The sequence below is a fragment of the Heterodontus francisci genome, chromosome 34 (assembly GCF_036365525.1).
Source record: "Heterodontus francisci isolate sHetFra1 chromosome 34, sHetFra1.hap1, whole genome shotgun sequence".
NCBI classification, from domain to species: domain Eukaryota; kingdom Metazoa; phylum Chordata; class Chondrichthyes; order Heterodontiformes; family Heterodontidae; genus Heterodontus; species Heterodontus francisci.
Window position 1 is genome coordinate 12,451,270 of NC_090404.1, and position 101,147 is coordinate 12,552,416.

The following is a 101,147-nucleotide window of genomic DNA, read 5'->3' on the forward strand; positions in this document are numbered from 1 at the left end:
TCCTGCGCTCTTCAGTAAACTCAGTTTGGTCCTGCAACTTGATGGTAATGGTAACGTGGGCCATGAGGTTACAGAGTGTGGTTGAATACAGGTCTGCTGCCGCTGATGGCTCACAGTGCCTCATGGATGCCTTGTTTTGAGTTGCTAGAACTGTTCGAAATTTATCCCATTTAACACAGTCGTGGTGTCACACAACACGATGGTGGGTATCTTTAAAGTGAAGATGGACTTTGTCTCCACAAAGACTGTGTGGTTGTCACTCTTACAATACTGTTATAATCAATGCATCTTCGACAGGTAAATTGGTGATGTTCCCTCTTATTGGTTCCCTCACAACCTGCCACAGACCCAGCCTAGCAGCATTGTCCTTTCGGACTCGGCCAGCTCGGTCAGTAGCGGTGTTCCTGAGACGGTCCTGGTGATGGACCTTGAAGTCCCCTCCCAGAGTACATTCTGTGCCCTTGCCACCCTCAGTGCTTCTTCATGGAGACACACTGATTCACCAGCTGAGCGCGTGGGTGGGGGGTCAGGGAGTGATAATCAGCAGGAGGTTTCCTTGTCTATGTTTGATCTGATCCCATGAGGAATCATAGGGTCCGGCATCAATGTTGAGGACTCCCAGCGCAACACCCTCCAGACTGTACTCTACTGTGCTACCTCATCATGTGGGTCTGTTCTGCCAGTGGGACAGGACATACCCTGGAATTGTAACGTTTGTGTCTGGGACTTGTCTATAAGATATGATTCACGTGTATGACTGTCAGGCTAACGCTTGAGGGATCTGTGTGACAGCTCTCCCAATTTTGACACTAGTCCCCAGATGTTAGAAAGGAGAGCTTTGCAGGGTCGACAGGGCTGGGTGTGCTGTTGTCGTTTCCAGTGCATAGGTCGATGCCGGGTTGTCCATCTAGTTTCGTTCCTTATTGACTTTGTCGTGGTTTGATGCAACTGAGTGGCTTGCTCGGCCATTTCAGAGGGCATTTAAGAGTCAACCACATTGCTGTGGGTCTGGAATCACATGTAGGCCAGACCAAGTAAGGATAGAAGATTTCTTTCCCTTAAGGACGTAGTGAACTTAAATGGGTAAGAACATGACTCGCTGGCTTGGAGCCGGGCATGGAATGCGAGCCCCTAGTGGACCAACGCTGTTTTATCCAGTAAAACGAATGATTAGAGGTCTTGGGACCGAAACGATCTCAACCTATTCTCAATCTTCTTTGAATGAAACCGAGGCTTCAAATATACCGATGATTTTCAGCGGGTTGTCACTTTTGTAAATGAACATTTTCGTATACTCTGGTTTGCAGAGAATAGGGCAATTTTCAACTTTGTTGAAGATTTTGTCTCCAATGACATCTGTGTCAATGACAGTATCTACGTCCAAGCTGCCAATGGTTACTGTCACACGTGGCTGTTTGCTGTGTCTGAGAGAAAACAAAAGTATATTCAGGGCCATCCAACTTTTTCATGTGATGCACATACGTGACACCCTTCTGCTGGTATTGGTCTGAGTAGTTGATTTTGCTGATGAGCGACAAATACGAGCAAAGTGGTTGGGTTTTCCAAAAGCTTTGTACTGTGAGAGTTGTGAGTCTTTGGAACTCTCTTCCCCAGAGGTGGAGGCAGGGTCATTGAATATTTTTAAGTCAGAAGTAGCTAAATTCTTGAATAACAAAGGAGTCAAAGGGTATCGGGGTACTTGGGAAAGTTGGTTTGAGATCACAATCATATCAGCCATGATCTTATTAAATGGCACAGCAAGCTCATAGGGTCCAAATGGCCTACTTCTGCACTTAATTGGTACATTCGTATCTTCATACGTTTAACATTAGAAGGGCGCTCTGTCTGGTGTGAAAGCATTCTTTGGACAAGTCGCAGCTCTGTTTGTGAGACGGCTGTTGTCGCATTGCTGGTGGTTTCCAGGCACATGAGTGATGAATAGTCTTCACAGGAGTTGCACTTCGAGTGTGGTAGTTAATGTGAGCAGCCTCAACTTTAGGAGCTCTGGACTCTGACAGCGATAGTGATCTTGCTAACTCCAACAGCTCTGACAGCTTTCTATCGTTCTCGAGTGCTTTTTAGCCTAGTTGACTGGAGAAACAGCTTTTGATTATTTGTGTTTTGGTTTCCTGTTGCACTTGTTCAAAATTACTGAAGTGCTTGCTAGTTACCTTAATCACGTGCAATATTGGCCAATTGTCTCATTTGCTTATTACTTAGTATGTCGGAATACAATGGTTTCATTCATGATTTGTTCTGTTTTATTTTCACTTTCCCGTTGCTGGTATGTGTGTTCTACAGCAGCCTCTAGAGTACACAATGCACAGTACAATTGCAATTTCAAAACACGACACCAGCTCCGACTGAATTAACGTTTCGGGAAGGACAGAGCATAACACTGGAATGTAGTTACTCGACAACCTACACTAACCCACCTCTGTTGTGGGAAATCCAATATCGCAGAGAAGCTCTGAGAGATTAATGAAGAGATTAGGCTATGAGCAGGGAGATAAGTTTCCAGATTTCTCCAACAAGTTCTCTGCTGATTTGCACAAAGGATGCAATTATTGCCGCGGTCCTTCTCTCCAACACCGTCGGGTGTTTCTGTGCCATGAGTGCCAAACTGCTGCAGAGATGCAGGGGATTCCCAAACAAAAACCTACACTGACAGTTCCAATTAGTGCTCAGCAGAGGGCGCTCTCGCACCGATAAACAGAATCAATAATTCAGCCGCAGGGTCACAGGGACCTTCCAAAAAGATCACAAAACAGCACAACACTCAACTAGAACAGGTTAGGACCGCTTGGGGAATTATGTTAGTTGATTTCAACTCGCATTTATACTAAAGCTGAACTTAATAAATCCATTTGTGGCGCTTTAATTTACTTTTTGTCCTTTGCTGCCCTTTCCGTGCCTGCCTGCAATATTGAGAATCCCTTTCCCCATCTCCCCTGTCAGTTTCCATGAGCTTTTGGCCGCGGCCTCTTCACAGGGTTTGTGTGTTCAGAGTGTGTGGCTGGTGCAGAGACAGTTTATACACAATGAACATATTTCGCAAGGTATTGTCTGTGATCTTTAAAACAAGCGCCAAGCATAGAGTTCCTTCAATGTCCAGTGTGCTTCAGGGTGTCTCCTTAATGCTGTCACCGTTAGCAATCCTGAGCTTGCTGGTGATAATTAACAGACCAGGGTTTCATTCCTGCCCCTGGTTTCTAACAGCGGAACCATTCCCCCTATAAGGATAGTGAGTGTAGACTAACTTGGGGTGTTTCCACTCACTGGCAGCCAGCTCACCACCTACTGGTCTCACAGCTCCACTGGGGACACAAGAAAATTTGCTGAGAGCAACCTGAGATACAACAGCAGATTATTGAGGGTGGGGATGAGAACAGATGTCTTCAAATATGTTTCTGTGCTGGATCTGTCTGTCCAATTTGATTTTGCAGTTTGTTTTCTCGGCCGCTCCTGGAAACAGTTGGATCCGAGCTTAATTTGGTTTCCTCTCGGTGTGTGTTTGAGCGCCTGACAGCGCGCTGCACATTGTGGCTGCACATCTGCCCGCGATTCTACACAACCCCCAACAGACCGGAGCTCCCACCCAGTCTAAAGACAGTTTTTGTACAGGGGTGAGACTGCTTTCCATCACTGTGAGGCTGAGAGCGCAGTAATACACGGCAGCGTCAGTCAGCTGCAGCCCCGAGATGGTTAAACTGATGAATTTAGTCGAGGTCTGGAGCTTTACAGAGAAACGGCTCTCAGCAAAATCTGCTTTAACTTCAGCACCGCCTGAGTATTTCCACAGTATAAACTCGGGCTGTGTATCTGGGTGTTGCCGGTACCAGTATAAATAATAGTTGCTCTGTGTAGTATCATAGGTACAGTTTAAAGTTACCGCTTCTCCCTCGGCCTTAACATCTGAGGACAGCTGCTGAGTGACAGAATCTCCATGACTGCAATCTGAAAAACAAGTTTAAACAGGAAAAGATCAGACCGACGACTGTTTAAAATTCAGATTTAAACCATGTTTGAGAAATAAGAGAAAAGATGAAATGTGTTTAATCCGCAATTACCTGTCAGAAATGCTCCCCACACAACCCAGATGCTGAGCAGCTGCATTGTCGCTGTCCGCTCTGTAAAAGGGGAGTTGGATATTTGAAGACACCCGTTCTAATCCCCACCCTCAATAATCTGCTGTCGTGTCTCAGGATTCTTCTACCTCACTTCCTTGTGTCCTCAGTGGTGCTGTGAGACCGGTAGGTGGTGAGCTGGCTGTCAGTGAATGGAAACACCCCGAGCTGGGCTTCAGTCACTGTCCCGATATGGGAAATGGTTCCGCTGTTAGAGACGTGGGGCGGGGACTGAAACCCTTGTCTGGTTATTGTAATCGGAAACATGGGATTGTCAATGAATTTGATTCGTTCTGGCGTCAATTCTTCCTTTCAAATTCCAGTAGCTTCACCATTATCACAGATCTTCCTCACCGATCAGTTCACTAGCGAAATATCAATGATTCTGTATTTTGCCAGAACGATTTATAGATCCGTCATGTTGGAAGGATGATATCTGCTGTGACTGAACAAACAACTGAACATACATAAATAGAATAAACACTTGGTGTAATTTAGAAAGCGTTTCCAGCACTGTGGTTGCATTTAAAATAATATTTACATTCTTTCTGTTGAATTCTGGCACTTCGTGTTCGTAATTGTTAATTTGCGATTTTGGATTTGTGATAAACGGGAACTGAGGGAAAGGCGCACCCCTGCTTTTTAAAAACAATTTCCAGCTCGTCGGCTGCAAATGGGCGGGAGAAGAGCGCGGGGAGTGGGTTCAAATGCTCCAGGACGGGTTCTCATTAAAATACTCAACACCAGCAGGACATGAAAAACTGTTGTTACAACTTTAGCTCCGATTAGTGAAAAGGAATAGAGCAGAAAAAGACACAAACTACAAGTGGTATCAGTTTGTATTTCACGCCTTTAACATCGATCTCCACTGATGGTACAGTTAACGGCTCTAAAAATCCAATCCCAGAGTGTGTCTGCCATTCACATTTTAATATTCTTTCCCCAACTTCCATACCTTCCACTCACTTGTCCTGTTCACTGGTTAGTGCCAAAAGCCAATCCTTTGATCTGTGGATGCTTCTTTGGTGAGGACTATTGTCCGATGTACCTTCCCAATCCATTGAGGCAAGTTGATTTCAACTATTAAAGTTCAATACATTCCAAAATTTACTCAGATTTTGGAGAAACAGAACTCACCTCGCTGCCCGGGGTCCGATCCAAATAAAGGAACAGTGTTATCTGACGCCCTCTGGTGGCTATATTGAGAAATATTCAGATGTCCGTGAACAAGGCGTGAGAAATTCTGTGTTGAGACATTGCCTGATCTGCCAGTTCCTGTTTATAGAAAGAGCGATTGGAATGGTTCTGAATTTATATGCCGAAGGTTTAGAACCTTTAATCTGTAGTCTGCAAGAAGGAAATGTATTCAATTATGGGTAAATCGTGGAGACAGGTGATAATGAAGAACACATAGACAGGGTAAGGGTATAGTAAAAGTTGAAGGGAGTCAAGGCATTAAGGATTGAAGATAAAGTTCATTTTTCTTATAAATGCGCGTTGTAATCACAAACTGATATAACTGCACAAAGGAGAATCGACTGCTCTTGTTTATTTTTGTGTTTTATTGCAATTTTAAGAAGGTTCCTGCGACTCTCACAGAGGAGGCTGAATTATTGCTTCTGTTTATCGGTGTGAGGGCGCCCTCTGGTGAGCTGTAACTGGAATTCTCCAGTGAATTTTTGTCTGCAATCTGCTTTTTCTCTGCAGCAGTGTGAGGCTCATGGCGCAGAAATACAGGGCGGTGTCAGAGATCAGGGCGCTGTGGATCGTTAGCTGGATAATCTTGGCAATTTTACTGAACGTAGAAGAAAATCGGTCAGTGAAGTCGAGGTTCCAGTATCCAGTTTACTATCCCTCTATAGAGATAAAACACGTACTGTGAGGCTGCCTGGGGCGCTGACTGTTGTGCCTAATACGCACTTACTCTTAAAGAATCCACGGAATCCGATTGATGAAAGGTATATCAATATTTTATTCACAAACTATATCATCAAATACAAGCTCTCACTAACATGCACAGTATCAAAACTCACCAAAGTATAAGCTCTCACTACTTGCACCTTATCCTCCCCATCAAGGCACGAGGTGATCAGTCTCGCACTTGTGGCTGCTCTACTGAGCCATTGACTCAGGGGTATCTTCTCGAGAGTTCTTCCCCGGGGTTCTCGTGCCTTTCCCAGTTTCAGTCAGGGATTAAATCTTGTTTCCAAAACCCTCCCCTCTTACTTACTCATAGGGGCATAATGACATAATGAAAATTCCTTATTTGGCTCAGTGAGAACCTGTTCAACATTTTACAATTTCCCATCGTCTACTATGAGTCTAATCATATCTGGTGTCCATGACGACTCCTTTATCTGCTACGTGCAAGGACAGTGTCTGGGATCACAATATGTCTTTTCTATACTGTCTACAATTCCTCAGCCATCCGTGTGCTGTGACGCCTTTCTACCCAGCCTCCCCGCACCCCCATGCTTTAACACACTGTTCATTGTTGTGTGACTTCCCCTTTGTTTAAACGAAGTTCTTATGTGTTTTTACTATATGTGTTTTTACTGGATCTACATGACTATACCAGAATATAGAAGGGTTAGCAGTTCTTGTTTTCAAGGAACAGGTTAGTGTGATATAACTTTCCTCTTCAACCATTATTTCAGGAAACTGCTGTTCCAATGTGTCTCGGTGGCTCCATTCTAATATACAAAAATATTAACAGTCACTATGAGAATCAACATCATCAACATCACCATCACTATCTTTTTACCTATAATAACAGCTCTGCCACGGCAGACAGGGTGGAGAATAGATTCTTATTGAGAAGGGAGTACTTACTGAGAAGAGATGCAATAAAGAGATGCGGTGTCAGACAGTCCCACATGATGGATCCTGAGCCTGTAACTTTGCAGTCTGGAAAACGTTCTGTCAGAGCAGGAATACAGAACCCCGTCCCACTGTGTTTCCAATCTAACACCAAACAAGGAACAGCAGCATCAATCTCTCCAATAAAACAGGTCAGTAAAGAAAGATCAGAGAGAGCGAGAGCGAGAGAGAGAGCGAGCAGTAATCTAAAGCTATGGGTGAGGCTGCCACCAACTCCTGTTTGAGTTCACTCAAGATCCTGTGTGACAGCAGCAAGTGTGCGATGATGCTTACATGAACTCAGTGTTGAAGTGGAAAGGAAGGTGGTTGGATGCCAAATTTCTGTTGCCAGGCTGCTCCTGCTTACTGTTCAAGTGACTGGGAGAAAAATGAAGGGAATTGAAGTATAAGATCATTGAGCACCGAATGATGCCATTCGGCCCATCATACCTGTGCCGGCTCTTTGAAAGAGATATCACCTTAGTCTTACTCTCCACGCTCTTTCCACACAGCCCTGCATTTTCCCCGATCAAGTACATATACAGTTCTCTTTTGAAAATTACGATTGACTTTGCTTCCTCCACGCTTTCGTGGAGTGCATCCCAAATCATGACAATGGCAATGTAAAACATAAATTTCCTTTCCCATGCCTTTTTTGTCCATTCCCTTAAACCTTGATCCTTGGGATATCAAACTTCCAGCCATTGGAAGCAGTTACATGTAATATATTCTATCAAAAACCGATATCATTTTGATGCTCATAATTAAAACTCACTTAATCTTCTTTGATGTAAGGACAATAATTGCAGTTTCTCTACCTCCCCATAAATCCCTCATCCCTGGTCCAAGTCTATTCAATCTCCTCTGTATCCTCTCCAGGGCCTTGATAGCCTCCTTGAAGTGGGGATTGAAAGATCTTCAACCATCCGTTATTTTGCCTTAACATTATTTACAAGGATTCGTGACCTCTTAAAATTGAGCTGTGCAGTAATGCGAGTATTATTAATATTCATCAAAGCAATTGTCCTTGCTCTGATAGTGCAGGCCTTGCCTTATGAGCTCCGCAACATTAGCCCCTGTAGGAATCATATTTCAATAGCCTCTCTGTCCCTACCTGCAGATGGGACGTTTCATTGCATTAAAGCCGCCATACAAATACAAATTATTGATGTAAACATGAGGAAAATCAATTTTATGCAAAAAGTTTTTTATACCTGACAGGGCAGCTGAAGCAGATTCAATTGTAATATTCAATAGTACAGACAATTTGATGAATACTTGATGTGCAAAAATTACGTATCAAGCAGACAGTTTGTGTATGTTCTTTGAAATTGTTCCGATCAGGCAGATGAACGTATTGTCTCCAGGTGGACATTAGGACCCTGCGGCAGCCCATCCGTGCTGAGGTCAATTAAACCATCGGTCATGTTGATGAGGGCCTGTGCTCCTGAAGTTTCCTTTTCCCAGAGCAGCTGTGTCAGTTCTGTCAGTAGAGGCTGCCGCCCTCCTTTCCCCCACGGTAATGAGCTGGGAGGTCGCTCCATGTGTTTTTATTGGGTGGTGTTTGTTGAGGGTGGAATGTGGGCCCAGGACACCGGGAGAATCCCTCCTCCCTGCTTTTATTCCAATAGTGCCGGTGATTCTTTAACATCTCCCTGAACGGGCTGGCGGGGCCTCGGTTAAACGTGAGACAGTCCAGTGACATTGTCAATATCCAGGCAGATATACAGAATATACACAAAGACTAATGTGGGAGGGGATTTCACATCGGGCTCACAGACTCAATGAAGCGACAGAAAACTGCTGGTTCCCTCTTTAAACCAGTCGCTTATTCACACAACACACAGCCAGAGACCCGGGAACCATGCGGCCCATCAATGGTCTGCGGGACACTGTCCTCTGCAAATCAACTCGACCGCCTGAAGTATTTCAGTCCAGCTCTGAGGTCCAGTCTCCCAGAGCAGTCCAGGGCTGCAGTCTCCAGCTCCCCATCATAGAAACCATCAGCTCCACGCAGCAGAACGATGGGAATCCTTGTTTTCACCCTGTATGTCTGTTTACCCAGTGAGTACCGATCAAACACACCGACATTGTATGAATTTAATATTAAGCTGCCCGAGTCCATCCGAATTACAGTCACTGTCTGGGGTTTGAGCCTCGTTGTGTGGTTCGGCTCTGATGGCCCACTAAACTCTCTGTTTAATTTCTAGTCTCTTTCAGTCAGTCAGTGACACAGACCCCGGAAGCGGTGACCAGGATGGAGTATCAGTCTCTCACCATCACCTGTGTTTACTGTGGTGGATTTTGGAATTATGATTTCCTAAATGGACGTTTCTTCAGACAAACCCACAAGGGACAGAGCGGGAGCGGATCTCCGGTGGAGGGCGATTTGATGTGTCGGTGAATAAGGCAGAAAAGACATTTTCGCTGAAAATTCGGGATGAAAGTTGAAGACATCGCCACCTATTACTGTAAAGCTGAATACTTGTACAACACACAGTGATGGGCCTCGGCTTCCCATGGTACTAAAACTCTCATTCCAGATTATCATAGAAACAAATGAAAAGGCGGAGTTAATCTGCAGTTAAACCTTACAGTTCTGCCTCGCACCGTCTTTCCACAATCGCGATTAGAATGAGATTGGATTATTGCCATTAACATCTTGAGTTTTATATCTGCCCAGTGTGACAGTGAATGGTGATGTCATTCCCGGCATTGGTGTCAGTGAATGGCGATTGGAAATGACTGATCCCAGTTACAAATCCAGTTGGGATCCTGATCTAACAGCTAGAACGGGAACCGCATTCCCAACCATTTAACCAATGTCCCCACATCTCACCAAGTACCAGGAGATTTTCAGTTGAGTGAAACATTGTGTTTGCTTGGGAAAAGTCACAGTGAATGAGACCTGAACAAATACCTCTGTGCAATTAATATATAAATTTCCCGGGACGGATCCTGAATTGTAGGGTTTGATGTTATTATCGCTGCAATATGGTCTAATTTTAGTGTCATTTCCTCCTTTATATTATCTTTGCCTGACATTTTTCCCCGTTTAGATGAAGCGCCCATCCCCAGCCCGCGTTCTTGGGACATCTTACTGAGAGCTCAGAGTCTCACAAAGAACAATTTGAACCGACAGGGAATGTGAAACGTGGAATATTGTTTAAAATCCATGGAATAATTGGGCAGCGCTGACTGTCTGGTGATGTGTGACCGGCAGATTGAGGTGTCGGTAGTTCTTGTATCGGGGTGACTGAAACCGGTGTCACTGTGTTACGAGACTAGATACGTGGATGGATCCGGGACGGTGGTGACTGTCACAGCCGGTAAGTGATTCTAAACCACGCCATGTTATGGACTAACCTGGTGAATGTTCACCCTCAGTTTAATATCACGATAAATATCACCTCAATCCCTTGAAAATAAAACAGAGTAGTTTCCTAATGAACCTTTTCCATTGTAGTTTTAAATTCAGGGCAGACTGTGAACCGGCAGTAAGGTCTAGGTTTCAGTTTGGAAAAAGGACGTGTGAGATTCCCACAGAGAAGGCAGTCTGCGGGGTGCTGACACCATCTGGAACATCACCGGTTTAACGTGAACATCGGAGAATCCCCAAAACATCCCAGACTCTTTCTCACTCTGATCCACAGTTGGTTGAAATGAGCGCAGATTATCGATACTCCAGCTTCCGCTCCCGCTCTTCCCTGTGACTGAGGAAGCTCTGTCTGTTCCTGTGAGTACGGCACCTGTGGATTGGAAGGTAGTAAATGTAAACCAGTGGTTCAAGAAAGGAGGGAAAGAGAAAAGAGAACCATCTAGCATCAGGAATGTAGAAAATATTAAAATCTATTATTAGAGTAATGGTAATAGTGCAATTGGAAAATCGTAATTTGTTTAGGCAGAATCGACATGGATTTATAAAAGAGAAAGGCAAATTTATTCGAGCTTTTTGAGGTTTCACTCGGAGGATAGTTAAAAAGGAACCAGTGGATGCAGTATATTTGGATTTCCAGAAGGCATTCAATAACGTGCCACACAGGATTAGGACTCATGGGATTGGGAGTAATATTTTAGCATAGATTTAGGATTTGTTGAGTGATAGGAAATAGGGAGTAGGAAATAAACAGGCCATTTTGGGGATGGCAGTGTGTAACTAGAGGCGTGACACTAGTATCTATGCGTGGGCCTTAGCTATTTCCTAACTATATCAGTGACTTAGATTAGGGTAGCGAGGGTAATACATCCAAATTTGCTAACAATAGAAAGATGAGAGGTAAGTAAGTTGTGAGGAGGATGCAAAGAAGCTGTAAAGGGATAAAGATAGGTTAAGTGAATGGGCAAGAAAGTGGCAGGTTGAGGATAATGCGGGAAAATGTGAAATTATTGCATATGCAGGATTACATAGGAAATACGGCACAGAAACAGGCCATTTGGCCCAACCAGTCCATGCTGGCCTTTATGCTCCAATTGAGCCTCCTCCCATCTTTCCTCATCTAAATCTATCATCGTAACTCTCTATGCCCTTCTCCCTTATTGCATGTCGATCTTCCTTGTAAATGCATCTATACTATTCGTTTCAACCACTCCCTGTGGTGGCGAGATTCACTTTCTCGCCACTCTCTGAGTAAAGAAGATTCTTCTGAATTCCCTATTGCATTTCTTTGTGACAATCTTATATTATTCTACACAAGTGGAAATATTCTCCCTGCATCCACTTTATCAAATCCTTCCATAATTTCAAAGGCGTCTATTCGGTCACACTTTGGCCTTCTTTTATCAAGAAAAAAGAGACTCAGCCTATTCATCCTTTCCTGATATGTACACCCCCACATTTCTGTTATCATCCTTATCAATTTTCTCTGCATCCTCTCCATTGCCTCCATATACTTTTTTATAATATGGCGACCAAAACTGCACACTGTACTTTAAGTGGGTCTAACCAAGGTTTAGCATAACTTCCCTACTTTGTAATTCTAGCCCTCTAGAATTGAAGCTTCGGGCTTGGTTTGCTTTTATGCCCTTGCTAACCTGAGATGCAAATTTTAGTGTTTGATATATTGGTAATTCGAAGTACCTTTGTCCTCTACCCAACCTAGACTCGCATTTTCCAAGTAATAAGTGATTTCCCTATTCTTGCTTCCAAAGTGTAATACCTCACTTCTTTCTGTGTTGAATTTCATTTTCCAATTATTTTCCCATTATGCAGTGTCCTCCTGTAATATGTTACGGTCCACCTCAGGATTAACTACCCCCTCACCCCATACACATCCCACCCCACATAATTTGGTGTCAAATTTTGAAATTGTGCTTTTGATTCCAAAGTCCAATCGTTAATGTAAACTGAGAACAGCAGTGGTCTCAGCACTGATATATAATACCACTTCTTACTTTCTGCCACTCTGAATAAATACCCTTCACTCCCACGATCTGCTTTCTGTCTCTAAGTAAGCTGACAATCTATGCTGTCACTAGTTTCTTGACTCCACATTCTCTGACGTTATTCTTTAGTCTATTATGGGATACTTGATCGAAGGTCTCTTCATTTTATTTATTTTTGTTGAAAATGCAGAGAAATTACATCTACTGCATTTCCATTGTTTATTCTCACTGTTACCTCCTCAAAACTTCAACAATCCTATCCACTTTGATAGGAAGAATGGAAAACTGAATATTTGTAAAAGGTGAGAGAGTAGCAAATATTGTTATTCAGAGGGATTTGGTGTAACTTGTACAGGAATCATCATCACAGAACGTTGACATGCAGGTACAGCAAACAATTAGGAAGGGAATTAGTATGTTAGCCTTTATTGCAAGATCCTTGGAGTATATGAGTGCAGAAGTCTTGTAGCAATTCTCCAGTGCTTTGCTGAGTCCGAACCTGGTGTGGTAATTGACTGAACATCCAGAGCCCTCTAGGTTAGACAAGTCCAATGATTCACAATTGTCTGAGTGAAGAAATGTCTCCTGACCCCAATCCGAAATGAGTCACTCCTTATCCTCGGACTTTGACTCTTAGTTCTCGGCTCTCCACATCGGCCATGTGGCTGGCTATTGGTCATCTCTCATGTTATTAACTTTTATTCTTAATAACACCATAAAACAATTCAGGAGAAACTTCACCTCGCAGGCAGTGGTTGGAATGTGAAACTTGTTATCGGGTGGAGTAGTTGAGGTGAACAGGTCAGTGCATTCAAGGCAAAGCTCCCGTAACATTTGAGGGTGCAAACAATAGAATGATATCATGATAGGGTGAGATGAATAGCTTTAATGGAGGCTCGTGTGGAGCATAAACATTGGCATGGACCAGTTGGGCCAAATGGCCTAGTTCTGTGCTATACATTCTGTGATAATCTATCTGATACGTATTTTTCATGTATAAGAGATAGATTTGCAGGAATGCATCTGCATCCTTGGTGACTGTTAATTGAAGTAACAGTGGGCAGTGAATGAGTGAGAGCGAGGACCTCATGTTCTTGCAAAAGGAGCACAGGAACAGCTGAGGGAATGAGTGCAGACCGGAAGAAAGTCCATTTGGAGCAAGCAATTAATCAGTCAATGAAAGGGAGAGACATATCGGACTTCACTGGCTGGGCAGGAGTCTGGAGACATAGAAATATAGGAAGAGCAGTAGGCTATTCTGCCCATCGAGACAGCCCCGCCATTCAATATGACCATGGCTGATCATCCACATCAATGTATTGTTCCCACACTGTCCTCATATCCCCTAATGTCATTGGTATTTAGAAATCTGACAATCTCTGCTTTAAACATACTCAATGACTGAGCTTCCACAACCCTCTGGGGTAGAGAATTCCAAAAATTCACAACCCTCTGAGTAAAGAAATTTCTCGTCAGCTCTGTCCTAAGTGGCTTCTCCCTTATTTCAAAATTGTGTCCCCTGGTTCTAGACTCCCCAACCAGGGGAAACATCTTACCTGAATCAAACTGTCTACCCCTTTAAGTATTTTGTAGGTTTCACTGAGATCGCCCCTCATTTTTCGAAACTCTAGAGAATACAGGCTCGGTTTCCCCAATCTCTCTTCATAGGACAGTCCGGCCATCCCAGTAACAAGTCTGGTGAACCTTCATTGCGCTCCCTCTATGGAAATAATATCCTTCCTCGGGTAAGGGGGGCAAACTTGCACACATTACTCAAAGTGTGGTCTAACCACCATTCTACACCTTTGATACAAGACTTCGCTACTTCTGTACTCAAATTCTCTTGCGATAAAGGCTAACATACTACTGGCCTTCCTAATTGCTTGGTGCACTTGCATGTTAGCTTTCAGTGACTTATTGACAAGGACACCCAGATCTCTGTACATCTACACTTTCTAATCTCTTACCATTTAAGAAACATCTATTCCTCCTACCAAAATGGATAACCTCACATTTTGCACATTATATTCCATCTACCACGTCCTTGCCCATTCACTACGTCTGTCCAAATCACCTTGGAGCTGCTTTGCAACTTCCTCACAACACACATTCCCACCCAGTTGTGTGTCATCTACGAACGTGGAAATATTACATTTGGCCCCCATATCCAAATCATTGATATATATTGTGAACAGCTGAGGCCCAAGCACTGATCCCCACGGTACCCCACTAGTCACAGCCTGCCAACGCGAGAATGAACAGTTTATTCCTACTCTTTGCTTTCTGCCTGTTAACCAATCCTTAATCCATGCTAGTATATTACCTCCTATCCCACGTGCTTTAATTTTGCTAACCAACATCCTGTGGGGATCTTTATCAAATGCCTTCTGCAAATCCAAGTATACCAAGCCCACCGATTCCCCATTATCAATTCTGCTAGTCACATCCTCAGAAAAGTCCAACAGGTTCGTCAAACATAATTTCCCATTAATAAATCCATGTTGACTATGCCCAATCAGATCATTATTATTCAAGGGTTCATTTATCACATCCTTTAGAATTGATTCCAGTATTTTTCCAACGACTGATTTAAGGCTAACGGGTCTGTAATTCCCTGTTTTCCCTCTCCCTCCCTTCTTAAATTGTGGGGTAACATTTGCGACCTTCCAATCTTCAGGAACCGCTCCATAATATATTGAATTTTGGAAGATGATCACCAATGCATCTACCATCTTCTTAGTTACCTTTTTCAACGCTCTCGGATGTAGAACAAAGGTCTTGGGGATTTATTAACCTTCAGCCCATTAATTTCTCCAATACAACCTTCTTACCATTACTAATTTTCTTCAATTCCTCATTCCCCATAATTCATTGGATCTCAAATTGTGGGAGATTTCTTGTATCTTCCTCAGTGAAGACAGACACAAAGTAATCATTTAGCTTCTCTGCCATTTCTCTGTTCCCCATTATAAATTCTCCTGATTCTGCCTGTAATGGACCCACATTTGTCTTAGCCAAACGTTTCCTTTTTACGTACCTGTAGAAACTTTTACAGTACGTTTTTATGTCTTTTGCTACCTTACCTTCATATTCTATTCTCCCTTTCTTTATCTGTTTCTTGGTCCTCCTTTGCTGTATTCTAAAATCCTCTCAATCCGCAGGTTTACTGCTATTTCTGGCAATTTTATAGGCCACCTCTTTTAATCTTACACAATCGGTAACTTATTTTGTTATCCATAGTTGACTGCGTTTACTTTTGGAGGTTTTGTGCCTTGAAGGAATGTATAGTTGCTGTAAACTATGGAATATTTCTTTAAAGACTATCCATTGCCTATGTACTGTCATGCTTTTTCATGTATTTTCCAAATCCACCTCAGCTAATTTGCCCCTCCTACCTTCATAATTTCCTTTGTTCAAATTTAACACCCTGGCTTCAGATTGAACTACATCACCTTCAAACATATTGTAAAATTCAATTATGGTCACTTATCCCTAAATGTTCTTTTACAACTAGATTATTAATTAGCCCTTTCTCATTACATAAAATTAGATCTAAAATAGCCTGTTCTCCAGTCGGTTCCTCAACATATTGTACTAAAACACCATCCCTAACACACTCCAGAAACTCCTCCTCCACAGCATTCGTGCTCATTAGGTTTACCCAGTCTATATGAAGATTGATGTCACCCATGATTAGTGTATTATCCATGCCACATGCTTCTCTAATCTCCTGATTAATACCATGCCCCACTACTGTTTGGTGGCCTATGAACAACTCCTATCAATGTTTGCTGCCACTTGCTGTTTCTTAGCTCCACCCAAACAGATTCCAGATTTTGTTCTTCCGATCTGATATCCTCCCTTACTAATGGGCTAATCCCATCCCTTATTATCAGCGCAACACCACTTCCTTTTCCTTTTTGCCTGTCCTTCCTAAATGTCAAATATCCTTGAATATTCAGTTCCCAGTCTTGGTCACTTTTCCGTAATGGCAATTAGATCATACCCATTTACCTCTGTTTGGGCCTTTAAATCATCTACCTTGTTGCAGATGCTGCATGTATTCAGGGAGAGGGCCCTTAGCCTTCTCTTCTTGACATTCTGCATTCTAAGCCTAGTTGATGTTCTTTTTCCGCCTGACTTCTAATATCACTTTCTACTTTTCTACCTCCTGTTACACGCTTTACTTCCTTCCAATTTCAGCTATCCCTCAGGTTCCCATCCCCCTGTCAAGCTAGTTGAAACCATCCCCAGCAGCACTAGCAAATCACCTAGTGAGGATATTAGTTCCGGTCATTGTAAAGGTTTAGTTTAGTGATACAGCACTGAAACAGGCCCTTCGGGCCACCGAGTCTGTGCCGACCATCAACCACCCATTTATACTCATCCTACACTAATCCCATATTCCTATCACATCCCCACCTGTCCCTAGATTCCCCTACCACCTACCTATACGAGGGGCAATTTATAATGGCCAATTAACCTATCAACCTGCAAGTCTTTGGCATGTGGGAGGAAACCGGAGCACCCGAAGGAAACCCACGCAGACACAGGGAGAACTTACAAACTCTGCACAGGCAGTACCCAGAATCGAACCCAGGTCCCTGGAGCTGTGAGACTGCGGTGCTAACCACTGTGCCGCCCGTCCATCATGTACAGGTCCCACCTGCCCAAGAACTGGTCCCACTGCCTCAGAAATCTGATGCCCTCCCTCCTACACCAATCCTCCAGCCATGTGTTCAATCGATCAATTCTCCTCTTACTATGCTAACTAGCACGTGCCACTGGGAGTAATCCTGAGATTACTGCTTTGGAGGTCCTGCTTTTTACTTTCCTTCCTAACTCCGTAAAAGCTGCTTTCAGAACCTCATCCCTCTTTCTACCTTTGTCTTTGGTACCAATGTGGACACCCTCCCGCAGAAGGATGTCTTGCAGCTGCTCCGTGACATCCTTGACCCTGGCACCAAGGAGGCAACACACCATTCTGGAGTGACGTTTACTGCCACAGAAACATCAGTCTTATCCCCTGCCTATTGGATCCCCTATCACTATTGCTCTTCCACTCTTCTTCCTCCCTTCCTGTGCAGCTGAGCCGCATCATGGAGCCCTGGCCAAACTGGAGTCAATGGGAATCAGGGGGGAAACCCTCCGCTGGTTGGAGTTATACCTAACACAAGTGAAGATGGTTGCTGTTGTTGGAGGCCAATCATCTCAGCTCCAGGACATCACTGCAGGAGTTCCTCAGGGTAGTGTCTGAGGCCCAACCATCTTCAGCTGCTTCATCAATGAGCTTCCTTCAATCATAAGGTCAGAAGAGGGGATGTTCGCTGATGATTGCACGATATTAAGCACCATTTGCGACTCCTCAGTTACTGAAGCAGTCCGTGTCGAAATTCAACAAGACCTGGACAATATCCAGGCTTGGGCTGATAAGTGGCAAGTAACATTCGCACCACACAAGTGCCAGGCAATGACCACCTCCAACAAGAGAGAATCTAACCATCTTCCCTTAACCTTTAATGGCATTAGCATCGCTGAACCCCCACTATCAACATCCTAGAGGCTACCATTGACCAGAAACGGAACTGGAAAAGCCATATAAATACCTTGGCTACAAGAGCAGGTCAGAAGCTAGGAATCCTGTGGCCAGTAACTCACCTCCTGTCTCTCCAAATCCTGTCCACCATCTACAAGGCACAAGTCAGGAGTTCGATGGAATACTCTCCACTTGCCTGGATGGTTGCAGCTCCAACAAGAAGCTCGACACCATCCAGAACAAAGCAGCCCGCTTAATTGGCACCCCATCCACAGACATTCACTCCCTCCACCACCGAGGTACAGTGGCAGCAGTGTGTACCGTGTAAATAACTTCTTCCTAATGTCTTTACTTGTTCTGTCTGTGACTGTCTTTTATTTATGGCGCTTTGTTCTGGACTCACTGACAATTGAAAACATTTTTCCCACTTGTACCCCTTGGAACTTTAGCATTTTAATTATGTCCGACCGGTCTCCTCGTTGACATCTCTTTTCCAGAGACAAGACCCTCAGGCTGTTCAATCTTTTCAGATAGGTGTGGATTGCTGTTGATGTCTTTTTTCAGGGATATTAGAAATACAAGTTTGATAAAAGGTCTGGAATCCAATCACCACCCGTCCCTCCAGTAGAGCTCACTTCCCGGTGTCGGATTGTAATTTGAACAACCCTGGGACTAGTTTTTGTTTTGTTTACATCGATCAAGTAATTGGAATTCCTTTTTCAGTTAAGAGGTACGTTACCTTTCTTGCAGTTTTAAACAGGGGTATACTAACACTCTGAGAGTATCTGTCGCTAGTTAATTAGATAGCTAGCTGAAACTGGTTTCTGAGCTGCAGCAGAGCTGATACAGCATTGTTTCAGAGTATAAATGCAGGGGGATCTCAGTGCTGCTTGTATGCATTGAGTTCTGCTGGAGGACACAGAGTGTGAAGATGAGAGTTTGGCAATTGAGGGCGCTTGGTAAGGAGGGGAAGTAAAAATTAAGAAGAAAATACATTTGAGTGCACAGAGTGTAAAGTTGGAGTTGGGTGCGTGAGGGTGGGTCCTTTCGTTCTTTCTTTCTTCTACCCTTTTTCAGTCGCCTTTCTTTTCGGTAGAGGGGAAGAAGTTGATTGGTGAGTAACTGATAAGTTATTTTGCTTCTCATTGTAATAAAAGGTTTTTTAAAGTTACATTATGGCAGGTCAGCTTGGCCAAGTGGAATGTACGTCCTGTGGCATTTGGGAAGTCATGGACACACTACTTGTCCTCGTCGAACACATCTGCTGGAAGTGTCACCGACTGCAGAAGCTTCAGCTCCGGGTTTTGGAAATCGAGCGGCGGCTGGAGTCACTGTTGTGCATCCATGAGGCAGAAGACTACATGGATAGCACGTATAGGGAGGTGGTCGGACCGCAGGTTAGGAGCTTACAGGCAGAGAGGGAATGGGTGACCACTAGGAAATGTAAGACAGGCAGTGCAGGAGTCCCCTGAGTCTATCTTGCTTTTTTTTTATTCATTCATGGGATGTGGGCGTCGCTGGCTAGGCCAGCATTTATTGCCCATTCCTAATTGCCCTTGTGAAGGTAGTGGTGAGCTGCCTTCCTGAACCGCTGCAGTCCATGTGGGGTAGGTACACCCACAGTGCTGTTCGGAAGGGAGTTCCAGGATTTTGACCCAGCGACAGTGAAGGAACGGCGATATAGTTCCAAGTCAGGATGGTGTGTGACTTGGAGGAGAACTTGCAGGTGGTGGTGTTCCATGTATTTGCTGCCCTTGTCCTTCTCAGTGGTAGAGGTCGTAGGTTTGGAAGGTGCTGTCTAAGGAGCCTTGGTGCGTTGATGCAGTGCATCGTGTATTTACACAGAGGGAAGTCAGAAACGTGGAAATCGCTGCCAGAGGGAATAGTTGGAGAATATGGCATTCACGCACTGTCGGGGAGGCGTGAAAATACTAAAGGAAGAAAGGAATAAAGGGACAAAGAGGTCAGGACGGGAAGAGGTTATTGAAGTGGGAGGTGGCTCTTGTGGAATATAAAATCCGGCACATACCAGTTGGGCCGAATGGCCTACTCCTGTTCTGCAGATTCAGGATAATATTAAACTTAGAGAAACTCCCCTTTGGGAACAGGGTAGATACTCAGCCAATGGGCTGTGTGAATTGAAATTGTCAGTCAGCCGGAAGAGCAGGTTCTCAGTAAGTAACAGTAAAACCAATGCGGAAACTGCACAAACTGAACCCAACTGACAACTGAGAGACTTTGGGACAAGTTCCCAATACGGCAAAAAGCGCAACTAGTACAAAATGAGCGACCCAGATGTAGAAATAAAACAAAAAATACCCGTATAAATCCGAGATTAAAGTGAAACTGAACAAAGCGGGCCCTGTACTGGGAAAATATAAACAAAGAGAGCTTGAGGTAGGCAGGAACTCCCTTGAAGCGTGAAACTGTAGTGAAACTCTGATCTTTTAAACAAAGACGTCAAGCGTCACTTCGCTCAATCGCTCTCATGTATCTCACTGCTTTCTGTTGCATCTTGCATCATAAACATAACACAACTGCGCTACTATCAGTCTACCACTTCTTTTTGCAAGGTGATTGTCTCCGCGAGGAGAATAGACGATTCAATTGTTTCCACTGTCTGTCTTTCACCAAGAAAAATAGAAGCAGAAATTTAAGAATGATACAACACGGAATGAAATCATTCAGCCTATCTTGTATGTTAAAGAGCTATTCAATTAGTCCCACTCGCCCTGGTATTTTTCCACCCCGCTAACAATTCCTCCTTCTCCAGTATCTATCCAATTCCCTGTTGAAAGCTGTTATTGAATCTGCTTCCACCACCTTTTCAGACAGTGCATTCCACATCACAACAACTCGCTGTATAAATAGATTTCTCCGGAGCTCCTAGTTTGTTCTTTTGCCAATTAAAATCAATAAAGTTCGAACGGACTTCAGATGAAGAACAGCATTACCGCGGAAGGCAGAGCTCTGCCTGTGATTGACAAGTGTCTCCGGGTAAACAGCAACTAAAGACATAATAATACTACATTTTTATCCTGCAGATTCCAGTTCCCTGGTGTCCCAGAGTACGCCTCAACAAACTTCTGCTGCCGGCAACACCGTTACTTTAAGCTGCGAATATTCAGGGTTCTGTCAGTGCACAGTACACTGGTACCGTCAGTCCCCAGGGCAGGCTCCGAAATACCTGATTCAGACATACACTTCAGGAAAGCAGAATGAAGATAATGCAGCCGGGGGACGAATTTCTGCTTCTCTCGATCCTGCCGAGAAAATCAGCCAGTTAAAAATTGCCAAATTGCAACTGAGCGACTCCGCTGTTTATTACTGTGCACTGAGTCAGCGTGAAGCACAGTGACACAGAGCACGGAGAGAGCTGTACAAAACCCTGAACATTGTAGGGATTACAGACACACAGTGACACAGAGCACGGAGAGAGCTGTACAAAAACCTGAACATGGTGGGGTTTGCAGCCATACAGTGATGCAGAGCATGGAGAGAGCTGTTCAGAAACCTGAACATAGTGGGGATTACAGCCATAGAGTGATACAGAGCACGGAGAGAGCTGTACAGAAACCTGAACATAGTGGGGATTACAGCCATAGAGTGATACAGAGCACGGAGAGAGCTGTACAGAAACCTGAACAGAGAACAACCACAGAAAAAATACGGCATGGAAGGAGGCTATTCAGCCAGTCGTGTCAGTGCTGGCTGGGAAAAAAAACTCGCCGCCCCATCTAATCCCACCTTCCAGCACCTGGTCCATAGTCTTGCTGGTTGCAGCACTTCAGGTGCCTGTCCAGATTCCTTTTAAAAGAATTGAAGTTTCTGCCTCTACCACCGTTCCTGGCACTGAATTCCAGACACCCTCTGGGTGAAAATGTTTTCCTCATGTCCCCTCTAATCCTTCTACTAACCACCTTAAATCTGTGCCCTCTGGTAATTGATCTCTACGCTAGGGGAAACAGGTCCTTCCTGTCTACTCTATCTAGGCCCCTCATATTTTCATACACCTCTATTAAATCACCCCTCAGCCTCCTCTGTTCGAAGGAAAACAACTCTAGCCTATCCAATCTTTCCTCATAGCTGCAACTTTTGAGTCCTGGCAACATTCTTGTAAATCTTCTCTCTATTCTCTCCAGAGCAATGATGTCCTTTCTGTAATGTGGTGACCAGAACTGTGCACAATACTCCAACTGTGGCCGAACCAGTGTTTTACACAGTTCCAGCATTACATCCCTGCTTTTGAATTCTATACCTTGGCCAATAAAGGAAAGCATTCCATATTCCTTCTTCATCACTCTATCTACCTGTCCTGCCACCTTCAGGGACCTGTGGACATGCACTCCAAGGTCTCTCACTTCTTCTACCCCTCTCAGTATCCTCTCTTTTATTATGTATTCTCTAGCATTATTTGTCCTCCCCAAATGCATTACCTCACACTTTTCTGGATCGAATTCCATTTGCCACTTTTCCGCCCACTCAACTAATCAATTGATATTTTTCTGGAGTCTAAGGCTATCCTCTTCACTATCAACTACACAGCCAATTTTTGTGTCATCGGCAAATTTCCCAATTATGCCTCCAACATTTAAGTCCAAATCATTAATATATATCACAAACAGCAAGGGACCCAACACTGAGCCCTGTGTAACGCCACTGGAAACAGATTCCCATTAACAAAAACATCCTTCTACCACTACCCTTTGTTTCCTGTCCCTGAGCCAATTCTAGATCGAGCCTGCTACATTACCCTGTATCCCATGGGCTTTCATTTTACTGACCAGTCTGCCATGTGGGACCTTGTCAAATGCCTTACTAAAATCCATGTGGATCAAATCCACTGCACTACTCTCATCAATGCTTCTTGTTACTTCTTCAAAAAACTCAATTGAGTTAGTAAGACATGACCTTCATTTAACAAATTCATGCTGACTATCCCTGATTAATCCTTGCCTTTCTAAATGGCAGTTTATCCTGTCCCTCAGAATCGGTTCTAACAATTTACCCAGCACCGAGGTCAGACTGACTGGCATATAATTATCTGACCTATCCCTAGCACCCTTTTTAAACAATGGTACAACATTCGCAGACCTCCTATCATCTGATAACTTTCCTTTATCTGGTGAGGATTTGAAGATAATTCTCAGCGCATCTGTTATTTCCTCCCTGGCTTCCTTTAACATCCTGGGATGCAATCCATCTGGCCCTGGCGTTTTATCCACTTGCAAAAATGACAGACCCTTTAGTACTTCCTCTCTCATTATGTTTATCGCATCCAATATTTCACACTCCTCTTTAACCACAATGTCTACATCAACCCGCTCCTTTGTGAAGACAGAGACAAAAAGCTAATTATGAACCCTGACCACATCTTCTGCATCCACGCATAAGTTCCCTTCTACATCTCTGATAGGCCCGACCCTTTCCTTAGTTATCCTCTTGCTCTTAATGTACTGATAAAACATCTTTGGGGTTTCCTTAATTTTACCTGCCAATAATTTTTCATGTCCTCTCTTTGCTTTTCTAAATTCATTTTTTACTTCACCCTTGCACTTTCTGCTCTCCTCTAGGCTTTCTAAAGTATTAAGATTTTTGTCATCGTCATAAGCTTTCTTTTTCTGCTTCAACATAACCTGTAAGCTTCTAGATACCAGGGGCTCTCGAATTGGCAGTACCACCCTTTATCTTTGTGGGGACATGCCGACACTGTGCCTGTAGTGTCTCGCTTTTGGATGCCTCCCACTGGTTTGCCACTGATTTTCCTCCAAGTAGCTGTATCCAGTCCTCTTTTACCAGGTCACCTCTCGGTTTCTCAAAATTTGCCTTCCACCAATTTAGAACTTTTACTCCTGTTTTATTTTTGTCCTTTTCCATGATTATGCTAAAACGTACTGTATTGTGGTCACTATCTCCAAAATAGTCACCCATCATTGAGTACAAGAGTTGGGACATCATGTTACAGTTGTACATAACGTTGGTTAGGCCGCATTTGGAGTACTGTGTGCACTTCTGGTCACCGCACTACAGGAAAGATGTGATTAAGCTGGAGAGGGTGCAGAAAAGATTCACAAGGATGTTGCCTGGTTTGGAGGGCTTGAGTTATAAAGAGGGATTGGATAGGCTGGGTCTGTTTTCCTTAGAGCGAAGGAGGCTGACAGCGGACATGATAGAGGTATATAAAATTATAAAATAGCCGGAGTCTGTTTCCCATGGTAGGGGTGACTCAAACTAGAGGGCATACATTTAAAGTGAGAGGGAGGAGGTTTAAAGGGGATCAAAGGGGTAAATTTTTCAAACAAATAATAGTGGGTATCTGGAATGAGCTGCCTGAGGAGGTGGTAGTGGCAGGAACAGTAGCGACATTTAAGAGGCATCTGGACAGGTACTTGAATGAGCAAGTCATAGAGGGATATGGAATTAATGCAGGCAGTTGGGATTAGTATTGATAGGCATTATGGATGCGATGGGCCGAAGGGCTTGTTTCTATGCTGTACGACTCTATGACTCTATTGTTACTTCCTCCACTTGCCCAGCTTCATTACCGAAGACTAAATCTAGGATTGCGGCCCCTCGCATTGGGCTTGTTACGTGCTGGATAAAAAATGTTCTCTTGAATGTAGTTCAAGAATTTTATGCCTGCTGTGTGCTTCACACTGTTTGTATCCCAGTTGATATTGGGGTAGTTGAAATCCCCAACTATTATTGCCCTATAGCTTTTGCACTCAGAAAGTTGCCCACATATTTGTTCATTTACCTCCCTCTCATTATTTCGGGGCTTATAGTACACTCCTAGTGTGGCTACCCCTTTTTTATTTCTGAGCTCCACCCATATGGCCTCATTTGATGATTCATTTAGCATGTCATCCCTCCTCAAATCTGTTATTGATTGCTTAACTAATAATGTTATACGCCCTCCTTTTTATCTCCCTCTCCATCCCGCCTGAAAACTCTGTTTCCAGGGATGCTGAGTAGCCACTCTTGCCCCTCCTTAAGCCACGTTTCCATTGTAGCAACGATATCATGTTGCCATGTGTCTATCTGTGCCCTCAGCTCAACGGCTTTACTTACTATACTCTTTGCATTTAAATAAATACCCTTTAATACTGCCAAATTCTTGTGTTGCACACTTTTTAACCTTTGCTTCTTCTGTCTTTCAGAATCACTCGCTAATTTTCTACCTCCTGTTCCCTGCCCTGCAATTGTCCGATCTAACACTGTGCTCAGGTTTCCATCCCCCTGCCAAGTGAATTTAAACCATCCCCAACAGCATGAGCAAACCTCCCTGCAAGGATATTTGTCCCAGTCCTGTTCAGGTGCAGACTGTCTGGCTTGTACAGGGCCCACCTTCCCCAGAACCGATCCCAATGCTCCAGAAATCGGAAGCCCTCCCTACTGCACCATGTCTCCAGCCATGCATTCATCTGGTGTATTTTCCTATTTCTATACTCACTAGCATGTGGCCTTGGGAGCAATCCGGAGATTACTATCTTTGAGGTCCTGCTTGCTAATCTCGTTCCTAACCCCCTAAACTCAGCCTGCAGGACTGCATCCCTCTTTCTTTCTATATCGTTGGTAACAATGTGGACCACGACCTCTGGCTGTGCACCCTCGCCCTCCAGAATGCCCTGTAGCCTCTCAGTGATGTTCATGACCCTTGCATTAGGAATCACGTCTGCGACCACAAAAACGCCTATCTGTTCCCTAACTTTCGAATCCACTATTACTATTGCTGTTTTGTCCTTTCCCCTCCCTCCCTGCACATCTGCACCACCCATGGTGTTCTGGTTATGACTTTAGTTTAGAGATACAGCACTGAAACAGGCCCTTCGGCCCACTGAGTCTGTGCCGACCAACAACCACCCATTTATACTAATCCTACACTAATCCCATCTTCCTACCACATCCCCATCTGTCCCTATATTTCCCTACCACCTACCTATACTAGGTGCAATTTATAATGGCCAATTTACCTACCAAACTGCAAGTCTTTTGGCTTGTGGGAGGAAACCGGAGAACCCGGAGAAAACCCACACAGACACAGGGAGAACTTGCAAACTCCACACAGGCAGTACCCAGAATTGAACCCGGGTCGCTGGAGCTGTGAGGCTGCGGTGCTAACCACTGCGCCGCCCTGTTGATAAGTGACTCTTGCACTTTCCAGCATAACCCTCTCCCCCAGCAGAACTGAACACTGGTTAGAAAGTGGGATGCCCTCTGGGGACTCCTGCACTACCTACTTGTCTGTCTGGCAGCCACCCAGTCCTTCTCTGTCTGTGCTCTCTTAAGCTCCAGGATGACTACTTCCTGAAACGTGCTATCCACGTAGTTCTCTGCCTCACAGATATGTCAGAGTGACTCCAGCTGCTGCTCGAATTCTGAAACCCAGAGATCAAGCTTCTGCAGCCAGTGACACTTGGTGCAGATGTGTTTGTCAAGGACACACGGTGCGTCCACGACTTCCCACTTGCCACAGGAGGCACATTCCACTTGGCCGAGCTGCCCTGCCATTACTTAGCTTTACAAATTAACTATTGCTAATGCAATAAGTGGATTAACTTACTAGTTACTAGCCAATCAGCTTCTTCCCCTGTAACATGAAGGCTGAAAAGGCAGAAAGGAAAGGAAAGACTGCAAACAGCACCTCCTTCCCGCACAGTGGCACAGTGGCAAGCACTGCAGCCTCACAGTTCCAGCGACCCATGTTCAGTTCTGGGTACTGCCTGTGTGGAGTTTGCAAGTTCTCCCTGTAACCGCGTGGGTTTCTGCTGGGTGCTCTGGTATCCTCCCACAGCCAAAGACATGCAGGTTGATAGGTAAATTGGCCATTGTAAATTGCCACTAGTGCAGGTAGGTGGTAGGCGATTTGAGGGAAGAGGGGATGTGGTGTGGAATATGGGATTAATGTAGGATTAGTATAAATGGGTGGTTGATGTTCAGCACAGACTCAGTGGGCTGAAGGGCCTGTCTCAGTGCTGCATCTCTCTATTCACTCTATTCCACTCGATACTCAGTAGCCTCTCTGTGTCCAAACTGCACTAATCGAATTAGTAATTATTAATAAATTACACGAATTCAAACAAAGCCTTAGTGGCACTAACCTTATCACTTACAAGGTAGCTATTTGAGTGTTTAAAAAAAATTCTTCCTGATTTTTAAGCTATTTAGAGGTTACTTATTGTTACTTACCAACCAATCTGCTTACAGATCTCCTGTAATGTCACTGGTAGTTGTTTTCATCTTTTGAAACCCAGCATGTGCCGACACAGCAAGAGAGCCTATCGCCAACTGCCGCTGCTCCGGTCTCAGGTAGGTGTAGGCTACGAGCCCCACTCTTTATTTCCACAAGTACCGTTCTGGATCCGCCTACTCTCAGGTCCGCCATCGGCTGCTGCTGCTCCAGTCTAAGGAGGGAAGGGCCTCAAGCCCTGCTTTTTATTTCCACATGTCCCACTCTGAATCCAACTCCTCCCAGGTCCTCTGCCAAATGCTGCTGCTCCAGTTTAAGCTAGGTGTAGGCCTTGAGCCACACTTTTTATTTCCACAGGTCCTACCCTGCATCTGCCTCCTCCCAGGTCCACCGCTGACAGCCGCTGCTCTGGTCTAAAGTAAGTGTAGGCCTCGAGCCCCACTCTTTATTTCCACAGGTTTCCCTCTGGATTCGCCTCTTCCCAGGTCTGCCGCTCAAGTCTAAATTCGGTGTAGGCATCACACCCTGCTCTTTATTTCCACAGGTCCCACTCTGCATCCACATCTTCCCAGATCCTCTGCCAAATGTCACTGCTCCGGTCCAAGCTAGGTGTAGGCCTTGAGCCTCGCTTTTTATTTCCACAGGTCCCGCTCTGGATCTGCCTCTTTCAGGTCTGCCGCTGACAGCTGCTGCTCCAGTCGAAGGTAGGCGTAGGCCCCGAGCCCCGCTCTTTATTTCTGCAGGTCCCGCTCGAGATCCGCCTCCTCCCAGGTCTGCTGCTCTGTTCTTTTAAAATTAGAACATTACAGCACAGTACAGGCCCTTTGGCCCTCGATGTTGTGCCGACCTGTGAAACCATCTGACCTACACTATTCCATTTTCATCCATATGTCTATCCAACGACCACTTAAATGCCCTTAAAGTTGGCGAGTCAACTACTTTTGCAGGCAGGGCGTTCCACGCCCCTACTACTCTCTGAGTAAAGAAACTACCTCTGACATCTGTCCTATATCTATCACCCCTCAACTTAAAGCTATGTCCCCTCGTGTTTGCCATCACCATCCGAGGAAAAAGACTCTCACTATCCACCCTATCTAACCCTCTGATTATCTTATATGTCTCTATTACGTCACCTCTCCTCCTCCTTCTCTCCAACGAAAACAACCTCAAGTCCCTCAGCCTTTCCTCGTAAGACCTTCCCTCCATACAAGGCAAAATCCCAGTAAATCTCCTCTGCACCCTTTCCATAGCTTCCACATCCTTCCTATAATGTGGTGACCAGAACTGCACGCAATACTCCAGGTGCGGTCTCACCAGAGTTTTGTACAGCTGCAGCATGACCTCGTGGCTCCAAAGCTCGACCCCCCTACTAATAAAAGCTAACACACCATATGCCTTCTTAACAGCCCTATTAACTTGGGTAGCAACCTTCAGGGATTTATGCACCTGGACACCAAGATCTCTCTGTTCATCTACACTACCAAGAATCTTCCCATTAGCCCAGTACTCTGCATTCCTGTTACTCCTTCCAAAGTGAATCACATCGCACTTTTGCGCATTAAACTCCATTTGCCATCTCAGCCCAGCTCTGCAGCCTATCTATGTCCCTCTGTACCCTACAACATCCTTCGGCACTATCCACAACTCCACCAACCTTAGTGTCATCAACAAATTTATTAACCCACCCTTCTACACCCTCTTCGAGGTCATTTATAAAAATGACAAACAGCAGTGGCCCCAAAACAGATCCTTGCGGTACACCACTAGTAACTAAACTCCAGGATGAACATTTGCCATCAACCACCACCCTCTGTCTTCTTTCAGCTAGCCAATTTCTGATCCAAAGCTCTAAATCACCTTCAACCCCATACTTGCGTATTTTCTGCAATAGCCTACCGTGGGGAACCTTATCAAACGCCTTACTGAAATCCATATACACCACATCCACTGCTTTACCCTCATCCACCTGTTTGGTCACCTTCTCGAAAAACTCAATAAGGTTTGTGAGGCACGACCTACCCTTCACAAAACCGTGCTGACTATCGCTAATGAACTTATTCTTTTCAAGATGATTATAAATCCTGTCTCTTATAACCTTTTCCAACATTTTACCCACAACCGAAATAAGGCTCACAGGTCTATAATTACCAGGGCTGTCTCTACTCCCCTTCTTGAACAAGGGGACAACATTTGCTATCCTCCAGTCTTCCGGCACTATTCCTGTTGACAATGACGACATAAAGATCAAGGACAAAGACTCTACAATCTCCTCCCTAACTTCCCAGAGAATCCTAGGATAAATCCCATCTGGCCCAGGGGACTTATCTATTTTCACACTTTCCAAAATTGCTAACACCTCCTCCTTGTGAACCTCAATCCCATCTAGCCTAGTAGCCTGAATCTCAGTATTCTCCTCGACAACATTTTCTTTCTCTACTGTAAATACTGACGCAAAATATTCATTTAACGCTTCCCCTATCTCCCCTGATTCCACACACAACTTTCCACTACCTCCTTGATTGGCCCTAATCTAACTCTAGTCATTCTTTTATTCCTGATATACCGATAGAAAGCCTTAGGGTTTTCCCTGAACCTATCCGCCAATGACTTCTCGTGTCCTCTCCTTGCTCTTCTTAGCTCTCCCTTTAGATCCTTCCTGGCTAGCTTGTAACTCTCAAGCGCCCTAACTGAGCCTTCACGTCTCATCCTAACATAAGCCGCCTTCTTCCTCTTGACAAGCGCTTCAACTTCTTTAGTAAACCACGGCTCCCTCGCTCGACAACTTCCTCCCTGCCTCACAGGTACATACTTATCAAGGACACGCAGTAGCTGCTCTTTGAATAAGCTCCACATTTCGATTGTTCCCATCCCCTGCAGTTTCCTTCCCCATCCTACGCTTCCTAAATCTTGCCTAATCGCATCATAATTTCCTTTCCCCCAGCTATAATTCTTGCCCTGCGGTATATACCTGTCCCTGCCCATCACTAAGGTAAACCTAACCGAATTGTGATCACTATCACCAAAGTGCTCACCTGCATCTAAATCTAACACCTGGCCGGGTTCATTACGCAGTACCAAATCCAATGTGGCATCGCCCCTGGTTGGCCTGTCTACATACTGTGTCAGAAAACCCTCCTGCACACACTGGACAAAAACTGACCCATCTAAAGTACGCGAACTATAGTATTTCCAGTCGATATTTGGAAAGTTAAAGTCCCCCATAACAACTACCCTGTTACTCTTGCCCCTGTCGAGAATCATCTTCGCTATCCTTTCCTCTACATCTCTGGAACTATTTGGAGGTCTATAAAAGACTCCTAGCGGGGTGACCTCACCTCTCCTGTTTCTAACCTCGGCCCATACTACCTCAGTAGACGAGTCCTCAAACGTCCTTTTTGTCGCTGTAATACTCTCCTTGATTAACAATGCCACACCCACCCCCCCCCCCCCCTCTTTTACCATCTTCTCTGTTCTTACTGAAACATCTAAATCCCAGAACCTGCAACATCCATTCCTGCCCCTGCTCTACCCATGTCTCCGAAATGGCCACTACATCGAGATCCCAGGTACCAACCCATGCTGCAAGTTCACCCACCTTATTCCGGATGCTCCTGGCGTTGAAGTAGACACACTGTAAACCAGGTTCTTGCTTGCCAGTGCCCTCTTGCGTCCTTGTAACCTTATCCCTGACCTCACTACTCTCAACATCCTGTACACTGGAACTACAATTTAGGTTCCCATCCCCCTGCTGAATTAGCTTAAACCCCCCGAAGAGCACTAGCAAATCTCCCCCCCCCAGGATATTGGTACCCCTCTGGTTCAGGTGAAGACCATCCTGTTTGTAGAGGTCCCACCTACCCCAGAAAGAGCCCCAGTTATCCAGGAAACCAAAACCCTCCCTCCTACACCATCCCTGCAGCCACGTGTTCAACTCCTCTCTCTCCCTATTCCTCGCTTCGCTATCACGTGGTACGGGCAACAACCCAGAGATAACAACTCTGTTTGTTCTTGCTCTAAGTTTCCACCCTAGCTCCCTGAATTTCTGTCTTAAATCCCCATCTCTCTTCCTACCTATGTCGTTGGTGCCTATGTGGACCACGACTTGGGGCTGCACCCCCTCCCCCTTAAGGATCCCAAAAACACGATCCGATACATCACGAACCCTGGCACCTGGGAGGCAACATACCAACCGTGAGTCTCTCTCGTTCCCACAGAACCTCCTATCTGTTCCCCTAACTATGGAGTCCCCAATGACGAATGCTCTGCTCCTCTTCCCCTTTCCCTTCTGAGCAACAGGGACAGACTCTGTGCCAGATACCTGTACCCCATTGCTTACCCCTGGTAAGTCGTCCCCCGCAACAGTATCCAAAACAGTTTACCTGTTGTTGAGGGAAACGGCCACAGGGGATCCCTGCACTGCCTGCTGGTTCCCTCTCCTTCCCCTGACGGTAACCCATCTACCTACTTCTTTTACCTGAGGTGTGACTACATCCCCATAACTCCTTTCAATAACCCCATCCGCCTCCCGAATGATCCGAAGTTCATCCAGCTCCAGTTCCCTAACGCGGTTCTCGAGTAGCTGGAGTTGGGTGCACTTCCCGCAGATGCAGTCAGCAGGGACACTCTTGGCGACCCTTACCTCCCACATTCTGCAGGAGGAACATACAACTGCCTTAACCTCCATTCCCTCTATTCTAAATTCCCAACAAATCTACTGAAAAACCAAAAAAAAAAATTGTCAGAACTTGTTAGGTTAGCAATCCAACGGACAGAACTTCTTAAATAAAAAGCTTACCTTAGCAACACAACAGAGTCCTTTTTTTTTGGTTAGAGGAGGAGGGTAGGTGGGAGACCCTACACGCGTGCTGTCTCGGGTACAGCCACCACCCAAATATATAGTTTTTACTTACCCTGCAGTCCCCTGGTCCTCCGAAAACAAAAGGGAATTAACTTCTAAACTTCCACTGAAATTGACTTCCCAGCTGTTAGCTCGCTCTCGCACCTCCGCTACAGTCAAGCTGCAGTCACCAAAACCCTAAGGTAGGTGCAGGCCTCGAGCTCTGCTCTTTAATTCCACAGATACCACTCTGTATCTGTCTCCTCCCAGGTCCTCCGACAAATGCCGCTGCTCTGGTCTAATCTAGGTGTAGGCCTTGAGCCTCGCTTTTTATTTCCACAGGTCCCACCCCGGGTCTGCCACCGACAGCTGCTGCTCCAGTCTAAGGTAGGCATAGGCCTCGAGCCCCACTCTTTATTTCGATAGGTCCAACTCAAGATCCGCCTCCAGCCAGGTCCATTGCAGACTGCCGCTGCTCTGCTCGAAGGTAGCAAAGGGCCTCAAGCCCCACTCTTTATTTGTCCAGGTCCTACTCTGGGATCCGCCTCCTCCCATGTCCACCGCTGACTGCTGCTGCTCTGGTCTAAGGGTTCCTGTGTAACCCTGCCCCTCAGTGCTAGTTCCTGTGTCTACATGCTCATAGTGTGCGTTCCTGTGTATACATGCACCGCAGTTTGAGTTCCTGTGTATCCCCTTCCCGCACTTCTAATTCCTGGGTATACCTTCCCTGCAATGCGAGTTCCTGTGTATACCTGCCCCACCGTGTGAGTTCCTGTGTATCCCCGCCCCACAGTGCTAGTTGCTCTGTATACCTGCCTGTGTATCCCTGCCCTGCAGTGCTAGATCCTGTGTATAATTGTCCCACAGTGCTAGTTCCCCTGTATACCTGCCCCGCAGGGCTAGTTCCTGTGTATATCTGCCCCGCAGCCCGAGTTCGTGGGTATCTCTGCCGGGCAGTGCTAGTTCCTGTGTATACCTGCCCAGCAGAGCTAGTCCCTGTGTATCCTCGCCCCGCAGTGCTAGTTCCTGTGTATACCTGTCCCACAGTGCTAGTTCTCCTATATACCTGCCCCGCAGGGCTCGTTCCTGTGTCTCTCTGCTCTGCCGTGCCAGTTCCTGGGTACCACTGGCCCACAGTGCTAGTTCCTGGGCATTTCCTGCCCACAGATCTGGTTCCTGTGTATACCTGCCCTACAGTTCAATTCCTGTGTATATCTGCCCCATTGCCCTAGTTCCTGGGTATCTCTGCCCCACAATGCTAGTTCCTGTGTATACCTGCCCCACCATGCTAGTTCTTGGGTATACCTGCCCCGCAGTGCTAGTTCTTGGGTATATCTGCCCTGCAGTACTAGTTCCTGTGCATATTTGTCCCGCAGTGCTAGTTCATAGGTACATCAGCCCCGAAGAACTAGCTCCTGGGTATATCTGCCCCGCAGTGAATAGGATCCCGGGTATCTCTGCTGCGCAGTGCTAGTTCCTGGGTATACCTGCCCTGCAATGCTATGCCCTGTGTATACCTGCCCTGCAATGCTATGCCCTGTGTATACCTGCCCCGCAGTGCTAGTTCCTGTGTAAACCTGTCCAGCTTCGGTTGTCAGAACTGAAACATGGTGAATTGGTCCATGAATCTCACATCCTGGAATCGTGATTTTGAGAATGTGCGGTTGAGACGATGCGAACCCACTTTCATAACAAAACTCTCCCCATTGACAGGATTAGAATGGCGTTTCCCGGAGGTGGAGGGCGGCCGATTTCCATCCAAATGGATCCTATTGACAGTGATCTGATTCCGAAGACTCAGGGAAGGAAATATGAAGCTCCTTCGGCAGTTTGAAAACTTTGTAATGGATATTTTCCCGTGTGACTTGTGTGGTTTGGAATGGTGAAATGTTTGTTACAGTGAGTGAGTGCAGAGGATTCAGTATTTCACCTTTTTCCTCAGCACTTTCTCTGAGCTGGGACCAAGAGGTTAGATGTTTATGTAGTGTTGCTGATATCAGCTTCACCTGACACGGGAAAGGTCTCTGGTTATTTGAGATACATTTCCTGCTGTGTGTAACAGGATGTGTTTTTTCGTAACTGTGATGAAAACAATTGTCCTTCATCAGAACAGTTTATAAAATGCTTTGTTAAAAAGACTTCCTTGTCCATCGAACTCTAATCACTAGACCATTAAAGAATGATATTTGCAAGCTTTGCGAACGTTGTTTTTGTAATTAAAGGTGCCGGTGGTAATTTGGATATAACTTTGACTTTTTGTGCTGGATGTAAATCTATTTCACAAGTCTGCTGCTTACAGATCCATTTACATGTGTCTATATTCCTCATTTATTTAGTCAGCTGAATCAGTCTTCATTCAGAAAGTACTTTCTACCTATTTACATCTCTCTTACTTTTCATTTATACACAAACACATTGAGAAATAACATACATATATTCAAAACTATCACACTCATACACCGATTGGATTTGAAAGCTAAAGAAAATGCATTGCTTTGAGTTCAGCTCTCAGTGAAAATTCCATAGTCGCTTTCCATCACTTGCTATCAGCAAGACTGGAACAAATTCAGCCAGGGACTCTGAGTTTACAGCAGCAGAGATGAAGTTATTTGATGCAGGTAAAACATCATTATAATGGAGCCCCGTGTTCAGAATTGCCTTTTCTTAATACCCGCTGTACAATAGCCCCATATTGTGCATTCATATAATCAATTTCCATTCGTTCCATTGAAGCCAATAACTTAATATCTTTCGAATGGTGCATTTATTTACTGTTTTTTCTCGCTCACTTCAATTGAAATAAATACTGGTGCAAACTGACTGCATCGGAGCAGAGGTGGTAACCTTTCAGGAATAGTTTTTTGCAGCCGAAGCACACAGTGATAGCCTCAAACTGTACGGCAAAGCATGCTGACGGGGGGAGAAAACTGTCGGAGGCACCTTGCTTGAACGAATAACCTTTCAGGTAACAGCCAAACGCCCTAGCCAATTGCGCCATAGAAGCTGACACGACCAAAGCTTGCAAGACACTCCAAAGTAGCGTGTCAGTAAATTAAAATTTCAGTTGTGCGCTTTGTATAATCCTGGCAGAGATCAGCTTTTCCAGAAAGCTGCTGCAGGATCATTCCTGGGGGTTTTACTGCCATCTGATGGAATAGATCAGAATTTCTCCCCAGCCAATTTTCCTGCCATCGGAGAAATATTGTCTCCGAATTTCCTTTGTAAGGCATCCAGAAGGAGACAACACCAAAATGATTGTGGAAATTAAACAGTTGTATTTCGTACAAAATAAAGCCAATTTAACAGTGGTCAGATGAGCAAACAAAAAAATCTTAAATCGAAGCAAAATACTGCGGATGCTGGAAATCTGAAATAAAAACAAGAAACGCTGGAAATGCTCAGCGAGTCTGTAAATTGATACAACAGGGCGGAGATTTTCAATGGTGTGCGTGTGAGGACAGTGTGTGATACAGAGAGAATCCATGAGGAGGAAGATTGTTAAAGGTGTGTGTGTGAGAGAGGACAGATTGTGATTCAGGGATCCTCACTCAGCCTCTGCACTGAACAACTTCTGCTCAGTAATTTCAACCTCCATTCTATCTCTTCTCTCTCACTCTCCTCTAATCTCACTACCCTCCGCTCCAACCTAAATCTCTCCCCTGACATATAAAATCTCGGCCATATTTCCACCCTATCCCAGACCTCCACCCTCCCCTTTCTCCCTGCCTCTGGACTCACATTCAACCTGTTACATGTCGAACCTTAAAGTAAAAGCAAAATAGTGCAGCTGCTGGAAATCTGAAATAAAAACAAGAAATGCTGAAGATACTCTGCAGCTCTGGCAGCATCTGTGGAGAGAGAAACTGAGTTAATGTTTCAGGTCAGTCACCCATCATCAGAACTGTGTATTTCCATCAGTTCTTGGTTTTTTTTACATCTCTAACCTTTATCCAGTTCTGAAGAAAGGCCACCTACCTGAAGTGTTTCTACAGATTTGCTATCAGACCTGCTGAGGATTTCCAGCATTTTCTGTTTTCATTTCAGATTCCTAGCTTCCGCAGTGCATTGGCTTTTGCGCTCAAATGGTTGAACGATCATCTCTAGGCACCTACCATTAGACCCAGCTCCCCAAGGAAAGAGGCTTCATTCAGGACATGGCAGAAGGTCCATCACCCCTCCCGGATTCAGTCAGATTCAGTTTGGACTCTCCCATACCTGGGGGACAAGCTGCTACCTGGTAGGTGACTCACTCTGGGCTGGGTGGAGTGTGGTTTGAGTGACAGGACTCATGCTATATCAGGACTAGTCAGAGCCCTTGTTCCATCTTTTATTCCTGGAATGGACAGATGCAGTCAGGTTGGTGAAGGTCTCTGGTTTTCAAATCTGTCTCAACAGGTATTTTAAGTATGTTGTGGGTCTGCGTGCGTTTGTGTGTCTCTGAATCGTGTTGTGAGACTGTGTGAGTTTGTGAGTGTGTCTCTGGGACTGTGTGAGTTTCGGTGTATCTGAATCTTACACTTTGAACTGCTTCCCCCACCCCACTCCAATCCCAGTATAATTACCCTCGTCATATGACTTGATGCAATAGTGTAAACTGGGTGGTTGTGAACCAGCCGCTCGGTTCACATCTCTGCCCTGTTCTTACATTAACGCGAGTAAAACTCGGGAGAGATGGAAAGCAGGATCCCGGTTCATTATCACCTGTACAACAACACGGCACTGAGTCCAAATCTCCCCCCAGTGAGAGGCACTGAGACACAGTAACTAGAGATCCAGGGAGAAGGACAGAACTGAGTGAGAGAGAAATAAACAGAGAGGGAGGGAGGAACGAGTGGGAGGAACTGAGAGCGGAAGGCTGAGATACCGAACAATCGACATGCACACGTATGGAGAGGCAGAGAGAGAAAGGATGTCGAGAGATAGAGAGGCAGAGATGTGAAGAGAGACGTGGAGATGCTGAGATATGAACAGCCAGGGAGGTGCAGAGATAAAGTTGCAGGAAGACATGGAGAGGGTGAAATATACAGGTTACATTGGGGGTTCTGGAGCAGCGGTTCTCAACCTTTGTGTTTCCTCCCGTTAATCAAAATATTTCAAAATCCCGAAAACATTTTCTTTAGGGAAAAATGAGTGACGTATATCTTTATTATTATTTCCCTCTGCAAGACTCTCTTGTCCAAGGTTTCCTCTTGCGAAAACACACACTCTCTGCATTGACATGTTGCAACTCATAACAAATTTGCTGTCGAAAGAGAAATAAAACCTTGAAGTAAACCAGGCAAAACGTTAAAATAAAAGTCACTGCGAGATCCCAGAATACTTTTTCTCTCTGTCACTCACTAACATGGGCAATCTCAGCAACACCATTTACACATTCCCCTCCATAAAGAGGGAACAAATTAAAAATATGAGAGGGGCTATTAGATGCTGAGATCTTGCCCATTATCATGTTAATCCAGGTACCATGGCTGCTTTGACCAGAGACATTCCAGGGAGCTGCTTTTTGATGATCTGTGAACATATCCCGACGACAAGGCCATTGTTGAGAACATTTGATGCATCTTGCAGCTAATTAACAGGAGCACAATGACATGACTAGGTGCCAGTCTGTCCTGAACACACACAAGAAATAGGAGCAGACGTAGACCATATGGCCCATTGAGCCTGCTCCACCATTCAATCTTGGCCTTCATTTTCACTTTCCTGCCCGTTCCCCATATGCCTTGATTTCCCCGTGAGACCAGAAATCTTATCCTTGCTGAAAAACTGCCTTAAGTTGTTAATTCCTCATCATTGTCCCAGGATTTATAATGACAAATCAGACCTTCAGGAAAGGGCTGAGAAGTGGGATCTTCCTTACAAAAGCTGAGAGCTGGGCTGTCTCTAAACATTGGAGACCCCGAGAGCCTGTCTCTTTCCTTCTCTGTTTAACCTGTAATTTCAGTTTGATTCTATTCGTCTATTTCTCTCTGTGTCTCACCATTTGTTTATGCCTCGTTGTTGAATCACACTAGTGACCCCCATCCCTCTCCTGTTCAATATCCATGTACGCACTCAGTCCAGGATTGGTGTTTTGTGCATTCAATGTATCAGTGGGAAGAAGCTGTGGATTCCTTCAGCAGCCCTTTTAAAATCACTGGCCCGGGATTTATTTGCGCAAATCAGCCCTTCTGAAATGGTGTGGCTGAGGGGATTTACTCCAGAGGTGGTAATACGGGCAGTGCCGACACACTGGAGATCCCCAGATCCTGTGTCGCTTCATCCCCCTATCCCTCTGTTTTGCTGTCTCTCCCACTGTTTCCCTCACGCTCTACTTTCTCTCTTTGTCTCTTCCGTTTCTCCCATTCAGAGAGCGAATGAAATGCACGACCAGCCACTAAGTAAAATGAGTTAAAATGGCGGCTGCTCCCTGCATTTATACTTCAAATTTCATCGCACTGACTCCAACATAAACATTATTCAGGAATTATAAAAAATCTTGTGAAAACACTCCTGACGTTGTGAAATTAGAAAATCAATTAATTTTTGAAACGCAATAATTGTTGCAAAGCCCAAAACTCTGAAGGCAATTTGTGCACAGCAAGATCCCACAAATACCAATATAATCGCAGTCAAATAAATCTGTTTTCGGTTGGAATTGATTGAAAGTCAAGGCAGAAATATTTTAAAACCAAATAGCGCTGCAAGACCCCAGGATCCCTTTCTCTGCTGTACAGACAATTTCTCAGCAACATCCAAATGCAAGTCACACTTAAAAACCAGGGGCTTAAAGGATTAACACCATCTGTGGAGAGAGAAGCAAAGTTAACGTTTCAGCTCTGACCTTTCATCAGAACTGCTGACAGTTCTGAAATTCACAGAGATGAAACGTTAACTTTGTTTCTCTCTCCACAGATGCTGCCATACCTGCTGAGTATTTGCTGCACTTTGTGTTTTTGTTTCAGTTTTCCAGCATTTGCAGTTTTTGCTTTTAGCTTAAAAGCTTTAAACTGTCAACTGCACCGAGTGTGTATCCCTCTTGTCTGTTTAATCTGTGTCTCTTCTTTCCCTCTCTGTTCCTGTCTCTTCCTAATTCTATACTCCAACATTTCTATCTTAGTTGCATCTCTGCTGCTGTTTCTCATTCTTTCTCGCCCTCTCTCTCCGTCTATATCTCTGCCTCTTTCTGTCTATCTCAGATGCAGACTTAATTGAAATGTGTTGTCAAATATTTCTGTCAAAGTATTTGACAAAATAACATCAGATTGCTGTGGGTGGCATGTTTTTCTTGTCTTAAAGATTTCAAGCAGGGAGACAGTGAAAGAGAAAGCATCTGATCAGTCATTCAACAAGATTGTTACTGATCTACCTGCCACCCACCCTCCAACAGTTTCCCCAGGATCTTTGATTCACCTAGTATCCAAAAATATATCCCTCACTGTCTTCAATATACTCAAGGACTGAGCATCCACAGCCTCCTGTTGTAGAGAATTTCAATCCTGAGTCATAAATGCCTGACGCCTTATTCTGAGACTGTGACTACTGGTGCTGGAACCCCCAACCAGGAGAAACATCTTTCCAGTAGCTACCGTGTCAAATCTCTTAAGAGTATTATATGTTTCAATATTATCACTTCGAATTCTTCTAAACTCGAGTGAATAGAGGCCTAGTCTACTCAGTTTCTCCTCATAGGACAATCATAGAATCAGTCTAGTGAATCTACATTGCACTCAAAGAACAAAGAACAAAGATAATTACAGCACAGGAACAGGCCCTTCGGCCCTCCAAGCCTGCGCCGATCCAGATCCTCTCTCTAAACATGTCGCCTATTTTCTAAGGTTCTGTATCTCTTTTCTTCCTGCCCATTCATGTATCTGTCTAGATACATCTTAAAAGACTCCATCGTGCCCGCATCTACCACCTCCGCTGGCAATGCGTTCCAGGTGCCCACCACCCTCTGCGTAAAGAACTTTCCACGCATATCCCCCCTAAACTTTTCCCCTTTCACTTTGAACTCGTGTCCTCTAGTAATTGAAACCCCCACTCTGGGAAAAAGCCTCTTGCTATCCACCCTGTCGATACCTCTCATGATTTTGTACACCTCAATCAGGTCCGCCCTCAACCTCCGTCTTTCTAATGAAAATAATCCTAATCTGCTCAACCTCTCTTCATAGCTGGCGCCCTCCATACCAGGCAACATCCTGGTGAACCTCCTCTGCACCCTCTCCAAAGCATCCACATCCTTTTGATAATGTGGCGACCAGAACTGTACGCAGTATTCCAAATGTGGCCGAACCAAAGTCCTATACAACTGTAACATGACCTGCCAACTCTTGTACTCAATGCCCCGTCCGATGAAGGAAAGCATGCCGTATGCCTTCTTGACCACTCTATTTACCTGCGTTGCCACCTTCAGGGAACAGTGGACCTGAACACCCAAATCTCTCTGGACATCAATTATCCCCAGGACTTTTCCATTTACTGTATAGTTCACTCTTGAATTGGATCTTCCAAAATGCATCACCTCGCATTTGCCCTGATTGAACTCCATCTGCCATTTCTCTGCCCAACTCTCCAATCTATCTATATTCTGCTGTATTCTCTGACAGTCCCCTTCACTATCTGCTACTCCACCAATCTTAGTGTCGTCTGCAAACTTGCTAATCAGTCCACCTATACTTTCCTCCAAATCATTAATGTATATCACAAACAACAGTGGTCCCAGCACGGATCCCTGTGGAACACCACTGGTCACACGTCTCCATTTTGAGAAACTCCCTTCTACTGCTACTCTCTGTCTCCTGTTGCCCAGCCAGTTCTTTATCCATCTAGCTAGTACACCTTGGACCCCAAGCGCCTTCACTTTCTCCATCAGCCTGCCATGGGGAACCTTATCAAACGCCTTACTGAAGTCCATGTATATGACATCGACAGCCCTTCCCTCATCAATCAACTTTGTCACTTCCTCAAAGAATGCTATTAAGTTGGTAAGACATGACCTTCCCTGCACAAAACCATGTTGCCTATCACTGATGAGCCCATTTTCTTCCAAATGGGAATAGATCCTTCTCAGGCAAAGCTGTTATTAATGTAGGACTCAACTATCGAAGAGTGCCTATGCACTTGGGTTTTTGTATGGGTAGTTTGTTAATTTCATCTCCATTTTATTACAAAAGATCATGATCTCTTCCCGAATTAGTAGTTTGAATGGCGGCGCTTTTACCCAGCATTCCCCGTGAAATTGAATGTGCCTGATTGACGCTGCAGGAGGACATATTGCAGGCGCAGCGCTGGACTGCATCTGGAGCATGAGCAGTATCATGGATGAGAGCTGTGCGAGTGTTCGTGGTTCTTTTGCAGCGGGTGAAAGCCAGTGGGTTGCAGGGGAGGAATGGAGTAGGACAGTGGGCGGGGAGGTTTCAGAAACACCTGGTGTAGTCAGCAATTTCTGAATAAGAACCTCCAGGTCCGGAATTTGCATCTCCAAGGCTTTTGCCCCATCATCTTGGTGGGCAGTGAGCAGCGCACATGCGTGGCCATCTGGCAGATGACACAAAGAGTGGGCGGGGCTTTAGAGTCCAAGTGACCAGGAGAGAAAATCGTTGACTCGTTGATTTGATTCTCAGGGGCTGGAGAACTGAACACAGCCAGAGTAGAGGGAGGCAGAAAACTGGCAGTGGTGGAATGAAATGGTGTGATGGGTTTGAATTTCAGCACAGGGAGGAGCTTTTGGGGAACAAGAGAGGAAATAATGTTCCATAGAAACTAAAATTGTCTGTTCTGAATTTCTAACCTGTGCTGACAGTGATGACTCTTGTACACTCCTTTTACAGTGTATTAGAGGGGAAGATTTGCAGACAGGAAACTCAAACCAAACATCACATCAATATCTGACAAGATCATCAGGACCTGAATGTCATCGGCCTTTGAAGGAAAATGTTTGTCTGTCATTAAAACTTTCAAGCATCATTATATCTGGAAAAGCACTGAAAAACACACCTGAGCAAGAGTGTTCCAGTGCACTGACTTTGGAAAGATCTTTATAACCAGTTACACAGATTGAAAAAATATTGCACCATTCACAGTGAGCAGAAACTGTACACGTGTTCTGTCTGTGGCTAAGGCTTCAATTGATCATCCAACTTGGAGAGACACAAGAACACCCATACCATGAAGAAACCATGGAAATGTGGGGACTGTGGGAAAGGATTCAGTTTTCCATCGAAACTGGAAGTTCATTCACGCAGTCACACTGGGGAGAGGCCGTTCACCTGCTCAGTGTGTAAGAAGGGATTCATTACTTCATCCAACCTTGTGAGACACCAGCGAGCTCACACTGGGGAGAAGCGGTTCACCTGCTCAGTGTGTGAGAAAGGATTTAGTCAACTGTCCAACCTTCTGACACACGAGCGAATTCACACTGGAGAGAGACTGTTCACCTGCTCTGTGTGTGGGAAGAGATTCAATCGATTGTCCAACCTTCTGACACACCAGCGAATTCACACAGGAGAGAAACCATTCACCTGCTCTGTGTGCGGTAAGGGATTCACTCAGTCATCCACCCTGATGAGACACCAGTGCATTCACACCGGGGAGAGACCGTTCACCTGCTCTGTGTGTGGGAAGGGATTCTTTCAGTCATCCACCCTGATTAGACACCAGTGCATTCACACCGGGGAGAGACCATTCACCTGCTCTGTGTGTGGGAAGGGATTCACTCAGTCATCCACCCTGATGATACACCAGTGCATTCACACCGGGGAGAGACCATTCAGCTGCACTGTGTGTGGGAAGGGATTCACTCAGTCATCCACCCTGATGAGACACCAGTTCATTCACACCGGGGAGACACCGTTTACCTGTTCTGTGTGTGGGAAGGGATTTAATCGATTGTCCAAGCTTCTGACACACCAGCGAATTCACACTGGAGAGAGACCATTCACCTGCTCTGTGTGTGGGAAGGGATTCACTGAGTCATCCACCCTGATCAGACACCAGTGCATTCACACCAGGGAGAGACCATTCACCTGCTCCGTGTGTGGGAAGGGATTCATTCAGTCATCCGACCTGATGAGACACCGGTGCATTCACACCGGGTAGGGACCATTCACCTGTTCTGTGTGTGGGAAGGGATTCACTCAGTCATCCACTCAGATGAGACACCAGTGCATTCACACTGGGGAGCGACCTTTCACCTGCTCTGTGTGTCGGAAGGGATTTAATCGATCATCCAACCTTCTGACTCACCAGCGAATTCACACTGGGGAGAAGCCTGCTCCATGTGTGGGAAGGGATTCACTAATTCATCACACCTTCTAACACAAGTGTAATAATTCTGCAAGGTGACTTCAAGGGTTGGATTCTGCTGTTATCGCTGCAAGTAATCACTTCCAGGACTGAACCTATTCCTCCACACAGTTAGAGTTTGTTTCTGCTGATAAACTCCAACACAGTTATAGCGGTTAATAATATTCTGGATATATGTCAAATAAATCTTGATTTCTTCAAGGGAGAGAGGACTAACTGATCAGCCATGATCTAATCAAATGGTGCAGCAGATGCTATGGACTGAATGGCCAATTCCAGTTCCTTTATACTTTCTCCCCAGATTTGTTCACCACTCTCACTCTGCTATCTGCTGTGTTTGAGTCCAAGTTTATTAAGGACATAGGAACAGGAATCGGCCATTTAGCTCCTCGAGCCTGTTCTGCCATTCAATGAGATCATGGCTGATCTGCAACCTAACTCCGTGTACCCAGATATTATTTTAATACCAGCTTCCTCAGTCTGTTGTAATGTGATTTTAAAAACAACTGTCATTTACATTGCAGCTTTAAGGTAGGCACATCTCAGAAGCTTAAACTCACAAATCGGGCAAAAATGGACACTGAGCTAAAGAAGGGGATAGTCGGAGGGCTGACTAAAAGCTTGGTCAGAGATGTAGGTGTTTAGGAGGGTCTCAAATGAAGAGAGATGTGGACTGGCAGAGAGGTAGAGGGATGGAATTCCAGAGCATAGGACCGATGACTGAAGGAACAGCCAATGAAACAGAGAGAGTGAGGGATGTGTAAGAGGCCAGAGTTGGAGGAATGCAGGGTTCTCTGAGTGTTGTATGACAGGAGGAGGTTACTGATATAGGGAGGTCTGCAGCCTTGAAGGAATTTGAACAGGAATTGAGAATTTTGAACTGGAGGCATTGGTGGACCTGGAGCCATTGTAGGTCAGTGAGCACAGTAGTGATGGATGAGTGGGGCATTGTGATGGCTGGGGTGAAAGGCAGCAGAGTTTGTATGAACTAAGGTTTAGGCAGGGTGGAGGTCAATCAGAAGAGCATTAGAATAGACAAGCAGACTGACAACACTGAAACATTGGAGGGGTCAAGAGAGGTGGTGGTGAGGTAGAGAAGGGTGTCAGCAGTGTACATGTGCAACCTGATGTCATCGGCATCGGAGCTTGAGGGAGTGATTGAGCAGATTGCTTTGTGACAAATGGACGGCCAATGATGAGACAGTTGAGAGTTTGAAAGTGCAGCTGTAAGTGACTTGGGGGAGTTTTTTCCAGGGTGGACACAGAAAGAAGGGGAATGTGAGTGGTGGGGGAGTGAACAGAAATGGCCTTACCAGTGATTAAGAGATTGGCAAGGTTGAGGTGATACTTGGGGTTTCATGCTTTTCACCATGTATCCCATGATTTTTTTTAAAGGAAAGGAAAATTGATGTATTTGAATAACCCCCAAAATTGTCAAAACAAACACTGAAAATCATCGAAATTAAATACTGAAATCTTTACTGATGCTGTACTGAGCCTGCAGTCATTTTTTCTTTGTGTTTTTTTCTCAACGTTGGTTTCAGCATTCTGGATGTCATTCGGTGTATAACTGGAATCTGACAGAAATAGTTAGACACAGATCAATGGCCTCAGTTGCACAGGATGTGGTCACTTTAAAGGGAATAATGTTGCAGATGTATCCAGCAGTAGTTGAATTGCCCTGTACACCACATCCAGGCCCGGAGATACCTCGGCATTTTCACAGAGAGACGTGCTGTCTGGGCACAAACAATTAACAAAACTTAAAGCAATGTGTAGACTTGGGTGGAAGTGAGATTGTGCTGACGAGAGGGAACTCCAGGCCTGAGTCTCAGACTGCACTCTTGAAATAAGCTGGAGGGAGGGGGAAGGAGAATCAGTGTGAAATTGGAGGGAGGGGGAATGTGTGTCACTATTTCAGGTGGTGTGGGAAGATTACGGATCGGGGCATCGCTGGCGAGGGCAGCTTTTAATGCCCATCCATAATAGCCCTTGAGAAAGAGTTGGTGAGCTGCGTTCTTGAACTGCAACAGTCCTGTTGGGTTAGGAACACCCACAGTCCTGTTGGGAAGGGAGTTCCAGGATTTTGACCTTGCAACAGTGGAAGAATGGTGATGTCGTTCCAAGTCAGGACGATGTGTGGCTTGGAGGGAAATTTGCAGCTGGTGGTGTTCCTATGCATCTGCTGCCCTTGTCTTTCGGAAGGTGCTCTCTGAGGAGCCTTGGTGCTTTGCTGCAGTGCATCTTGTAGATGGTACACACTGCTGCCACTGTGCATTGGTGGTGGAGGGATTGTAGGTGGATGGTGTGCCAATCAAGCAGTCTGCTTTGTCCTGGATGGTGTCGAGTTTCTTCAGCTGCACCCATCCAGGCAAGATCTCAGATGGCAGACTGGTAAGAGGACATGGGATGCAAGGGAAAGTGGCAAATTGGATACAAAATTGGCTCAGTGACAGGAATCAAACAATAATGGTCGACAGGTTTTCTTGTGACTAGAAGGCTGCTTCCAGTGGGCTTTCATAGGGCTCAGCACTCGGTACCATGATTTTACTCCTGGTATATACTATTGATTTACACTTCAATGATTGCTGCAAGATTAAGAAGCTTGCAGATGATATAAAAATAGGCCGTGTGGTTGATAATGAAGAAGAAAACTGTAGACGAGGGCATAGCGATCCGACGGAATACGACGACATATGTCGGGTCACTCTTCCAGGTCTGGTATTTGGGCTCAGGCCAGGTCAAACACAGTGAAAGCTAAGGCAGGAAACACTCCGTACTAGTCTGCAGTGAGCGATTCCATCTAAGGTAAAGCACAACATCTTTAATATAATGAAATTTATTCCGGTGGCCGGGTCGGGCACGGGAAAAAAATCAAAGGGCTCGGTCAGATGTGGTTCTGATGAGCTCGGGTCAGGTTTCATTTGCAGACCCGAGCAGGCCTTTACTGTACTAATAAATTGCACGAATTAAAACAAAGCCTTAGTGTCACTAACCTTATCACTTACAAGGTAGCTATTTGAAGGTATAAATAAAAAGAAAAATGTTCTTCCTCGTTTTTAAGCTTACTTATTGTTACTTGCAAACCAATCTGCTTACAGATCTCCTGTAACATCACTGATAGTTGTTTTCCTCTTTTGAAACCCAACATGCGCCGACACAGCAAGAGAGTCTATGGCCAACTGCTGCTGCTCTGGTCTCAGGTAGGTGTAGGCTCTGAGCCCCACTCTTTATTTCTGCAGGTCCTGTTCTGGATCCGCCTCCTCCCAGGTCTGCCGTCGGCTGCTGCTGCTCCAGTCTAAGGAGATAAGTGCCTGAAGACCTGCTTTTTATTTCCACAGGTCCGACCCTGGATCTGCCTCCTCCCAGTCCACCGCTGAGAGCCACTGCTCCGGTCTAAAGTAAATGTAGGACTCGAGCCTCGCTCTTTATTTCCACAGGTCCAACTCTAGATCCGCCTCCTCCCAGGCCCAGTGCAGACTGCCACTGCTCTGCTCTAAGGTATCTAAGGGCCTCGAGCCCCAGTCTTTATTTCTCCACTTCCTACTCTGGAACCGCCTCTTCCCAGGTCCACTGCAGACTGCTGCTGCTCTGGTCTAAAGGTTCCTGTGTAACCCTGCCCCTCAGTGCTATTTCCTGTGTATACCTGCCCCGCAGTTCGAGTTCCTGTGTATCCCCTCCCTGCAGTGCTAATTCCTGGGTATACCTTCCCTGCAGTGCGAGTTCCTGTGTATACCTACCCCCCAGAGCCTGTTCCTGTGTAAACCTGCCTGTGTATCCCTGCCCTGCAGTGCTAGATCCTGTGTATACCTGTCCCACAATGCTCGTTCCCCTGCATACCTGCCCTGTAGGGCTAGTTCCTGTGTATCTCTGCTCTGCAGTGCCAGTTCCCGGGTGTCACTGCCCCACAGTGCTAGTTCCTGGGTAATCCCGGCCCGCAGTGCTTCTTCCTGTGTCTGCCTGCCCTACAGTGCAATTCTTGTGTACATCTGCCCCGCAGCCCTAGTTCCTAGGATTCTCTGCCTTGCAGTGCTAGTTTCTGTGTATACCTGCACCACAGAGCTAGTTCCTGGGTACACCTGCCTGTGTATCCCTGCCCTGCAGTGCTAGATCCTGTGTATACCTGTCCCACAGTGCTAGTTCCCCTGTATAGCTGCCCTGCAGGGCTAGTTCCTGGGTATCACTGCCCCGGGATGCTAGTTTCTGGGTACTCCCTGCCCGCAGTGCTGGTTCCTGTGTATACCGGCCTTGCCGTGCTAGATGTTGGGTATATCTGCCCTGCAGTGCTAGTTCCTGTGTATACTTGTCCCACAGTGCTAGTTCATGGGTATATCTGCCCCAAAGTGTTGGTTCCTGGGTATATCTGCCCCACAGTGATGGATCCCCGCTGTCTCTGCTGCGCAATGCTAGTTCCTGGGTATACCTGCCCCGCAGTGCTAGTTCCTGTGTAAATCTGTCCAGCTTCGGTTGTCAGAGCTGAAATATGGTGAACTTGTCCATCAATCTCACATCCTGGAATCGTGAATTTGAGAATGTGCTATTGAGACAATGCAAAACCCTCTTTTCAAACAAAACTCACCATCGACAGGATTAGAATGGCGTTTCCCGGAGGAGGAGGGCGGCCGATTTCCATCCAAATGGATCATAATGAGAGTGATCTGATTCCGAAGACTCAGGGAAGGAAATATGAAGCTCCTTCGGCAGTTTAAAAACTTTGTAATGGATATTTTCCCGTGTGACTTGTGTGGTTTGAAATGGTGAAATGTTTGTTACAGTGAGTGAGTGCAGAGGATTCAGTATTTCACCTTTTTCCTCAGCACTTTCTCTGAGCTGGGACCAAGAGGTTAGATGTTTATGTAGTGTTGCTGATATCAGCTTCACCTGACACGGGAAAGGTCTCTGGTTATTTGAGATCCATTTCCTGCTGTGTGTAACAGGATGTGTTTTTTCGTAACTATGATGAAAACAATTGTCCTTCATCAGAACACTTTATAAAATGCTTTGTTAAAAAGACTTCCTTGTCCATCGAACTCTAATCACTAGACCATTAAAGAATAATATTTGCAAGCTTTGCGAACGTTCTTTTTGTAATTAAAGGTGCCGGTGGTAATTTGGATATAACTTTGACTTTTTGTGCTGGATGTAAATCTATTTCACAAGTCTGCTGCTTACAGATCCATTTACATGTGTCTATATTCCTCATTTATTTTGTCAGCTGAATCAGTCTTCATTCAGAAAGTACTTTCTACCTATTTACATCTCTCTTACTTTTCATTTATACACAAACACATTGAGAAATAACATACATATATTCAAAACTATCACACTCATACACCGATTGGATTTGAAAGCTAAAGAAAATTCATTGCTTTGAGTTCAGCTCTCAGTGAAAATTCCATAGTCGCTTTCCATCACTTGCTATCAGCAAGACTGGAACAAATTCAGCCAGGGACTCTGAGTTTACAGCAGCAGAGATGAAGTTATTTGATGCAGGTAAAACATCATTATAATGGAGCCCCGTGTTCAGAATTGCCTTTTCTTAATACCCGCAGTAAAATAGCCCCATATTGTGCATTCATATAATCAATTTCCATTCGTTCCATTGAAGCCAATAACTTAATATCTTTCGAATGGTGCATTTATTTACTGTTTTTTCTCGCTCACTTCAATTGAAATAAATACTGGTGCAAACTGACTGGATCGGAGCAGAGGTGGTAACCTTTCAGGAATAGTTTTTTGCAGCCGAAGCACACAGTGATAGCCTCAAACTGTACGGCAAAGCATGCTGACGGGGGGAGAAAACTGTCGGAGGCACCTTGCTTGAACGAATAACCTTTCAGGTAACAGCCAAACGCCCTAGCCAATTGCGCCATAGAAGCTGACACGACCAAAGCTTGCAAGACACTCCAAAGTAGCGTGTCAGTAAATTAAAATTTCAGTTGTGCGCTTTGTATAATCCTGGCAGAGATCAGCTTTTCCAGAAAGCTGCTGCAGGATCATTCCTGGGGGTTTTACTGCCATCTGATGGAATAGATCAGAATTTCTCCCCAGCCAATTTTCCTGCCATCGGAGAAATATTATCTAAAATGGACCGGGTCCGGAGGGACACGATGTTCAAATCTCTGGACATGGGCGGGAAAAATGTACCCAACGTGGCCCTCATCCTGATGACCACCTTCATGTGCGGCTGCATCAAGCTATGTGTAGATCCCCAGTACGCAAACTCCAAGTGTCACTACATGCTGAGGTTCTATCTGTCCCCGGTGTTGCGAAGGATGGGCCTGGTCACATTGCCGCGGAATGCACCATGCAGTTGGGCGGCGCCGTACCACCTATCCTTCGTGGAGCAGTTTCTGCGGGAAAACACCTTTGACCACCGGTCCATCAGGCAGTGGTCTGCACGGAATGTCCTCAAGGCCCTACGGGAAAAGGAAACGGTGGATCCTGTCGGATGGTTCCCCGAGCAGACCGTCAAAGTCATTTGGCAGAATGCCTCATCACCAGAACTTTCAAACAAGCACCAAGACGTAGCTTGGCTGGTGGTGAGAAGGGCCCTCCCCGTCAGATCCTTCATGCACACCCGAAGTCTCGCCCCCTCCGCACAGTGCCCCCGCGTTGGCTGTGGTGGGGAAGAGACGGTCGCCCACCTCCTCCTGGAATGTGCCTTTGCAAAGCAGGTGTGGAAAGAGATGCAGTGGTTTTTGTCAAGGTTCATCCCAAGCAGCTCTGTAACACAGGAGTCTGTGCTCTACGGGCTGTTCCCAGGGACGCACACCAAGACAAACATCAACTGCTGCTGGAGGACTATCAATTCGGTGAAAGACGCCCTTTGGTCTGCCCGAAACTTGCTGGTCTTCCAGCGCAAAGAGTTGTCCACCACCGAATGTTGCAGACTGGCACATTCCAAGGTCCAGGACTAGGTGCTGAGGGACGCACTAAAGCTTGGGGCAGCCGCAGCAAAGGCTCAATGGGGAAAGACCACAGTGTAAGGTTCCCCCACCAAGCTTGCGTGAGGGGCTGGATCCATGGGAAACCCCTCGAACTGTATCGTTAATATTCTCAATTGCTGTAAATGTAAAACTGTAATTGACATGACAATTGTGAAACGGAAGGGTTGGGAAGAAACTCATGACAGTATTGAAGGAAACTGATCTCCCTTGCAATGTTTGTATTTTTTGGTGCTGTTTGGAAACTGTTTGGCAATGTAATTTTTACAGATTTTTATGAATAAAGTATATTTCCTTTGTCAGGCATCCAGAAGGAGACAACACCAAAATGATTGTGGAAATTAAACAGTTGTATTTCGTACAAAATAAAGCCAATTTAACAGTGGTCAGATGAGCAAACAAAAAAATCTTAAATCGAAGCAAAATACTGAGGATGCTGGAAATCTGAAATAAAAACAAGAAACGCTGGAAATGCTCAGCGAGTCTGTAAATTGATACAACAGGGCGGAGATTTTCAATGGTGTGCGTGTGAGGACAGTGTGTGATACAGAGAGAATCCATGAGGAGGAAGATTGTTAAAGGTGTGTGTGTGAGAGAGGACAGATTGTGATTCAGGGATCCTCACTCAGCCTCTGCACTGAACAACTTCTGCTCAGTAATTTCAACCTCCATTCTATCTCTTCTCTCTCACTCTCCTGTAATCTCACTACCCTCCGCTCCTACCTAAATCTCTCCCCTGACATATAAAATCTCTTGGCCATATTTCCACCCTATCCCAGACCTCCACCCTCCCCTTTCTCCCTGCCTCTGGACTCACATTCGACCTGTTACATGTCGAACCTTAAAGTAAAAGCAAAATAGTGCAGCTGCTGGAAATCTGAAATAAAAACAAGAAATGCTGGAGATACTCTGCAGCTCTGGCAGCATCTGTGGAGAGAGAAACTGAGTTAATGTTTCAGGTCAGTCACCCATCATCAGAACTGTGTATTTCCATCAGTTCTTGTTTTGTTTTTACAACTCTAACCTTTATCCAGTTCTGAAGAAAGGCCACCTGCCTGAAGTGTTTCTCTCTACAGATTTGCTGTCAGACCTGCTGAAGATTTCCAGCATTTTCTGTTTTCATTTCAGATTCCTAGCATCCGCAGTGCATTGGCTTTTGCACTCAAATGGTTGAACGATCATCTCTAGGCACCTACCATTAGACCCGGCTCCCCAAGGAAAGAGGCTTCATACAGGAGATTGGCACATGGCAGAAGGTCGATCACCCCTCCCGGATTCAGTCAGATTCAGTTTGGACTCTCCCATATCTGGGGGACAGGTTATGAGACACAGCAAGCTGCTGCCTGGTTTAGGTGACTCACCCTGGGCTGGGTGGTGTGTGGTTTGAGTGACAGGACTCATGCTATATCAGGACTGGTCAGAGCCCTTGCTCACTCTTTTCTTCCTGGAATGGACAGATGCAGTCAGGTTGGTGAAGGTCTCTGGTTTTCAAATCTGTCTCTCTCTGAACAGGTATTTTAAATATGTTGTGGGTTTGCGAACGTTTGTGTGTCTCTGAACCGTGTTGTGGGACTGTGTGAGTTTGTGTGTGTGTCTCTGAACCGTGTTGTGGAACTGTGTGAGTTTGTGTTTTGTTGTCTCTGAACCGTGTTGTGGGTCTGTGTGAGTTTCGGTATATCTGAACCTTACACTGAACTGTTTCCCCCACCCCACTCCAATGCCAGTATTATTACCCTCGTCATCTGACCTGGTGCAATAGTGTAAACCGGGTGGTTGTGAACCAGCCGCTCGTTTCATATCTCTGCCCTGTTCTTACATTAACGTGAGTAAAACTGGGGACAGATGGAAAGCAGGATCCCGGTTCATTATCACGTGTACAACACCATGGCACTGAGTCCAAATCTCCCCCCAGTGAGAGGCACCGAGACACAGTAACTAGATATCCAGGGAGAAGGACAGGACTGATTGAGAGAGAAATAAACAGAAAGGGAGGGAGGAACGAGTGGTTGGAACTGAGAGCGGAAGGCAGAGATACCGAACAATTGACATGCAGATGTATGGAGAGGCAGAGAGAGAAAGGATGTCGAGAGATAGAGAGGCAGAGAGATGAAGAGAGACGTGGAGATGCTGAGATATGAACAGCCAGGGAGGTGCAGAGATAAAGTTGCAGGAAGAGATGGAGAGGGTGAAATATACAGGTTACATTGCGGGCACTGGAGCAGCGGTTCTCAACCTTTGTGTTTCTAAGGGTCCCCCTCCTCCTCCCGTTAATCAAAATATTTCAATAACCCAAAAACTTTTTCTTCACGGATAAATGAGTGACGTATATCTTTATTATTATTTCCCTCTGCAAGACTCTTGGCCAAGGTTTCCTCTTGCGAAAACACACACTCTCTGCATTGACATGTTGCAACTTATAAAACATTTCCTATAGAAAGAGAAATAAAACCTTGGAGTAAACCAGGCAAAACGCTAAAATAAAAGTCACTGCGAGATCCCAGAATTCTTTTTCTCTCTGTCACTCACTAACATGGGCAATCACAGCAACACCATTTACACATTCCCCGCTATAAAGAGGGAACAAATTAAAAATATGAGAGGGGCTATTAGATGCTGAGATCTTGCCCATTGTCATGTTAATCCAGGTACCATGGCTGCTTTGACCAGAGACATTCCAGGGAGCTGCTTTTTGATGATCTGTGAACATATCCCGACAAGGGCATTGTTGAGAACATTTGATGCACTTGCAGCTAATTAACAGGAGCATAATGACATGACAAGGCCCCAGTCTGTCCTGAACACACACAAGAAATAGGAGCAGAAGTAGACCATATGGCCCATTGAGCCTGCTCCACCATTCAATCTTGAGCTCCATTTTCACTTTCCTGCCCGTTCCCCATATCCCTTGATTTCCCCGTGAGTCCAGAAATGTTTCTTTTCCAGCCTTAAATGTATTCCACTACCCTCTGGAGGATTCCAAAGATTCACAACACTTTGAGTGAAGCAATTTCTCCTCATCTCAGTCCTGAATTATTGGCACCTTATCCTGACACTGTGTCCCCGTATTCTAGATTCCCTGACCAGTGGAAACTATCTCTCAGCTTCTACCCTATCAAGCTATTTCAGAATCTTTTATGTCTCAATTTGATCGCCTCTCATTCTTATAAACTCCAGAGAATATAAACCTAATTTACTCAGCCTCTCATCATAGGACCAAATTAGTAAATTTTCGCTGCACTGCCTCCATTGGAGCCCAAAACTGCACACAGTATTCCATGTGTGGTCTCACCAAAGCTCAGTACAATATTCATTAACATGGAGTGTAAATAGCTATGCCCCAGCACCGATCCTTGCTGCTAAACTCTCTGAAAAACTGCCTTAATTTATTAATTCCTCATCATTGTCCCAGGATTTATCATGACAAATCAGACCTTCAGGAAAGGGGTGAGAAGTGGGGGCTTTCTTAAAAAAGCTGAGAGCTGGGCTGTCACTAAACATTGGAGACCCCTAGAGCCTGTCTCTTTCCCTCTCTGTTTAACCTGTAATTTCAGTTTGATTCTATTCATCGATTTCTCTCTGTGTCTCACCATTTGTTTATGCCTCATTGTAGAATCACATTAGTAATTCCCATGCCTCTCCTGTTCAATATCCCTGTACGCACTCACTCCAGGATTGGGGTTTTGTATATTTAATGTTACAGTGGGAAGACGCTGTGGATTCCTTCAGCAGCCCTTTTAAAATCACTGGCCCGGGATTTATTTGCACAAATTAGCCCTTCTGAAATGGTGTGACTGAGGGGATTTACTCCAGAGGTGGGAAGATGGGCAGAGCTGACACACTGGAGATCCCCAGATCCTGTGTCTCTTCATTCCCCTATCCCTCTGTTTTGCTGTCTTTCCCACTGTTTCCCTCACACTCTACTTTCTCTCTCTCTTTCCCGTTTCTCCCATTCAGAGTGAGCGAGAGAAATACTCAACCAGACACAAAGTAAAACGAGTTAAAATGGATGCTGCACGTTGCATTTAAACTTCAAAATTCACCGCACTGACTAAAACATAAACATTATTCAGGAATTATAACAAATCTTGTGAAAACACTCCTGATGTTGTGAACTGAGAAAGTTAATTAATTTTTGAAATGCGATAATTGTAGCAAAGCCCAAAACTCTGAAGGCAAGATCCCACAAATACCAATATAATCGCAGCCAAATAAATCTGTTTTCGGTTGGAATTGATTGAAAGTCAAGGCAAAAATATTTTAAAATAAAATAGCGCTGCAAGTCCCCAGGATCCCTTTCTCTGCTGCACAGACAATTTCTCAGCAATATCCAAATATAAGTCACACTTAAAAACCAGGGGCTTAAAGGATTAACACCATCTGTGGAGAGAGAAGCAAAGTTAACGTTTTAGGTCTGTGACCTTTCATCAGAACTGCTGACAGTTCTGAAATTCACAGAGCTGAAACGTTAACTTTGTTTCCCTCTCCACAGATGCTGCCATACCTGCTGAGTATTTGCTGCACTTTGTGTTTTTGTTTCAGATTTCCAGCATTTGCAGTTTTTGCTTTTAGCTTAAAAGATTAAAACTGTCATCTGCACCTTGTGTGTATCCCTCTTGTCTGTTTATCTCTGTGTCTCTTTTTTCCCTCTCTGTTCCTGTCTCATCCTAATTCTGTACTTCAAAATTTCTATCTGGGTTGCATCTCTGCTCCTGTTTCTCATTCTTTCTCACCCACTCTCTCCGCCCATATCTCTGCCTCTTTCTCTCTATCTCAGATGCAGACTTAATTGAAATGTGTTGTCAAATATTTCTGTCTAAGCATTTGACAAAATGACATCATATTGCTGTGGGTGGCATGTTTTTCTGTCTTAAAGATTTCAAGTAGGGAGACACTGAAAAAGAAAGCATCTGTTCCGTCATTCAACAAGATTGCTACTGATCTACCTGCCACCCACCCTCCAACACTTTCCCCAGGATCTTTGATTCACCTAGTTCCAAAAATATATTCCTCACTGTCTTCAATATACTCAAGGACGGAGCATCCACAGCCTCCTATTGTAGAGAAGTTTAATCCTGAGTCATAAATACCTGAAGCCTTATTCTGAGACTGTGACTACTGGTGCTGGAACCACCAACCAGAAGAAACATCTTTCCAGTATCTACCGTGTCAAATCTCTTAAGAATATTATATGTTTCAATATTATCACTTCGAATTCTTCTAAACTCGAGTGAATAGAGGCCTAGTCTACTCAGTTTCTCCTCATAGGACAATCATAGAATCAGTCTAGTGAATCTACATTGCACTCCTTCTCAGGCAAAGCTGTTATTAATGCAGGATTCAACTATCAAAGAACACCCATGCACTTTTTATTATTTAGAGATACAGCACTGAAACAGGCCCTTCGGTCCACCGAGTCTGTGCCGACCATCAACCACCTATTTATACTAATCCTACACAAATTCCATATTCCTACCACATCCCTATACTAGGGGCAATTTATAATGGCCAATTTCCCTATCAACCTGCAAGTCTTTGGCATGTGGGAGGAAACCAGAGCACCCAGTGGAAACCCACGCAGACACAGGGAGAACTTGCAAACTCCGCACAGGCAGTACCCAGAATTGAACCCGGGTCACTGGAGCTGTGAGGCTGCGGTGCTAACCACTGTGCCCCCTTGTATGGGTAGTTTGTTAATTTCATCTCCATTTTATTACAAAAGATCATTATCTCTTCCCGAATTAGTAGTCTGAATGGCGGCGCTTTTACCCAGCATTCCCCGTGAAATTGAATGTGCCTGATTGACGCTGCAGGAGGACATATTGCAGGGGCAGTGCTGGACTTTATCTGGAGCATGAGCAGTATCAATGATGAGAGTTGAACCGGTGTTCAGGGTGCTTTTGCAGCGGGTAAGAGCCAGTGGGTTGCAGGAGAGGAATGGAGTAGGAGAGTGGGCGGGGAGGTTTCAGAAACACCTGGTGTAGTCAGCAATCCCTGAATAAGAACCTCCAGGTCCGGCATTTGCAGCTCTGAGGCTTTTTCCCCATCATCTTGGTGGGCAGGGAGCAGCGCGCATGCGCGGCCATCTTGCGACGACACAAAGAGTGGGCGGGGCTTTAGAGTCCAAGTGGCCAGGAGAGAAAATCATTGACTCATTGATTTGATTCTCAAGGGCTGGAGAACTAAACACAGCCAGAGTAGAGGGAGGCAGAAAACTGGCAATGGTGGAATGAAATGGTGTGATGGGTTTGAATTTCAGCACAGGGAGGAGCTTTTAGGGAACAAGAGAGGAAAATATGTTCTGTAGAAACTAAAATTGTCTGTTCTGAATTTCTATCCTGTACTGACAGTGATGACTTTTGTAAACTCCTTTTACAGTGTATTAGAGGGGAAGATTTGCAGGAAACCCAAACCAAACATCACAAGATCATCAGGACCCGAATGTCATCGGCCTTTGAAGGAAAATGGTTGTCTGTCATTAAAACTTTCAAGCATCAGTATATCTGGAAAAGCACTGAAACACACACACGAGCAAGTGTTCCAGTGCACTAACTTTGGAAAGATCTTTATAACCAGTTACACAGATTGAAAAAGAATTGCACCATTCACAGTGGGGAGAAACTGTACACGTGTTCTGTCTGTGGCTCAGGCTTCTATTGATCATCCAACCTGGAGAGACACAAGGACACCCATACCATGGAAAAACCATGGAAATGTGGGGACTGTGGGAAAGGATTCAGTTGCCCATCGGAACTGGAAGCTCATTCGCGCTGTCACACTGGGGAGAAGCCGTTCACCTGCTCAGTGTGTGAGAAGGGATTTAATCAACTGTCCAACCTTCTGACACACGAGCGAATTCACACTGGAGAGAGACCGTTCACCTGCTCTGTGTGTGGGAAGGGATTCACTCAGTCATCCGCCCTGATGAGACACCAGTGCATTCACACCGGGGAGAGACCGTTCACCTGCTCCTTGTGTGAGAAAGGATTTAATCAACGGTCCAACCTTCTGACACACGAGCGAATTCACACTGGAGAGAGACCATTCACCTGCTCTGTGTGTGGGAAGAGATTTAATCGATCGGACAACCTTCTGACACACCAGCGAATTCACACTGGAGAGAGGCCATTCACCTGCTCTATGTGTGGGAAGGGATTCACTCAGTCATCCAACCTGATGAGACACCAGTGCATTCACACCGGGGAGAGACCGTTCACCTGCTGTGTGTGTGGGAAGGGCTTTAATGGATCATCCAAACTTCTGACACACCAGCGAATTCACACTGGGGAGAAGCCTGCTCCATGTGTGGGATGGGATTCACTAATTCATCGCACCTTCTAACACACCAGTGTAATCATTCTGCAAGGTGACTTCAAGGGTTGGATTCTACTATTATCACTGCTATTAATCACTTCCAGGACTGAACCTATTCCTCCACACAGTTAGAGTTTGTTTCTGCTGATAAACTCTAACACAGTTATAGGGGTTATCAATATTCTGGATATATGTTAAATAAATCTTGATTTCTTCAAGGGAGAGAGGACTAACTGATCAGCCATGATCTAATCAAATGGTGCAGCAGATGCTATGGGCTGAATGGCCTATTCCAGTTCCTATGTACTTTCAACCCCAGATTTGTTCAACACTGTCACTCTGCTATCTGCTAAAATCGTGGCAAATGGAATTCAACTTGGTGACGTGTGAGGTAATGCATTTGGGGAGGGCAAACAAGGCAAGGGAATGCACAATAAATAGGAAGATCCTGAAAAGTGTAGAGGAGCAGATGGACCTTGGAGTGCATGTCCACAGATACCTGAAAATAGCAGGAAGGTAAATAATGTCATGAAGAAGGCATATGGGATATTTTCATTCATTAGTCAATGCTCAAAAGCAGGGAGGTCCTGCTAGAAGTAACACTAGTTGGACGGCAGATGAGTACAGCACACAGTTCTGATCATGTTACAGGAAGATTTAATTGCACTGGAGAGGGTAGAGAGGAGATTTATTAAGATATACCAGAAATAGAGAATATCAGCGATGAGGAAAGATTGGATAGGCTGGGGTTGCTTTCTTTAGAACGTGGAGGCTGAGGTGTATAATTAATTGAGGTGCAAAGAATTATGAAGGGTGCAGATAGAGTGGACAGCAACGATGTATTTTCCCTTAGCAGAGAGGTCAATTGTGAAGCGTCATCAATTTAAAGTAATTAACAGAAGAATTAGAGGGGAACTGGCAGAATTATTTTTCATCCAGAGGGTGATGGGAGCCTGGAACTCAGCGCTTGAAGGGATGGTGGAGGTAGAAACACGAAGCACATTTTAAAAATGTCTGGATATGCACTTGAAGTGCATATTATTTGGGGGTAAGAATGTAAGAAATAGGAGCCATACGGCCCCTCGAGGCTTTTTCACCATGCAATATGATCATGGTTGATCTTGAGCTTCAACTTCACCTTCTGCCTGCTCCCCATATTCCATGATTCCCTGAGAGACTAAAACTTAAATGTCTTCAATGGTGGCACATCCACAACCGTCTGTGATGGAGAATTCCAGAGGTTCATAATTCTGTGAATGAAAAAAATTCTGCTCATCTCAGTGCTAAATGATCGACCCTTATCCTGAAACTGTGCCCCTTTGCTCTAGGTTCCGCAACCAGGGAAAACAACCTCTTAGTATCTGAAATAAAAACAAGAAATGCTGGAACCACTCAGCAGGTCTGGCAGCATCTGTGGAAAGAGAAGCAGAGTTAACGTTTCGGGTCAGTGACCCTTCATCGGAACTTTGCTTCTCTTTCCACAGATGCTGCCAGACCTGCTGAGTGGTTCCAGCATTTCGTGTTTTTATTTCAGATTTCCAGCATCCGCAGTATTTTGCTTTTATATTAACCTCTTAGTATCTACCTTGTCAAGCCCCTTCATACTGTTGAATGTTTTAATAAGATCACCTCTCATTCTTCTAAACTCCAGAAACTATAGACCTAATTTACTCAGCTTCTCATCATAGGACAACCCTGTAATCCCAGGGAACAATCTCGTGAACCTTTGTTGTACCTTCTCCAATGCAAGTATATCCTTCCTCACATATAGAGACCAAAAATATACACAGTATTCCAGGTGTTGTCTCATCAAAGCCCCATGTAATTGTAGCAATACTTCTTTATTCTTGTACTCAAATCCCCTTGCAATAATGGCCAACATGCCATTTGCTTTCCTAATTGCTTTCTGCTCCTGCATGCTAACCTTTTGTGTTCCTTGGACAAGTACACCCAAGTCTCTGAACATCAACATTTACAAGATTTACGCCTTGTAAAAATATTCTGCTTTTCTATTCTTATGATAAAAGTGAATAACCTCACACTTCCCCACATTATACTCCATCTACCACCTTGTTTCCCATTCAGTTAACCTGCTCATATCTCTTTACAGCCTCTGTGTCCTCACAGCTTGTATTTCCACCCAGCTTTGTACCATCAGCAAACTTAGATACATTACTCTCTGCCTCTTCATCGAAGTCATTAATGTAGACTGTAAATAATTGAGGCCCCAACACTGATCTTTGCAGCACTCCATTATTCACTGCCTGCCAACCAGAAAATGCCGCATTTATGCCCACTCTTTGTTTCCTGTCCGTTAACCAATCCACTATCCACACTAATATATTACCCCCAACTCCATGAGCCCTTATCTTGCCTATTGACCTTTTGTGTGGCACCTTGAATGTCTTTTGGAAATCCAGGTATGCTACATCTACTGTTCCCCTTTATCTACCCTCCAAGTTACATCCTCAAAAAAAATCTTATGTTTCCCACTCTTAATAGCCCCGAGGTTACCCTCCATTTCTAGTATGTAACTGTATCTTTGACTGATGCAAAATATTTGTTCAATGTCTCTGCCATTTCTTCATTCCCCATGATAATTTCACCTGTCTCTGCTTCCAAGGGATCAACGTTTAGTTGAGCTACTCTTTTCCTTTTTATATACTTGGAAAAGCTCTTACTATCTTTTTATATTCCTGGCTAGTTTTCTCTCATATTCTATTTTTATCAACATTTGGATGGCCCTTTGCTGGTTTCTATCCTTAACCTGCTCAGTAAACCATGGATAGATCTTTCTCGCTGAGTTTTTGTTTTTCACTGGAATGCAATTTTGTTAAACATTTTGAATTGTTTCTTTAAAGGTTTCCCATTGTTTATTTACTGCCATACCTTTTAGTCTATTTAGCCAATTTACCTTAGCCAACGCTCCCCTCATATCTATGTAATTGGCATTTTTAAGTTTCAAATTCTTCTTTGTGATTGGAGTATGCCGTTTTCAAACTTGAAAGTGAAATTCAATTGTATTATGATCACTATTTGCCAGTGGATCTTTCACTATGACATTACTAACTAACCCTGTCTCATTGTCCAATATTCAATCTAAAGTAGCTTTATACCTAATTACTTGCACACCATATTAGATCCAGGAAACTGTCACGAAAGCATTCTACACACTCATCTTCCAGTGCTCCTTTGCCAATTTGATTGGTCTAGTCTACATGAAGATTAAAGTTCCCCACAATTATTACATTGCCCTTGTTACAAGCTCCAATAATTTTGTGTTTAATGCTCGATCCAACAGTATAACTATTGTTTGGGGGCCTGTAAACTACTCCCACCAGCGTTTTCTGACCCTTGCAATTCCTAATCTCCGCCCATACTGATTCTACTTCCTGATTTTCTGAGCCCAGATCCTTTCTCATTAATGTCCTTATGTCATCCTTTATTATAAGGGCTACTCCTCCTGCTGTTCCATTCTGGCTGTCTTTTTGAAATATTGTGTACCCTGAAATATTTATTTCCCAACCTTGGTCACTTTGTAACCATATCTCTGTAATGGCCAATCAGATCTAAACAATTTATCTCTATTTGTGCCACGAGTTCATCTATCTTATTGCGGATGCACCATGCATTCAGATAAAGTGACTTCAATTTTATTTTGTTTAATTACTATTCCCTGCATGGACCTTATTCTCTGATGCAATATTACCTGTAATTTCTCTGTCCCTTCCTGTCCTACTCAGCTTTTCTTTATCCACATCAATATACTTTTCTATTGCCTCAACTTTCATCTCTGGATCTCCCTTCACCTGAACCCTCCTCCACGTCTGTTATTTTAAAGCCATTTTTTCCAAGTCTGACCATATTTGCTGGTGCATTATGTTTCTACATTCTGTCCCTTCCTGCCACACCTTGATTACCATTACCCATATCGCTACCCTCCATATTGCCTTGTCCTTTCTCTTTAACTTTCCAAATCTCCCCTCACATGAACTCTTCCCACCACTATTTAGCCCTAGTTATATGATTCGCCAGGACATTAGTCCCAGCATGGTTCAGGTGAAGGTCATCCCAATGGTACAGCTCCCTCTTGCCCCAAAACTGGAGCCAGTGCCCAATGAATCGAAACCTATTTCTCCCACAGCAATTTTTGAGCCACGTGTTCAACTCTTCATCTTATTTTCCTGTGCCAAGTTGCTGGTGGCTCAAGCAGTAATTCAGTGATTTTTTGGGGGTGGATTTATTCATTCATGACATGTGGGCTTTGCTGGTTAGGCCAGCATTTATTGCCCATCCCTAATTGCCCTTGAGAAGGTAGTGGTGAGCTGCCTCTTCAACCACTGCAGTCCTTGTGGGCTAGGTACACCAACAGTGCTGTTAGGAATGGGGTTCCAGGATTCTGACCCAGCGACAGTGAAGGAACGGCAATATAGTTCCAAGTCAGGATTGTGTGTGGCTTGGAGGGGAACTTGCAGGTGTTGGTGTTCCCAGGCATCTGCTATCCTTGTCCATCTAGGCAGTAGAGGTCACGGGTTTGGAAGCTACTGTCGAAGAAGCCTTGGTGAGTTGCTGCAGTGCATCTTGTAGTTCGTACATACTGCTGCCACTCTGCCGGTGGTGGAGGGATTCAATGTTGAATGGGGTGCCAATCAAGCAGACTGTTTTGTCCTGGATGGTGTCGAGCTTCTTTCATGTTGCTGGAGCTGCGCACATCCAGGCAATTGGAGATCATTGCATCAGACTCCTGACTTGTGCCTGGTAGATGGGGGCCAGGCATTGGGGAAGTCAGGAGGTGAGTTACTCGCTGCAGGATTTCCAGCCTCTGATCTGCTCTTTAGCCACAGGATTTATGTGGCTGGTTCAGCTCAGTTTCTGGTCAATGGTATCCCCCAGGATGTTGATAGTGTGAGTTTCAGCGAAGGTAATGCCATTGAATATCAAGGAGAGATAGTCAGATTCTCTCTTGTTGGAGATGATCATTGCCTGGCACTTGTGTGGTGCAAAGCAAATGATACTTGCCACTTATCAGCCCAAGCCTGGACATTGTCCTGGTCTTGCTGCATCTTGACATTGGCTGCTTCAGTATCTGAGGAGATGTAAATGGTGCTGAACATTGTGTAATCATCAGCAAGCATCCTCACTTATGACCTTATTAGATTATTACCTTTTAAAAGGCAGAATAACATTAAGCCCCTAGCTGCTCATACTCCCACAGCAGAATCTATTTCTTAGTCCTACGTATGTCATTGGTACCACATGCACCATTTGATCCTTTCCAGCCCACTCCAAGTTCTTCTCCAGCCCCAAGGCGATCTCTTTGACCCTGGCACCGGGCTGGCAAAACAAACTTTGGGACTCATGCTCTCAGCTGCAGATAACACCATCTATCCCCCTAACTGTACTGTCCCCTACTATATTCCCTTTTATAAATGCCATTTGAATGGCCCCCTGTATCGCAGTGCCCTGGTCAGTTTGTCCATCCACCCTGCAGTCCCTGCTCTTGCCAGTCTTCAGCCAATTCGATTCACTCCACGTGGTATCAAAAAACGACTAAGGCACTTGATACTGCAAAGGCTATGGGCCCTGACAACATTCTGGCAATAATGCTGAAGACCTGTGCTCCAGAACTTGCCGTGCTCGAGCCAAGCTGTTCCAGTACATCTACAACACTGGCAACTGCTTGATAATGAGGGAAATTGTCCAGGTATGTCATGTACACAAAAATTAGCACAAATCCAACCCGGCCAATTCCCATCCCATCATTCGACTCATGATCATCAGTAAAGTGATGGAAGGTGTCGTCGATAGTGCTATCAAGTGGCACTTGCTCAACAATAACCTGCTCAGTTTGTGTTCTGCCAGGGCCACTCAGCTCCTGACCTCATTACAGCATTGGTTCAAACATGGACAAAACAGCTGAACTCAAGAGGTGAGAGTAATTGCCCTTCAAATCAAGGCAACATTTCATCGAGTATGGCCCTAGCAAAACTGAAGTCAATGGGAATCAGGGGGAAACTCTCCGCTGATTGGAGTCATAGCTATTGCAAAGGAAGATGGTTGTGGTTGTTGGAGGTCAATCATCTCAGCTCCAGGACAGCAAGACCTGGACAATATCCAGGCATGGGCTGGTAAGTGGCAAATAACATTCATCCCACACAATTGCCAGGCAATGACCATCTCCAACAGGAGAGAATCTAACCATCTCCCCTTGACATTCAATGGCATTAAGATCGCTGAATCCCCCACTATCAACATCCTGAGGATTTACATTGACCAGAAACTGAACTGGAGCAGCCATATAAATATCATGGCTACAAGAGCAGGTCAGAGACTGGGAATCCTGGGACCACCCAAAGCCTGCCCACCATCTACAAGGCTCCACAGACGCTGCCAGACCTACTGAACACTTCCAGCATTTTCTGCTTTTATTACAAGAGCAGAGAGGTTATGCAAGACCTGAATAAAACCTTAGTTAGACCACAGCTAGAGGACTGCATACAGTTCTGGTCATTGCATTACAGGGTAGGTGTGATCACACAAGAGGGGTACAGTGGAGATTTATGAGGATGTTGCGAGGACTGAAGAATTTTAGCTACAGGGAAAGATTAGATAGGCAGGGGTTGATTTCTTTGGAACAGAGGAGACTGAGGAGAGATTTAATTGAAGTGTGTAAAATTCTGCGGGGCCTAGACAGTGTGAATAGGAAGGACCCGTTTTCCTTAGCAGAGAGGTCAATAGGTTTAAAGTGATTGATAGAAGGATTAGAGGGGAGTGGAGAAATCAATTCACCCAGAGGGTGGTGGGAGTCTGAAACTCACTGCCTGAAAGGATGGTAGAGGCGTAAACCTCATCGGATTGAAAAAACAAAATTGGATATACACCTGAAATACTGTAACCTACACGGCGACAGACCAAGAGATGGAAAGTGAGATTTGGCTGGATAGCTCTTTTTCAGCCAACACAGCCAAGATGGGCTGAATGGCCTCCTGTGCTATAAATTTTCTATGTATCGATTCTGACATTTGGTGTCTGTTTCTGCTGATGTTAATAACCCCTCTAACTGGAATGAAATTTAATATTCTGGATAAATGTGAAATAAATCAGCTTTGTTTTGAACACATTGTTGTAGATTTTCGTCTTTTTCACCTGAGTGTTTAGCATCACTTGGCTGGAGCTCAGAAAGTACAATCTGTGGGGAGGATCATACGGCAGGAACAGAACTTCAGCCTGGACACAGTCCTTCAGGATCACACTGAGAGGGAAATATGGCACTTAGGTTTTTCTCGTCTCTCTTCACTGACAGCAAAGACCCCGTGTGGGTTAATCCTGAGACGTGTAAGAAATGTGTCCCAGCCGCTCTCTCCCATGGTTCAGAGCTCCAGGGCACGGAACAGAAGGCTCTTTTACAACTGTGTTTAGAGTCAGGAAGAACAACGGTGAATGCTGGAAACGTGCTGTCAAATCAGAGATGGGTGTAAAACTGTGATCTGTTCCTGACTGAACGTGAAATGGCTGAAAATAACTATGGTAATTATTCTATGAAGATTTAATGTGTTTGCATGATAATCCTGAGTCTACCATTTTATCACAATGAGAAACATGGAAACATAGAAAATAGGAGCAGGAGTAGGCCATTCAGCCCCTCGAGCCTGCTCCACCATTCATTATGATCATGGGTGATCATCCAACTCAGTAACCTGTTCCCGCTTTCGCCCCATACCCTTTGATCCCTTTAGACCCAAGAACTATATCTAACTCCTTCTTGAAAACATACAATGTTTTGGCCTCAACTGCTTTCTGTGGTAGCGAATTCCACAGGTTCACCACTCTCTGGGTGAAGTAATTTCTCCTCATCTCAGTATTGAAAAGTTTACCCCGTATCCTTAGACTATGACCCCTGGTTCTGGACTCCCCCACCATCGGGAACATCCTTCCTGCATCTACAATGTCAAGTCCTGTTAGAATTTTATAGGTTTCTATGAGACCTGCCCTCAATCTTCTGAACTCCAGTGAATATAATCCTAACCAACTCAATCTCTCCTCATACGTCAGACCCACCATCCCAGGAATCAGTCTGGTAAACCTTCGCTGCACTCCCTCCATAGCAAGAACATCCTTCCTCAGATAAGGAGACCAAAACTGCACACAATATTCCAGGTGTGGCCTCACCAAGGCCCTGTATAATTGCAGCAAGACATCCCTGCTCCTGTACTCATATCATCGCGCTATGAAGGCCAATATACCATTTGCCCTTTTTACCGCCTGTTACACCAATATGCTTCCCTTCAGCGACTGGTGTACGAGAACACCCAGGTCTCGCTGCATATTCCCCTCTGTCAGTTTATAGCCATTCAGATAATAATCTGCCTTCCTGTTCTTGCTACCAAAATGGATAACCTCACATTTATCCACGTTATACTGCATCTGCCATGCATTTGCCCACTCCCTCAACCTGTCCAAAACACTCTGAAGCCTCTCTGATCCTCCTCACAACTCACTCTCCCACCTAGTTTTGTGTCATCTGCAAATTTGGATATATTACATTTAGTTCCCTCATCTAAATCATTAACATATATTGTGAATAGCTGGGGTCCTAGCACCAATCCCTGCGGTACCCCACTAGTCACTGCCTGCCATTCGGAGAAAGACCCATTTATTCTTACTCTTTGTTTCCTGTCTGCCAACCAATTTTCTATCTATCACAATACACTACCCCCAATCCCATGCGCTTTAATTTTCCATGCTAACCTCTTATGTGGGACTTCGTCAAAAGCCTTCTGAAAGTCCAAATAAACCACATCCACTGGCTCCCCCTCATTAACTCTACTAGTTACATCCTCGAAGAATTCTAGTAGATTTGTCAAGCATGATTTCCCTTTCAAGAATCTATGCTGAATCTGTCCGATTCTACCACTGTTCTCCAAGTGCTCTGCTATAAAATCTTTAATAATGGACTCTAGAATTTTACCCACTACTGACGTCAGGCTGACTGGTCTATAATTCCTTGTTTTCCCTCTTCCTCCCTTTTTAAATAGTGGGGTTACATTAGCTACCATTCAATCTGTAGGAACTGTTCCAGAGTTTATAGAATCTTGGAAGATGACCACCAATGCATCCACTATTTCTAGGGCCACTTCCTTAAGTCCTCTCGAATGTAGATTATCAGGCCCTGGGGATTTATTGGTCTTCAATCCCATCAACTTTCCCAACACCATTTCTCTACCAATACTGATTTCCTTCAGTTCCTCTCTCTCACTAAGCCCTGTGTTCCCCAACATTTCTGATATGATAGTTGTGTCCTCCTTTGTGAAGACAGAACCAAAGTATGCATTTAGTTGGTCAGCCATTTCTTTGTTCCCCATAATAAATTCCCGTTTCTGACTGTAAGGGACCTATATTTGTCTTCACCAATCTTTTTCTCTTCACATACCTATAGAAACTTTTACAGTCAGTTTTTATATTCCCCACAAGCTTACTCTCGTACTCCCCTTCTTAATCAATCCCTTAGTCCTCCTTTGCTGAATTCTAAACTGCTGCCAATCCTCAGGTCTGTTCTTTTTTCTGGCGAATTTGTATGCCTCTTCCTTGGATCTAATGCCATCTCTAATTTCCCTTGTAAGCCATGGTTTGGCTACACATCACATTTTACTTTTGCACCAGACAAGAATAAACAATTGTTGCAGTTCCTCCATTTACAATTTAAATGTTTGCCATTGCTTATCCCCCGTCATCCCTTTTAGTAACGTTTCCCAATCCATCATAGCCAACTCATGCCTCATACCTTCGTAGTTTCCTTTAGTAAGATTCAGGACCCTTGTCTCAAAATCAGCTACGTCACTCTCCACCTTGATGAAAAATTCTATCATATTATGGTCGCTCATCCCCAAGGGGTCTCGCACAACTAGATTGTCAATTATTCCTCTCTCATTACACAATATCCAGTCTAGGATGGCCAGTTCTCCAGTTGGTTCCTCAACGTATTGGTCCAGAAAACCATTCCGTATACACTCCAAGAATTCCTCCTCTACGGTATTGTGACTAATTTGATTTGCCCAATCTATATGCAGATTTAAAGTCACCCATAATTGCAGATTAAGTCATATAAAATAAACCTGTTTAAAATAGCACGTTAACTGCTCGTACAATTATACAACAGACATTTGTTCTCCAGATAAAGAAGGACCTGCAGCATGTTTCCAGGAATTCCCTGATTTATTGATGTGAGTGTTAGACACCAGGATAACTAAAAATATATGACCAGGAACACCCACAGGAATGCAATCCCAACAGTTACTCTGGGATCACTCTCACTGTGAAACTCCACCACCGACCCTGCAAAAGGTTGTAAGCTTAGGGAGTGGGGCCTGCAGGACTGGACTGTAAGAAAGCTGGGTTTCAGTATCCTGACAAATATATGGCGAGGAACCAGAGGAATCCTTACTCAGGAACTGTCAGGGGATTTACCTGCCAGTGTGGGTCGAGGGGTGAATGTTCCCTCACACCCTGAACTGTCTTACACTGAACCCAACTTAAATCAAGATGAATTCAGTTTCCAGGAGAACAGGGTCAAATATCACCCACAACTAAGGAACACAAAAGCAGTCATTAGAGAAGCTATGAGATCTTTGGAAAAGAAGATGGTGCATGATTGTGGAAACAATAGCAAAAGCTTTTCTAGCTATGTCAGGAGTGAGAAGATGGTTAAAGATGGTTTCAAGCCACCGAGAGATAGTTCAGGACAGATTGAAATAGATTGCCAGGCTATGACAGAGCAGTTAAATGACTATTTCACATTATTCCGCATTCCTGTAGATGATGCTCAGATTCCAGCTGTGGGATGTGCTGGCAACAATATCATAAAATAGAAAATTTCAAACAAGATGGCGCTCCAGATCCAGATGATATCTGTTTAAAGAGATGGGACGGGGGCTCTGTGAGCCCCTTGCCCATATGTTCAACAGCTCAGTAAAGTTAGGGATTGTTCTCTGAGATTGGAAGGAAGCTCACATAGTTCCCATTTTCCAAATCAGGAACAAATCAGAGCCAGGGAGTTACAGGTCTATCAGTGTGAGCTCGATCACAGGGAAGATGCTTGAAGGGATCCTAACTGATGCTGTTTCTGATCACAGGGGAAGAGAAGAAGCCATTAGAGACACAACACGGCTTCCGGAAAAGCAGGTTGCATCTTACAAACTTGTTTGTGTTTTGTGAAGAAGTTGCTGTGTTGGTGGATGAGGGGAATCCGGTTGACATTGTCTATCTCAGGATGTAATCCAACAACAAGTTGCACTTACATTCAGGTTGTGGGTTTGGAGGAGGTTACAGAGATATTGAGGATCCAGTTGACATTATCTCAGGGGTGTTAAACCTATTTTCCAAGGTGGGTCTGATCCGATAGCCTGGCACTGGGTGAGGGCCACATTCAGCAGAAGTTATTAAAATAGAACTAGATGCAGATAAAGTAGATCGGTACTTACTGACATTTAGATTTTATTCACTGATACTGCTGCTCCCGATATCTGGCACCTCTTAGCTTGAACCATCCCATCAATATTGGGGCTGAGGCCTGTCTTAAATAAAACAAAAGGACCACTTGTCATCACAGAATTCTAGAAATTAACAGCACAGAAGGAGGCCATTCGGCCTATCGTGCCTGTGTCAGCCGAAAAAGTTATTCAGCCTAATCCCACTTTCCAGCTCTTATTCCATAGCCCTGTAAGTTAAAGCACCTCAAGTGCATATCCAAGTGTTTTGTTTTTTAAATGTGATGAGGGTTTCTGCCTCTACCACCCTTCCAGGCAGTGAGTTCCAGACCCCCAGCACCCTCTGGGTGAAAAATTTCCTCAACTCCCCTCTAATCCTTCCATCAATTATTTGAAATCTCTGCCCCGTTTTTGTTTTTAGCATAACCGCTCTCTCATCTATTGACTTCAATGTGATGGAAACTGACAGTTGGAACCTGTCAGCATTTGAAAGACATTTACAAATGATTCAAGGGTTTCTTACAGTTGGGATCTTTCTCTCTTCTGTCCACTCGAGGTGTTGGGTAACAGATTTTCCCCTGTGAATATCGAGCTGGAGTATTGGGCTGTGATGTGTTTCCTTGTTCATCTTATTGACTCTAAATATTGAATCTTGTGGTTTCAGACACCAGATCAAGCTGACAACAATATTGTCTTTCACTGACTTTATTAACAGCATTGTAATAATACAAACAGAGTATAGTTACCCGATCCGGAGAACAGAGATAATACAGTGGATTCAGAGCTCTCTCCTCCCCAGGTCTGATCTAACAAGCTGCAGCTACACTGGCGATATTTATATTTAACTTGTTAATTACATTCATGATCAGCCCCTGCTCGAACCATAACCACAAGGATACCTGTGCATTTCTCTGACAGTGAGCACAAGGCTGTGTCTCTATCACCTACAGCTACCGTTTCCTTGTTACACATCTCCATACAAAGACCATCTCTTTACACATCCCCTTTCTACATAATTGCACCAGACATGAGCAAGGATGTGAGGCTCATTAATCTACACCCACATTTCAGAACAGCAAAGGTTATACTGGGACAAAGGTTCAGTTATTTTCCGTTACAGGTAAAATACAAAGCAGTAGAGCAGCATACTGGCAGTTTAAGAGAGACTCCTCAGACTGCAGGTTCCTGTTAAATATATTTCCTGAGTGGATTTAAATTAAACCCAGGTTTGCAGGCATGATGCTCTTTTCACACATCGAAGGTGAGAGAGAGGCTGTGGGGGACACACTAAGTGACTGTGTTTTTTGTTTAGTGATCCTGGGCGTGTTACCGTTACCTTCCCTGGATCCCAAGACTTGGAGAGGCACTCTGGAAGGTAGGGGGAGCTGGGACTTGTCCATGAGAGTAACCAGAGGTATGAGAACTGAAATAAACTAGAGCTAGGCAGGAGAAAAGGCAGATAAATGGAGCAGTCGCTCACAGGCCATCAACTAGTCTCCTCTTAACCTGGAGAAATATAGAACACAACACACATTTCCACGAAAACAGATTTATTTGACAGCGATCCAGAAAATTAAACTTCAGCCCAGTTAGCGGGGTTATTAACATCAGCAGAAATAAAGGATGTGATTAACAGCAGAATCCAACCACTGCAGTCACATGTGAACGCGCTGGTGCGTCAGCAAGTGAGACGATCGAGTGAATCCTTTCCCACACACGGAGCAAGTGAACGGCCTCTCCCCAGTGTGAACTCGCTGGTGTGTCAGCAGGTTGGATGAAGAAGCGAATCCCTTCCCACACACAGAGCAGGGGAACGGCCTCTCCCCAGTGTGAACTCGCTGGTGTGTCACCAAGTTGGATGAAGAAGTGAATCCCTTCCCACACACGGAGCAGGTAAGCGGTCTCTCCCCAGTGTGAACTCGCTGATGTTGAATCAGGTGAGATGACTGTCTGAAGCTCTTCTCACAGTGAGAGCAACTGAATGGTCTCTCGTCAGTGTGAACAAGCTGGTGTTTAATTAGATCTGGTGAGATTTTAAAGCAGTTCCCACAGTCTGAACATTTAAAAGGCCTCTCATTTGTATGCACTCGCTGGTGTAACTGGAGGTTGGACGACAGAGCGAATCCCTTCCCACACATGGAGCAGGTGAATGGCCTCTCCCCGGTGTGACTGCGCCGATGAGTTTCCAGCTGGGATGGACAAGTGAATCCCTTCCCACAATCCCCACATTTCCATCGTTTCTCCGTGGTGCGGGTGTCTTTATGTCTCTCCAGGTTGGATGATCAGTTGAAGCCTCGTCCACACACAGAACACAGTTTCTCACCGCTGTGAATGGTGCGATGTTTTTTCAGTCTGTGTAACTAGTTAAAATTCTTTCCACAGTCAGTGGACTGGAACACTCTCACTCGTGTGCGTTTGTCTCGGTGCTTTCCAGTCACAATGATGTTTGAAATCTTTTCCCACAGACAGAAGAGACAAACAAACACTTCTCCTTCTACATTCAAAAGGTGATGATATGCAGGTCCTGATGAATCAAGTGACTCTGTCTGATCTTGACGTGACGTTAGGTTTGAGTTTCCCGTCTGCAAATCCTCCCCTTCTAATACCCTGTCAAGGAAGTTTACAAAAGTCATCACTGTCAGTACAGGATAGAAATACAGAACAGACAATTCTAGTTTCTATGGAACATTCTTTCCTTTCTCATTTCTCAAAACTGTAAATCCCATCCCACACACTCTCCCTCCTCCCTGTTCTGAAATCCAAACCCATCGGACCATCTCCAACTTTTTACCTGTCAGACAACTTTGCTATCCTCCTCGAAGGTGCTGACTCTGGTTGGGTTCAGTTCTTCACTCACTGATTCCCCTCTCTCTCCTCCCTTGAAGATGCCGACTCTGGTTGGGTTCAGTTCTTCACTCACTGGTTCCCCTCTCTCTCCTCCCTTGAAGATGCTGACTCTGTCTGGGTGTATGTGCTCTCTCACCCTCCTCTGACATCGCCCAGTTATGGAAATGGCCTCGCCCTGACCACTCTCCATTTCTCCTTCTGATACAGACACTCTCTGACCATCACTATATGATATAATAATACAGCGCAGGAGACCATTCAGTCCATCGTGCCTGTGCTGGCTCTCTGAAACAGCAATCTAATTAATCTCATTACACTCAATCCACAAGCACCCGGATTTTAACTCACCAGTTTGCTCTCATGCCCAGATTTCTGTCCTCAGCCTGCTGCAGTGTTCCAGCGAAGCTCAATGTAAACTCGCGGAACAGCACCTAATCTACCGATTGGGAACTCTACAGCCTTCTGGACTCAACATTGAGTTCAACAGTTTCAGACCATGACTGCCATTTTGATTGTATTTTTTCACCATGTGCCAGTCTTAAACTTGTTTTCATGTTTGTGCTTTTGAGCAGAACTGTTCATTATTCCACCATTAACACGCTCTCTGGATGAATGCTTTGTCTTTTACTACAATACCACTCCCTTTGCCTTTTGTTCCATGACATCTCTGTCATTTAATCTCTCCTTCCCTATGCCCTATCATAGACCATTCCTTTTGTTCTACTTCTCACTCCCCGCTTTCACTTGCTCAAAGACTGTTAAATTTGTAACCTTTGCCAGTTCTGATGAATGGTCGCAGACCTGAAATGTAAACTGTTTCAGATGCTGCCAGACCTGCTGAGTATTTCCAGCACTTTCTGTTTCAATTATAGTCCCATTCCTTTACGCTTTCCCCATAGTCTTGGAAAATTTCCCCTTTTGGAAATTATTGAGTCTGCTTCCTCCGCCCTTTCAGGTAGTGCAGTCCAGATCAGAACAACTCATTGCCTAAAATCATTTCTCTCACCACCAGCCCCCTCATGCCCATGCCCACACCGCCCCCCAGCGTTTCTGGCCAATTATTTTAAATCTGTGTCCTCTGGTGACTGGTCAGTGGAAACAGTTTCTCCTCTCTACTCTACGAAAACCCCTCAGAATTTTAAACACCTCTATCATATCTCCTGTTAACCTTCTCTGTTGTCAGGAGAACAATCCCAGTTTCTCCAGAGAACTGAAACCCCTCATCCCTGACATCATTCTAGCAAATCTTCTCAGCACCCTCTCTAAGGCCTTGATGTCCTTTCTAAAGTCTGGTGCCCAGAACTGTACATATTACCATAGCTGAGATCTAACTAATGATTTAAAAAGATTTACCATAACGTCCTTGCCTTTGTACTCTCTGCTTCTATTTATAAAGACAAGGATCAGTCTGCTTTTTAAACAGCTTTATCACTTTGGAACACTTTCGCACTTTGCAGGAAATCAGCTGTCCATAACCAACACCTTCTTTGAACAAAAAGATCGCTTCAAGATCACAAGGATGCATCCCTGCTTTAAACAATGGCACCTGATAGATTATATCTTGGTGTGCCAATACGACCTAAAGGACATTTTGCATACCAGAGTCATGCTGACTGTCAATCAGACCACCAGATCGTTTGCTCAGAGCTGAACTTCCATTTCAAGCCCAAGAACAGGCCGAGAGAGAACCCATCAAAGAAGTTTTGAGTCAGCAACCTGCAAGCCTCATATTGTAGAGATAGATATCAAGCAACCTTACAGACTTGACTGGAACATCCTGATCGCATTGCTGATTCCACTCCAGAAGAACTCTGGGAACACATCAAAGCTGCAGTACTGGATACTTCCAACAAAGCCATCAGACCCAACACCAAAAAGAATAGGGACTGGTTTGATGAAAATGACAAGGAAATTCAACATCTGCTAAAAATAAAAAAGTCAGCTCATCAGGTTCAGCCAGCCAGCCAAGAGCAAAAGACAGTCCACCGTCAAGCATGCAGCATCCTTCAATGTAAACTGAGGAACATCCAAAATGTCTGGTGGATGGCACTTGCAGAAAAAGCTCAACTGTACGCTGACACTGGCAACACTAGAAGTTTCTATGAAGCACTAAAATCTGTCTATGGAACAGCATATCAAACCCAAAACCCCCTGAGGAGAGCCGATGGCAAGACCATACACACCCGTAAGGACTCAGTTCTGGATCACTGGTTGGAGCACTTTGAAACTCTCCTCACTGCCAAGTGCACAGTGCATGATACTGCCATCAATCGCATCCAACAACAGCCCATCAAAGAAGAACTAGAGGAGAGCCCAACTCTGGAGGAAACTGTGACCGCCATAGAACATAGAACAGTACAGCACAGTACAGGCCCTTCGGCAAACGATGTTGTGCCGAACCTTTAACCTACTCTAGGATCAAACTACCTACATACCCTTCATACTACTATCATCCATGTACCTATCCAAGAGTCGCTTAAATGTCCCTAATGTATCTGCTTCTACTACCACCGCTGGCAGTGCATTCCACGCACCCACCACTATCTGTGTAAAGAACCTACCTCTGACATCTCCCCTAAACCTTCCTCCAATCACCTTAAAATTATGCCCCCTGGTGATAGCCCTTTCCACCCTGGGAAAAAGTCTCTGACTATCCACTCTATCTATGCCTCTCATCATCTTGTACCCCTCTATCAAGTCACCTCTCATCCTTCTTCGCTCCAATGAGAAAAGCCCTAGCACCCTCAACCTTTCTTCATAAGACATGCCCTCCAGTCCAGGCAGCATCCTGGTAAATCTCCTCTGCACCCTCTCTAAAGCTTCCACATCCTTCCTATAATGAGGCGACCAGAACATCAATGAAGATGAAGAGCAACAAAGCCCCTGAAGTCGATGGAATTCCACTGGAAGCCTTGAAGCATGATGGCCCTGCCCTATACACCAAGCTCCATGAGTTTTTCACTCCTGGGAATAGGGCAGGATTCCACGGGATCTTCGTGATCCCGTTATCATCACCATGTACAAAAACAAAGGAGAAAAATCAGACTGCTCCAACTACCGTGGGATCACCTTCCTTTCTATTGCGAGGAAGATCCTGGCTAGAAAACTTCTGAACAGACTTGTGCGCACCATTGCGGAAGAAAACCTCCCAGTGCGGTTTTGGAACAAACAGAGGCACCACAGACATGGTATTTGCACTCAGACAATGACAAGAACAGTGTCGTCAGCAAAACAAAGGCCTGTACATCACTTTCGTAGAACTCATGAAGGCATTCGACACTGCGAGCAGAGATAGACTTTGCAAAAATCCTTGAAAACTTGGGACGTCAACCTAGGTTCCTGGCCATGGTGAAACAGTTTCATGAAAATCAGTATGGACAAGTCAAGCAAAACAGCAACCTCGTGAGTCATTTCCAAATCTCCAATGGCGTGAAGCAATGATGTGTGCTGGCCCCGACCCCATTCATCATCTTTTTCAGCATGATGCTGCAGTAGGCAACGAAAGACCTTAAGGAGGAAGTTTATGTAAGCTTCCAGACTGATGGAGGTCTTTTCAACCTCCGGCATCGTCAGGCTCACACAAAGACACAAGAAAAACTCATTCCTGAACTTCTTTTCGCTGATAACTGTGCCACATCAACCATCGCCAGTGAGAATAGATCGTGATGCCTGGAGATGCTACATCAGGTGGGCTACAGACACCTTTGCGAATGAGTGAGGAAACAGCATGAAAGAGAAAAGGTGAAGGATTGCTACATTTGCCCCCAGCAGCAACTACACCTTCCCTTGTATCCGCTGTGGAGAATCTGCCGGTCACGGATAGGCCTGACTAGCCACCAGCGGGCCTGCAACTGATAACTACAACCTTCCCAAAATCTTCATCTGCAAAGAAATGCCAAATGCCGTACAAATCTAATAAAGTATTTTTATCTTGCCAGTACCAGTTTAAACTACTGACCCAGTTTAGAAAGGAAAAAAAACTCATCAACCAATCATCTACCTGCTCCCTAATTGATGCCTCTGAACTTCAGCTCTCAGCTTTCATTATCTCCGACTCCCTCTCTTGGATCACTGTTTGTTCTGTAAAAGACCAGAACAGCACCTCCTCCCTCACTGCACCAAATTCCCACACTTAGCAAATTCCTGAGTTCAGCTCGAGCAGATCTTTGTGCTGCTTACTTTGTGTGTTAGCAAAACTTCCTGTATTTAGTTTAGAGATACAGCACTGAAACAGGCCCTTCGGCCCACCGAGTCTGTGCCGACATCAACCACCCATTTATACTAATCCTACACTAAATTCCATATTCTTACCACATCCCCACCTGTCCCTATATTTCACTACCACCTACCTATACTAGGGGCAATTGCTAATGGCCAATTTACCTATCAACCTGCAAGTCTTTTGGCATGTGGGAGGAAACCGGAGCACCCGGAGGAAACCCACGCAGACACAGGGAGAACTTGCAAATTCCACACAGGCAGTACCCAGAATTGAACCCAGGTCGCTGGAGCTGTGAGGCTAACCACTGTGCCGCCCTATACTAACTAGAATCCAGAGACCCGAGTCAGGCCCTGCTGACTAGGGAACCAGTTCGAACCAGCTACCTAAGTAACTCACTTTGCAGCTGACACCAGCAGACAGCTTGTTTACCACTAAGATTGAAAGGAACTACAAATTAATACAAAAGTCAAGTTAAATGCTCAATGCAAACCTGACTACATTTTAGAAAGAGATCAACCCTTGAAATTCCCACACTTACAAAATTCCTGAATTAAACACTCTGTCACGCAGCACTCAGTCGTGGTTCTGTTACATTAACCCAGAGGCCGTGAGTTTGAATTCTGCCTTGGCAGTTTGAGAATTGGAAGTCAAAATCTGAAAATACAAAAGCTGGTTGTCAGTAGAAATGACCATGAAGTTAGATTAGATTAGATTAGAGATACAGCACTGAAACAGGCCCTTCGGCCCACCGAGTCTGTGCCGAACATCAACCACCCATCTATACTAATCCTACACTAATCCCATATTCCTACCAAACATCCCCACCTGTCCCTATATTTCCCTACCACCTACCTATACTAGTGACAATTTATAATGGCCAATTTACCTATCAACCTGCAAGTCTTTTGGCTTGTGGGAGGAAACCGGAGCACCCGGAGAAAACCCACGCAGACACAGGGAGAACTTGCAAACTCCACACAGGCAGTACCCGGAATCGAACCCGGGTCCCTGGAGCTGTGAGGCTGCGGTGCTAACCACTGTGCCGCCCTGGATTGCCGAAAAATGTTCATTTATACAGTACCTTTCCCGAACTCAGGGCATTTCAAAGCACTTTTCAGCCAATTAAGCATCTTTAAAATGTGTCATCACTCTTGTAATGTAGGAAAACTTGGGCAGCCCAAGCTGTGCACAGCAAGATCCCACAAACAGCAAAGGGATAAAGGACCGGATAGAGGCACTGATAGGATAGATAGGAAAAAAACTTTTTCCCTGAGCGGAGGGGTCAATAACCAGGGGCACAGATTTAAGGTAAGGGGCAGGAGGTTTAGAGGGGATTTGAGGAAAAGATTTTTCACCCAGAGGGTGGTTGGAATTTGGAACGCACTGCCAGAAGGTGTGGTAGAGGTAGGAACGCTCTCAACATTTAAGTATTTAGATGAGCGCTTGAAACGCCATAGCATACAAGGCTCTGGACCAAGTGCTGGAAAATGGGATTGGGATAGGTGCTTGATGGCTGGCACAGACACGATGGGCAGAAGGGCCTCTTTCTGTGCTGTATAACTCGATGACATTTTTGCAATTAACATAAAATTGGTTCATTAATGTCCCCCACAAGATGGAAACCTGCCGTCCTTACCCGGTCTGGGCCTGTCTACGTGACTGAAGTCTTACACTAACAGGGGTGACCATTAACTGCCCCTGAAGTGACTGAACGAGCCACTCAGTCGTATGAAACTGGTTCAAAGAGGCGGCCGCCCACTACCAGCACCTTCTCAAGGGCCGACTAGGGACAGGGTAATAAATACCAACCCACATCCCAAGAATGAATTAGTAAAAACTTGCAGCCAGTCCTTTCCTCAAAGGGACTGGTGGAAAATCTGAAGCCCACCCACTGGAGACACCAAAACCCATCCAAGCTCAGTAATTATCAACCAGGTTTTCTCGCACCCATTGCCTCTTCCTCAAAGGCTGTGACATTAAAATCCCCGTGTTTCAGTGTTTTAAGTGGCTCCAGTCAGAGTGGTGTCCTCCCCAGGAGAGAGAGCAGCCGCCTCCCACTCGAGCCCCAGGCTCTCTCCGCGGCCTTGCTCCCAGCCGCTCACCTGCTACTGCTCAGCTCGATGGCCCACCTGTACCATTCCGCGCCGTTACCGAGCCCCGCCCCCGTTGCCATTGCAACGCCCGCGATCGTTAACCGTTCCAAAGATTCTCGACGCGAAAAAAATCACCCAACAATCTCTGCTCACGCAGGTCGCGCACGCGTGCCAGCTGCGTTCGGGGCTGAAACGTCAGACGTCATCGCCACCATCTTTGTTCGGGGCAAAACTCCTCCAACGCCATTAAGCCGAGCGAAATGAAGTGCTACTGCCCCATAGAAAGATGGACGCCACACATAAGCCCATTTCACAACATTCTGCGTCTCCGACGCATCTGCTCTGATGATGCAACCTTCCATGACGGCGCTTCTGATATGTCTTCCTTTTTCCTCAACCAAAGATTCTTCCCACTGTGGTTGACAGGGCCCTCAAACGTGTCCGGCCCATTTCCAGCAACTCTACCCTCACCCGTTCCTCTCCCTCCCAGAACCGCGACAGGGTTCCCCTTGTCCTCACTTTCCAGCCTCCACATCCAAAGGATCATCCTCCGCCATTTCCGCCACCTCCAGCATGATGCCACTACCAAACGCATCTTCCCCTGTCAGCATTCCGAAGGGATTGCTCCCTCCGCGACACCCTGGTCCACTCCTCCATTACCCCCACCACCTCGTCCCCTTCCCCTGCAATCGCAGGAGGTGTAATACCTGCCCATTTACCTCCTCTCTCCTCACTATCCAAGGCCCCAAACACTCCTTTCAGGTGAAGCAGCAATTTTTTACTACTTTCAATTTAGAATATGGTATTCACTGCTCACAATATGGTCTCCTCTACATTAGGGAGACCAAATGCAGACTGGGTGACTGCTTTGTGGAAACCCTCCACTCAGTCTGAAAGCATAACCCTGAGCTTCTGGTTGATTGCCATTTCAACACTCCCACCACCACCGCCCCCCCCCCCCCCCCGCTCTCATGCCCACATCTCTGTCCTGGGATTGCTACAGTGTTCCAGTGAACATCAACGCAAGCTCGAGGAACAGCATCTCATTTACCAATTCGGCACACTACAGCCTGCCAGACTAAACATTGAGTTCAATAATTTCAGAGCATAACAGGACCCCTTTTTATTTTTAGTTATTTTTCTTTTTTCCTTTTTATTTTGTACGAGTTTATTTTATTTTAGTTTGTTTAGTTTTTTTCTACTATGCCTACCCACTGTTTTTTTCATGTTTGTGATTGGGGCCAGGCTGTTCAGTATTCTGTCAATTAACACACACTGAACTAAGGCCATACCATTAACATACCGTTTGCCTTTGCTCCATGACCTTCTGGTCAGTTATTCTCTTTCACCTTGTCTGAGCAACACCTTCTCTTTTGTTATCTGTTGCCACACTCCCACTTTACTTGCTTAAAACCTATTACATTTCTGGCTCTGCAAGTTCTGATGAAGGGTCACTGACCAAAAATGTTAACTCTGCTTCTCTATCCACAGATGCTGCCAGACCTGCTGAGTATTTCCAGCATTTCTTGTTTTTATTTCACAATATTGCTTTGCCAGTTCTGATGCAAGGTCACTGACCTGAAACGTTAACTCTGCTTCTCTCTCCACAGATGCTGCCTGACCTGTTGTGTATTTCCAGCAGTTTCTGTTTTTATTTCACAATATTGCGTCTTTTATTTTTCTTTTGCAAGCTGGGATGGACCATATTTGCTGTTCTTCTCCGGGAAAGTATTATGCAGGTATATTTTAATTCTAATGTTGGTTTATTTGTACCCATTTGTCTCCCATTACAAAGATGGCCGATATCTCTAACCCCCATCGGATTTTCAATGGCGGGGCTACTACCCACCATTCCGCGCGGAAGTGAATCTGCTCTATTGATACTTCAGGTGTCCAACGCGCAGCCGTAGTGCTGGACTATATCTGGAGCATGCGTTGTGTCACTTTGATTGGAGCTGTGTGAGTGTTGGTGACGGTTTTGTTGTGGGTGAGAATCGGACTGACAGGCGGTTCGGGAGGAGATTGTGGGCGCAGGGGAGGAGCCGGGAGTGGCCTGACGCCCCGAATGAAAGGCCATAGGCCTCGGTTTACCCCGCGGTGACAAGCCCAGGGGAGCGGGGACACTGGCTGCCACCCTGTACAAGTCTTGGTGGGGGACAGTGATGGATTCAGTAAACTGAGAGATTACAGCGATTGGGAAAGATTGAGCAAGGTGGAGCTTTTTCATTCAAAAAACAGAAGACTTTGTGGTGACATGATAGAGCTCTTTAAAATTATCAATGGGTTGGACAGAGATGTTTCCAAATCTATAGGCCATGAATACAGTTACTAATAAATCCAACAGGGAAAAAAGGAGAGATTTCTCTACTCAGAGTGGGTAGAATGTGGAAGTGGTTGAGATAAATAAGTTGAGATGCTTTCAAAAGGAGAGTAGATGAAAGCATGAGAGCAAGGGGAATGAAAAGGTCTGCTGAAATGAGGTAGATGGAATGGGAGCAGACTGATGAGGGGAATGGAATATAAAAGTAGTGATATTTTGCTGCAGTTGCACAGGGCATTGGTGAGACTGCATCTCGAGTATTATATACAGTTTTGGTCTCTTCACTTAAGAAAGGGTATGATTGCAATGGAAGCAGTTCACAGAATGTTCTCTGGACTGATTCCTGGGATGAGAGGGTTGTCTTATGAGGAAAGGTTGGACAGGTTGGGTCTATATTCATTGGAGTTTTGAAGGATGAGAGGTGATCTTATTAAAACATAAAATCCTGAGGGAACTTGACAGGGTGGATGTTGAAAGGTTATTTCTCCTTGTGGGAGATATAAAACTAGGGGCACAATTTAAAAATAAGCGGTCTCCCTTTTAAGACAGAGATACATATGAATTAGGAGCAGGAGTAGGCCACTCAGCCCTTCAAGCCTGCTCTGCCATTCAATAAGTTCATGGCTGAACTGATTACTCCACATTTCCACCTACCCCCTGATAACCTTCCACCCCCTTGCTTATCAAGAATCTATCTACCTCTGCCTTAAAAATATTCAAAGACTCTGCTTCCACCACCTATTAAGGAAGAGAATTCCAAAGAATTCACAACCCCCTGAGAGAAAATATTTCTCCTCATCTCTGTCTTAAATGTGCAACCCCTTATTTTTAAACAGTGACTCCTAGTTCTAGATTCTCCCACAAGGGGAGACATCCTTTCCACATGTGTCCTGTCAAGACCCCTCAGGATCTTTTATGTTTCAGTCAAGTCACCTCTTACTCTTCTAAATTCCAGTGGATACAAGCCTAGCCTGTCCAATTTTTCCTCATAAGACAGCCTGCCCATTCCAGGACTGGTAAATCTTCTCTGTATGCCTCCAGTGCATTTACATCCTTCCTAAATAAGGAGACCAGCACTGTACACAATACTCCAGATGTGGTCTCACCAATGTCCTGTATAGCTGAAGCATAACCTCCCTACTTTTGTATTCAGTTCCCCTCGCAGAGAAAGTTTTTTTTCTCTCAGAGATTCACCTGCTCTGAGTGTGGAAAGGAACTCACTTGATCATTCCACCTGCTGACATACCAGCGAGTTCTCACAGGGGAGAGACCATTCACCTGTGTGTCTGGGAAAGGATTCACAGTAACCTATCACTTCCTGAGATACCATCTTGTTCACAAAGATAAGAGACCTTTTAAGTGTTATGACTGTGAGAATAGATTTAAAAGCAGTCTGTTGACACAACAGTGAGTTCACACCGGACAGAAGTCATTCACCTGCTCCATGTGTGGGAAAGGATTTGCTAATTCAGACAACCTGCTGAGACACCAGCAAGTTCACAAGTGATTGCAGGGTTTGTATTCTGCTGTTATTGCTGCTGTTAATCACATCCAGAATTGATCCCTGACTGGAAGCCTGTTTTCAATTGGGTTTCCAAGGGCTGCGTACTTGGCTGCTTGCTTTTTGTGGTATATATCAATGATTTGCACTTAAGTTTAGGAGTTATGATCAAGAAGTTTGCAGATGATATAAGAAATTGATCGTGCGGGTGACAGGAAGAAAACTGGAGACTGCAGGAAAATATCAATGGACTGGTCAGATGGGTAGAAAATTGGAAAATGGAATTCAATCCAGAGGAGTGTGAGGTAATGGATTTGGGGACGGCAAACAAGACAAGGGAATGAACAGTTTGTGTTTGGATCTTGAAAGGTGTAGAAGAACAGAAGAATCTTGGAGTACATGTCCCCAGATATCTGAAGGTAGCAGGACAGGTCAATAAAGCGGTCAAGAAGGCATACAGGATACTTTTATTAGTATTAAAGCAGGGAGGTTATGCTAGAACTGTATAAAACACTAGTTAGCACTCCCTCCCCCACCTCTGCAGCTAGAGAACTGCATAGAGGTCTGGTCTTCACATTAGCCAACTGTGGAGTAAGACTCAATCAATTAATTAATTAGCATAAAACTAAAGCCAATTTGATGATGCGAACATATGAATTAGGAGCAGAAGTAGGCCATTCGGCCCCTCGAGCCTGCTCATCCATTCAGTAAGATCATGGCTGATCTGTTTGTGTTTCGAATTCCACACTCCCATCTACCCCGATAACTTTTGATTCCCTTGCCTAACAAGAATCTATCTACCTCCACCTTAAAAATATTCAATGACCCCCGCCGCCACCACCTTCTGAGGCAGAGTTCCAAAGTCGCACAACCCTCTGAGAAAAAAATTCTCCCCATTTCTGTCCTAAAAGGGTGACCCCTCATTTTAAAACAGTTCTCACTAGTTCTGGACTCACCCACAAGTGGAAACATCGTTTCCACATCCACCTTGTCAAGAGGTTTCAGGATCTTATATACTTCAATAAAGTCTCCCCTCACTCTTCTAAACTCCAGTGTAAACAAGCCCAGTCTGTCCAACCTTTCCTCATAAGACAACCCACTCATTCCAGGTGTCAGTCTAGTAAACCTCCTCTGAATTGCTTCCAACGCATTTACATCCCTCCTTAAATAAGCAGACCAAAACTGCACACAGTATTCGAGATGTGGCCCTATGTAGCTGAAGCATAACATCCTTGCTTTTATTTTCAATTCCTCTCCAAATAAAAGATAGCATTCCATTAGCCTTCTTTATTACTTCTTGTACCTGCATACTAACTTTTTGTGACTCTTGCCCTAGAACACCTAGATCCCTTTGCATCCCAGAATGCTGCAGTCATTCTCCATTTATGTAATACTCTGCTTTTGTATTCTTCCTGCCAAAGTGGAGAACTTCACATTTTCCCACATTATACTCTATCTGCCAGATTTTTGCCCACTCACTCAACCTATCTATATCAGTCTGCAACCTCCTTATGTCCTTTTCACAACGTACTTTCCTACCTATCTTTGTGGTTTTTTTAATTCATTCATGGGATGTGGCCGTCACTGGTTATGCCAGCATTTATTGCCCATCCCTAATTGCCCTTGAGAAGGTGGTGGTGAGCTGCCTTCTTGAACCGCTGCAGTCCTCTGCGTGTCATCTGCAAATTTAACTGTCATGCCATTGCTCCCCTGCTGAAATCCACTCATCACATCCTGCCACTCAGAAAAGGACCCATTTATGCAGACTCTGCTTTCTGCCAGCCAATCTTCTAGCCATGCTAATATGTTACCTCCTACACCATGAGCTCCTACTTTGCGCAATAATTTTTTATGTGGCACCTTGTCATACCTTCGGGAAATCAAAGTACAGTACGTCAACAGACTCCCCTTTATCCACAGTGCATGTTACTCCTTCAAAGAACTCCAATAAATTCGTTAAACATGATTTCCCTTTCACAAAACCACACTGACTATTCCCGATTACCTTGAGTTTTTCTAAGTGCCCAGCTATAACCTCCTTACTGATTGTTTCTAACACTTCCCCATGACAGACATCAAGCTAACTGCCCTATAGTTATCTGTTTTATGCCTCCGCCCGCTTATTGAATAGAGGGGTTATATTTGTGACTTTCCAGTCTGATAGAACCTTTCCAGAATCTAGCAAATTTTGAAAAATTAACACCAACATATCTACTACCTCATTAGCCACCTCTTTTAAGATCCTAGGATGTAGTCCATCAGGACCCATGGGCTTGCCAGCCCGCAGCTCTATCAGGTTGCTCAGTAACGCTTCCCTGGTGATTGTAATTTCACCGAGTCCCTCTCTTCCTTCCACCTCCTGATTTATAGCTATTACTGGAATGTTTGTAGTGTCTATAGTGAAGACGGAAGTAAAATATTTGTTCATTTCATCCACCCTTTCCTTATTATCTACTATTAACTCCCCATTCTCTCTCTCTCCAGAGGACCAACACTAGCTTTATTTACTCTTTTTTTCTTTTTCAATACCTGTAGAAACTCTTGCTATCCATTTTTACATTTCCAGCTAGCATCTTCTCATTTCTTTCTCCTGATTAAGATTTTAGTCATTCACTGCCATTCTTTATATTCTGACCAATCTTCTGGCCTGCCACTCATTTTTGTGCAATTCTATGCTTTCTCCCTAAGTTTGATGCTTTCCTTAACTTCTTCAGTTAACCACGGATGGTGGGTCCTCCCCTTAGAATTTTTTTTTATAGTAGGAATATACTTATTCTGAGTATTCTGAAATATCCCCTTAAATGTCTGCCACTGCTTCTATATTGATCTGACTGCTAGCCTAGTATCCAGTTCACTTCAGCTAGCTCAGCTTTCATGCCCACACAGTTGCTCTTATTTAAGTTTAAAGTATTGGTCTAAGACTCACTCTTCTCTCTTTCAAACTGGATGTAAAAGTCAATCGTATTGTGGTCGCTGCTACCTGGAGGTGCCTTTACTCTGAGATAATCAATTAATCCTGTCAAATTACACAATATTAAGTCCACTATAACCTGCTGTCTGGTTGGTTCCAGAACGTGCTGCTCTAAGAAACGATTTCAAAAGCATTCTATGAACTCCAGGCTACTATTGCCAATCTGATTTTTCCAGATTATATGTACATTAAAATCACCCTTGATTATTGCCATCCCTTTATCACAAGCACCCAATATTTCTTCTTGGATACTCCATCCTACATTGTGATTACTGTTAGGGGGCATGTAGACTACTCCCACTCGTGACTTCTTTCCCCGACTATTACTCATCTTCACCCAAACTCCTGAAACAAGGTGATCCCTAAGTATTGCACCAATGCCATCCCTGATTAACAGTGCTACTCTTCCACCTTTACCCAGCTTTCTATTATTCTTGAATGTCAAATACCCCTCAATATTCAGGACTCAATCCTTGTCATCCTGCAGCCACATCTCTGTAAAGGCTATCAACATACATTGAAGTATATAAATATGATCTATCAGTTCCTCTACTTTGTTATGGGAGACAGAATAGGAGGAAGCTGCTATTTATTTTATTTATTTATTTTTTATTCAGAGATACAGCACTGAAACAGATCCTTCGGCCCACCGAGTCTGTGCCGACCGTCAACCACCCATTTATACTAACCCTGCACTAATCCCATATTTTTACCACATCCCCACCTGTCCCTATATTCCCCTACCACCTACCTATACTAGGGGCAATTTATAATGGCCAATTTACCTATCAACCTGCAAGTCTTTGGTGGTGGGAGGAAACCAGAGTACCTGGCGAAAACCCACGCAGACACAGGGGTGGCGCAGTTGTTAGCACTGCAGCATCACAGCTCCAGGGACCCGGGTTCAATTCTGGGTACTGCCTGCGTGGAGTTTACAACTTCTCCCGAGTCATTGACGCAGCTCCCGACCAATTGAAAGAGGGGGCGGGGCTGCATGACCTATGAGGGACTCGCCCACTCAGTACTGCGAGCTCCGCCCCTCGCGCTCTCCACTTGGTTGGAGGACTCACCGTCCGCAGGATCCGCCATCCATTGTTCCGGAGCTGTTGTCAATCACCTGGGCGGGCGGCTGGAGCTGAGGCCTGGAGTGCGGTTCCATACGGTGGGTTAATAAAACCAATATGTATTTTGGAATGAAGATTGAGGAAAGGCAAAATGAACGAAATGGAACAATTTTAAATGGACTGTGGGATCAGAGAGGTGTATGTACACAAATCTTTGAAGGTTACAAGACAAAGTGATAAAGCTGTTTCAAAAAGCAAACCTCGATCCTTATCTTTATAAATAGAAGCAGAGAGAACAAAGGCAAGGAGGTGATGGTAAATCTTTAGAAATCACTAGTTAGATCTCAGCTAGAGTAATGTGTTCAGTTCCGGGCACCACACTTTAGAAAGGACATCAAAGCCTTGGAGAGGTGCAGAGGAGATTTACTAGAGTGATACCAGGGTCGAGGGGTTTCAGTTCTCTGGAGAAGCTGGGATTGTTCTCCAGACAGCAGAGAAGATTTAATAGAGGTGTTCAAAATTCTGAGAGGGTTTCATAGACTAGAGAGTGTCATGGTCTTGTAGTTTTTTTCTGGGAATATGCGGTTTGCCTTTAAGGCTTGCAAAGAATCAATATTGCTTTAAGACCCAGCAAGCCTCAGGAGTTATAGGAAGGTGCATTTTTGTTGCCTTAGAAACAGCCACTGGGAGTGAATATTAAGCGATACATTTGTTACAATTCAATTTTGAACTGGCTTTTTAGTTGAAGACAGTTTGTTCTAACAGAACACACACAGACAGGCAGCTGTGGTGTTTAGCACCTGAAAAAAGAGCTCTCAACCATTTAAACAGAAGGAATAGGATTTTAGTCTGTTTAGTTATTATTATCTCTCAAAATTCGAAAAAAAAATTCAAGCTAAAAACAGAGATCTCTGGTAATTTGAACTGAAGGCAGGGAAGTTAGACTGTGACAATCATTTATCTGTCAAAAACTCTAAAGTCAGATTGATTCTATTGAAAGTGTTTGCAAGTTGTTAATTGTTGAAATTTGCTGGAGAAGGAAAGCATCAACTACTGTTGGAGTTAGTTCTACTGTGGAAGAACCTTTTTTTTCACATTGGACGGCTGTGAGAACTTCAAGCAACATTCTATCAGGACTTTTTTTAATTTATTAATTTGTGGGGTGGGGGCATCGCTGGCCAGGCCAGTATTTATTGCCCATCCCTAATTGCCCATGAGAAGGTGGTGGTGAGCTGCCTTCTTGAACCGCTGCAGTCCATGTGGGTTAGGTACACCCACAGTGCTGTTAGGAAGGGAGTTCCAGGATTTTGACCCAGCGACGGTTAAGGAACGGCGATATAGTTCCAAGTCAGGATGGTGTGTAACTTGGAGGGGAACTTGCAGGTGGTGGTGTCACCATGCATTTGCTGCCCTTGTCCTTCTAGTTGGGAGATGTCGCAGGTTTGGAAGGTGCTGTCTAAGGATCCTTGGTGCGTTGCTGCAGTGCATCTTGTAGATGGTACACACTGCTGCCACTGTGCGTCGGTGGTGGAGGGAGTGAATGTTTGTAGATGGGGTGCCAATCAAGCAGTCTGCTTTGTCTTGGATGGTGTCAAGCTTCTTGAGTGTTGTTGGAGCTGCACCCATCCAGGCCAGTGGAGAGTATTCCATCACACTCCTGATTTATGCCTTGTAGATGGTGGACAGGCTTTGGGAAGTCAGGAGTTGAGTTACTCGCTGCAGGATTCCTAGCCCCTGACCTGCTCTTGTAGCCACGGTATTTATATGGCTACTCCAGTTCAGTTTCTGGTCAATGGTAGCCCCTAGGATGTTGATAGTGGGGGGATTCAGCGATGGTAATGCCATTGAACGTCAAGGGGTGATGGTTAGATTCTCTGTTGTTGGAGATGGTCATTGCCTAGCACTTGTGTGGTGTGAATGTTACTTGCCACTTATCAGCCCAAGCCTGGATGTTGTCCTCGTCTTGCTGCATTTCTACATGGACTGCTTCAGTATCTGAGGAGTCACAAATGGTGCTGAACATTGTGCAATCATCGGTGAACATCCCCTCTTCTGACCTTATGATTGAAGGAAGGTGATTAATGAAGCAGCTGAAGATGGTTGGGCCGAGGACACTACCTTGTGGGACTCCTGCAGTGATGTCCTGGAGCTCAGATGATTGACCTCCAACAACCACAACCATCTTCCTTTGCGCTAGGTATGACTCCAACCAGCGGAGGGTTTTCCCCCTGATTCCTATTGACTTCAGTTTTGCTCGGGCTCCTTGATGCCATACTTGGTCAAATGCTGCCTTGATGTCAAGGGCAGTCACTCTCACCTCAACTCTTGAGTTCTGCTCTTTTGTCCATGTTTGAACCAATGCTGTAATGAGGTCAGGAGCTGAGTGGCCCTGGCGGAACCCAAACTGAGCCTCACTGAGCAGATTGTTGCTAAGCAAGTGCCTATTGATGGCACTGTTGATGACACCTTCCATCACTTTACCGATGATTGAGAGTAGACTGATGGGACAGTAATTGGCCGGGTTGGACTCGTTCTGCTTTTTGTGTATAGGACATACCCGGGCAATTTTTCATATTGTAGGGTAGATGCCAGTGTTGTAGCTGTACTGGAACAGCTTGGCCTGGGGCGCGGCAAGTTCTGGAGCACAGGTCTTCAGTACTATTGCCGGAATATTGTCAGGGCCCATAGCCTTTGCAGTATCCAGTGCCTTCAGTTGTTTCTTGATATCGTGCGGAGTGAATCGAATTGGCTGAAGTCTGGCATCTGTGATGCTGGGGACATCAGGTGGAGGCTTCAAGCAACATTGGACTGTAAATTTGCAAGGACTCTAATTTTTGCTATGTTAAATGTTGTTTATATCTCCATAGTGTTTAAGAATTTAGTTCTTCTGATTAAAGAGTTAATTTGTTGATTTTAAAGACACTTGGTTTGGTTAGCCTCATTCGGGGGTTAATAGACGGTACAATGTGGCTGGGTCTTTCTTTAATTTGAAAAGTTTTAAATGATATGTTAGGTGATCTGTGGAGCAACGGGATTGAGTTAACAGTGCATTTCTCCCACCACAATCAGAATCGTATATTTTGATTGGGGGCTTTGACTGGAGTGGTCGGTTGTAACAAGAGGGAGAAATTGTTTCCAGTGACAGGATGGTCAGCAATCAAAAGAACAATATTTAAAATAATTGGCCAAAGTTGCCAGGGGGTGGGGGGAGCAATGATTTTAGGCAGTGAGTTGTTCTGATCTGGAATGCACTGCCTGAAAGGGCAGAGGAAGCAGACTCAATAAAAACTTTCAAAAGGGAATTAGATTAAAAACTTCAAAGGGGAAATTTTCCAAGGCTATGGGGAAAGCACAGAGGAATGGGACTAATTAGATAGCTGTTTAAGGGAGCCAGCACAGGCACGATGGACTGAATGGCCTCCCTCTGTGCCATATGATTACGTGGATAGGAGAAATGGAGAGTGGTCAGGGAGAGACCATCACCAAAACTGGCAGATATTATAATGGACAGGAGGGCCAGGGTGTTGGAGGAGGGGAAAGAGCACATAAACCTAGACAGAGTCAGCACCTTCAGGGGAGGCAAGAGAGAGAGGAACCAGTGAGTCTGGAACTGAAGCCAGCCAGAGTCAGCACCATCAGGGGAGGAGAGAGAGAGGAACCAGTGAGTGTGGAACTGAACCAAGCCAGACTCAGCACCTTCAGGCGAGCGGAGAGAGGGGAACCAGTGAGTGTCAAATTAATATTGTCTGTTCTGAATTTCAGTCCTGTACTGACAGTGATGACTTTTGTAAACTTCTTTCACAGGGGATTAGAGGGAGGATTTGCAGATTCAAACTCAAACCAAACATCATGTCAAGATCTGACAATCACTCAATTCGTTAGGTCCTGAATTTCATCATCCTTTGAATGTGGAAGAAGAAATGTTTGTCTGTTCTGTCTGTGGAAAATGATTTCAAACATCAGTGTGACTGGAAAAGCACCGAGACACACACACACCCTAGTGACAGTGTTCCAATGCACTGACTGGAAAGAGCTTTTACCAGTTACACAGCCTGAAAAAACATTGCACCGTTCACAACGGGAGAAACTGTACACATGTTCTGTGTGTGGACGAGGCTTTGACTGGTCATCCAAGCTGGGGAAACACAAGGACACCCGTACCATGGAGAAACCATGGCAATGTGGGGACTGTGGGAAGGGATTCAGTTCGCCATGCCAGTTGGAAACTCATCGACGAAGTCACACTGGGGAGAGGCCGTTCACCTGCTCTATGTGTGGGAAGGGATTCACTCGGTCATTCAATCTGCAGCAACACCAACAAGTTCACACTGATCAGAGACCTTTTAAATGTTCTGACTGTGTGAAGAGCTTCAAAAGCAGCAATGAACTTCTGACACACCAGCACACTCACTGGGCAGAGGCCATTCACCTGCTCCATGTGTGGGAAAGGATTCACTCATTCAGCGAACCTGTTGAGACACCAGCGAGTTCATACCAGAGAGAGGCTATTCCCTTGTTCTGTGTGTGGGGAGAGATTTAATCACATATCCAATCTATGGAGTCACCAGCGAGTTCACAAATCACTGCCAGGGTTGGATTCTGCTCTTATTGCTCTTTTTGCAGCGGCGACAGGGAGAGCGAGGTGGCAGCTGGGTAAGTAAGTCCGATATATTTGGGCAGCGGCTGAACCCGAGACACTACACCTGTAGTGTCTCCCACCCGCCCTCCTCCTCTAACCAAAAAAAAAGGACTCGGTGGTGTGCAGATAAGCTAAGGCTTTTTCTATTTTTTTTTTTCGTGTGATTGGTAAAAACTTTTCGTTCCTTTTTCATTTATCTAAGTTAAGACTAAGTTAAGCTTAAGATTAAAAATGGCAGGAGATCTCAGACCCGTGTTATGCTCATCTTGCTCAATGTGGGAGCTCAGGGACACGGCTGATGTCCCTGACTCCTTCACGTGCTGGAAGTGTGTCCAGCTGCAGCTGTTGTTAGACCGCATGATGGCTCTGGAGCTGCGGATGGACTCACTCTGGAGCATCCGCGATGCTGAGGAGGTCGTGGATAGCACGTTTAGCGAATTGGTCACACCGCAGATTAGGATTGCTGAGGGTGAAAGGGAATGGGTGACCAAAAGGCAGAGAAAGAGCAGGAAGGCAGCGCAGGTGGCTCACCAGGGGAAGGCAGCAGTAGCCAGGTACATGGCACCGTGGCTGGCTCTGCTGTTCAGAAGGGCGGGAAAAAGAGTGGAAGGGCTATAGTCATCGGGAATTCGATTGTAAGGGGAGTAGATAGGCGGTTCTGTAGTCGAAAACGAGACTCCCGAATGGTATGTTGCCTCCCAGGTGCACGGGTCAGGGATGTCTCAGATCGGCTGCAGAACATTCTGAAAGGGGAGGGTGAACAGCCAGTTGTTGTTGTGCACATAGGCACCAATGATATAGGTAAAAACGGGGATGAGGTCCCACAAGCAGAATTTAGGGAGTTCGGAGCCAATTTAAAAAGTAGGACCTCAGAGGCAGTAATCTCAGGATTGCTACCAGTGCCACGTGATAGTCAGAGTAGAAATGAAAGAATAGTCAGGATGAATGCGTGGCTTGAGAGATGGTGCAGGAGGGAGGGGTTCAGATTTTTGGGACATTGGGACCGGTTCTGGGGGAGGTGGGACTATTACAAATTGGACGGTCTACACCTGGGCCGGACTGGAACAAAAGTCCTTGGGGGTGCTTTTGCTAACGCTGTTGGGGAGGGGGATGGGAACCAAATGAGGAGGTCAGTGGACAGTAAGGAGGTAGTAACTAAAGCCTGCAAGGAACTAGATAATGAAGTCAGCGTGACTAAGGGAAAGAGTAGACAGGGAGCAGATGATGAACGCAAAGGGACTGGTGGTCTGAGGTGCATTTGTTTTAATGCAAGAAGTGTAGTAGGTAAGGCAGATGAACTTAGGGCTTGGATTAGTACCTGGGAGTATGATATTGCTATTACTGAGACTTGGTTGAGGGAAGGGCATGATTGGCAACTAAATATCCCAGGATATCGATGCTTCAGGCGGGATAGAGAGGGAGGTAAAAGGGGTGGAGGAGTTGCATTACTGGTCAAAGAGGATATCACAGCTGTGCTGATGGAGGGCACTATGGAGGACTCGAGCAGTGAGGCAATATGGGCAGAACTCAGAAATAGGAAGGGTGCGGTAACAATGTTGGGGCTGTACGACAGGCCTCCCAACAGCGAGCATGAGATAGAGGTATGTAAACCGATTATGGAAAGATGTAGGAGCAACAGGGTGGTGGTGATAGGAGATTTTAATTTTCTCAACATTGACTGGGATTCACTTAGTGTTCGAGGTCTAGATGGAGCAGAATTTGTAAGGAGCATCCAGGAGGGTTTTCTAGAGCAGTATGTAAATAGTCCAACTCGGGAAGGGGCCATACTGGACCTGGTGTTGGGGAATGAGCCCGGCCAGGTGGTTGAAGTTTCAGTAGGGGACTACTTTGGGAATAGTGATCACAATTCCGTAAGTTTTAGAATACTCATGAACAAAGACGAGAGTGGTCCTAAAGGAAGAGTGCTAAATTGGGGGAAGGCCAACTATACCAAAATTCGGCAGGAGCTGGGGAATGTCGATTGGGAGCAGCTGTTTGAAGGTAAATCCACATTTGATATGTGGGAGGCTTTTAAAGAGAGGTTGATTAGCGTGCAGGAGAGACATGTTCCTGTGAAAATGAGGGGTAGAAATGGCAAGATTAGGGAACCGTGGATGACAGGTGAAATTGTGAGACCAGCTAAGAGGGAAAAGGAAGCATACATAAGGTCTAGGAGGCTGATGAAAGACGAAGCTTTGAAAGAATATCGGGAATGTAAGACCAATCTGAAACGAGGAATTAAGAGGACTAAAAGGGGTCATGAAATATCTTTAGCAAACAGGGTTAAGGAAAATCCCAAAGCCTTTTATTCATATATAAGGAGCAAGAGGGTAACTAGAGAAAGGATTGGCCCACTCAAGGACAAAGGAGGAAAGTTATGCGTGGAGTCAGAGAAAATGGGTGAGATTCTAAACGAGTACTTTGCATCGGTATTCACCGAGGAGAGGGACATGACGGATGTTGAGGTTAGGGACAGATGTTTGATTACTCTAGGTCAAGTCGGCATAAGGAGGGAGGAAGTGTTGGGTATTCTAAAAGGCATTAAGGTGGACAAGTCCCCAGGTCCGGATGGGATCTATCCCAGGTTACTGAGGGAAGCGAGAGAGGAAATAGCTGGGGCCTTAACAGATATCTTTGCAGCATCCTTAAACACAGGTGAGGTCCCGGAGGACTGGAGAATTGCTCATGTTGTCCCCTTGTTTAAGAAGGGTAGCAGGGATAATCCAGGTAATTATAGACCGGTGAGCCTGACATCAGTGGTAGGGAAGCTGCTGGAGAAGATACTGAGGGATAGGATCTATTCCCATCTGGAAGAAAATGGGCTTATCAGTGATAGACAACATGGTTTTGTGCAGGGAAGGTCATGTCTTACCAACTTAATAGAATTCTTTGAGGAACTGACAAAGTTGATTGATGAGGGAGGACTTCAGTAAGGCGTTTGATAAGGTTCCCCATGGTAGGCTGATGGAGAAAGTGAAGTTGCATGGGGTCCAGGGTGTACTAGCTAGATGGATAAAGAACTGGCTGGGCAACAGGAGACAGAGAGTAGCAGTGGAAGGGAGTTTCTCAAAATGGAGACATGTGACCAGTGGTGTTCCACAGGGATCCGTGCTGGGACCACTGTTGTTTGTGATATACATAAATGATTTGGAGGAAAGTATCGGTGGTCTGATTAGCAAGTTTGCAGACGACACTAAGATTGGTGGAGTAGCAGATAGTGAAGGGAACTGTCAGAGAATACAGCAGAATATAGATAGATTGGAGTGTTGGGCAGAGAAATGGCAGATGGAGTTCAATCAGGGCAAATGCGAGGTGATGCATTTTGGAAGATCCAATTCAAGAGTGAAGTATACAGTAAATGGAAAAGTCCTGGGGAAAATTGATGTACAGAGAGATTTGGGTGTTCAGGTCCATTGTTCTCTGAAGGTGGCAACGCAGGTCAATAGAGTGGTCAAGAAGGCATACGGCATGCTTTCCTTCATCGGACGGGGTATTGAGTACAAGGGTTGGCAGGTCATGTTACAGTTGTATAAGACTTTGGTTCGGCCACATTTGGAATACTGCGTGCAGTTCTGGTTGCCACATTACCAAAAGGATGTAGATGCTTTGGAGAGGGTGCAGAGGAGGTTCACCAGGATGTTGCCTGGTATGGAGGGTGCTAGCTATGAAGAGAGGTTGAGTAGATTAGGATTATTTTCATTAGAAAGACGGAGGTTGAGGGGGGACCTGATTGAGGTGTACAAAATCATGAGAGGTAAAGACAGGGTGGATAGCAAGAAGCTTTTTCCCAGAGTGGGGGATTCAATTACTAGGGGTCACGAGTTCAAAGTGAGAGGGGAAAAGTTTAGGGGGGATATGTGTGGAAAGTTCTTTACGCAGAGGGTGGTGGGTGCCTGGAACACGTTGCCAGCGGAGCTGGTAGACGCGGGCACGATAGCGTCTTTTAAGATGTATCTAGACAGATACATGAATGGGCAGGAAGCAAAGAGATACAGACCCTTAGAAAATAGGCGACATGTTTAGATAGAGGATCTGGATCGGCGCAGGCTTGGAGGGCCGAAGGGCCTGTTCCTGTGCTGTAATTTTCTTTGTTCTTTGCTACTGTTAATCACATTCAGAACTGAACTATGCACATTCTGAAAGTTGGGGTTTATTTCTACTGATGTTAATAACCCCGAGAACCAGGCTGGAATTCAATATTCTAATATCTGACAAATTAATTAATGTTGTTTCGAACACACATTGTACTGGGTTCTTAATTTCCCCCAGAGGAGACTAATTGACATCCTGTTACTTACTGCTCCATTTCTGGACCTTTTCTCCTTTATAACTTTAGATTATTTCAGGCCTCATACTTTGGTCACTCTCATGGTCAAATCCCAGCTCCCCATACCTTCCAGAGTGCCTCTCCTAGCCTTGGGATCCAGGGAAGGTATCAGTAACAAATTCCAGTCTGTAATTCACTTTCACCTACTGGACTTAGCATGTGTCCCACAGCATCTCTCTCATCTTCATTGTGTGAATAAAGCATCACACCTGCAAACCTGGTTTAAATTTAAATCCATTCAGGAAATGTATTGAATGGAAGCCTTTAACACAGAAACATAGAAAATAGGAGCAGGAGTAGGGCATTCGGCCCCTCGAGCCTGCTCCACCATTCATTATGATCATGGCTGATCATCCAACTCAGTAACCTGTTCCCACTTTTTCCCCATATCCTTTGATCCTTTTTGCCCCAAGAGCTATATCTAACTCCTTCTTGAAAATATACAATGTTTTGACCTCAACTGCTTTCTGTGGTAGTGAATTCCACAGGCTCACCATTCTCTGGGTGAAGAAATTTCTCCTGATCTCAGTCCTGAAAGGTTTACCCCATAACCTTAGACAATGACCCCTGGTTCTGGACTCCCCCACCACCGGGAACATCCTTCCTGAATCTCCCCTGTCAAGTCCTGTTAGAATTTTATAGGTTTCTATGAGACCTGCCCTCAATCTTCTGAACTCCAGTGAATATGATCCTTTTGGATCAGCGACTCTGCGAGCGAGGTGGCAGCTGAGAAGGTGAGTTTCAGTTTAAAGTAACTTACCTTTTGTTTCGGCGGACACGGGGACTGCTGGGTAAGTAAACTTATATATTCGGGCAGTGGCTAAACCCGAAACACGACACGTGTAGTGTCTCCCACCCATCCTCCTCCTCCAACCAAAAAAAAGGACTCTTGTGTGGAGGGTTTGGTAAGGTAAGGTTTTCCTTTTCTTTTAAATCTCTGTTGTCAATTTAGTACGGAGGGGATGGAAGCTAGGGCAGTTGCATGCTCCTCTTGCAGGATGTGGGAGGTAAGGGTCACCACTTGTGTCCCTGCTGACTTCACCTGTGAGAAGTGCACCCAACTCCAGCTGCTCACAGACCGCGTTAGGGAACTGGAGCTGGATGAACTTCGGATCATTCAGGATGCTGAGGGGGTGATCGAGAGCAGTTATAGGGAAGTAGTGACACCTAAGTTACAGGATAAAGGTAGCTGGGTGACTGTCAGGGGAGGGAAAGGGAATAGGCGCACAGTGCAGGGATCCCCTGTGGCCGTTCCCCTCAATAATAAGTATATCGTTTTGGATACGGTTGGGGGGAACGACCTACCAGGAGAAAGCCACAGCGGCCAGGTCTCTGGCACTGAGCCTGGCTCAGTGGCTCAGAAGGGAAGGGGGGAGAATAGGAGAGCGATAGTGATAGGAGATTCAATGGTTAGAGGAACAGACAGGAGATTCTGTGGTCGCGAACGAGACACCCGGATGGTATGTTGCCTCCCGGGTGCCAGGGTCAGGGATGTCTCGGATCGAGTCTACAGGATTCTTAAGGGGGAGGGGGAGCAGCCAGAGGTCGTGGTACATATCGGTACCAATGACATAGCTAGGAAAAGGGATGAGGACCTGAAAAGCGAATATAGGGAGTTAGGTTTGAAGCTAAAAGGCAGGACGAGCAGAGTAGTAATCTCAGGATTGATACCGGTGCCACGTGCTAGTGAGGCTAGAAACAGAGAGCGAGTGCAGCTGAACACATGGCTACAGAGCTGGTGGAGGAGGGAGGGCTTCAGATATGTGGATCATTGGGATACCTTCTGGGGAAGGTGGGACCTGTACAAGAAGGACGGGTTGCATCTGAACTGGAGGGGCACCAATATTCTGGGCGGGAGGTTTGCTACAGCTCTTCGGGAGGCTTTAAACTAGTTTGGCAGGGGGATGGGAACCGGAGCTACGGATCAGTGGATGGGGTAGCTGTTGAACAGGCAGATACCGAGTGCAGAGAGTCTGTGAGGAAGGTTAGACAGTTGACAGGGCAAAGTTGCAGCCAGTATGATGGGTTGAAGTGTGTCTATTTTAACGCAAGAAGTGTCAGGAATAAGGGTGATGAACTTAGAGCATGGATCAGTACTTGGAGCTACAATGTTGTGGCCATTACGGAGACGTGGATATCACAGGGGCAGGAATGGATGTTGGATGTTCCAGGGTTTCGATGTTTCAAAAGGAATAGGGAGGGAGGTAAAAGAGGTGGGGGAGTGGCATTGCTAATCAGGGATAGTATCACAGCTGCAGAAAGGGAGGTCGTCGAGGAGGGTTTGTTCCCTGAGTCATTATGGGTGGAAGTCAGAAACAGGAAAGGAGCAGTCACTTTGTTGGGAGTTCTCTATAGATCCCCCAATAGCAATAGAGACACGGAGGAACAGATTGGGAGGCAGATTTTGGAAAGATGCAGAAGTAACAGGGTTGTTGTCATGGGTGACTTCAACTTCCCTAATATTGATTGGAACCTCCTTAGTGCAAATAGTTTGGATGGAGCAGTTTTTGTCAGGTGTGCCCAGGAAGGTTTCCTGACTCAATATGTAGATAGGCCGACTAGAGGGGAGGCTATGTTGGACTTGGTGCTTGGCAACGAACCAGGCCACGTGGCAGATCTCTCGGTGGGAGAGCATTTCGATGATAGTGATCACAACTCCCTGACCTTTACTATAGTCATGGAGAGGGACAGGAGCAGACGGGAAGGGAAAATATTTAATTGGGGGAGGGGGAATTACAATGCTATTCGGCAGGAACTGGGGAGCATTAATTGGGAACAGATGTTCTCAGGGAAATGCACGACAGAAATGTGGAGGTTGTTTAGGGAGCACTTGCTGCGACTGCTGGATAGGTTTGTCCCGATGAGGCAAGGAAGGGATGGTAGGGTGAAGGAACCTTGGATGACAAGAGATGTGGAACAGCTAGTCAAGAGGAAGAAGGAAGCTTACTTAAGGTTGAGGAAGCAAGGATCAGACAGGGCTCTAGAGGGTTACAAGGTAGCCAGGAAGGAACTGAAGAATGGACTTGGGAGAGCTAGAAGGGGACTGAAAAAGTCTTGGCGGGTAGGATTAAGGAAAATCCCAATGCGTTCTACACTTATGTGAGGAACAAGAGGATGGCCAGAGTGATGGTAGGGCCGATCAGGGATAGTGGAGGGAACTTGTGCCTGGAGTCGGAGGAGGTAGGGGAGGTCCTAAATGAATACTTTGCTTCAGTATTCACTAGTGAGAGGGACCTGGTCGTTTGTGAGGACAGCGTGGAACAGGCTGATATGCTCGAACAGGTTGAGGTTAAGAGGGAGGATGTGCTGGAAATTTTGAATGATATGAGGACAGATAAGTCCCCGGGGCCAGACGGGATATACCCAAGGATATTACGGGAAGCGAGGGAAGAGATTGTCGCGCCTTTGGCGATGATCTTTTCGTCCTCACTGTCCACTGGAGTAGTACCGGATGATTGGAGGGTGGCAAATGTTAGTCCCTTGTTCAAGAAAGGGAATAGGGATAACCCTGGGAATTATACACCAGTCAGTCTTACGTCGGTAGTGGGCAAATTATTGGAGAGGATTCTGAGAGACAGGATTTATGATTATTTGGAAAAGCATGGTTTGATTAAAGACAGTCAGCATGGCTTTGTGAGGGGCAGGTCATGCCTCACAAGCCTTATTAAATTCTTTGAAGATGTGACAAAACACATTGATGAAGGAAGAGCAGTGGATATGGTGTAAATGGATTTTAGCAAGGCGTTTGATAAGGTTCCCCATGGTAGGCTCATTCAGAAACTAAGGAGGCATGGGATACAGGGAAAGTTGGCTGTCTGGATACAAAATTGGCTGGCCCATAGAAGACAGAAGGTGGTAGTAGATGGAAAGTATTCAGCATGGAGCTCGGTGACCAGTGGTGTTCCGCAGGGATCTGTTCTGGGACCTCTGCTCTTTGTGATTTTTATAAATTTTTGGATGAGGAAGTGGAAGGCTGGGTTAGCAAGTTTGCCGATGACACGAAGATTGCTGGAGTTGTGGATAGTGTGGAAGGCTGTTGTAGGTTGCAACGGGACATTGACAGGATGCAGAGCTGGGCTGAGAAGTGGCAGATGGAGTTCAACCTGGAAAAGTGTGAAGTGATTCATTTTGGAAGGTCGAATTTGAATGCAGAATAGAGGCTTAAAGACAGGATTCTTGGTAGTGTGGAGGAACAGAGGGATCTTGGGGTCCATGTCCATAGATCGCTCAAAGTTGCCACCCAAGTTGATAGGGTTGTTAAGAAGGCGTATGGTGTGTTGACTTTCATTAACAGGGGGATTGAGTTTAAGAGCCGCGAGGTTATGCTGCAGCTCTATAAAGCCATGGTTCGACCACACTGGGAATATTGTGTTCAGTTCTGGTCGCCTCATTATAGGAAGGATGTGGAAGCTTTAGAGAGGATGCAGAGGAGATTTACCAGGATGCTGCCTGGACTGGAGGGCATGTCTTGCGAAGAAAGATTGAGGGAGCTAGGGCTTTTCTCATTGGAGTGAAGAAGGATGAGAGGTGACTTGATAGAGGGGTACAAGATGATGAGAGGCATAGATAGAGTGGATAGCCAGAGACTTTTTCCCAGGGCGGAAAGGGCTATCACTAGGGGGCATAATTTTAAGGTGCTTGGAGGAAGGTTTCGGGGAGATGTCAGAGGTAGGTTCTTTACACAGAGAGTGGTGGGTGCGTGGAATGCGCTGCCAGCGGTGGTAGTAGAAGCAGATACATTAGGGACATTTAAGCGACTCTTGGATCGGTACATGGATGATAGCAGAATGAAGGGTATGTAGGTAGTTTGATCTTAGAGTAGGTTAAAGGTTCGGCACAACATCGTGGGCCGAAGGGCCTGTACTGTGCTGTACTGTTCTATGTTCTAACCGACTCAATCTCTCCTCATACATCAGTCCCACCATCCCAGGAATCAGTCTGGTTTAGGTTGATGAGACTCTCTGAAGGTGCCAACATTATAAACCCAAAGCTAAACCTGTCAGCAATGAGTTCAAGTCATTTCATTCAAACGTTTAAAATTAAAGTGGGATTTATATTGAGGCAATTTTTACATATCTGGAAAAATCAACATTTTGCTGCACAGAAGTCAGCCTTTTCCTAACACTTGTCGGAAGGAGATGGTGATATCACAAAAGGGGAAGATTAGTGGGACTTTAAATCAGTACCTGGCTCACACCAGGGTGAGTCCGATTTCCACTCTGGTTAACATTGTTCTTATTCACCATCAGCTTCATGGACCCTGATTGGAAATGACTGGGAATATTGGTCCAATTGTGTCTGTATGAGGTCACAGGCCTGGACTCATCTTGGGTGTTGTTGACCTTGGAGTAGCAGCTACTCTGTGTCTGAAGTGGAGAATCAATGTCAGAGGGAGTGAGACAGAGTGAGTGAGAGGGTGACAGAACAAAAGACAGGGAGAAAGGCAGACATCTTGATATATGCAGAGAGAGAATGAGAGACACGAGAAGAGACAGAAATTGAGACAAATCAAAAGGCAGAAGAATGGAGTGAGAGACACAGACAAAAAGAGAGACAAGTAAAAAGATAAGGATAAGGAGAGGGTGACAGAGACAAAGGGAGACAAGGGGAAAGACAGACGGATGGCACAAGAGGGGAACACAGAGAGTGAGATTATCTGTAAATTTTATGTTTGCCATAAATAGGACAATAGAATTTAATCAATGGGAAAATCTCTAGTCCTGAGAGGTTCAGGGGGACTGTGTGGTCTGTATCATTCACTCCATTATCATATGGACAAATATGAACTGTTCTGAGAGAAACTGAATGGATTTGTAAAAGGTGAATAACTTACCATGTTATATTTTTGTGGAGGTCACTAATGTAGTAAGGGAATGTCTATGGATGTTACTTATATTGACAACAAGAAGGTATTCAATAAGTTTCCACACAAGAGACTGTTAGAAAACATGAAAGTGCCTGGAATTAAGGCAACCTGTGACTTGGATAGGGAATTGGTTAGGAGGTAGGAGACAGAGAGTCGGGTATTGGTTATGTACTCCAGTTGGCAGGATGTGACCAGTGATCTCCTCCAGGGATCTGTACTGGGGCCTCAGCTTTCCACTATATTTACCAATGACTTCAATGAAGGGATAGAGAGCCGTATACCCAAGTTTTTTGCCGATATTAAGTTAGGTGGCACAATGAGTATTCTAGATGGCAGCAA

At 45.1% G+C, this 101,147-nt stretch overlaps 1 protein-coding gene, 1 long non-coding RNA gene and 2 pseudogenes across 4 annotated transcripts; 3 read left to right on the plus strand and 1 right to left on the minus strand.

Moving 5' to 3' along the window:
• The first annotated feature begins 8,850 nt into the window (after window positions 1–8,850).
• LOC137348641 (uncharacterized) lies at window positions 8,851–27,777 on the plus strand (annotated as a pseudogene).
• A 4,213-nt stretch (window positions 27,778–31,990) lies between these two features.
• On the plus strand, window positions 31,991–34,123 carry LOC137348506 (uncharacterized). Its single transcript, XR_010969121.1, has 2 exons — window positions 31,991–32,134; window positions 33,645–34,123. It is a non-coding gene; the product is annotated as an uncharacterized lncRNA (long non-coding RNA).
• Window positions 34,124–42,080: 7,957 nt separating this feature from the next.
• LOC137348642 (zinc finger protein 271-like) lies at window positions 42,081–57,502 on the plus strand (annotated as a pseudogene).
• Window positions 57,503–69,660: 12,158 nt separating this feature from the next.
• On the minus strand, window positions 69,661–78,322 carry LOC137349073 (zinc finger protein 664-like). 3 transcript variants are annotated; one of them, XM_068014385.1, is made up of 3 exons: window positions 78,256–78,322; window positions 76,566–76,681; window positions 69,661–71,565 (listed from the first exon to the last, which is right to left on the minus strand). In XM_068014385.1, exon 3 carries the CDS (start codon window positions 71,094–71,096, stop codon window positions 70,614–70,616), a length of 483 nt encoding a protein of 160 aa, XP_067870486.1. In that variant the 5' UTR covers window positions 71,097–71,565; window positions 76,566–76,681; window positions 78,256–78,322; the 3' UTR covers window positions 69,661–70,613. The 3 variants fall into 3 exon arrangements, with proteins under 3 accessions (XP_067870486.1, XP_067870485.1, XP_067870487.1); XM_068014384.1 differs by having other exon boundaries at window positions 78,130–78,283; XM_068014386.1 differs by lacking the exon at window positions 78,256–78,322 and adding an exon at window positions 77,975–78,118.
• Window positions 78,323–101,147: the final 22,825 nt, after the last annotated feature.

Coding starts and splice junctions, on each gene's coding strand:
- LOC137349073 (XM_068014385.1), bottom strand. CDS start 71,096: ATGTGTGGGAAGGGATTCGCTCTGTCGTCCAACCTCCAGTTACACCAG.